The sequence below is a fragment of the Cervus elaphus genome, chromosome 20 (assembly GCF_910594005.1).
Source record: "Cervus elaphus chromosome 20, mCerEla1.1, whole genome shotgun sequence".
Lineage (NCBI taxonomy): Eukaryota > Metazoa > Chordata > Mammalia > Artiodactyla > Cervidae > Cervus > Cervus elaphus.
In genome coordinates this window covers 88,399,354-88,543,532 of record NC_057834.1, presented here as the reverse complement: position 1 = coordinate 88,543,532, position 144,179 = coordinate 88,399,354, and the positions used below count along the sequence as shown (strand labels likewise).

The 144,179-nt window shown below is 36.7% G+C and overlaps 3 protein-coding genes, 1 non-coding gene and 1 pseudogene across 34 annotated transcripts in view; 4 read left to right on the top strand and 1 right to left on the bottom strand.

Annotated features, from left to right (window-relative positions):
• MIGA1 (mitoguardin 1) overlaps nucleotides 1-46,665 on the top strand; it is a 74,161-nt gene extending 27,496 nt beyond the window's left edge. Inside the window, exons 8-16 of the mRNA XM_043876250.1 lie at nucleotides 19,291-19,391; nucleotides 31,923-32,041; nucleotides 32,289-32,361; nucleotides 33,038-33,124; nucleotides 34,944-35,042; nucleotides 36,470-36,604; nucleotides 37,928-37,981; nucleotides 40,568-40,684; nucleotides 42,970-46,665. Coding sequence (XP_043732185.1) covers nucleotides 19,291-19,391; nucleotides 31,923-32,041; nucleotides 32,289-32,361; nucleotides 33,038-33,124; nucleotides 34,944-35,042; nucleotides 36,470-36,604; nucleotides 37,928-37,981; nucleotides 40,568-40,684; nucleotides 42,970-43,188 — 1,004 coding nt within the window. The 3' untranslated portion in view covers nucleotides 43,189-46,665. The remainder of the gene's footprint in view (nucleotides 1-19,290; nucleotides 19,392-31,922; nucleotides 32,042-32,288; nucleotides 32,362-33,037; nucleotides 33,125-34,943; nucleotides 35,043-36,469; nucleotides 36,605-37,927; nucleotides 37,982-40,567; nucleotides 40,685-42,969) is intronic.
• LOC122678484 lies at nucleotides 4,090-4,194 on the top strand. The gene has a single exon (XR_006336154.1). It is a non-coding gene; the product is annotated as a U6 spliceosomal RNA (small nuclear RNA).
• Nucleotides 21,594-26,253, top strand: LOC122678282 (annotated as a pseudogene).
• A 7,832-nt stretch (nucleotides 46,666-54,497) lies between the features above and the next one.
• NEXN (nexilin F-actin binding protein) lies at nucleotides 54,498-107,413 on the top strand. Of its 8 annotated transcripts, XM_043878783.1 has the most exons (15): nucleotides 54,500-54,649; nucleotides 58,374-58,448; nucleotides 76,456-76,534; nucleotides 77,806-77,997; nucleotides 78,208-78,286; nucleotides 78,372-78,520; nucleotides 82,933-82,974; nucleotides 84,151-84,348; nucleotides 84,442-84,618; nucleotides 86,307-86,495; nucleotides 92,761-92,958; nucleotides 101,265-101,486; nucleotides 105,527-105,712; nucleotides 105,973-106,330; nucleotides 106,426-107,413. In XM_043878783.1, the coding sequence occupies exons 3-15, from the start codon at nucleotides 76,508-76,510 to the stop codon at nucleotides 106,437-106,439; spliced, it is 2,031 nt and encodes a 676-aa protein (XP_043734718.1). In that variant the 5' UTR covers nucleotides 54,500-54,649; nucleotides 58,374-58,448; nucleotides 76,456-76,507; the 3' UTR covers nucleotides 106,440-107,413. The 8 variants fall into 8 exon arrangements, with proteins under 8 accessions (XP_043734719.1, XP_043734716.1, XP_043734723.1 ...); XM_043878781.1 differs by lacking the exon at nucleotides 58,374-58,448 and having other exon boundaries at nucleotides 54,499-54,649; XM_043878787.1 differs by lacking the exon at nucleotides 77,806-77,997 and having other exon boundaries at nucleotides 54,503-54,649.
• Nucleotides 107,414-107,431: 18 nt separating this feature from the next.
• On the bottom strand, nucleotides 107,432-141,140 carry FUBP1 (far upstream element binding protein 1). Of its 24 annotated transcripts, XR_006336025.1 has the most exons (24): nucleotides 140,903-141,122; nucleotides 134,809-134,899; nucleotides 133,919-133,981; nucleotides 133,051-133,089; nucleotides 132,032-132,071; nucleotides 131,541-131,593; nucleotides 131,378-131,449; nucleotides 131,196-131,253; nucleotides 129,421-129,583; nucleotides 129,231-129,329; nucleotides 129,004-129,105; nucleotides 128,651-128,753; nucleotides 128,449-128,549; nucleotides 127,932-128,073; nucleotides 127,109-127,269; nucleotides 124,211-124,362; nucleotides 124,045-124,124; nucleotides 120,620-120,757; nucleotides 118,640-118,714; nucleotides 112,778-112,837; nucleotides 112,551-112,696; nucleotides 110,812-110,911; nucleotides 109,886-109,932; nucleotides 107,432-108,980 (listed from the first exon to the last, which is right to left on the bottom strand). XR_006336025.1 is itself a non-coding variant. In XM_043878762.1 (22 exons), exons 1-22 carry the CDS (start codon nucleotides 141,020-141,022, stop codon nucleotides 110,873-110,875), a joined length of 2,097 nt encoding a protein of 698 aa, XP_043734697.1. In that variant the 5' UTR covers nucleotides 141,023-141,122; the 3' UTR covers nucleotides 107,432-110,872. The 24 variants fall into 24 exon arrangements, 18 of the variants coding, with proteins under 18 accessions (XP_043734697.1, XP_043734701.1, XP_043734699.1 ...); XR_006336024.1 differs by having other exon boundaries at nucleotides 107,432-107,652; nucleotides 108,844-110,911; XR_006336023.1 differs by having other exon boundaries at nucleotides 109,886-110,911.
• Nucleotides 141,141-144,179: the final 3,039 nt, after the last annotated feature.

The following is a 144,179-nucleotide window of genomic DNA, read 5'->3' as shown; positions in this document are numbered from 1 at the left end:
TTAACTGAGGGAATAGGGGAAAGGGCCCAACTGTGCCAACTGAATTTAGTGTATTGCCTTAATAAGTTACTCTAATGGGTTACCTTTTGGCCTTCATCTGTATAATAACTAAAAACACAGATTGTAGATTCAGACTGACGGAGTCCAAATTCTGGGTTCACCATTTATTATTTATGTGATTATATAATTTTTCTAAGCCTCAGCTTCTTCATCTGAAAAATGGATATATCTTATTTATTTAACAAAATAATTATGAGAATTAAATTATATAACAAATACAAAGTCCAGGGAACAGGGTAGCAGTATTTATTGGCTTGGAGTTTGGAACTTCTCTAACACACCGAAGAAGATGGTTTTTGCCTCTAGGATAATTGGGCTATGGTTTTTTAGGACCTGCTTGAACTTCCATTGTCTAATTTCAAGGTATTCTTTAAAATTTCTGGTCTGGTGATACCTTTTCCATGTTTTCCAGTGATGCTGTTATTTTCTTCCTGTCTTTTTCTTTTTTTTGGTTGCACCATGTGGCTTGATTGAATCCATACCCTTGGCAGCGCAATTGGGGAGTTCTAACCACTGGACCTCCAGGGATCCTACCCTTTTTAACGGGCCTTTAGAAAGGAGAAGTAGATGCTTATGCTCCGTCATACTGAACAAGAAATTCTGAACATTATAATTACGGAACCTAAGGACTATATTAGTTTTGGGGGGTTTTTGGTTTTGTTTTTAGGTTTATTTATTTTTGGCTGCTCTGGGTCTTTGGTGCCGCACATGGGCTCCTCTAGTTGCCGTGAATGGGGACTACTACTCATTGTGGCGGCTTCCCTTGTGGGGCGCGGGCTCCGTAGTTATGGCTCACAGGGGTTAGTTGCCCTGTGGCTGTGGAATCTTCCCGGACGGGGATGGAACCCATGTTTCCCTGTACTGGCAGGCGAACTCTTAACCCCTGGACCACTAGGGAAGTCCCTACGTTAAGTAACATTGCTAATGTTGAGCTAATGGTAAGCTGAAACTTGAGTTCTTTGTTGTTATTGTTAGATACGTTATTTTTAAGTCACTTCTTCCCTCATCTGCTCCTATGTAGTTGTTTCTTTGGACCCAAGCTTTTAGATGTTATGTTTATTTTTCCTATTCAGCACTAAGTTGTCACTTCTCAAGTCATCATCCTGAATTAAGATAGATTTAGATTTGACATCCCTCTCAGTTTTGTATCACTTTCTCGTTTGTTCAGTTTGGTCATCTTGGTCATCAAGGGTCTCATTGAAATCATTAACAAAACATGTTTAAAGGAAAACTTGTTTCCCTTTATTTACAACTTTTGACACAAAATGAGTGGATTTTCCATGCCAGGAAATTCTCCAGTTCTCTGTGGACACCAGTTGGGGTGTCCTGCAATTCTCTTCAGTCAAACACTTAAATACCGAGTGTTAGTGCAGACTCCACAGGTTAAAGGCTTATCTCACAAGAGCGCCCGCCACTCGTATGCCAATCACAAAGTCAAACCTCTCGTGCTTCTGACCAGTGTTTTTTCTATAAATCACAGGTCTCCACCAATCCCTCCTTAGATTTGATAGTTTACTATTGATAGGATGGCTCACAGAATTTTGAGAAGCACTTTACTTTCTATTCCTCATTTATTATGAAAGATATAATTAAGCAACAGTCAAGTGGAAGAGATGCATAGGGCAAGGTATGGGAAATGGGTGTGGAACTTTCATACCCTCTGCAGACACAGCGCTCTCCTTGCACCTGGATGTGTTCACCAACCTGGAGCTCTCTAAACTGTCACGTTCTTTTGGAGGTTCCATTATGCCGGCACAGTTGATTGAGTCATCAGCTATTGGCGATTAACTTAATTCTCGGCCTTTCTCCCTTTAGGGGTCAGGGTTTGAGTTGAAAGTTCCAATTTTCTTTCTTTTTAATTTATTATTATTATTTTTGGCTGTGCTGGGTCTTCATTGCTACACAGGCTTCCCTCTAGTTGTGGTGAACGGGGGCTGCTCTCTAGCTGTGATATGTAGGCTTCTCACTGGGGTGGCTTCTCTCACGGACTGTGGGCTCTAACATACGCAGGCTTCAGTAGTTGCGGCCCCCAGGCTCGAGAGCACAGGTTTAGTAGTTGTGGCACACAGGCTTAGTTGCTCCGCAGCATATGAGATCTTCTCAGATCAGGGGTCAAACCCATGTCTCCTGCATTGGCAGGCCTGTTCTTTACCACTGAGCTACCAGCGAAGCCCCAAAAGTTCCAGTTTTCTAATCTCAGGGTTTGTTCCCTTGGTGAACATCCCCCATCCTCCAGGAGTCACCTCATGAGCATAATCTTTGGTTACAGTTGAAAGGGACTTATGAATAGCACCCCTCTCACCCCATCACTCAGGAAATTCCAAGAGTTTTAGAAGTTTTACTGTCACAGTTTTTTCATCTTGATCGTAAAGAGATCTTAGAATACTTTGATATATATCATGCCAAAATATATGTATACTTATCTACTTAACTAGTAATTTAAGAAAATATAAAAAAAAATTTTTTTAAAAGAGGAAGATACCAGTTCACGGTTTTTGGCAATATTGTCAATGCTGAGATTTTTTGCAGATGGGTATTTGCCATCAAGTATTCATGGCTGGTTTTATATTCACTTGCAAATAAATAAATCATTTTAGTTTTCAAAGGCACATTGTCAGATTTTATTGATACAAGAGCCTCAGCAAAACTTACTTCACTAATTTGAGAATTCAGAATATACATAGGGACTCTACTTAATTTTACATTCTCTTATACTGCTTATAGTAAGTAGTTTTCCATGTTAACATTGTGCACAAGTTTAGAGGACACTTTAAATCCTCCCCAGCACTATCCCTTTAGTATGTTTAAAACTGTCTTAGCATTTTTTTTTTTAGATAGCAGTGTGTTTGTTGAGAGTAAATTGTATCTTCCCATTTTAGCAGATCCAAAAACCTTTTGTCAGTGTTATGAGTTAGTTTAGGTAAGTGAAGGGCTTTCCTGGTGGCTCATCAGTAAAGAATCTACCTGCACTGCAAGAAAAACTCAGGTTCCATCCTTGGGTTGGGAAGATCCCCTGGAGGAGGAAATGGCAACTCACTCCAGTATTCTTGTCTGGGAAATCCCATGGACAGAGGATCTTGGCAGGCTACAGTCCATGGGGTCACAAAGCGTCATGTACACCTGAGTGACTGAGCACACACAAGTAAGTGAAGCTAATAAATCTAAGATTTAAATTTTAGAGTTTAAAAAAATGTGTAGTATGATTCTAACACTGGATTGTGGTAATGGTTGCAAGACTATGTATTTACTAAAATTCATTGAATTGTACACTTAAAATGGGAAAGTTTTATGGTTTGTAAATTACATTTCAATACAGTGTGATTTAAAATACAGTATGATTCTCTTAGCTAATTTTAAGTGATTTTTTTGTGTGTGTGTGAATTTGAAACAGTACAAAATAGCACTTTATACTACAAATTTTAAGTAGTACAAATGTCAAGCAATTTGTGAATGTCTTAGTTTCAAAGCTGATGGACCTAGTGAATTACAAACCATGTTTACTCTAGGTGGTACCACTTCAGCTGGTAACAGGAATATATCATAAATAAACAGGAATATCATAAGTAAATATCTAGAGAACCATACTGTTGTTTACATGCATGGGAACGTCTGCAAACGGTTTTGATGATTATTGTGCTTTTGTTTTTACTTTTATTCTTAAGTTTTTATATTCTGTAATATTGTCATTCCAAGTGGTCATTAAATGTGGTAAAGAACTCAAATGCTGACAGTCTTGCTGTTAATTTAGTACAGAGCGTCCTGGAAATATTGGAACTAATGCTAAGAGAATAAAAAAGCAGAGTTGAACCAGGAGCCCTTTTATTTAAAAAAATGAAAAACCTCTGGCAACTTGGCTTTAAAATCTCAAGCAGTCTAGGGCACCCCTAAGCCAAGCTATCATCTGTGTTAAAATGGAAAATTATTTTTGATGTTTGGGAAGGAAGTGATAGTGATACAAAAAACTTTACTACAAATACTTTGTGTTTTTAAAGCATTCTTAACAACTTAACATTCTTTAGTATATATGCTGCTCACTTTGGCAGCGCATGCACTAAAATTGGAACAATTCAGAGAAGATTAGCATGGCCTCTGTGCAAGGATGGCACACAAATTTGTGAAGCGTTCTGTATTTTTAATAGTCAAATTAATGAAAAGAAAACAACATTAGCTAATAAACTATTAAAAACTATGTGCTTAGTCGCTCAGTTGTGTCTGACTCTTTGTGGCCTCATGACCTGTAGCCCACCAGTCTCCTGTGTCCATGGAACTTCCCAGGCAAGAATACGGAATGGGTTGTCATTTTCTACTCCAGGGGATCTTCCCGACCCAGGGATCGAACCCACGTCTCTTGGATCTCCTGCACTGGTAGGCGGATTCTTTACCACTGCACCACCTGGGAAGCAATAAAAGCTATAAAAGCCTCCCCCCCCCCAAAAAAAAATACACCCCAAAACAAACTACATTTCCCAGACTTCCTTGTCCTTAGCAATCTGAGTTTGGGTTTCACAAATGAGATAGATTCTCATCAGATTTGGAAAGCAAGAAGAGGCAGTGACCATCTTTCTACAAATTCTGTTTCTGATGATTGAGAATATTGTGGTTTTCCTGATAAGTATATGCTATTTTATAGTAGAAAAAATTGGAGGGAGTAAACCTTCACAGATTTAAAAAAAATAGACATTATAGTCATTTATTATGCTTTGAAACTATACTTGGGAAAAGACATACAACACAATGGTTTTAATATAAATTAGCATCTGTTTACATTTATTCTTATAGGAACATAGCTTTGAATTAGCCAGTGTTATTCCTTGTATAAAATGTAACTACCTGCTATTCTCTTTATTTATCTTTTGTCGTGTTCTGTACTGATATTTCCTTAACTGTTATGAATTAGTGAATCATTATTGGACATAGTTCTGTATTTGCTCTTACACATCAACAGTTTACTCCTGGCCTAAGCAGTCATTGTTGGTTCTGTTCTGATTATTAAATAAAATGAAGATTTTAGTTCTCTAATTTAAAAAAATCTGTTTTCCTTCTTCACTTAGGAGAGACTGTTTAACGTTAAATGAAAGGTGTTGACATCACTAGAGGGCAGCACATTATATCTGCTAGTGGCACGCCTATGACTCACAAATGCCGTTCTGGGTTGTTCATAGCGCTGGGAGTTAAATTTAGGTCACCACTCTCTTTCTGGCGTGTTTCGTATACACCTGCTACTGTAACTCATCGTGAGACAGAGCCAGGAGGTTATGCAGAGACTTGAAATAACATTAGTGTACGTTTCCATTCGAGTGTGAGTTCTTCTAGCTAACAGCACGTAGTTGACATTTATTTGCAATTTCTCTTTTTCAGATAATCGTTAAATTATAATTGTTAAACTATAATTTTGTTATTGTAATTTTTGAAGGCTCACCCAAAAAAGTCCAGTATGTTTTCAGTTGTAGACAGTATAGCTTAGAAGTTCAGGACATGGTCTTTGGAGTTAAACAAACATGGATTCAAATCCCGGCTCTACCACTCTTAACTAGCTGTGAAACCTAAGCAGGCCTTGACCTTTCTTAGATTCATCTCCTTCATCTGTAAGCTGGAGGACTACATTAGGATCAGCTTCATAGAACTGTGACAATTAAGTGAGATAACATGCATATTGTATTTTAGCACTAGTACGTGGTAAACACTTATTGTGCATTCATATACATTCTCACATTTTTCTGAGGCCTGTCCTAAGATTGCTTAAAAAATGCGTGGTTTATCCCCATAGAGTCCACCTAATGGATCTCCCACTCACGTCAGTCTATTCTCTCAAGTAGCAAACTGAATTGTGTCCTTGTCATTTCTTTGACGTTCTTTTAGTTTGAAGCATGTAAAATTTCCGGTATTTGATCCTATTTGCCCTGTGAAACAAGCAGTAAGATTAAATGTCATTGACTTATCACCCCTTTATGTATTCTTGTCCAATTTATACATTTGACTCTTACCTTGTTAGAAGATCAGTCTTAATAGAAGATTAATCTTAAAATACGAATTTTGTGTCCTGGCTGTTCCTGTAATTATTGCACTTTTGAGGTTCAGTCATGTTGGTGTAGCAGAAACAAACTCATTTCTAATACTTGGGACTTTACATGTGGTATCTTTTCAAGATATATGTTCTTTCTGTTACTGACGGAAATTTTGTTTCTTTGTAATTAGTTCTCTGCATAAATCTTTCTTGAATAGGCTTTTATTTAAAAAAATTCATGGTTACTGGTAGGTGATATCACATGTTCATAACTTGTTTTACATGATATTATTCAGTTATATTCCAGGAAGGATTTATTTATTTCTGGAAATTAATTCGACTCTTTCTCATAATAATAACATAAATTTCATTTCCTAAAACAAAGTATTTAGGCCATGTTCAAAGTTATTTATTTGGGAAGGTAAAAAAGATGCCCCCTTAAAAAAAAAAAAAAAAAAGATGCCCCTTATAAATCTTTTTCTTTGTGTTAGAAAATTGCCATCTGAAGGACAAATACTTTGTTGAAGAATTTATTCTAGATAGAGCTAAGATTACTGATTTTCCTTGATTCTTGCTCTTGCCATATGCAGAGGAGGAACGCAAGAAGTGATAATGAATATACTCCTTGCCAGCACATCCAGTTATCTAGTAAGTTCTGTCAATTCTACCTCCATAATATAGCTGTCATTTGTTCTGCTTTCTCTGCACCCTCATTATATTTTGCTTGGATTTAAGAATCCTCCAATAGGGTTCCTGCCTCCCATCTCTCCCCCCTGGGAAATCTGTACCTTGTTTCTGGAGTTATCTTCTTGATGCAAAACTCATCTTGTCACTCCTAGGTTCTTAGATCACTTCTCTGATTCTATTTGTTTTACTGTTTCCCATATATTCCAGCCAGACTATATATCTCAAAACTGAAATTCTTCTCTAAGATTGTGGTTTTATAATCAACTCCGGATTTTTAGTAAATTTTCCATCTATTTCTTTTTCTTTTTTTGCTGTTACTCTTCCTTTGCATAATTCAACATGCTCTGAATCATTTTTTTCTGCCTATTGTGGAATTGGTTAGAAGCTGATTTTTTTAAATGTATATTATTACTCCATTTTTTGTTTTAAGCATTTGGATGACTAGTGACGTCAATACCATTCATTGAATGATGTGTTCTGTTCTTACTGATTTGAAATACACCCTCTCATATGGAAAGTTGTCTTATATGTGTGTCTTCTCTGGACTCTCCTGTTTTGTTCTGTTTGTCTGTTTCTGCATTGGCTTCTAGTATCTTAATTACTATAGCTTTATAAAGTTTTATAATGAGTTTGGACACCTGGTTGGGTGAGTCAATTCACTGTGCTTTTTTAGAACTGCTTTGGCTATTTTTTTTTTTTTTTTTTTTTTTTCATTTATTTTTATTAGTTGGAAGCTAATTACAATATTGTAGTGGGTTTTGTCATACATTGACATGAATCTATTCTTAAGCCCTTTGCCTTTCCCTGTGAAGTTTAGGACAGCTTGTCAAGCTTCATGAAAACGCCTCTTGGAATTTTGGTTATGTTAGGTCAACTTCATAAGCTGACCTAATAATATGAAAAATTTATATCTTCATAATATTAATGTTTCCATCTACAAACATAATATGGCTCTTTATTTACTTAAATCTTATATGTCCTTCATAATTTTTTATGGTTTCTCCATACAGGTCTTATATATCCTTATTCCTAGGTCTCTTCTAATTTTGTTGTCATTGTACATGGTACATTTTCTGAATTTATTTTCTAATTTGTTGTTACTGGTATCCAAAATATTGTTGATATTTACATTTGAGTATTATCAGCAACCCTTATTAACTCATATTAGTTCCACCACCAGTCGTTTGTCATAGGTTCTTCTGGAATTTTTATCTAGACCACAGATCTGCAAATGATAGCCTGTTTATTTTCTTTCTTTTCAACCCTTGTGCTTTTTTCCGACCTTTGTGTGTTCCTTTCTTTCTTTCTTCCAGCGCCCCCCCCCCACCCCGCCCCGAACCCCCACCTTACTGCTCTGGACAGATTCTTAGAGTCTTTTTGCCTCTGAAGAGCTGTTTACAAAGAAGGACTGTGAGTTAGCTGGCCTACTGCACAGAATCAAAGACTGTGCCTCTATTGCTGTAGCCTCCCAGTTAGGTACAAGAGCATTCACGTAGGGACTTGTGAAGACTGCTAAGGAGAATTACAGCTTAAAAGTCAACTTGCAGCTATTTATTTGTTTATTGTATGCTTTATGTGTGATGACATGCAGATGAAATAAGAACTAAAGTGCCTGTTTTCGGGTTATTTGTGGTCTGATTGGCAAAGTAAGACTTACTTTTAGGAAGCAGTTAGAAAGCAATATCATATAGACTAGTATAAAACTCAGTGAGCTATTTTGTGAAACACAGAGCTTTAAGCTACAAAGCAGAAGATCCTTCTTTTATCTTTCCCACCTCCATTCTTTTTTTTTTTTTATTCCCACCTCCATTCTTTCCCATGCTTCCCAACTGAAGTGCCCTCAGCCTGCTTAAGAGCCTAAGATAAGAACTTAAAAGTAAACAGATCTGGTTTGGGACATGTGGTTATCTTTGGTTATCTGCTGCTGTTTTTACTGAATATCTCTGAAATTTATTTGGAGACTCATATATCATGAGTATCAGATATCTACAGTACTGTCTTCTGCATGATGGTACTTTTTTCCTTTCAGTTCAGTTCAGTCTTTCAGTCGTGTCTGAGTCTTTGTGACCCCATGGACTGCAGCACGCCAGGCCTCCTTGCCCATCACCAACTCCCAGAGTTTACTCAAACTCATGTCCATTGAGTTGGTGATGCCATCCAACCATCTCATTCTCTGTCGTTCCCTTCTCCTCCCGCCTTCAGTCTTTCCCAGCATTAGGGTCTTTTCCAATGAGTCAGTTCTTCGAATTAGGTAGCCAGAGTGTTGGAGTTTCAGCTTCAGCATCAGTCCTTCCAGTAATTTTGTAAGTTTTATGATATGGTTGTAGGGACTTGCCTGGCAGTCCAGTCAGTGGTTAGGACTTTGCACTTCCACAGCAGCGTACCCGGGTTCCATCTCCGGTTGGGAAGCAAGATGCACTGTGTGGCCAAAAAAAAAAAAGTGGCTGAAAATGGTTAGTAGATTCACAAATGTTTGTTTCAGTATTTTGATTCAAAATATTATACACACCTATGCTATGTATAGTTTTTGTACATATCAAATGTTGTATAATAAAAGTATATATATCTATTGTATTAAACAGAAATTTATGTTATTTGAATTATTTTGGAAAAAAATTAGACTTTAGTTGATCACGACAACTAATGAGAGATTGGTAGACTATGGGATTAAAACCTGACACCAAGGAATGGTTTATATTTTAGGAGACGTTTCTTACCTTCACATCATGCAGAGTATACACCATCGCATGGTTTGGTAGTTTGTTTCTGTAACAGTGCATTCAGGAAGTAAGGTTATTTTTTACTCACTTTGGTTAGAATGTTAGGGCAGCACCAAAATGCTGAATTTAATACGAGTGTAAAAATAAACCTGCTTAATGACAGATGAAGCTTGTTTACAGTTTCTTGGGCACATTATTTAGTTGATGTGTTTTACAGCAAACATAATTTAAGGAATCTGTATTTTAGATCTCTTCTAAAATTAATTGAGCTTTATAGTTTGCTTACATTTCTCTCTTCTTTTAATTGAAGTATAGTTGATTTACAATGTTGTGTTAATAACTGCAATACAGCAAATTCTTCCAGGTAGTGCTAATGGTAAAGAAGCTGCCTGCCAGTGCAGGGGTCGTAATAGAAACAGGTTCGATCCCTGGGACGGGAGGATTCCCTGGAAAAGGAAATGGCAACCCACTCTAATACTGGGAAATCCTATGGACAGAGGAGCCTGGCAGCTCTAGTCCATGGAGTCGCAAAAAGCTGGACACGATAGAAGCAACTAAGCACAGATACAGCAAATTATCTCAATTATGCGCGCACAGACACACACACACACACACACACACACACACACACACACACACGTGTACACACACATTCTTTTTCATTATGGTTTATCACAGAATATCACATATAGTTCCCTGCGCTCTAAGTAGGACCTTGTTGTTTATCCATCCCATATATACTAGTTTGCACCTGCTAATCCCAGACGCCCACGCCTACCCTCTCCCACCCCCTCCCTCTTGGCAACACCAGTCTATTCTCTATGTCCATGATTCTATTTCTGCTTCATATACAGGCTCATTTGTGTCATATTTTAGATTTTGCTTATAAGTGGTATCACATGGTATTTGTCTTTCTGACTGACTTCACTTAATATGATAATCTCTAGTTGCATCCATGTTGCTGTATGTTTACAGATTCTATAAAGAATAGTACATGTTTGCAATGACTGTGTTAGAAGGCAACTCTGAAGCCATAAGTTTGATAAGCATTGATTTTTTTGGCTAAAGCAAAGGACTTTGAAATTCTTTCATAGTGATGTGTACGAATAAATTATAAATTTAGCCCTTAGAAATAAACCAGGAATTTTTGTAGCTTAGCAGCATCACTGCATATTTCAGATATGTGTTTAGGCCTCTTTATAATCTATTTTTTAACAGAATGAACTCAGAATCTTAGGGCTGGAATATTTATTTAGCAAACCTTTGATTTTCTGGTGTATGTCAAACACAGTGTAAGACACTGGAGGGACTAGGGTGAAGAAGGTCTCACTCTTGCTTTTAGGCAACCCAGAATCTGTCTTTGAAGATAGGCATTAAAATTTTTTATTTTAATAAAAAAGTGCTGTAATAATGTGTTTAGAAGGTGCTCTGGAGGTGTCATGCAGAAGTGTGCTTGAAGTATGTCCATCAGGAATAGGAAAAAAGGGTGTTCCCAGTGGAGGGAACAACATGGATCAAGGTGGAAAGTGGGGCCTGTTTAGGGAACTGTAAGCTGTTTGATACATCTTGGGAACACAGTTTAAGTAAGAGTGGTGGGAAAGGAATCTAGAAAGGTGGGCAGAAGATAAATCTTGCAGGTCTTTGTTTTATACGTTTAGGCCAAAGGGAGCCGCTGAGAATGATAAGAAGTCATTTAATCAAATTTACCTGTTTGCAGGAGATTGTGGGAGCATTTACTGATACAATTTAAGTATTTTATCCATCTTTCTTTCTGCTTACTTATGCATAGGACTTCATTGAGACAGGGGAAATTAGGGATTTTTCCAGCCTAGTACTGACTGTTGGAGAAGGAGATGGCAACCCACTTCAGTATTCTTGCCTAGAGAATCCCATGAACAGAGGAGCCTGGTGGGCTGCTGCCCATAGGGTCGCACAGAGCCGGACACAACTGAAGCGACTTAGCATGCATGCATGCATTGGAGAAGGAAATGGCAAACCACTCCAGTGTTCTTGCCTGGAGAATCCCAGGGACGGGGGAGCCCGGTGGGCTGCCGTCTATGGGGTCGCACAGAGTTGGACACGACTGAAGCGACTTAGCAGCAGCAGCAGCAGTACTGACTGTACAAATTCTCTGGCAGAGAACAGGAAAGCTGTAAAGTGGGACCTCCTGACCACTAGAGAAATGTTCTTCTTTCTGGTAAGCAGCCAGGTAGAACATTTAGTGAGATTGAAAGAGCTGGCAGCAAGAGGAAATAACCTCAACCTTATGTCAAACGTCAGACAGCCCAGAGTTGATGCTTTAAGACCTTGTCCCCTTCCTTCCATGCAGAATCACTGTGGTCAGAGGATAAACTCCCTGAGGGTTTATTTTTAGGAGGTGACATGAATTACAGGCTTAACTTGTATACTCAGACTTCTAAATATATATACTGCAAATTTCAGAACACATGAGAAATTTGCCCTGTAACTTCCTGTCATGCATTAAGGCTCATAATCTTAATTTCAAAATGTTTAATAATACTACAAAATGAAGTCTAACTGGTGTCATATATGCAAGTCAAAATAGGTTCAGAGATGAGAGCAGTATAATGAAAATTGCTGGGGTACCACATACAAGGGAAATTCCTGTTTCTTGCCTTTGCTTTTTATGTATTCAAGTTATATCTTACCCACTTGGATTTCTAAGTGCAGGACCTACACTAACCCATCCAAGGCCTTTGTTTGATGTCGATAAAGGCCTATGTAGCCCCTTGGGAGTGGGCTTCCCTCATGGCTCAAAGAATCTGCCAATGCAGGAGATGTGGGTTCTATCCCTGAGTTGGGAAGATCCCTGGAGAAGGGAATGGCAACCTGCTCCAGTATTCCTGCCTGGAAAAGCCTATGGACAGAGGAGCCTAGTAGGCTACAGTCCATGGGACTGCAAAAGAGTCAGACACAACTTAGCAACTATACAACAACAGCCCTTTGGGAAGGGCACCTTTGTGATAAGAAAAAGGTTCATCTTCGAGGATGATACAGGCCCAAGACATGGGCTGGAGTTCTGCCTGCCTTTGTCCCATTGACCAGGGACCTTTTGTGTAGTGTACAGATTGACTAGCGGTGCTAGTGGCCCCATTAAAGTCTCTATAACATCAGACCTACCCTTTATTACTTTTTGCCCTTTAGGTTATCCAGTTACTTCTCTCCTTCTCCTAAAAAAAGATATAAAATGCTGTTATTCCTTTTTCTTTTCTTCTGTTACTCGTTTCACATCAGCAGCTGGATTTCCCAGTTAGGAAATCACAGTTGTTTCATTGGCCAATCATGGCATCTAAGAAGGTTTGATAAATAGGGAAAGCCAGAGACAACTGTTGTGGAAATATTGTTTTGAGTAGTGCCATAGTATGGGGCTGCTTTATGCATGTGTTGTTTCATATAGGCAAAATTGTGTACGTGATAAAAAGTAAGAACTGATTTGATTAGATAGCCTTTCTTTTGTTTTAGGAGGTTTCATTTTTACTCTTTTCAGTGTTAAGGCTCATTGAGGGAAAAATCAAAAAAATATCATCTGTTAGCTCATTTAATTCTTCCATTTTCTAAAATTATGTGTTTTTTCCTCCAGTTTTATTGAACTATAATTGACATATAGCACTGTGTAAGTTTAAGGCATAGAAAATAATGATTTGACTTACATACATCATAAAATGATTACCACAGTAAGTTTAGCAAAAATCCATCATCTCATATTGGTACAAAATTGAAGAAACAGGAAAAAAAAGTTTTTTCATTGTGATGTGAACTTTTAGGATTTACACTCTTAATAACATTCATATATAACATACAGCAGTGATAATTATATTTATCATGTTGTACATTACATAACTCAAAATTTGTATCTTTGGCTACCTTCATCCAATCCCCCCCCCCATTGTTTTTGGGTTTTATATTCCACTTTGTTTTTTAGTATTAAAGTAAATGAGGATAAAAAATTATCCTCAGTATGGATGGAACCAGATAGTCATACAGAGTAAACAACAGCAGTAATTTTCTAGATTTCTTAATTATTTTAACAGATTATAGAAGATTCTGGAAAATAGCTTGTCTTGTCAGCAGCGGACCTTTTCCATTTTTAATAAAACCATAAAAAAGACAAGGTTCCAAATCATATTTTAACTGCTGAAAATCATCTGGAGAATAGCTGCTGACATAGAAGTCAGATGACATTGAGACATTTGGCAGACATCCTCTTCTTGCTGGTGTTACAAAATCCACAGTGGACAGCCTGGATTTGAAAAGAAGAGTGGCATCTTTGGAATCTCCACTAGAATCTGTTGAAGTTAAAATAAACCTGATGCCTTCTAAGTGACAGAAAATGAACCATGTCTGGGGATGGCAAAAGTGAGACACGTTAAAAACCCACTTGGATTGGTTTAAAGAAAATAGATCCAGGCCTAAGGTTCCAAGTTCCAGAGCCGAAGTGTCTTCTGATTTTTTCTTTTTATAACTTTCAAGCAAATTCTGCCTTGGAAAAAACTTAAGTAATATGTGAATTATGAGATTGTGAAAGGAGGAGGAAGGCTTGAATCCAGTCAGATTTTTGGCCTAAGCTATATGACTATTTAGTTAAAAGTAAACATTATTCTTTCAGTGTTCTTCCAGAGAAGAACATTTTATGTCTGTGTGTGAATATTTTAAAAGTTCTGGGTGATTGAGACATGTAAAAAAAATGTTCTTAAAAATGTTAGGATTACTATTTAAGAAGGTTAAAAAAAAAAAAAGCTGCTCCTCTAAGAGCCAGTGAGGTAACCCATGGTACATTTTTTTGTATTTACTCATCCAATTATGTGGAAAGCTTTTTATAGGTATTTCTGAGGTTAATGATGAATCCTTAAGGGGCTTAAGCTGCATATTTCAGGTTTATAGTATCATAAGTTTAATTAATTTAGTGTATGGAAACATGAGAATTTTAACAGTGCTCTCAAAACAAGATAAAGTCATATAACAGGCAAAATGACCCAGGAGAAATATAGGAGAGGCTCAGCAATTAGCACTAGCTCAGCCATGTCCGACTCTGTGACTCCATGGACTCTAGCCCGCCAGGCTCCTCTGTCCATGGGATTCTTCAGGCAAGAATATTGGAGTGGGTTGCCATGCCCTCCTCCAGGGGATCTTTCCAACCCAGGGATCAAACCCAGGTCTCCTGTGTTGCAAGCAGATTCTTTACCTTCTGAGCCACCAGGGAAGCCCTCATAACCTGGAATCTGGTGTCAAATGACCTGAGTTTGAATCCTGCCATTCCATTTCTAAATGGTGTGACTATGGGCCAAGTTACTTGACCTTCCTGTCCCTTAATTTTTTGATATATAAAAAGAAAAAAAAGAGTACCTACCTAAAAAGGGTAGGATTATTGTGAGAATTATTAGATAATACATGTGAAACATGTAATTTGGTTTCTGGCATTGAGTATGTATAAAATGTTTATTAATCACAATCTTACTGTTACAATTAGATTACACACCTCATAATTTGTCTTCTTCCTGAGAATAGTTGATTATCCCCACCTAAAAATTCTCACTTAAAATTTGAAAACAATCATTATATAGCAAAGAAAAATCAGTGAGCTTGGAGAAGAAAGCTTGTGAGTGGTACACATGCATGGCATTAGTCTCTACTATTGCTACTGGTGTTTCCTTAGAGGGTGCAGGTAAATTATTTTCAGTTTGCTCTTGTACTTAACCAGACTTACCAGATTTTTTGACATTTTGAATTTAGCATCATTTAGATACTTATTCTATCAGGGAATAAAATTCATATCTAATAATAATTTACAGCATCATTGTGAACATTGAAATATGAAAAGTATTTTATTGTTTTTTTCAGCCCTTGGGGCCCAAGATCCATAGATAACATCATTTTTCTTTCCTTTTATTTAAACCCTTAGAAGAACTGTGCACAAAACAAAATATCACAGTGATTTATCATATCCTCCTGTTAGTAGATAGAAAAATAAAGCATTGCCAGCTCCCTAAAAGATTCTTTTGTACCCCCTCCCAATCAATACCCCTGCTACCAACCCCCCAAATTAGCCCCCTGTCCTGAAGGTTATACTACTTACTTTCTGGCTTTTCTTGATAGTTTTACCAACCAAGTATGTAGTCATGATCACTGTTGTTTAGTTTTGCCTGTTTTTTTAAAATTTTATTTGAATGAAATCATGCATAATGTTTTTCACTCAACATGTTGTAAGATTCACTTGTGTTCCTGCATGTAGCAGCAGTTCATTCAGTTCTGTTGTTGTATACTATTTAATTGTATAAATATACCACAGTTTGTGTATTCTATGGTAGATGGATAGTTGTTTTCCTTCCAGTCTGGGGTTACTTAGTCAGCGCTGTTAGGAACATTTCTATGCATTTAAGCATGTATTTCTGTAAAACACACCCAAGGAGAGAATTGCAAAGTCATAAGAATGCAATCTTGAACTTTCATAGGTAAAGGCCAAGCTTTCCACAGTGGTTTTACCAACTGTTTCTACCAGTAATGTGTGAGTTGCATTTCTGTATACCCTTAACAAAAAAATGGTCATTTTTTCCTCAAATTGATCATTCTGGTAGATGTGTAATGATATCTCATAGTTTTAGCACTTTTTTCCTAAGAAGAATTTGGTAAGAAGTTTCTAAAACTATTGACTAGATGAAGCCTTTGGTTTTTAATTTTCCTTGCTTTCCATGTCTTTTAATAATTAAGTTGATGATACTTTTAGAAAAAGTATTTTAAATTTTAAAACTACATGAAAGCAGTTAATTTGAGATATTACCCAATATTCTTTCTGTATACTTTTTGCTGGCTTATCTAAAAAACAGATGGATTATTCCTCTTCATAATTATTAAGCTACCATCCCAGAAATCATAACAATTACTGAAATGAGAAGTATGGTCTGTGGTTTATGAAGTTGAGTTTAATGAATAAAACTTTCCAATTCCTCTGAGCCATTTTTCTTTGTTAGATTTTTTTAAAAATAAAGTACAACCATGGTAACTCATCTGGATGACATTGAATGGCTAGTTACTGTTGAGTGAAGTAAAACAGACTTTTAACAGCTCCTGGGTAATGTCTGAAAGGTAAAGTGACATAAGATAAATGTCTGTGTTCCACTCCGAAAATAGCGAAAGGCATATGGAACCAAGATTTAACTTAGTTGACTTGTAACTTAATCCTGCTTTAAATACGCTTTTGGGTTATTGAAGGTTGTACTATGATTTCTTTTTGCAGAATTAGTACCAACAATGGGAAATAATTAAGAAGATAAAAGTTTGAAAGTTTTGAATGCTTACTTAATTTTGTAAATAATTTTCAAAAAGCATAAATGCATTGAAAAGAGAATATTGGAAATTTTTCTGAATAACTGAGTGCCCCAAATAATAGTATTACAGCTATTTATAAGTGTAAAACAATTTGTTCTCAAGCTTGAAAAAATTTTAAATTCCTGAAAGGACTTGTGTTTTTGAAAATAGAATAATTTAGCCTCAGATTTTTTTTTTTAACCTCAGATTTTGTTCTGTTAATAGTTATTTATTAGTAGGATTTTGAACTGAGAAGTTAGGTATTTTAAAATGACTGATGTAAGCTTGGTTGGAAAACAATTATAACTTAAATTTGGAATTTAAATGGTTAAAATGTCAACTATGGTCCCACCAAATGTAAAGTAGATAAAAATACGCTATGTGTATTTATACTTAACTGATAAGCATTGATGAACTTTGTCCCAATTTGCTCTTCTGCTTGGCTTAGAGATTATAATTGGTTGCAAATCTTTTGAATTTCAACTAAATTAATGGTTTGGACTTTTTAAAAACTTTACACTTCCTGTAGAGAATCACAAAATGTCTGTTTTCTGGTACTTGGGGGTTGTAAATGGGATTTGGAACACTTATGGTAAAGATAATGAACTTTATTTGGGGGAAAATGATGGAATAAAAATCTGGATGAATGAAAGCCAAAGAGATTTCTGATTTTTTTTCAAAGAAGATAAAGTATCTGACATACTTAGCAGATTGAAAATGAAAATAAAAATCTGTATGTTTTGTTCTTTGCTTTTTTTATTCTTGTGATAGAATTTGAAGAATGTCACTTGCTTGCCACACAGTGTAGTCAGATCTATAAATAAGTATTGAATTTGTTTGAAAATATAATTTCTTTAAACTTTCCATTTTATATTGGAATATAGTTGATTAGCAATGTTGTGATAGTTTCAGGCGTACAGCAAAGTGATTGTTAGACATACACGTGTATCTATTCTTTTTCAAATTCTTTTCCCATTTAGGTTGTTACATAATATTGAGCAGAGTTCCCTGTGCTATACAGTAGGTCTTTGTTGGTTATCCATTTTATTTATTTATTTATTTTTCTTTTTTTGGTTATCCATTTTAAATACAGCACTGTGTATGTGTCAGCCCCAAACTCCCAATACATACCTCCCCCATCCCCTAACCATAAGTTCAATCTCTGAGTCTGTGGGTCTTTCTGTTTTGTAAGTTCCTTTATATCATTTCTTTTGCGTATAAGCAGTATCATGCATATTTTTCTTTTTCTGACTTACTTCACTCAGTACGACAATCTCTGGGTCCATCCATGTTGCTGCAGATGGCATTGTTTCATTCTTTATGATGGCTGAGTAATATTCTATTGTATAGATGGACTACACCTTCTTTCCATTCCTCTGCTGGGGGACATGGAGGTTGCTTCCATGTCTTGGCTATTGTAAACAGTGCTGCATTGAACATTGGGGTGCATGTATCCTTTCGGACCACGTTTTTCTCTGGATGTGTATGCCCAGGAGAGGGATTGCAGGATTATATGGTAGTTCTGGTTTTAGTTTTTAAAGGAATTTCTGTACTGTTCTCCATAGTGGCTGTACCAATGAAAGTATGATATCAACAGTGAAGATTCTGGATGATAGTATGTGAAGATACTGACATTCACATTCAGAATGCTAGGTGTTGGTAATAGGTAGCCTGTCTTGGTATGGTCAAATTAATCATTTAGAAATGCCTTTAAGCTTTTTCAATCCTTTGAAATCATTGTGGGGAATTCCCTGGCAGTCCAGTGGTTAGGACTCTGTGTTCTCACTGCCAAGGGCCCAGATTCAACCCCTGGTTGGGGAACTAAGACCCGTAAGTCACTGTGCTGTGGCAAAAAAATAAATAAATGAAAATGAGGGCAGTTATATTTGACCTTCAAGTAAGCAGAATCAACATCAGCCAACTACCCTGATCACTTTAGGCCTTTCAGTGTTTTAAAGTAGACCCTAAAGACTAAAATCTTCCTGAATTATTTTAATTGTTGCTTTATCACAGGTGACTAGCCAGACAGCATTATATGCTGATAACTCATTTAATGTAAATGAATCTGCCAGTTATCTCAATTTGGGCAAGGCCACTTGCAACTTAAATTGCTGTGTTTCAGACTACCTGTGGTATAACATATACTGATTTACCGTGCTTGGTAGATAATCAACTCCAGTTATTATATACCAATTTGTTATTTACTCAAAAGCTTTAAAAATCTGAAATAGTTTAATCTGTTTTAAAAATGAAAGTGTTTCCTGTATACTATATCGTACTTTCTTCTCTGCTTGGTGGTGTTCAGCGTCAGGGTGAAACACTTTGAGAGCCTGGTTAGAGTATATCCCATCAGTTTGTATTGTTTTTCTTTTAGATTCCAGAATTCTAATAAAGACTGAAGTTTAAACAGAAAAACAGAAAAAGTCAACAGTAGAATATGAAATATGGCAATGACAAGGAATGTCAACTTCTGAACTTTTTGCCTTTTCTTTTCAGATAAAGATACAGATATCACCATGAAAGGGAATGCGGATGACTTCGGCCTGAGAGACACCTTGAGTGTTGCATCAAACGATTCTTTTGCTTCAGCAGCAGAGGTAGGACATGTTTGTTCCTAATGAGGATTTCTTCTTCTTTTTCAGCTGAACATTACTGTTTTGCCATTGTGCTGTAACTCAGTTCAGTAGCCATTTATTTAGTATCAACTCTGTGGTAGATACCAGGATACAAAGATGAATATACCATGAACTTAAGTTCCCACAGGAGTTCAGAGTCTCTTTAGAGAGGTGGACATGTAAACATAGACTTTAAGTGAACACTTTCCTAGACTGTGGATTATGGATGAGGCATATCAGTGTGTTAGTGGAAAGCAATTCATCTTTAAGAATCTTAAAATTATTCAGATTGTTTAGCTGAGAAATCATGTTTCTAGATATTTTTTTCCCAAGGAAATGAGATTCAAAGATTTATATATAAAAACTATTCACAGTAGCATTTTAAATAATAATGAAAAACTGAAAACAGTGTAATACCAAATTATGGAGTATCCATAACTTGAAATATTCTAGTGCCATAAAAACACTTCCAATGTTTTTAATGACATGGGAACATAAATTAAGTGAAATGAGTATAGAGAGTGTGTGCTTGTAATTTTGTAATGAAGTAAAATCTGTATGTGGTGTATCACGTGAGTATTTAAGCTGAGGGAAAGAAGGCTAGATATAAATACACTAATGTGTAAGCAGTGGTGATCACTAAATTATGGATTTATGGGTAATTTGTTTTATGCTGAGACTTAAATTTTTTTTTTTTTTTTTTTGAGACTTAAATTTTTTATCCAAAGAGAAGGTTGCAAAGTGGTCATCTGCTTATAATGTTTTCTACTTGAGACAGTTTTAAAAATTACATATCGCCAATTTTATCTTAGAATTGTTTCATTTTTATGGTAGATTCTTAGATATTACTGCTGTCCTTTTTCAGATAAATAGTATCACACATCTGTTATTGATGTGTGGATTCAAGCTCTAGTATGGAAAGCTTAGGTATTCCAACGCCCTTTCCCTAAACTTTGACTCTGCCTTCTTTAAAGCTGTGCAGACCATAATCTTTCATCCTCTCAAGATTTTTCTGCATATGTGTATTTTAGCTATTGCTTACAGTATCATCTCCTGAGTTCAGTTTTCCTTATATTTTTATACTTGTAAGTTTGCAACACACAAAACATATCGACTTGTTTTATAAAGTAGCTATTTCCTCTGCTTTTTATGGATTGTTATAGACAGAGTTATCTTTCTGTTTTTCCCCCAGCTTCATTGAGATACAATTCACTTATTTTATTTTATTTTATTTTTTTTTTATTTTATTTTATTTTTGTTTTAAATTTTTTATTAGTTGGAGGCTAATTACTTCACAACATTTCAGTGGGTTTTGTCATACATTGATATGAATCAGCCATAGATTTACACGTATTCCCCATCCCGATTCCCCCTCCCACCTCCCTCTCCACCCGATTCCTCTGTGTCTTCCCAGTGCACCAGGCCCGAGCACTTGTCTCATGCATCCCACCTGGGCTGGGGATCTGTTTCACCATAGATAGTATACATGCTGTTCTTTTGAAATATCCCACCCTCACATTCTCCCACAGAGTTCAATAGTCTGTTCTGTATTTCTGTGTCTCTTTTTCTGTTTTGCATATAGGGTTATCGTTACCATCTTTCTAAATTCCATATATATGCGTTAGTATGCTGTAATGTTCTTTATCTTTCTGGCTTACTTCACTCTGTATAAGGGGCTCCAGTTTCATCCATCTCATTAGGACTGGTTCAAATGAATTCTTTTTAACGGCTGAGTAATATTCCATGGTGTATATGTACCACAGCTTCCTTATCCATTCATCTGCTGATGGGCATCTAGGTTGCTTCCATGTCCTGGCTATTATAAACAGTGCTGCGATGAACATTGGGGTGCACGTGTCTCTTTCAGATCTGGTTTCCTCAGTGTGTATGCCCAGAAGTGGGATTGCTGGGTCATATGGCAGTTCTATTTCCAGTTTTTTAAGGAATCTCCACACTGTTTTCCATAGTGGCTGTACTAGCTTGCATTCCCACCACAATTGACTTATAACATGAAGTTTAACCTGTACAAAGCGATGATTTGAAACATATATTTGGAATAACTACCACAATAAGGCTAGTTATTACCTCCAGCACCTCACATGATTACCTTTCTTCTTTGTGGTATGAAGATTTGCTCTTCTTAGCAGCTTCCAAGCATATGATACAGTACTGTTAACTAGCGTCATGATGCTGTACATTACATCCCCAGAACATTCATCTTCTAACTGGCAGTTTGTACCCTTTGATCAGCATCTCCCCAATTGTTTCCACATGCTGCTCCTGGTAACCACCATTCTGATCCTCTGTTTCTATGAGTTTGGCTTTTTTAGATCAAAATTATGTGATACCCTACAGTACAGTTTACCTTGACCCTACATAGGTTTAAACTGTGTAGATGCACTTATATGTGGGTATTTTTTTCAATAAATACATACTGCATCATCTGCAGTTGGTTGAATCCAAGGATGTGAAACTGTGAATACTAAGTGCCAACTATGGGACTTGAGCATCTGAAGACTTTGGTATCCAAGGCAGGTCCTGAAAAAGGAAATGGGGGGATGACTATTTCAACCACTGCTGCTAAGTCACTTCAGTCGTGTCTGACTCTCTGCGACCCCATCCCTGGGATTCTCCAGGCAAGAACACTGGAGTGGGTTGCCATTTCCTTCTCCAATGCATGAAAGTGAAAAGTGAAAGTGAAGTCGCTCAGTCATGTCTGACTCTTCGCGACCCCATGGACTGCAGCCTACCAGGCTCCTCCATCCATGGGATTTTCCAGGCAAGAGTACCGGAGTGGGGTGCCATTGCCTTCTCCGATTTCAACCACAGATAGGGTCAATTCCCCTAATCCCCACATTGTTCAAGGGTGAACTGCATTTGTCCTTCTCTGTCTTATTGCACTTAACATAATGCCTTCAAGATCCTGCCCCATACATATTGTCACAAATGACAAGATTTCTTTCTCATGGATGAATAATATTTGATTGACTATATATACATTTATTTATGTATACCATATCTTCTTTATCCATTCATCAATTGATGTACACTTGAGTTGTGGAAACAACTTGGCTCTTGTGAATAATGTTGCAATGAACATGAGAGTGCAGGTATCTCAAGATAGTGATTTCATTTCCTTTTGATACTTACCCAGAAGTAGGATGCTGAATCATGTGGTTTAAGCTACAAAGGTTTGATAAATTATGGAAACAAAATGCATGAATACCACAGGAAGGGCTCACTATCGGCGAAACCTCCTAGGAATGCTTCTAAGTATAAATGTATGATCTCAGAATGTGAATGTTCCAAGATAAATTCCTTTTTAAGAAATGTTTGCTAAATTATTTTTAATTGCCCTTACTATCTGCCAAGAACTTAGCAGAAAAAAATAACTGTTCAATGAAGAAAGTTGTTAAGAAAATACGACCAGAAATCCTTGGAAAGTTTAAAACAGTTTGTGATAATTTGAGAGCTTTAATTCAAAATTATCAGAAAGAGTTTTTGCCTAAATATTTAGATTAAAGCAAGTCCTGGCATAGACTTTTCTCTAAGGTTGGTCAGTCATTTTTGAAAGTGATTAACAAGATTCTCCTGTATAAGCTTTATCAGACATTGGTTTGGAACCAGAGCCTTTTTTTCTCTGAAAAGTCTTTTTTTTTTTTAAACTAATACCTTTATTGAGATATAATTCATGTACTATAAAAGTTCACTCTTTTAAACTGTACAGTTGAGTGATTTTAGTATATTCACAGAGTTGTGCAAACTTTCTAATTCCAGTACATTTTTATCACCCCGAAAGAAACTCCGACCTATTGGTAATCACTTCCTTTTCTCTCCTACCCCACTGTCCTAGGCAATTACTCCTGTACTTTCTATCTTTGTGGATTTGCCTATCCTGAACATTTCATACTAATAGAATCTTAGTGATCTTTTGTGTTTGATGTTCTTTTACTTAGCATAATTTTCAAGTTCTGAAAAGTCTTTTTAATGTTAGGGTGCCACTGCATTGAGTACTCTCCTGACTTTCCTGTCTGTTAAAAGGATTGTCATTTAATTGTTGTTGTTGTTCACTCAGTCGTGTCTGGCACTTTGCAACCCCATGGACTGCAGCACACCAGGCCTCCCTGGCCTTCACCAACTCCTGGAGCTTGCTCAAACACATGTCCATCGAGTTGGTGATGCCATCCAACCATCTTGTCCTCTGTCGTCATTTAATAGGTAGAAACTAAAATTGCAAAGGGCTTCCCAGTAGGCTTGGTGGTAGAAGAACATGCCTGCCAAGCAGGAGATGCTGGTTGGATCCCTAGTTCAGGAAGACCCCCTGGAGAAGGAAACGGCAACCCACTCTAGTATTCTTACCTGGGAAATCCCATGGACAGAGGACCTTGGAGGGCTACAGTCCATGGGGTTGCAAAGAGTGGGACGTGGCTTAATGACTAAGCAACAATAACAGTATTTTTTAGCTGTAAATTTAGTTTTTCTTAGAATTACCATTGTGTGTCTGTATATGAATTTAATATATAAATTGTAAGGTTCTCTTTATTTATTTTTAAATAAATTTATATTTATTTAATATAATTTTAAATAAAATTTATTTAATTATTTAGCTGTGTTGGGTGTTACTTGCAGTGTGTGGGATCTTTCAGTGCAGGCAGGGGCTTAGTAACCGTGGCCCACAAGCATGGTTGTTCTTCAGTAGGTAGGATCTTAGTTCCCAGACCAGGGATTGAACCTGTGTCCCCTGCATTGCACAGCACATTCTTAACCACTGGACCACCTGAGAAGTCCCTAGGGTGCTCTTTAAAGAGAAAGTTTTATTTCCTATAATTCAGGTACCTCTAATCATACTCTAAAAGGAAACTTGGAAAGCTTTTGCTGTACCTCTCTGACTTGATAGCACTTGTTTATAACAACCCAGAATTATCTTATTTCCTCTGGGGTCAATTTTGTCTGTTTATCTTGGGCTTTCATTTTCGTACTGATGGTTTTCTTTTCAAATTTGAAAGCCTAATTGGTGACTGGGTTGATTTTCTCAAGCAGTTTGTGTGGGATAACAGCCTTGTTTTATGTTTGTTTCTTCTGGAAGAGGTGAACAGGGAAGGATAACTGGGCTCAGTCGATTTCTTTGAGGTTGTTGATTGGCAGGCATTTCTTTAGGATGAATGGCCTGGAGATAGGCCAGTAATCAGGGCACACCTGTATGCAGAATTGAAAGGGCTTTACTCTGGCAGGTCCATTTCTCACCCTGGCAGACTTACTTTCCCCAGGTGGTGCAAGTAGTTTGTTCTGTTTTTTGGCCATGGCACATGGCTTGTGGGATCTTAGTTCCCTGACCCTCGGCAGTGAAAGCACGGAGTCCTAACCGCTGGACAGCCAGGGAATTCCTGTTCAAGTAATTTTTAAAAAGAAATGTTCTCTGGTTGCCAATTTGTTTTCCTGTAGCTGCCTTTCTATTCCGTGGCAGAAAGTAGAATAAGATAGAGGACAGCTGCAGTTATCTGGACGCAGACTTCCATTTAAGCTCCCATTTTCAATCCCTCTTCTTCAGTCCCGCCCTCATACCTGCTCACTGTGGGCCTGGTGCTCCTCTTTGACTATATCCTGTCTTGAACTTGGGCTTCCCTTGTGGCTCAGCTGGTAAAGAATCCGCCTGCAATGTGGGAGACCTGGGTTTGATCCCTGGGTTGGGAAGATCCCCTGGAGAAGGGAAAAGCTGCCCACTCCAGTATTCTGGCCTGGAGAATTCCATGGACTTCATAGTCCATGGGGTTGCAAAGAGTTGGACACAACTGAGCGACTTTCACTCACTCACTCTCTTGAACTTATTCTGGACTATGGCTTCCTCATCTCTTTCATCTGTCAACACACTTCCATTTGCTTTCCAGTTTTTAGAAGTCTGTGTATCTTTCCAGTTTTTGGAAGTCTGTGTATCTTTCCACTGTTATATTAGTAACTTGTTGCTATGTAATAAACTACCCAAAATTTATTGTCCTAAAACCAATAAAATCCAGATGTGGACTGGGGGTTGGTGCCAAGACTGTAGGTCTGTCCCAGGTCTCAGGAGTGTGTCTTAAAAGGTGGGACCATGTGCTCCAGTTCAGAGGTTAATTGCCAGAGTCCTCAGTTTGCTAGGGATTAAATCAGGTAGGGGGCATGTGCTGGTTTGTTAGCCTATGTTAGAGTCTTCTATATATCCTGGGGGTTCCCCAGTCGGGGTTTAATAGAGGCTCAAGCATTTTAGGAGTCTCCTTCTTAAAATCCAAGGCTTATGGGGTGGTTTTCTGGAGGTCATGGGCCTTAGGGTTAGTCCTGTGAGAACTAAGTCCTGAGCACTAATCCAAAGGGCCTGTTGTTTTGGTATTTAATTCTAGAGTCACATATATTAGATAAGGAATGACTCCTGGACTGAGCGTGCCTACCAAAGGCAGCAGACACCATTTTTCAAAATAGAAAGAGGGTCCTGCTTGAAGAAACTATCAAGGAGAGGCTCTCACAATACAAGAACGTTGGTCTGGGCTTCTAGGCACCCAGACGGCCACTGGGGGCACCTACATTGACAAGAAATATCCCTTTACTGGTAACGTCTCCATCTGAGGGCAGATCCTGTCTAGTGTGGTGACTAAGATGAAGATGCAGAGGACCATTTTCATCGCCTGAGACACCTCTATTATATCCCAAAATACATAAAAACATGTCCATTCACCTGTTGCTCTGCTTCAGGAGCATTCAGATTGGTGACATTGTCACGATGGGTAAGGCTGCCCCCAGAGCAAGGTTTTGTGAGTTCAGCATGCTCAAGGTCACCAAGGTTGCCAGCGCCAAGAAGTGATTCCAAAAGTCCTGAGGATGGACACCTGCCCACTCCCCCAGTTATTTCCCATTCAACAGTAACAATGATAGCAAACATTTATTATCTTGTTGTTCTGAGGATCAAGAATGTGGAAATGGTTTATCTGGGGGGTTTTGACTTGAGGTCTTTTGTACGCTGTAGTCAAGTATGTTGGCCGGGGCTGTAGTCATCTAGATTGTAGTCATGAAGATTGACTGGAGCTGGAGAATCTGCTCCAAGGTCAGTTATGTAAATGGCATGTTGGTGCTACCTTTTGGTAGGAAACCTATGTTTTTATGATTTTATGGACTTTTCAATAGGACTGCTTGAGCCTTTTCATAACATGGCACCTGGCTTCCACAAGAGAGAGTGAGACAGAAGCAGTGATTGTTTTGATCTAGCCTCAGAAATCACACACCATTATTTCTATCTGTTATTGGTTACCCAGGTTAGCCCTCTTCAACATGAGATGAGGTATGAAACTCCAGGAAGGGAGAATGAACATGAGTGGCATTTTGTATTTTATTTTATAATTTAAAAATGTTTATTTATTTGGCTGCATTGGATCTTAGTTGCAGCATGCAGGATCTTTCATTGTGGTCACATGTACATGATACTCAGACTTGGTTGCCCCATGGCATGGGGATCTTAGTTCCACAACCAGGGATCAAACCCGTGTCCCCTGCATTGGAAGGCAAATTCTTAGTCCCTGGACCACCAGGGAAGTCTCATGAGTGCCATTTTAGAAGGCAGTTATTGTAAGTTTATTTCCTTTTTTTTTTTCTATTAGTGAGATAGGCGATATAGTCATCCTGCTTTCTTTAACTGTAAGTCATATTTATAATTTTAGGTGGTTATTTTGAAAGGAAAATGTAAATGTTAAAAATAGTCTATATTAAAATTGAACTTTGCCTATTTTATGATCCAACTTATAATAGTTTTGGGACTTTGGACATTTCTTTCATGGTTGTTCAGAGGCTTTTAAAAATATTAGGGCTTTTAAAAATATTACTTCACATTCAGCAAAGTCATTGCTTGCCAAAGAAGATAAGGCCCAGTCTCTCTTGCATCTCTTGGAAGGCATGGGGGAAGTAATTTGAGATGTTAAATAGTTTAGAAATAAAGGGCATTTCAAGTTTCAGCTAGCAAAGAAAAGAACCCTTTTTCATGGTGAATTACATGTTTCCATATGTGGGGATTAAACTGTGTTACTGACTTCCACTTCTGAAGTAACATCTCAGCTCTAGTAAAATGTTAACCTTCTTCTGCAGCCTTTTAAAGTTTTTAGGAATTTTGTCCAAAAAAATCTTACTATAAGATATATTCTTTTTTTTTTTAAGATATATTCTTTCTTTTTTTAAGATATATTCTAAAATAAGAATTTAAGCCATCATTTAGTGATTTGCTTTAAAAAAATTCAATCCTAATTTAATTTAGATTCTAAATTAGTAAATTCTGAGTTGTCATTGTCTCTTAGGAAGAGTTGATGATAATGTTAGCTAGTGTCAGATCTTCAATGTGATGTATTTTCACAGCTGCAAGCTTATTTTAAGAGACTTATTTACACAGTCACCTCAGCCAAACCAACAAATAAGCAAGATAGACTAATAAATCAAGGCTTGACTCTGGAATCTCTCATTGTTGGTTTTGTTCACTTCTTATTAGTATAAAGTATTTTATGTAGCGAGTTTAATTGGAGCCCTAGTTTCCTCTTTAGGATTTTTTTCTACTGGTAGGTGTATATGGATCCTATTTGTTTTGACAGTGGTACAAAACTTTAAACTACTTACTATCTAAAGAATTTCCACTCTAATTTTTTAAACTGTTATCTTTCTTTTTAACCTCAAAAACACTATTCTTTTAGCATAATATATTTCCTGTGAAATATAAAGGGATATATTACTTAAAGCCGACAGTATATAATGTCAGATCATTTCTGTCTACTTTTTTTTTTTTTGCCTCTGGACTAATAGACACACACACATATATATATATATACACACACACTATCTAAATAATGCTGACACTTAAACTTCTCCTTTGCATTTTTGGATAAGGCTAATAGTAGAGTACATATCATTTGATATTTAAAAGTACATATAAGCTCTGGAATAATTGCCTGGTTATAAGTTCTGCCATTTAGCAGTGGGCCTTGGGGCAAGTTCCTGCTAATCTAAATCTCTGTTTCTTTACCTCTGAAATGTAGATAGTTATTTGTTGTTGTTCAGTCGCTCAGTCAGTCCAGCTCTTTGTGACCCCACGGATTGCAGCACTGCAGGCTTCCCTGTCCCTCACCATCCCCCAAAGTTTGCTCAAACTCAAGTCCGCTGAGTCGATGAGATGATGCCGTCCAACCATCTCGTCCTCTGTCGTCCCCTTCTCCTCCTGTCCTCAATCTTTCCTAGCATCAGAGTCTTTTCCAGTGAGTCAACTCTTCACGTCAGGTGGCCAAAGTATTGGAGCTTCAGTTTCAGCGTCAGTCCTTCCAGTGAATATTCAGGGTTGATTTCCTTTAGGATTGACTGGTTTGATCTCCTTGCTGTCTTCCCCCTTTATCAGTGGTTGTAAAGAAGTGAGATAATTGAGTACTTAGTGCATCATTTAGTACTGCACTGGGTGGAAATGAAGTGCTAGAACTACAGCAGGGATGAACACTTCTGGAATAGTAGGGTGAAAGCTTCCAAAGGTCTCCTCCGCAAAAGCAATGAAAACTCTGGCAAAAATTGTCAGAAATTTTCAAAACTCTGAACATTAAACACTTTTAAAAATTCAGAGAGCATTTATTTAGGGACAATGGCTGAATCTCCATGGGAAGAGTGAACTTTGTAAATCTTTTTTTTTAACTATTAAAAATTTTTGGCTCTGCTCAGTCTTTGTTGCTGCCTGAGGCTTTCTAGGGTTGTGGTGAGTGGGAGGCAGTGCATGGGCCTCTCGTTATGGTGGCTTAACCTGTTACAGATCACAGGGTGTGCAGGCTTCAGTAGTTGGGGCCCATGGGCTCAGTAGTTGCAGCTCACCAGCTCTAGAGCTCGGGCACAGTAGTTGTGGGTCAGCTGCCTTTTAGCATGTGGAATCCTCGGACCAGGGGTCAAACCCGTGTCCCTTGCATTGGCAGGTGGACTCTCAACCACTGGGATCACCAGGGAACTCCACACTATAAATTTTTAACTTGTTCATTTTCTATCCCTCTCTCCAGAGGAGTCTTGAAAACCAACAGGTTCACCACTATGGTGACTGTGAAAATCAAGGGCTCAGCAGCCACTGGAAGAAACTTAATGGCTTTGGAGCGTCCCAAAAGCCCCATCTCTAGAGAATTGTCACCATTTGGCCTGTATGGCAGCTCCTTGCAAAGCTCCGTTCTAAGGACTTGTCTTTATTTGACCAGACTTAGAGCTTGCGACTTAGCAGCAGCAGCAGCAGCGGAGCTTGCTATGTACAAAGTTTCTATCTCTAGAGTCTTTGTTGAAAAATACCAGCGGGAATTAACACTGTAGCTGCTTGAAGTGGTAATACCATCAGAGCTAGTAATAGGGTGAACAAAAAACTTAAAGGAAAAATTGGGCAATGAGATATTTATAGGGAGCTTTGAAAATCTCCAGCATATTCCTGAGAATCTAGAAGGCCACAAGCATGTGCAGGGCTCTGCATGTGTCCAGGGAAGACCTTAGAAGTCCCTAACCTCTCACCTCTGGCCAACCTTCATATTCTGCACAAAACAAAACTTAAGGTGGACAGAAGGGAAAAAAAGCAATTAATTGGCATTTATCAGAAGTAGAAACTTTTGTGCTTTAAAGGATACCAACAGGGAAGTAAGAAGGTATTAGAATGGGAGAAAATATTTGTAAACCATGTAGTTGATAAAGATCTTATATCCAGAATATATAAAGAACTGTTGTAACCCAACAATAAATGGACAAATAACCTAACTTAAAAATGGGCCAGGGATTTCAATAGATATTTTTCCAAAGAAGTTACACAAGGTCCAATAAGGATATGAAAGATGTTGCACATCATTAGTCATTAGAGAGATTTAAACCACTTCACACCCACTAGGGTGGCTATAATAAAAAAAGATGGACAATAACAATTGTTGACAGAGGTGTGGAAAAATTTAAATCATTATACATGGCTAGTGGGAATGGAAAATGGTGAGCCACTTTGCAAAACAGTTTCCTCAAAAAGTTAAACACAGAGTTACCATCTGAACACTTCCATTTTTTAGTTATATACTCAAGGGAATTGAAAACATAAAAAACTTGTTCAGTTCAGTTCAGTCGCTCAATCGTGTCCGACTCTTTGCGATCCCATGGACTGCAGCACACAAGGCTTCCCTATCCATCACCAACTCCTGGAGCCTACTCAAACTCATGTCCATTGTGTCGGTGATGCCATCCAACCATCTCATCCTCTGTCGTTCTCTTCTCCTCCCACCTTCAATCTTTCCTAGCATCAGGGTCTTTTCCAATGAGTCAGTTCTTTGCATCAGGTGGCCAAAGTATTGGAGCTTCAGCTTCAGGATCAGTCCTTCCAATGAATATTCAGGACTGAAAAAAACTTGTACATAAACATTTAAAGCAGTCTTATTCATGACTGTCAAGAAGTGGAAAAAACCCACAAGTCTGTCAGCTGTGGAAAGGATAAACAAAATGTAATATACTCACACAATTCAGTCATAAAAAAGGATGGAGTACTGTTATATGCTTCCTTATAGGTGAATCTCGGAAACATGATGCTACATGAAAGAAACCAAATGCAAAATGCTGCATGTACTTGAATCTGTATCATTTCCAGAGTGGGAAACTCCACAGACACTGAAAAATTATTGGTTTCCAGAACCTGGAGAGAAGGGGGATGGGAAGTGACTGCTAACAGGCAGAGAGTTTCTTGTTGGCATAGTATAAAAGTATTTTGAAATTGCAAAGTGGTGCTGATTGCATAACCCAGTGAATGACTAAAAACCACTGAATTGTATACTTAAATGGGTGAATTTTATCGTATGTGAATTATATATCAATAAAGTGTAGTTTATTTTATTTTTAAAAACCAAAAACCCCTACAGCATTCTATTTAAGTGGATCACCTGATGTTGGAAAATAAAATTGCCCTGGAGTTTACCTGCTTAGCTGGCAACTCTATAGTGTTTACAGTTATTTTTTAATGAACTGTCAGAAGGCTAGAGTTCCATTTGTAGAGTTGTTATGCTAGCCAGAAGTACATGACTATTTTTCAGTTATACAAATGTTAATCAAAGCTACGTATAAGAAAAAAATTCCCTAGAATTCACCAAGTTGAGATTATTACAGTGTTTTTGTAGAAAGTTTTACTTCATATACAATCATGAGTTATAATACTTTAAAGCATTCTTTGGATGATAAAAAATTTTCTTTTTTTTCCAGTGCTTCATCATCAATTATTATTGTTGATGAGCTGTGAAATATTGCCTTTCTGTACACTCTGTGAATTTAAGTAGTTGGATTCAAAATCAACTAAGCTTGTTATAAAGTTTTACTCCTTACAACTGAATTTTGAAATAAAACGAATTCAGATCTTACCAGCTGTAAAATCTTATTGAGTTATTTTCACATTTTAATCAGATTGTGTATATTAGTAATGTCCTGTTTTTTATTTTTTATCATTTTTCATCCTGTATCAGTGTAGTCTGTTTTAACACACTGTGTTCTTAGCTTGCAGAACACAAAGAAGTACGACATACCTACAGTCTGGAGTCTCTTTGCCACTGCCCTTTTTACGAAGAGGCCATGCGTTTAGTTGAAGAAGGAAAAATTTACTCGAGAGTGCTTAGGTATCAAGCTTATGTTTGTGAAAAATATTAAGATGCTGTTCATATGTTTGTCTGATATTTATTTAAAATATTTATGAGAATGGGGGAAAATGTTTTTAGGCTCAAAACAAACTTTTTAATGTATTTTGTCAGTATTGAAAAGACATGTGTTTTTTATTAAGGTCCTGAGGTTAAGCCTTATTCCAAACTTATAGTAGGCTTGATCTTAAATGCACTTTAACAGTTGTCTCCCCTGTTTATTACTTAGAACTGAAATGTTGGAGTGCCTAGGAGACAGTGATTTTCTTGCCAAACTTCACTGTATTCGACAGGCTTTTCAGGTATTTTTTTTGACATTAAGTGACTTCATCCAGCCCCTCATCCCCACCCTCATGCTATAGAGTTCAGCTGAGTATAAACAGGACAACTCTTTGCTCTTTATTATCCTTATTTGTAATGGCAAATAAAAAGTACTAAGTTTATTTTTCCTCCCTGCTGTGTCCCTTCATTTATCTTCATTTGTCATCCTCTCCTGTAACTTCCTGGGTCTACCACATTTTGTCAGAATATAATATTTTGATGCTAGAAATGTGTGTGTACAAATTACTGCTTAAAGTATGTCTTTTTCTTATTATCAGTTACTATGTGTTCTAGAATGTTTTTCGTTTGAATCAGTTGTAAAATCAATTTCCTAAGGTAAAATAAGGTCATTTAACAACAAAATTCTCTTTATTTTTCTGTTCTGGAGTTGTTTGATTATTTCAAATTTTTCTAATATTGAATAGATTTAAATTCAGATTTATCTTCCTTTAATCTTTTTAAATTTTCTGTTCAGGAGCTCTTTTTATTTTAGTTACTTAGGACTTTTTTTTTCCTGTGGTCTACCTGCTGAAATATTACCATATACCATGTATTAACTGTATTAGGGTTATTTGTACATACATGTGCTATAAAGTCAGATATCCATTCAAATTAATTATAGGTTTCCTTTCTTCTTTGGGGATGGATATTTTTCAGGTAATTCTTTCAGAAACAGCCAACCGGATATTCCTTGCTGAGAGTGGAAGGAAAATTTTATCAGCGTTAATTGTAAAAGCACGAAAGGTAAACTTGTTGGCAAGTTTATTTTATTGTTATTATTTCAAGATTAAAATCATTAAACTTTTAATAGAAGAAAATGTTTTTGTAGATATCTGTAAAAATTCACATAATAAAAATAAATAACCCCAAAAGTATTTCTACTTGGGTTGATTTATTTTCTGTGTATAAAGTTCATACAGTTTTGAGCAAGCTGATGAATATATTCAGTTTCCCATACAAAAATCTATTATTGTCATGGTAAGAATTATCATTAGATCAGCTATATAGCCACCACTATTATTATTTCTGATACCTCTTTTCTTACGCCTCCCTCAATCCTGTTCAGTAAGAAGGTCCTAGGAAATAGTGTAGATCTCAGAAATCTGGAAATACAAACTGAACTGTCTCTCACTCTTACTCATCTTCATGGGTCTGAATGAAGCAGAAGCAATGGAAAGAATTTTATTAATCCTGTAAGGAAACAACTTTTCATTTATGCAGGATGTGTCTAGATGATGAGAAAAAGAAACCTCGAACAGACTTTCCCTGAGCCATTTGAACACCTGGTTTTTAAACACAATCCCTTTGAACCTCAGTTCCCTCATTTGTATAATAGGATTATATTTATGGTACCCTATTTCAGAGTTCTTATGATGATTAAATAAATGATAAATAGGAAAACATATTTTAAAAGTGCAACATAAATTTGTAGTTTAGTCGCTAAGTCGTGTCTGACTCTACAGGATACTGTAGCCTGCCAGACTCCTCTGTTCATGGGATTTCCCAGGCAAGAATACTGGAGTGGGTTGCCATTCTGTCTCCTGGGGATCTTCTGACCAATGGATTGAACCCATATCCCCTGCATTGGCAGGCAGATTCTTTACCACTGAGCCACCAGGGAAGCCCAGTATAAATTTAGGATCATATCAACTACTTATAATTTCCAATGTAAATCTTTAAAAAAAAAAACAAACAAAAGAAACAGAATATTCAATAATTATATGAAAAAGTTCCATAGTATTACAGTCAAATAAATTCAAATTAAAATAGCACAATAGGACTTCCCTGACAGTCCAGTGGTTGAGACTCTGAGATTCCAAGGCAGGGGGTGTGGGTTCCATATCTGGTCAGGGAACTTAAGATCCCACATTCTATGTGGCCGAAAGATTTAAAAAATAATAATAAAACACAGTAACCTGTTCTGCCTATCAAATTTCCACCACTAGAAAGACAGTGAAATGTGTTGGTTGCTCAGTCGTGTGTGAATCTTTGTGGCCCCACGAACTGGAGCCTGCTAGGCTCCTCTGTCCATGGATTTCTCCAGGCAAGAATACTCAAGTGGGTTGTCATGCCCTTCTCCAGAGGATCTTCCTGATCCAGGGATCGAACCCAGGTCTCCCTCATTGCAGGCAGAAGGACAGTACACCCAATATAAATCTTATGTTGCTTTCTTGGCCTTCCCAAGGCTGATAAACCCATTGCTTTGAATTAGAGTATGATTTGAACTAGAGTTCCTCCAAAAGGAGTAGAACTCTGTCAAAAGCATCACATAGTATCTTCTGTAACCAAGTTTTCATCTTAAGGACTAACCTAAATAAGCACATATATTTGAATAGTAAGCATTTGCTTATGGCATTTTACTTACATTCTTAGTCTTGACTTCTGCAAAATGTTGGACTAACAAAGTAAACCAAATAAATATGGCATACCTTGAAAATGTGTTTTAATTGTTACATAATAGAGTGAAGATTTTACAAGCTTACTTGAAGAGTATATTTACTTTTGAGGGTTTGAGCATTTTTGTAAAGTTGAGATTAGGATTAAAGTGTGCTTTCTTCTGCAGAATCCAAAGAAGTTTGAAGATGTTTTTGATGAAATGATCTATTTTTTAGAGCAGACCGATCACTGGGATAATACTGAAATGGAACTTGCTGCTAGAGGAGTAAGTCAGATTTTTTTATAGATTTATCCCCTTTCATTTTTTATACATAATATTTACATAATTTGAGGCCACTGTTTCTTTGTCCTTGTTAAATGACAGTAAAACCAATTTTGTGATGGTGATTATGATGCAGTCGTAAATAATAGCAACCACAGTCTTTATACATTGGGGCAACAATTGAAAATAGTATATTTTTTAAAAAAGCCCTGTGTTCCTTCCCGCGCTTCTTCCTTCCTTCCAAAACTCAATGAGCAGAAGCTTTAGCAGAGCAGCAATGGTACCTGTATAAGGGTGGTTTCAGTTAGGACAGTGGCAGCTCAGGGGAGATGGGGGACTGGCTGCATATACAGGATCAAACAAAAATACATATACTGAGAATAATCAGAGTGAGACTTCTCATGATTAGAGAAGTGAGACATAAAAAGCTAGGGCTGGAATTGGAGCTGTTAGTGTGAATTCATAGTTTACTAAATAGAGAAATAAATAGGAAGGTTTGCATATATGTAAACATACATAAACTTATTAACTCTTCACAGAGAGGGTCTGGGAGCAAGAACACCTCAAAGGAAATTATCCCTAACACACAGATCTTGGCTTCTAAGTCCCACTCTCCACTAAAAGGAACTAGGACTCCTTGGAAATTTGGCCGATTTCAGCACTAGAATACAGAAAGCATGTGTGAGCCTGGAATATTTTGTTGTAATGGAAGCTTAAAGAATGAGTTTGCAAGGGGTTGGAAGGCTTTCTTGGCAGAGAAAACAGTAGATGCAGAAACAGAGGTACAGTCTTCACAGTCTGTCTTTCTCTGGTGTTCCTTCACTCAGTTAAGAACCTCCCAGTATCTAGTTCGCACGTGGTGTAGCATGTAGTACAACACAGTCTGCATGAATGAAAGAGTAAGAGATGCGTAATGTGGTGGGGAAGACAGGCAGATATACCAGTAACTAAATGACAGGCTTCCCCTGTGGCTCAGCTGATAAAGAATCTGCCTGCAATGCGGGAGACCTGGGTTCAATCCCTGGTTTGGGAAGATCCCCTAGAGAAGGGAAAGGCTACCCACTCCAGTATTCTGGCCTGGAGAACTCCACGGATAGTGCATGGAGTCACAAAGAGGCGGACACGACTGAGTGACTTTCACAAAAATGACAGAGCAGAAAGAGCCTGTAGATACCATAATGAAAGCACGGACAAAGGACTCCTAGAATAGAGTGGAGGGAGAGATTAATTTCACCTGATGGGATCTAGGAAGGCACAACTGACATGTGAATTACAGTTTTTGGCTGTGAGTTGTTTTCAGTGTTGTCTCTCCTCTGTTAACCTGATTCAACTAAAAGCGTGCTACTGTTGTCATATACGAAGCCCTCACGCAGACTTTATTTCAGCTCTCTGTAATAATAATTTCTATTTTAACTTACAATTTAATACAGGTAAAAAATCTAAACTTTTATGATGTTGTTTTGGATTTTATATTAATGGATTCCTTTGAAGATTTAGAAAACCCACCTACATCCATACAGAATGTAGTAAATAATCGCTGGCTAAACTCCTCCTTCAAAGAAACTGTAAGTGATGGTTTACCTTTCTCAACATTTAAATTTGATGAAAAGTAATCAGAACTGAGAAGATGAGTAAGATTAATATATATAAATATATGTCTGCCTGTAGAACGACTATTACGGAAACTGAGCTCATCCTTTGATATTGGGATCAGATGTGTATGATAGGTAACATATGAAAGTGAAATTTTCCTTTTGGCTCTTCTGTCAGTCCCTGCCTTGACTTTGAGGACCCAGTATTTCTTTAGATATCAAAAAACACTTGGGTTTCAAACTAGGTCAGGCCTAACAAAAAATTGTAACTGAAATGACTCTATGACTAAATAGAAATGTAGCAGTTTCAGTGAAAAGATGATATATATATTTTTTGGAGGAAAATACAGTTTCTTGTTCCCAAATACTATAAAAATTCGGGTAGAAGGGAATTCCCTGGTGGTCCAGTGGTTAGGATTCTGCACTCTCAGTGCCAGAAGGCCTGGGTTCAATCCCTGGTCAAGGAATGAAGAACCCAAGGCATGGACTTGCAAACCCCCTCCTCACCCAAAAAAGATTAAGGTAGAAAAAAGTAAGCATGTGCAAAAATAAAATGGGTTTAAACTGTATTGTATGCTTTGGATATTTTCAGTTTCTGGGTTTTTTTTTTTTGTACTCAGATTTCTGTTTAACATTTTTTTTGTTGGGCTGAAGTGTATACCTTGAAGTAGGTGGAATTAATGAAAGTTAGAATCTTTAAAAAACTTTTAAAAAAGTTTCAATTGGGTATTTCACAGTTATTTTGGAAATGCCTGATACCACATTTTAAAGCATTTTTTCATAAATCCACTTTTCCCTCAAAGTATGTTTTAACCATTAAAAGGTGGATGTTCTCCATTTCTGTAACTGCTTTGGGACAGTGACCTTGATCGAAATTGGATCATTCCACAGTAGGGTCAGATTTCTTCAAAATCCACTGGAGTGTTTTAGTTCCTGTTATTATGGATGTCTCTTAGTTCTTAATTTGAATAAAACTTTTGGCTCAACTCCTAACTATTTCCAGCACTACTACAATTCTTGAGGAAAAAATATTACTTGAATTTAATTACTGAGTTCCTTGGCACCAGAGTTCAGCCTTTCTGTCAGTGGCTTTGAATTTAATTTTAAAATTTATAAATACTTTTTCATTAATATTTACAAACAGTAGAAAGAACATGAACTAGTTCTTTTTGTTAATATTTTAAACATTTTAGACCTTTTCACTTTGAATTTCTAATAAAAGTCACTCTTTTTTAAATGAAAAGTTTATATAATTATTCACTTAAACCTTGCTTTTTCTCCTCTGTATACATTTAGGCTGTGGCTTCAAGTTGTTGGTCAGTGTTGAAACAGAAAAGGCAACAGATGAAGGTAAAACTCATCATGTCTTGGATTTCTTCGTAATTTGAGGCTCCTGTTGAAGAAACATCTGAGTCAGTTTTCCCCTGGGGATGGCAGCTCATAAGCCCTGTCCTTCAAGCTCGATGAATGATCTGTTGGCACTGGGTTGGGTTCTCTGTTTTTGAAGTTGGGAACAGAGTTTTTGCTTTTTTGTTTTTTCATTTAATGATATTATAAGATTGAAAAAATTGTTTAACATAGTGGATGTTATTTTGTGTACTCCAATTGAGAAATGATGATTGATTCTTAAAGCTGGTTTATTTAACACCAAAAATCACCTCAAAGTTTATATCCTGTGCCCACACCGCACACCCTCCAGCCCATCTCACCCCCCACACACTGCTCTCGCCACACACTCCTGTGGTACAGGATGGACTCTGGAGTGAGACTGGTTCCAGGTGCCACTTGTCAGCCGTGACCTGGGGCAAGTCTTAACCTTCCTTGCCTGAGTTTCCTCATCTCTAAAGAAGAGCATAGTATCTGCCTTGTGGGGTTTTTTGTTAGCATCAAAGTGCTTAGAGTAGTGCTTGGCATAGTGCATCATGCAAGTGTTGGTTATCATTATTATTTTTTTTTTATTTGCCCAATGACCTATAGTATTTTGTCATGTCCATATTTCTAAGCCTGAGCCTTACAACTTTGAGATGGTATTTCTGAGGGGAGTGTTTTTGAGCATAGTCCTCACAGCATCTGCAGAAGGGTGCTTGTTACAAATAATTCTGGAGACCATATATTTGAATAATTCTTGTTTAAAAGATGTTGAACAGGGATGTATTGTAAAACATGGGGAATGTAGCTAATATTTTGTAATAACTGTAAGTGTAGTGTAACCTTTAAAAATTGTATAAAAAATGAGGGACTTCCCTTGCAGTCCAGTGGTTAAGACTCCATGCTTCCACTGCAGGGGCTGCAAGTTCGACCCCTGGTCCAGGGACTAGGACCCTACATGCTAGGCAGCACAGCCAAAAAAAAAAAAGAAGAAAAAAAATTGTACAGAAAATGATTCCAAAGACCCTGTGTTTTAAACAAGTTCCCCCAAAGATGATTAGAAACTCTAATGTTTGAGAACCACTGGTTTAGGACTGGGGAATAGACTTGTCAACTTGGGTTTGATTTTCATATTCACTGGTGTGATCATAGGTAAGTTACTGGCAGCCGACCTTCAGTTTTCCTACTTGCAAAATGGAATTAATATTTGCCTCATAAAGCTGCTATAAAGATGAAATGAGGTGAAACATAAAAATTAAAAGAGTAAATATGTAAAAAAGGAGTAAATATATAAAAGTTTAATAAATAGTAGTATCCATAATAATAGCGATTGTTATGGAATATTATTAATAATATATTATTATTATTATTATACCTAACCTTATTTCTTCTTAATATAAATCTTGCGCCTTGGACTGCTGTTCTTCGTGTACCCAGAGATACCTATATATTTCACCTCTTGAGGAACTATTTCCTATACCTGGAATGCCATACTCTATCCTCTGTACTTAAATAGTTCTTACCTACTGTTGAGTTCAGCTTACATCACTCCCTGGTGCCTGTGCTAACTTGTTACCTGTCTGAATTCCTAGTATAGTTAATGTATATGGTTAATATAAATATGGGATTTAGAATTTTAATATATGCAGAACATCTCTTAGACTATTGTCAGTGTATCCATGAAAACCTTTTGGCCTTATTTGTGAGCTCGGATAGGTTTTATAACCCCTCTGAAGTCTCACTTTTTATGTGGGATAATGATGTTAACATGACCTACTTTTTCAGACACATTTTATTAAGTTAAGTAGAACTTAGCTCATTATCTGGAATATAATAGGTACTCATTAAATGGCAACTACTGCTGTATTTTTAAATTGAGGTTTAAACGATGTCTTGCAGCCTATAAAAGAGAAAATAACTTCTCTAAGAGATAGAACCTTAAGGCATACTTATGCCCAGTAGATGCTATGATAAATCTCACAGGATGCTATTTAACATGGGAAATTTAGAAAGTTATTAATAAACTTAGAGACTTTCCTACATCACAGCTGTATATATTACTATTTCACAAGAAGGTGCATTACATAATTAAATGCTTCAATAATATCTGTTCCTTAACTGAAAGTTGAAATCCTAGTAAGCATATTTTTGTGCTTAATCAATGTAAACTTTATTTTAGTCTTTTTCGGATAATCTAAGTAAGTGATTGAGTAGAAGTTCTTCAATTCTACTGAACTAGCTAAAACCATGGTAGTCTCATTAATCCTAAAAATTGTACTGCTGAGGAACATTGTAGCATTCTTGTTATTGCTTGGTTACAGCACTGTGATTTCCTTTTTATGAGGTGAAAATGCCTTTAAGAAGTAATGTTTTCAGCACATTGAAATTGTTGGATAGATTATGAAATGTTCATAAAGCTTTCTGTGACTCTTAACAGTTACTTCTAAGTTTATTAGACTGGCTTATCATTGACCCTTGGTCTGTCCTCAAAAAGAGCTGGTCATATGATGGCTAGCAAGCAAATGCAGGAAGGCAAAAATAATTTGTTTCTCCTTTACTTTGCAACAGATCCCAGATGGATTTTTTGCTCATTTTTATGCCATTTGTGAGCAGATTAGTCCTGTCCTAGCCTGGGGCTTTTTGGGTCCTAGAAATTCTCTCTATGATTTATGTTGCTTCTTCAAGGTATGTTCAGTCATTGAATAATTTCTTTTTCCTAAATTGAAAAAAATTTTACTGTTTCTTTTTGCTTTTGTAGAAGAAAGAATGTTATTTAAATATAAAGTTATAAAAGTCACCCATGCCAGTGGAACAGTTTTATATAGATCTGTGCTTTATCCTGGAGAAGAGTCAACAATTCCATTCACCATATCAATTCCTTCTGTAATGGATACATGTTTTCATATGTGTTACAGTGTTAAACAAGTTGCTATAGATAATTCTTCATGCCTGACACTTTTGAAATTTGTAAAACAAATAATATCTATTTCATTGCACATGCAGCAGTTTAAAAATAAGTTCTGGTTCAAAGTCATGTGAATGATAAAATCCTAGCTATAAGAAAGAAGGTGGGAGTTTAAAATTGTATTCTAATGTCAGCAATTTAAATTGACCAAAACACAGATTGCATCTTGTTACAGGATTTTCTGCCTGGCACAGTGCCAATAAAAGTCTATTTTTTTTTTTTCATTTATTTTTATTAGTTGGAGGCTAATTACTTTACATTATTGTAGTGGTTTTTGTCATACATTGACATGAATCAGCCATGGATTTACATGTATTCCCCATCCCGATCCCTCCTCCCACCTCCCTCTCTACCCGATCCCTCTGGGTCTTCCCAGTGCACCAGGCCCGAGCACTTGTCTCATGCATCCAACCTGGGTTGGTGATCTGTTTCACCTTAGATATATACATGTTTCGATGCTGTTCTCTCGAAACATCCCACCCTCGCCTTCTCCCACAGAGTCCAAAAGTCTGTTCTGTACATCTGTGTCTCTTTTTCTGTTTTGCATATAGGGTTATCATTATTTAATAGTCCTGAATTTAGGCTGAGTTTCAAGGAGCAAATAAAAGTAAACATAATCAAGTATAAATTTGAAAGTTTTTGATGTTTGTAGTTTTGGATGTTTCTCTATACCTTTCATTTAAAAAATTAAATTGTTTATGTGCTATTAATGAGCATTTGTGTAAATAGCTTAGGACTTTTGTTTTTTTTTTACTGTCATTGAAAACTCATAAATTTTACTTGACCTCTCAACTGTAAGGTAGGTGTTAGTGGGAAAACTTTGGACTGGGAATTGTCTACCCTTAATGAACATTTGTTGGAGAAGGCAATGGCACCCCACTCCAGTACTCTTGCCTGGAAAATCCCATGGACGGAGGCACCTGCTGGGCTGCCGTACGTGGGGTCACACAGTCGGATACTGCTGAAGCAACCTAGCAGCAGCAGCGATGAACATTCGTGACTGTGGGCAAATCATGCTTCGTTCTCCTCATCATCATCTATAAAATGAGGGGACTGGACAAGCTGATCACCAACAACCCTTCCCAGATATAAAATCCATTGAAATCTATGATGTGCCTTCTTAGTACTTCTTAACATTTGATTTCTGGAGCTTCCCTAGTAGCTCAGACAGTAAAGTACCGGCTACAATGCAGGAGAACTGGATTTGATGCCTGGGTCAGGAAGATCCCCTGGAGAGGGAAATGGCAACCCACTCCAGTATTCTTGCCTGGAGAATCCCATGGACAGAAGAGCCTGGCAGGCAAAGAGTCGGACACAACTGAGTGACTAACACACGTTAACATTTGATTTCTGTAGGATAAAAGCTAAATATTCCTGTTTGTTTTCTTGTTGTTGCTCTTTGGACATACTTTTTTCCATCACAGCATAACAACCTGAGACTTAATGCTTAGTAGTATACAAGATGCTTAAAATGAGTTTCAGCCTAAGTATTAAGTTACTGAAATGAAATATCCTTCACGATCTTCCACTGATTTGAGAGCTGAAATTATTTTTATTTTTCACATGTCTTAACTTTTTTTGGCACAGAAAAATAGACATTTGGAATTTATAATTATTGGAAACAGTTTACTCTTCTGTCTTTAAATGGTACCAGTGCTCACAGGTAACACTGAAAACGTCAGTTATTGGGACTGGACTGATACTAGTAGACCCTTGCATCTGTACAGTGCTCTAGTGTCTACAGGCATTTCTCAGAGAGCTCTTTTTTGGTCGTTGACCATTATGTCAGCCATGAGTAGTAAAAACAACAAGTAGTAATTAGCCCTTATTTTACCAAAAAAGAAAACAAGACCTTCCAAAAAAGTTGAAACACTTTTCCACTGAGATTTGAAATTAGTAGTGGAAGTGACCCCTAGTTCAACATTTGTTACAACATTGGTAACTGTTTGGATTTAATATAATTTTGGTCTAACAAGTGCCAATTTGTTTTGTGTTCATTTTCCAGAATCAAGTTCTTTTCTTTCTCAAAGACATTTTTGATTTCGAGAAGGTGCGCTATTCCAGTATAGAGTCTCTGGCTGAAGACCTCATGCAGTTGCTTATTCGCCGCACTGAACTTTTAATGGCCTGTCTCGGAGCTGATGCCCTGAGGCATACAAGTAGCTGTTTAAGTAGTCATGTTCCTGTTATGCCCAGTGGCCTATTAGAAGCCAAAGTACAATAAGTAACATAAAAATCAGACAGTTTGCGTGTGCTATGAAATATTTTAAGGTAACTATTAATTTTGTAACATATATTACACAGAACTGGTGGATATGGACTCAGGGAGGATTAAAAAAACCTTGTAAAGGATGAGTGATTGTACTGTACTTACACAGAAGTTCTGTCATTGAATCCCTGTGTGGTGTATCCAAAGTGTCTTTTTACAAGCTTTAGGGAATAATTGTTGTGAAATGTTGTATATTTTATAGAAATATTGCTTGAATTGAAACCAGTACGTGGGAATTAATCGATTTGTTGTCTTCAAGCTGTCTGAAATGTCCAGTTTCATTCTCAAAAGCTTTGTTTTTATGCTTCACACCTTGAAGATATGTACTTTAGCCAAGACTTTTATGGCCCACACATGTAAGAATATGTTACTCCTAGTGTCAGTGAACTTAACTTTGCCTGAAAATGTATTTTTAATTGTAAAGTTATTCGTTGTTTAATCTAGTTTAGGCAGTAGTGGTGTTTAACATGTACTGCTTACATCATTGCTTGTGCATTTGCTTAAGTATTTGAATCAAAGAAATTGTAATGGCCGAGTATTGTTATAAAACATTTAAATGAATTGCCACTGAGAAGTTTACAAGTTTATATCAGATTTACTGAAGTTTCCAAAATATATTACTGTTGGTCCCATAAGTTACAATAGAGAGACTGAAGAAATTTCTTTTGTCTTGGTATAGGTAAGAGAATTTCCCTTGAATGAATATTGATTAAAAATATAACATTTGTTAACTATGACAGCAATTAAAATTTCTCCCATGTATTTTTGAGACTACCTCCCAACATCCTAAGGTATTAATTTTGACTTAGTAAAATCATTTCTTCTTTCTCCTTCTACAAAGAGAACTTAGCACACTTGAGAGTTTGTCGTATTATGCCCATATTTTTGAAATATTCATTGACACTTTGAATCTTAGGGAGGTCTTAAAGAAGATTTTTCCCCCCCCTGAATATAGAACAAAATATTTTTTAATGGTATGGAAGTATGTTTTCTTGTCCTTGGTGATAAATATATGAACAAATGGGTTGTTTGTATGAATAAGGATCTGGAGTATATTAGATACTTTCACAGTTGTTTTAATTTTGTGTGTAAATTATATACCACTTATTTAGAGTGGCTGGCTCAGTATAACAATGGATTAGATTTGTTGATTTTGCTCCTAAAGTGATCTTTATTCATTTTGGGAGTGAGTTATCCAGAAGGATCTAAAATATATTTTTTTAAATGTATTTTTAGATTAAAGTGCCTAGTTTCTGATTAATGAGTAGAAAATGAAAAGTGGGGAAAGAAGCATAATCTTTTAAGGTTTTAAGTTTATGTATGTGCCATATTTATGTAATACTAGTTACAAAATAGATTCAGAATCTTTATGCTATTTGCATGTACTATATTCCATAACATGTAGGTTACAGCAGTAAACAATATGAAATATTGCTGTAATATTTTTTGAGTATGTAGCTCCTTGATTTATCTTACATGTATTCTTAATTTAATACTTGACTGTTCATAATTCTTATTATTAATGGAGGAATATCTTTAGATATATCAAAGCTAAAAATTCCATTATATAGTATTTTGTATTTTATTTTTTAAATTCTGTATTTTGGTTTCTTGTTGAGGTACCACTGACCTTGAATGATTCACACATATACACATGTCTGCACATACCCATCCCTATTATTGTGTAAGCAAGATAGTTATTGCTTAGGTTAATTTTCCTGTTTGAAGGACTGAATGTTTTAAGCTGTGGTTTTATAAGCAAAGCTATAAGTAAACTTACTTTTTTATTTGAGTAGAATATTGTTTGAAATCTGTTTCAAAGAATTGCACTATTTAATAATGCTGCTAGTACATGAAACAACTCTGGGGAATTTATTTCATCAGATAAAATGAATGGCTTTCCAGAAGTTGTATTTTTCTCTTTTATACTTCACCTTAAAAAAAAAATTGTCCATGTTTAAGAGATTGATTTGTCATGTTCAGTGCTTGAGGTTGATTAGTTTCTCTTCAGTTCAGAAGCTACTATTTTAGTAAGATGCTTTCTTTGTGGCCTTTGACACAAGAGACAAGAATGACCAAATAGATTTTTAGGGTAATGGGTATTAAAAAAAAAACTCTCTATTGTAAGGGAATAAACTTGACTTTTCTACAGAAACGTCTCTTAAAAATGTTTCTAACCACTGAAGAGTACTTAAGGTGTATGTTCCAATTTCAATTTGCCTTGAAATTGGGTTGAACAGATAAAGCAATGTTTTAAAAAGTTAGTAAACAAGTCTAGAGCCTTTTAGAATGAAACCCTGTTTAACACTTGCTCATGGTAGTAGTATCAGAAGATTGCCTTTGCCACCGTGAATCCGACTGTCTGCTTCCCTATATAAATTACAAGAGGACCTTGAATTAATCATGAGAAAATGGATTTTTTTTTCCTCCTATTTTCTGGAGGAAAAAAAATGAGTGTTCAGGTGATTTCTATTTGATAATTTTTCTTTCTCCTTTGGCTTCTCGATATCTTTGTTCAACTAAAAGGCTAGTTTTTCTTGAAGGATTACAATATGTTTATTAAATATCAAAATGAGATTCTTTTTTAAAAAGAAGGCAAGTTTTTCATACTGTTATAGTCAGCGCCAAAGAACTTTTTCCTTCCCATAAGTATTTTTTATTTGCATGTTTGATTCTATTAATTTTTTCAATTAACTCACTTTATAAAAAATATTTGCAAACTTTTTCTTGCCTTAAGATGTAATATTTTCCACTTAAATGATTGCCTGTGGATGATTATCTGCATTACAAAAGAATTCTTTAGCTTATCATTCCTTTAAACCTGTGAGATAGGAATGCCAAAGTAACATTTAACATCTTTGTGACCTTTCATAATCAGAAATTTTAAATTATGTTCATAACATAATTTGCTTTTATTTCAAAGTGAACACATATTAGGGAGTTATTTGGAATATGTCAATACATTTCAAAGTGAACACATATTAGGGAGTTATTTGGAATGTGTCAATACATTTCAAAGTGAACACATATTAGGGAGTTATTTGGAATATGTCAATACATTTCAAAGTGATTATAAGAATGACACTAAATTAAAAAAAAATTTTTTTTTGCTTGGATTAACCAAATTTAGAAATATCTCTGTGTGTGAAACTGAAGAATTTATATAATCTGTGATTAATGGAAATAAGGGCATCCTTTCTTTGTTACTTGTGTTTATATTGTTGTTTTGCTTAGTTTGAGAACAACTGTGTATTAGCTTCACTTGGCTGATATCCATAAGTGTGTCTATTTCCTAAGTGTAAAGACTGCATTCATTAATTTCTGTAAAAGTAAAACACTACGGTAGCAGTAAAAAAAATAGCACTGACTCTTTAGCCAAAATAAGCACTGTTACATGGTATTTCTGTATTGCCAAATAAAAAAGTGATGGTACATCTTGCTGATGTAGTGAGTACTTTATACAATACTTATATATATTTGCAAGGTCACACTTGTCTCATTAAATCCTATGTACCCTATGAAAACTTTCAGTCTCCATAAGACCACATATACAGGCATGGAGAATATAGAACACTGCAGAAGTACTGAAATCGAGTGTGAAAGTATATGTTTCCTTTACATACTAACTGGGAGAGAAAACAGTTTCATGGTGAATAAAGGTAAAGTACTTGTGGGTTTTTTTATTAATAATTTCAAGGGTTATGGTTAAAATTGCCATCAAACTCAATATGAATCTATCATATTGATGGACATGCATCCTTCCCTATTCAGACATGCCCCTTGCCCACCACTTGGTAGGGGTTCAGATACATTTACTTAAGGAGAGGGATGCTGCCTGGATACTGCTGAAGATACCAGACGGAGAGAAGGGTTTATTTGGTTATAAAAACAGTATTTTGATTTGGGACTTTTAATGAAGAGGTTTGTTTTAGAACAAACATGTACAGGATAGGCAAATGTATATAGCTATATTTTTAGACTCTTAAGTTAGACATAAACTTAAGTATATTAATAAGCAAAACATATAAATAGGAGTTAAACTTTTTCCTAGCAAGGATATGAGGTTGGAGACGGAATGGAAAACTAGATCTGTGTCTCCATCTCATCTTCTGTTTTCTTTGTTGTCTGCCATCCTTCTGTTATCTCATGCCATCTTCTTTGATGGTGCCATGTGAACTTAATATTTTGCACTTTAAATATATCTCTCCGAATTATTATGTTTGTTTAAAATACTTCTCTACAAGCATCTTGGTGTCTTCATTGCTTGCATGCTCCCAGGTGTTAGTCTGTCAGTCATGTCTGACTCTTTATGACCCCATGGACTGTAACCTGCCAGGTTCCTCCGTCCATGGAATTCTCCAGGCAAGAATACTGGAGTGGGTTGCCATTCCCTTCTCCAGGAGATCTTCCTGACCCAGAGATGGAACCCAGGTCTCCCTTATTACAGGCTGACTCCTAACTGTCTGAGCTATCAGCTTGCATAATCAGTCATGTCCAACTCTTTTGTGACCATATAGACTGTAGCCAGCCAGGCTCATCTATTCATGGGATTTCCCAGGGAAGAATACTGGAATGGGTTGCCATTTCCTTCTCCAGGAGATCTTCCGACCCAGAGATTGAACCTACGTCTTCTGGGTCTCTTGCATTGGCAGGCAGATTCTTTACAAATGTGCCACCGGGGAAGTCCAGTTGTTAACACTATTTGTAGAGCTTTGCTGGAAATCATTAAAACTCACTTGGTTTATACACTGTCTTTCTTACTTTCTTGTGCTGCTGTGACTTCTATTTTTTATGTAGTGTTGCTTCCTACACCCTGTATTCTATAATCCTTTACCCTGCATTTCTTCTCCTTTAATCTCTTTCTCTCCTCATGCAAGTCAGTATGATCAAGTCACATTGATCACAATAGCAAGTCACGTTGATCAAGCTGCACAGCTCTTTAGTCTGATGAGGTTCTTTTTTTGTTTTTTTTTCTACCTTTTAACAGTGAAAACCTTTAAGTAACCTCTATCATTGGGGCGGGAAAGGACTGAATTCCCGTACAGGAAAAAAAGGTCAAAGCTTCCTTCTATGATGCTTTTTATTCTTTACTTAAAAGCCACAGCAAGGCAACTGGTATATCAAATACCACCTCAATGTTTTGCTTTTAACTGTCTCTTATGTGTGTCAGAAGCGTTTCACACAGTGTACTTATTTATAGGAAATTACAGAACTTTTATAATTTGCTGTTTGAAATAATATCACAATACTTAAAATATAGAGAAGAACTTTGACATTTGAAAACACCTGAGATACATGACTTCTAAAAGTTTGCTAATTCTTTCATTTAATAATGCTGTGAGAGAATAGGTCCAGAGACTTTAAAAAGGATTGAATACTTGGTGTGATAGCAAATGGGATTTTTTTTTAAAGTAGGTTAAAGCAGGTGTACTTGTTATCTATTGCTACCTAAAAAATTATCCCCGAATTTAGCAGCTCTAAACAATGAACATTATGTCCCATGGTTTCTGAGGGTTGGGAATTTAGGAATGGCTGGTTCCAGTGGTCCTCGCTTAGAGTCTGTCCTGAGCCTGCAGTCCTCTGAAGGCTTGACTAGGCCTGGAAGATTTTGCTTCCGAGAATTGCTTATTCACATGGCTGTTGTCAGAGAGCTTTAGGTCCTCGTGTCATGGGCCTCTGAACAGAACTGCCTACATATCTTTAAAACCTAGCAGCTGGCTTTCCCCAGAGTGAGTAATCCAGTAGACATCAAGACAAAAGACACAGTATCTTTTACAACCTAGACTTGAAGGGGACATACCATCATTTGTGCCATATTCTATTTGTCACACAGACCCACCATGGTATGATGGGGGAGGAGTTTACACAAGGACAGAAAGACTAGGAGGCAGGATCATTTGAGGTTATCTTGGTGGTTGAATATCACACCAGGGAATCATAATAAATTGTAAAGAGATAATTGTAGTTATATTATGTAGAAATACATGTTACATTATTACAATTAATTTTAAATGAATATGTGCACATTCTTGGGCCAATCTTTTGGGGTAGGGTCAGGGCCTTTATTTGTGTATATGGATCAGCACAGTATTCTGAGATGTCTGTTGCATAAACTATACCTCTAAATCATGATCTGAGATTTACAGCTTCCCTTACTTTTATTTACTTATTTATTTCGGCTGTACTGAGTTTTCGTTGCTGCATGGACTTTTCTCTAGTTGCAGGGAGCGGGGGCTCCTCTCTAGTTGCAGTGCACGGGTTTCTCATTGTGGTAGCTTCTCTTATTGCAGAAGACAGGATGTAGGGCACATGGGCTTTAGTAGATGTGGTTCCCTGGCTCCAGAATATAGGCTCAATAGTTGTAGCAAAGGGCTACATGGGCTTAGTTGCTCTTCAGCATGTGGGATCCTCCCAGATCAGGAATTGAACCCGTGTCTCCTGCATTTGGCAGGCAGATTCTTTACCACTGAGCCACCAGGGAAGCCCTCCCTTAATTTTAAAGGAGAAAAAATATACATGAAAAGCAATGAGTGCCAAGTCCCCATAGGTTTTCATAATTTTCTACACAGTCTTTTACATTTGTCTTCCCCACACCTAATTGGATGGTAATTTTTGAAAGCTGTTTGCCTTCAAGTCTTCAAAGCATTCAACTTAGCTTTCCTAAAAATGATAACTATTTTTGCTTTTGTGTTTTTCCTTTTTGTAATGTTTATGTAATTTCAATAATGTGCAACTAATACAGTCAAGTCAGAGAACAAATCCAATTGATTCATGATAAATATACAAGAAGTGTTTATGTAAGTCAGCAAATCTTGAATTTCTAATAGTTTTCTCAAACTTAGCATGTCCAAAAGGGAGCTCCTATCCACACCTGCCTAAACCTCCTCCCAGTCTTTCTCGTCCTAAAAAATGACAACTCCATTTTTCCAGTTCCTCAGGCCAAAAACTTCTTTTCCTCACATTTCATACTCAATCTGTTACCAAAATCCTACCAGTTCCACTTTTCCAAAGTACCAAGAAAAAAATACACCAAGCATTTCTCACAGCCTTCAGAACTACCACCTGGGCCCAGACTCCCATTGCTTGTCATCACGATTATTTGGGAAGTCTCCTAATTGGTCTCCCTGCTTCATTTTAGTGTATTTGCAGCACAACAGCCAGACTGAGGACTTCTCTTGTGGCTCAGCTGGTAAAGAATCCACTGGCAATAAATGCAGGAGACTCTGGTTCAACTCCTGGGTTGGGAAGATCCTCTGAGAAGGGATAGGCTACCCACTCCAGTATTCTTGGGCTTCCCTGGTGGCTCAGCTGATAAAGAATTGGCCTGCAATGCGGGAGACCTGGGTTTGATTCCTGGGTTGGGAATATCTCCTGGGGAAGGGAAAGGCTACACTCTAGTATTCTGGCCTGGAGAATTCCATGGACACTATAGTCTGTCCATGTGGTCACAAAGAGTTGGATACGACTGAGCAACTTTCACTTCACTTCAGCCAGACTGACATGTTAAAAATACATCACGTCACTGCTTTGTTCACAATCCACCAATGGTCACACATCTAACTCAGAGTAAAAGCCAAAGTCCTTACAATGTGAAAAAGGTTTCTCACAGTCAGTCTCCTGCCCCACTCCACTTGGTCTTATTTCACCCTTTGCCTACTTAGCTAGAAAGATGATTCTGTGAAAGTGTTGCACTCAATATGCCAGCAAATTTGGAAAACTCAGCAGTGGCCACAGGACTGGAAAAGGTCAGTTTTCATTCCAATCCCAAAGAAAGGCAATGCCAAAGAATGCTCAAACTACCGCACAATTGCACTCATCTCACACACTAGCAAAATGATGCTTAAAATTCTCTAAGCCAGGCTTCAGCAATACATGAACCGTGAACTTCCAGATGTTCAAGCTGGTTTTAGAAAAGGCAGAGGAACCAGAGATCAAATTGCCAACATCCGCTGGATCATCGAAAAAGCAAGCGAGTTCCATAAAAACTTCTATTTCTGCTTTATTGACTATGCCAAAGCCTTTGACTGTGTGGATCACAATAAACTGTGGAAAATTCTGAAAGAGATCAGAATACCAGACCACCTGACTTGCCTCTTGAGAAACCTGTATGCAGGTCAAGAAGGAACAGTTAGAACAGGACATGGAACAACAGACTGGTTCCAAATAGGAAAAAGAGTACATCAAGGCTGTATATAGTCACCCTGCTTATTTAACTTATATACATAGTACATCATGAGAACCGCTGGGCTGGATGAAGCACAAGCTGGAATCAAGATTGCCGGGAGAAATATCAATAATGTCAGACGCAGATGACACCACTCTTACGGCAGAAAGTGAAGAAGAACTAAAGAGCCTCTTGATGGAAGTGAAAGAGGAGAGTGAAAAAGTTGGCTTAAAGCTCAACATTCAGAAAACTAAGATCATGGCATCCAGTCCCCTCACGTCATGGCAAACAGATGGGGAAAGAGTGGAAACAGTGGCTGACTTTATTTTTTTGGGCTCCAAAATCACTGCAGATGGTGATTGCAGACATGAAATTAAAAGATGCTTACTCCTTGGAAGGAAAGTTATGACCAACCTAGATAACATATTAAAAAGCAGAGACATTACTTTGCCAACAAAGGTCTGTCTAGTCAAGGTCATGGTTTTTCCAGTGGTCATGTATGGATGTGAGATTTGGACTATAAAGAAAGCTGAGTGCTGAAGAATTGATGCTTTGGAACTGTGGTGTTGGAGAAGACTCTTGACAGTCCCTTGGACTGCAAGGAGATCCAACCAGTCCATCCTAAAGGAGATCAGTCCTGGGTGTTCATTGGAAAGACTGATTTTGAAGCTGAAACTGCAATACTTTGGCCACCTGATGTGAAGAGCTGACTCATTTGAAATGACCCTGATGCTGGGAAAGATTGAGGGCAGGAGGAGAAGGGGACGACAGAGGATAAGATGGTTGGATGGTATTACTGACTCAATGGACATGAGTTTGGGTGGACTCCAAGAGTTGGTGATGGACAGGGAGGCCTGACCTGCTGCGGTCCATGGGGTTGCAAAGAGTCGGACATGACTGAGTGACTGAACTGAACTGAGCTACTTAGCTTCGCCCACATGACCTTCTTGTTCTTTCTAGAATATGTTAGATAGCATCCTTCATGGGGCCTTTGCACTTCCTCCTGGACCAATCTTCTCCCAGAGATCTCCAGATATTTACATGGCTCATAGGCTTGTCTCATATGAGGCTTTCTCTAAACTCTTATCCAAAGGGATAATATCCAGCCATTCCATTGCCAGCATTTCCTACTTTTCTGCTCTGCTTTATCTCTATTGCTTATTACTAAGCTGTTTATCTGTTTATTGTCTGTCCTGTTCCACTAGAATGTATGTCATATGATGGCAGGGCTTTTTGTTTTGTGACTGGTGTATCCTAAGTAGAACTAAATATTTGTTGAGTGAATGAATGATAAATCGAGGGGAGAAGACACAGCGTTGCATGCTGTGGGTAGCTAGCAAAGTTTGTAGAATGAAGAGCTTTGTTGTGTCTGATGAATCTGCTGAGTAGATCTTTTAGGAGAGTTTCTACTCACTTCTCTAAGTCATAAATATAAATGTGTAATTATAAATTGGTAAGTGTAGGGAGGAAGAGTGGAATAAGAATTTGTGATGGGACTGATACGTGCATGCATGCTGTTGTGTCCAACTCTTTGTGATCCCATGGACTGCAGCCCAGACTCCTCTCCATGGAACTTTCCAGGCAAGAATACTGGAGTGGGTTGTCATTTCCTACTTCAGGGGATCTTCCTGACCCAGGGATCAAGCCTGTTTCTCCCACATTGGGGGTGGATTCTTTATCGGTGAGCTACACTGAGAGCCCAGGGACTGATACAGATTGGGGTAAAAGGAAGACTGCTCTGAGAAAGCAACATATAAGCAGATAGCAAAAGCATGTGTTGAATTTAGGTTGGTTAAGAGGCTAGGGAAAGAATTTCATACAGGGGGAACAGCTTGTGCAAAGGCCCGGCAACTAGAGTGACCACAGAAGATTCCATGAATTGAAGAAGGTAAGGGTGATGGTATTGAAGGGAGCAAGAGAACAAGTTTAAATAGCTGTTTTTTATTACCAATCTAGAACTTTTCTGTAATTTAAGAATAAATGGCTTATACCTCTTAAAAGAATTGCCATCCTGAGTAAACAGTGTATGGGGATGGGGTGGAGAAAGAAGGTTATAGTTAAGACCAGAAAGCGTTTTCAACATCTCTGAAAATGTAACCTGAGCACCACTGTCTTTCCAGCGCTAGAAGTTGGAGGTGGTTGTCCCTGGTTTGTGTAGATGCTAGTTCAATTTTGTTTATTCATTCATTCATTAAGTTGATATTCACCTTATGCATGCAGTGAAGACTTGAAGATCTCCCCCACCAGGAAAATGTCCCCATTAAATGAGTATTTCAGGGTTTAATATGGACTGTCTGATGGCTTTAACTGACAGGCTGGTGGTCCAGATTGAAAATATTCAATTTAGTTCTAATATTCAATTAGCTGGTGCTAATATTTGCAAGACGCCTTAATATGGATTTAGAAAGACCAGAGATGATTTGCCCTCAGTTAAGGAAAACTGGAATATTATAAAAAAAAACTTATTTCTTTTTATGCCTCCTCCTCCCCGTCCACCCCTCTTTCGCATCCTCGCTTTCGCCCACTTTTCTCTATCAACCATTCTGTTGAGAGTGAAAGACCAGAACTAAGAGAAGGAGAGCAACAGACAGACGAAGTGGTCCCCGGTCTGCTGCCCTCTGCTCTCAACAGTAAAAGGAAAGCTGGCCGAGGGGCCCGCTTTGGATGAAGATGAGGTGGTGGTTTGGCTACTTAGACCCCAGAACCGATAGCTCAGCTGAGAAGCAGGCCCTAGCGCAAACCGTTAGTGGCTAGAGGGAAGGCAGCTGCAGCCTGTTTCCGAATCCCACTCCAGTAGCTCCCGTTCCTCACTGGGGAGGCAGCCTCCTTTCCCCGGAGCGCGCCGGGACGCGGAGGCGGACCCGAGGGGAGGGGGTCAGCTCGGGGATCCAGAGTCGGGCGACCGGCAGGTCCCGGCGGAAAGTTGGCAGCCACCGCCCCCCAGCCCGCCTTCTTTCTCGACTCTCCACCCCTCTCCGGGCGATACGGCGGAGGCGGGGGTTGGGGGAACTGGCCTCGTGTTTTGGAACAGCTGCAGCCGGCGCTGGGCCCGCCTGGAATGCGGGAACAGGCTGCGCACCAGGACTTTTATGGAAACTTGCTGTTGGAGCGGGCGGCGCGGCGGCGGCCAGAGAGATCGCAGCGGCTGGAGCGGCGGCTGGAGCACCCGGACCCCTGCCTACACCCCGGCGCCCGACGCGCACACCTCCCCGCGCGCACCCCGGACCTTCGCGTGCCTCCGGCTTGAGGAGGGTGAGAGGAGTCGGGGGGATGTGGGACTGGGGCGGCCGAGATCGAGCCGTCGGCTCCCCTTGGGCGACTGGCGGGGGCTGCGGGGACGCGCGCCGCGGCTCCTGGCCGGGGTCCATCCAGCTGTGTGGACGTGCTGGTCCCCGGCGCGAGCGAACCGGCCCTCGGAGCCGCATCCGCGGGCTCCGCGCGGCGCGGGGCGGGCCGGGGCGGCCTGGCTGTCTCTCCGCGGTCACCGGCCTTGGGCAGATTCTGGCCGCGACATCCCTGCCCAGCTCCGCAGCTTCAGCTCAGCTTGCACCCTATGTGCGCAGTTTCGGGAGCTTTCTGGGTCCCGCAGGCAGTGATCCTCCGGGAGTGATCCTCTGCGAGTGGAGCGGGCTCCCGACCCCTTGCTCGGTCCCAGTGGGCCCGGCAGGTAAAGTGCCGCGTCCTCCTCCACCACGTGCCCCCGGCGCTGTCTCCTTGTCCGCCGGCACTGCCTGCTGTTTTTAAGAGAAATCATTCCCCATCTGTCCCAGTGGGAGGCTGGGCAGTGAGATGTGATTTAACTACTCGTCGTCTGCCCCTTCCCTCCAAACTAGTTGTTCGCGATTCTGTCCGAGGTCGGATGTTGGGAGTTGTGCAGCTAGAGCTGAACTTGGAATGAGTGATGGAATCACCTCTCGAGACCTCCTTTGACTATAAGCTCTTTAAAAAAGCCGAGCCATTCCAGCTGTGTTTGTAAACTGCGAAACGTTCTACAAATGCTAAATATATATATATATATATATAATTAATGGCTTTTGTAAAGAAAATAGCCAAGTTCAGAGGTTCGTTGATGGCTTCAAGGTCTTCATTTCATATTTATTTAAGGTCCAGAATGTGAACAAAGAGTTGGAAAGCGGGGTGGGGGGAAGGAGGGAGAGAGAGAGGACAGAAGGAGAACAAGATAAAAATAGCATAAGGATATGTCCTAACAAAATGTCTGTCCTTGGGTAGGAGGCAGGTAGAGAAAAGAAATAAGCCATAATAAGAAAGAAATCAGTTCCATGAGCGAAGCAACTGAAGCATCATTCACCAGCTAAATTTTGTTAATGAATTCATGTGTGGGCCCACGGGTCTTGGAGTCACAGCATAACTATGTGTTGGGTAGCATGATTAAATCAACTTAAGTATTTATACCATCTTAGTCACCCGTCATTGAAAGAATTGCCTTACTTTCCCCCTGATAATCCTTTTACAGATTAAATTTCTGCTGTCAGAAAACACAGAATACACATAAGTCTCTGAAATTCTTTTCAGTTTTGAAGTCCAGTAGGGTGGAAAAGTGAATAATTAATTAAATTGAGGGACAAGATTTTCTTTTCTTTTTTTTTTTTGTTTGAGGAGGTATATTTAGTAATAAGGCTTCCCAAGGGGCTCAGTAGTAAAGAGCCCACCAGCCAAGGCTGGAGAAGCAGAAGACTCCGGTTTGATCCCTGGGTGGGGAAGATCTCCTGGAGGAGGGCATGGCAACCCACTCCAGTATTCCTCCCTGAAGAATCCCATGAAGTGAGGAGCCTGGCAGGACTACATGGAGTCCCAAAGAGTCTGACAGGACTGAGCACACACACATACTTAGTATAAATGAACTTGCATTATTTAATGTAGCTAATTCAGATTTTCACAGCTATTAGCCCCCTATTTTTTAAAAAATATTTTGTATTTTAACTGGAATATTTTGAAGAAAAATGTCTTTAATATTTTAAAGAAAAATGTTTTATCTGCAGTGATTCCCTTAAAGAGCCCAAAGTAAAAACCACAAGATTCTTTAAAATCCAGTTTACCTTAATACGGTATTGATGTAATTCCATTTTCATGAAAGAGTCACACTTTTAAATCCATTTAAAACTGAAATGTAGAGAATAGCAATTTTTCCTGCTCACCTGAAAATGGAATCTGTGCTATTTTTGAAAATTTGATATGTAAGACTGATCATTGTCAAAATGTATGTCATCTTGAGATGACTATATTTAGCATCAACAAAGGAATGCATTATCTAGGTTTCTGAACAGTATGTTTCCCCTGAAATTACATTTGAGGTATTTAGGTTAGGGTTTCACTTGTGAACAGAATAAAAACTGGATATGTATATTTGGGTGAGATTAATTGGCAATTTAAGAGCTTCCCTGGTGGCTCAGCAGTAAAGAATCTGCCTGTAGCATGAGAGACGCGAGAGATGGATTTGATCCCTGTATGGAGAAGATCTCCTGGAGTAGGAAATGGCAACCCACTCCAGTATTCTTGCCTGGAAAATTTCATGGACAGAGGAGCCTGGTGGGCTACAGTCCATGGGGTCGCAAAGAGTCGGACATGACTGAGCACATGCACACACAATTGGGAATTTAGATTGCTTAGAACCCAAGTGGCCTGAAATGAGATAACTATTTCTTTTAAGGGGGAGAAACCCCTACTGTTATCTTTGAAACTCATTAAGGAAAATAAGGGCCTTTCCCTTGGCTCAGCTGGTAAACAATCCGCCTGCAATGAGAAAGACCTGGGTTCGATCCCTGGGTCTGGAAGATCCCCTGGAGAAGGGATGGGCTACCCACTCCAGTATTCTGGCCTGGATAATTCCATGGACTGTATAGTGCATGGGGTTGCAAAGAGTTGAACTCAACTGAGCAACTTTCACTTTCACACTGGAGGCTCAACAGTAAAGAATCCTCCTGCAGTGCAGGAGACACAAGAGATGTAGGTTCGATCCATAGGTGGGGAAGATCCCCTAGAGAAGGAAATGTCAACCCACTCCAGTATTCTTACCTGGAAAATTTCATGGACAGAGGAGCCTGGCAGGTTATAGTCAGTCCATGGGGTCACAAAGAGTCAGACACAACTGAGCACACACACCCATACACACATGCAAAAGCAAATAAAAATATTGTTTAAATAAAAATACATGCCTAAAAGAAAGAAAACAATGTATTATAGTAAATGTAGAAAAGTATGTAACAGATGGGTAGACGTCTGGATACTTTTATAGAAAAGAGGACTCTGTGCATTTTATGTTATGCTGGCCAGACACACAAAACATCTTAGTAGTTGACTTTAAGAGGGAAAATGACCTATACCATTCTTAGTAATTTCACATATTTCTATTCTTATTTAAACTATCTGTGGTCTACATCACCTGTATGGTTACTTTTATGTTCTCTTCCTTCTGGTTTTATCATTTATCAAGATTACATATTTATATACACTTGGAGTTGTTATATTTTCTTCATCTATTTAAATACTCAGTGCATGGTTTGACTTGACTATGATAGTATGGGTCTTCCCGGATGGCTCAGCAGGTAAAGAATCCACCTGCAATGCAGGAGATACAGGAGACGCAGGTTCAATCCCTGGGTCGGGAAGATCCCCTGGAGGAGGAAATGGCAATCCACTCTAGTATTCTTGCCTGAAAAATCCCATTCATGGAGGAACCTGGAGGGCTACGGTCCAGAGTGTCACAAAGAGTCAGATATGACTGGGCACATCCTTCACATTGCATGGTAATATACTTTCTATATGGTAGGATGGGTGAATTTTTACTCAGAAATCCAGTTATTTAACTTTCAGTCAAATTTGGTTTTTTATTAGAAAATTAATACAACTATGTTATATTTATGATTAAAAATTGTGGGAAACCGAAAAGGGGGCTGTCATCACCTGACACATAAACTGTTAGTGCTTTGATATAGTTCCCTCTTTTCTTCACAAATAGGAGTTTTTTCCCTCACAATGCTATATCTCAGCAGAAGTACCTATGTGAAAGCATTGATGCAGTATCTGCCATCTAGTAAGTGTTCAATAGTTGGTTCTTTTTCTCCCTCTCCTTTTTTTTTTTTTTTCTTTGTCATCTCTTCCTTTTTGTTCTCTGATTAGAAGACAGTTTGGTGTCCCTAGGTCAAGTTTTGAGGTTGGTGAAAAAAAATTTTTTGTCTTGATGCAGGCAGTTTGATTTTAGATTATATGGGCTTCTGTTAGAAGTGTAAACCAACAGAATTATCACCATACAGCCCCTTACACAAACCCTGGGATTTACTGTCCTGATTCCTAGTCTGATGTTGCTACACCCTGCAAGACAGTGGGGGAGGCGGGCAATGTCTCTACAAGGCTGGTTGGCAAGAGCCTCCCCGCCCAATCCTGGCCCCTGGCTCTGGTTTTGAAGGGATGACCCTATCAGCACACTTAACAAGATGAATCAAAATGATGCTACTTTGGAAATTCAGGCATGTGATTAAGAGAATGGACATTTAGGCTTTAATGACTTAAGTCGCTACTTGAGAAACTGTAACTTCTTGATGCCTGGACCCATTTGAGTTTGGTGAAATTTGACTTCGCCTTTCTTTCTGGACCTCTTTCCTGCCATTTTCTTCCTTTTCACTGTGCCTCCCTCTTTCTAGCCAAAACAGCCCCCACCCCTGTCTCTTTGTATTTTCTCAGTGCTGCTTGTTTATTTAGATCAGGGTCTACAAATTGGGAGCCAAAAAGTGACTTTTAGCCACAGGTATGTTTAAAAATTGTACATTTTATATTGAAATATGGATTTTCAGCCTCTCTTGAAAAATTGAAAGGTCTTGGCAAAACTGGGTCCACATTTCTGCATAGCAGGGATACTCTGAAACTAAGTAGTGACTCCCTCCTGAGACAGGGCACACAGCACACTCTCCTGTTAACATAGTCTCCACCATCCCCTATTGTTTGATAACCAGTCATCACTGATATACACTACTTGTCAATTATATTGCATAACATTAACTTACATTACCTGACCACAGACAGTTGAATATGCAGGGCCCTGATCTAAGTATTAGGGCAAGTCTGAAGCCATGATATGATGGAAAGTCTGCTGGGCTTGGCATTAGGAAGCTGGACTTTAAATGCTATAGATATATTTTGATTAGCACCCTTCTCTTTAATGTAATCATGGAGCTGGGAAGGAGAGGTTAACTGTCATTGACACTAATTGCTGGTGTCAGTTGAGCTGAAAGGAACCATGTATTGAAAACTAAAACAAAATATTTTAACTGATGGGATTTTAGAAAGTATAGGGGAGATACTTCTGGGAAATAAATCTTTCCTAGGAACTGTTAAATAATCCTACTTCTTCCCCATCTTAGAAGTCTTTAGGAGAGTTTTAGCAACCCTTACACATTGGTCATAAAGTGAAGTTTACCTCTATTCTTCTACTTCTCCGCCCTTCCCGCTTGTTTGCCGTCAGAGGCCTGGGTCTTTCAATTCCCAGTGGTGCCCCTCATCGAAAGGCCCTCTTCCACTTGAAGAGGGTTGAGGAATTCCAGTCTGTTCCAGAAATTACCACATCCATTTGTTTGGGAATCCCACCTCTGGTTTTTCATGATATCTAGCTTAATGTAAACTGACTCCATTTAATTTTACTTTCTACAATTTTGTTTGTTTGTTCATTCATTCATTCATGCATCCTCATCATCAGCTTTCCTTTTAGAGATATCATACACAAGTTTTATTTGGGCTCATTTTGGATCAGACAGTTTTCTGGTATCTCTTAGTTATTCATCCACTAGCTCAAATGTGAACTGACTTTGTACTGTGTCCTAGTTGCTATGTGAGACACTAAAGATAAAAAATGGAGTAGAGCACAGTTTTTCCCTTCAGGGACTCAGAGTATGGTGAATGCTCTTTGAAAAATATTCCACACAGTCATACGAGTGCAAAGTATTATACATTAATATGGAAGAATGACGAGGCAGGTTGAAAAGATTGTTGGTATGACTGCAACCAGAGATTATCATACGAAGTGAAGTAAGTCAGAAAGAGAAAGACAAATGTCATATGATATCACTTATATGTGGAATCTAAAATATGGCACAAATGAACCTATCTACAAACGGAAACGGATTCACAGACATGGAAACAGGCTTGTGGTTGCCAGGGAGAGGCGGGTGAGGGGGGAAGGACTGGGGGTTTGCAGTTGGTGGATGCAGACTATTACATTTAGAATGGACACACAGCAAGGTCCTAATGGATAGCACAGGGAACTGTACTGAATATCCTGTGATAAATCATAATGGGAAAGAAAATTTAAAAATGTGTAAATGTGTATAACTGAGTCACTATGCTATAGAGCAGAGACTGGCACAGCATTGTAAATCAACTGTACTTCAATTTAAAAAAATTGAATAAATTAAAAACTAAAAAACAAAATGAGAAAAACAGCCAAAGCAAAAAAAAAAAAAAAAGATTGTTATCAGTGAGGAATTACATATTGGTAGCAAGAAAAAACTCACTATTTTAAGTAAAATAGGATCTAGTTTCATATTTTTTAACTGTAATGAGGTTTATAATGTTTAATAATATAATTTTCAAAGTAGAAGTTTACAACCTTCATTAAATGTAATAAGGTTACATAAGTTTATATTTCTTGTACAAGTAGAAAATGATAAAAATTTAGGCTCACATTTTATGAAGCTGAAAACAATGTTGTTTGTTTTATAAAGAGGTGGGTTTTAACATTTGCTTCTAGTATTTAGGTAAGTGTTCTGTCTATAACCTTCTTAAAAGTTGAGACCAAAAAAAAAAAAAAAAGTTGAGACAAAGAATTTACTTGAGTTTAATGAAATGCAGATTTAAAGCTGTCACTTTCTTGTCAAGTCTGTTCTTTTGAGAAAGGAGATAATACTTTAACACGATGAGACAGTTATTGTAAATGATAGCTGTGATTTAAAATTCTTTTCTTTAAGTCTTGCATTATTTGCTATCTTGAAATATTTTAATTGCACATATAAAAATCAAATAAAGTAACTAAATTTAGAACACTTAGAGGTCAAACAGAGGTCCAGTGGAGTTTTAGAATGGGAACATCAGCATGCATATTTTAAGATGATCTGTTAGACTTAATATTATATTCTACTTTGAGACTTTCATATTATTTCAAAGTTTGAGTTTATACCTTAATCAACCTGTAAATTGCTTTATAACAGCCCCAAAGTATATTTTTGAAACACATTTTATTAGGCTATTAAGTCATTTTCAAAAACTTCCTGAAGTCTACCTCATTAATTGCTATGCCAGTTGATACCAACATTAGTGTATTCGCTTATGTATACAGGCTTTCCCGGTGGCTCAGAGGTAAAGAATCTGCTTGCAATGCAGGCTACAGTCCATAGGGTCACAAAGAGTCAGCCAGGGCTGAGCAACTAAGCACATACATATATACAATTCATGTATATATATTTCAAGTACTTTCAGATAAAAATGTAGAATGGTAGAGTGAAATAAGTAGTTGACTAGAAGTCAAGAAACTTGGAGTCTAGTTCCTTGTTCTGCTGCTGAACAGTTTGCAACCTTGAATTAGTCACTGAATCATTTTGAGCCTCCTGGTTTTTCATACGGTGAATGAATGGCTTCGACTAATTGGTCTTTAAGGCCTTTAGTGAATAAGCTCTAAAAATTCATAATTCTTAGTACATGTATAACAAGACCCCTAATATAATTCTGATAGGTAGTAAAACCTGTTCAAAGCTGAACTCATTTTTTACCCCTTAAACATGCTTTTAATGGTAACCCTGTTCATCCATTCACTCAAAATTAAAACCTTGAACTCATTCCTTCCTTCCTCTCCTCACCTCTGCCCTCCAAATCTAATTGGTTAAAATTTTTGCAGTAATGCCCCTAAGAGAGCCCCCTTCCCTGGAGGAAAGGACTTTGACGTTTGGTTCACTTTCATTTCTTCATAGCCTAGGATCATCTCCGGCATATAGTTGGAGCTTAATAAATACTTCTTAAATAAATGAATAAATGGGTTACCTCATCTTGTCAATCCTATTTGTAAAATATCTTTTCTGATTTCATTCCTAATGCTACCATCTTAATTCAGGCCCTTGTCTTTTCTTGCCAAGATCACTGTACTTGTCCTTCTCCCTGTAGTCTTCCCCCATTTTACTCCAATTTTCTGCACTGCTATCAGTCTCTCTTTTTCTTTTCTAGAATACATGTATCATTAAGTCACATGTTTGCTTTAAAAATCCCTTGCTGGATCCCATTGACTGTAGGATCAAGCCTAAACGTTTTCTTAGTCTGGCATTTGGGAATCTTTCCATTCTGTGTCCAGTCTGTTTTTCTCGTTTTACCATACATTCTCTGGACAGCTCATGGCTCCCCACATTTTCAGTGGGCTGTCAGGCATGGGTGTTTTTTTTCATATTGCTCCTTTTGCCTAGATGCCCTTTCTCTCCTTTCTACTTTGTGAAATCCTCTCATCCTTCAGTGTCTACATCAAATGTCACCATTTATCTCTGTGCAATCTGCCTTAAACCCAACCTCCTCCTTAACCCCACTATGATCTTTTCCATGACTTTTCCATATTTCTATAGCTCTGTACATATCCTGCTATTATATACACTTACTACTTTGTATTATAATTGTTGTGGTCCCATCTACTTTTCCTAATAAAGCTAATTGATTTCAAAGGCTGTCACATATATTTTGTATACCATCACCAAGGCATAATTCCTGGTACATAGTAGGTTTTCCTCACAAAAATACTATGTTGTAAATACAGGTCTAATCTGTCAAGTTTGAAAAAATGCATTTTTGATAAATCATAGACAGGCTGCAATATTCCTTCAGAACTCTATGATGGATACTTAATTGTCTTCATTTAACACCAGCACGTAATATGCTGGATTGGCATTCTTAAATCCCTTCTGTGTGCTGTTCTTGGTCACTCAGTCGTGTCTAACTCTTTGTAACCCCGTGGACTGTAGCCTGCCAGGCTCCTCTTGTCCATGGAATTTTTCAGGCAAGAATACCACAGTGGGTTGCCATTTTCCTTTTCCAGGGGAGCTTCCCAACCCAGGGATCAAACCCAGGATTGAACCTGAGTCTCTCTTGTCTCCTACATTGGCAGGCAGATTCTTAACCACTAGTGCCACCTGGAATTAAATCCCTTTAGTATTCATCGCCCCTTTATTATGACCAAACTTGTTGATGAATCACATGTTCAACCTTATCCTTAGGTCGTTGTTCTCTCTTATTTTTGATAACAATTCATCTGGCTTGCCTGAGATCTTAGACTTTAGAAAAGTGCAGTGGGGCCTAATTGTTGTGCTGCTATTGCTGCTTTAAGGTGGCTAAAGACCTGACCTCTGCCTGCTCAGACAAGAAAAGTCAATGCTAGATTAAGAAAAGTCTGTGAGATTCCAGATATAAAATCCCTTGGTATTTAGGTTACTGAGTGTAAGAATTAAGTTGTTAAACTAATCCTCATTTAGCGTTCTAGAATACAGACAGGGAGTGCCCAGTCAAACTACTTTCTTTTTTGAATTAAAACTGGTGTGATTTGATAGAATATTTTTCCTATAATTCAGCAAATCTCAGAATATGGTTTTAGAATCCTTGGGAGTCCCTGAAACCCTCCAAGGACCCATAGGCCTTTCTTTTATAACTACGTACCTATATGAGGCCATACTTCAGTCAAAACAATGTATCACAATAGTTTGAATACAGAAGTAGATATGAGAATATAGCTATCTTTTTTAAAGCCCGATATTAAAGAGATGTGCAAACATGTAAAACAGTGTCATTCTCCTAAGTATTTTTATTTTGGAAAACACATTTTTTTTCATAAAATGTGTGTATGTTGTTGTATAATAGGTTTATTATTTCCCATGACAAGTATATATTTGAAAATTCTCTTTTAATTATTAATACATTGATATCTATAGATATAATCTATATAAACAAAGGCTTTCTGAGCTCCTCAATAGCAGGCCCATACATTGGGCCCTTTTATATTTTCTTGCTTATTGTCTGTCATCCCATGTGGTCTATGAGCTCCCTGAAAAGAAATATTTTATTCTACATTCATCTTTGTATATGTAGTTCCTTATACTGTCTAGTATATTGTAGAAAGATGTTTAATAGATGTTTTTGAATTAATTAATTAAGTACATATTTATTCATTTTAGCTAATTTTTCATTTCCCAATTATTTCTGACTCTATCATACTTATCACGTCTAAGTTTATGAAATAACATGCAAAGCACCTAGTATATGGCGCATAGTAGGGATTCCGTTGTTAGTTTCCACTCTTCTCCTTTACATAATGTAGAGAAACCAGGTCTTTCCTCTAACTTGTTATAACTTTTAAAAAATTCTTACATTTTGTTGATATATGTAACTTCATTTTATTAATGACTTCCTCAAATGAGAACTCACCAGTTTTCTTTGAGTGGTTACTTTAAAGTCTTCCCAAGAAAGCATCAAAGGTGAGAATGATAGGGTTTGATTCTGGGCGTCATTCTGGGGTGCTGGGAGGATGCACGGCACAGTGCCTGGAATGTGGCGAGTGCAGCTGGAGTGGGGTTTAGAGCATCTATAAAGTATTGTGCATTATGCTGAAATAGATATTGGACAAAGTAAATGAAATAGATTGTATTGTTGAAGACAATGGAAGAAGCGAATACTTGTTGAAGCTTAGTGGTGGGTATGTGGGGTTTGATTATATTAGTTACTTTCACTATATTCCTGAAATAATAAAAAGTTAAATAAAGAAGATAGATTAGACTAATATATCTGATATGTTTAATATAAAAATTTTAATTTATGCCAGATGCATTTAGAAACCAGAAAATCTAGGTATATCTAGAAAAGTCTAAGCACATTTTGAGATGTCAGAGACTGAAGGCAAAAAAATCCATTCTTAGTGTGAAATGCAGAAAACCACCATTGTTAGTTTGGGAAAGTACTTCACCAGTAAGGAAGTGGCTTAAGAATTTTCTTGGAGGGAATTCACTGCAGTCCAGTGGGTAGGACTCTGAGCTTCCACTGCAGTAGGCGGGGTTCCATCCCTGGTGGGGAAGTAAGGTACTATATGCACTACAGGGAGAAAAAAAATCTCTCAGAGGTAGAAACAGTCATTGAATATATTTGTCAAGGTGGGAGGTTGAAGGAATGGGAGAAGACAAATTAAATCAGAGAGGCTAAGGGAAGCTGCAAAAGGGCCTAATAAGCTCTGGTAAGAACTTTAATTCTGGTCTTATGCAGTTAACATGCTCAGAGCTGGAGTCATACACTACAGTTAAAGAGCTCAGAGTGGTGGAGAAGGTAGTAGCCAAGTTGATGAGGTAGAAAGAATGGCAAGCTGTTACATTATTAGAAATCAAAATAACTGGGGCTGGAAGTTACTCTGAATTTTTTTTTTGACTGCACAGCATATGGGATCCTAGTTCCCCCACTAGGGATCGAACCGGAGGCCTGAGCCTCCTGCATTGGCAGCACAGAGTCTTAACCACTAGGCCGTCAAGGATGTCCCACTCTGGAGCTTTTGAAACTTTATTTTACAATATGTAACGTGTACTTAAATTCATTATTCTGATTATATGTGCCAGTTAAGAACTTTGAAGAAACTGTGTTTAATCAGTGTTCCTGTAGCAACCGAGGTAACTTTGTGTCCTTATCACATTGGATTCTGGTACCAACTGAAGAGTTTTAATGATTCAAAAAGGTTTATCAGCATTCTGAAGGAGAGAAAACTATTAAAGTGAATACTTTGAATTTTATAGCTGTTCTCATGTTGTAAGTTTATTAATCATAATGATAATGATCCACATGACCAATAAATATTTATGAATATTTCTAGTAAGGATTATTATGTGAAGTTGAAGGAGGGCCTGGGACCTCTGTGCTATAAAGCAACAAATATAGCAGCAAATTCCACGTAAGTTTATAGACAAGTAGGTGAAACTCATCTGTATGTTAACTAATAATATATGTAGAAAGCATGAAAGTGGGAGATGATAAAACGATCAAAGATTGAATGGATATTTGGAATTTGAGAATATGTTTCCAAAAGATTAATTTGAAAATCTTTTGTAAATATTCAATGGCAGATTTTAAAATGTAGTATAGACAGTTTATTAAGGGAATTAAAAACTGAGTCAAAGAATGGAATCTTTTAGAGTTCTTAGTTTTGATGGTTACTACATGGATATTGAAAACCTTCATGATGGCTTTGGGGATTTATTTTAAGTTATAGTTTATTAATTAGCAGGCATGGAGCTAGGCACTAGAAAGGAATCAATCCTCTGTATTGTAGAAAAAGAACATAAAGTTTATCAAACGTACAGATGAAGGCCCAGGTGGAAATAAGAGAAGAGCAAAATGTGGACTGAGAATGGAAGTCACTGACCTTAGGCATCTAATGGGAAGGTTGGGGTGTGGTGTCTGCTGTCTTCAATTCTGTATCAGGTATGGTTGATGTTAGAATCTTACCTGAGTCTACAGATAGCATAGTGGGCTGGACCATTAAAAATCCTGTGCCAAGGCTTTGTTCAGAGTTTTGGCCAGGAGACTATTAATAATATGAGAATAGGGAGAGTGTGTGTCTATTCAGTGCTGCATTTCTCAACACCTGGCAGAGTGCCTGGCACATAAGAGATGCTTAATAAATATTGGTGTAATGAATGGTGTGTTCTATTTATATTGTAGTCCCACATATTGTTAACCATAATGAAAGTCACACATTATATCCCAGCAAGTAAAGTGCTTCCTCTGGAAGTTGGCAGGATTTCCTTATTAAGTAAACAATTATTATATAAGTCTTCTATATATCAGCACACGCTAAGTACTGTGGATACAATGGTATATAAAGTACAGTCTGTACTCTCAAAGACCTCACTTTCTGGTAGAGGAGGTGGTCAAGAAAGTACTTTATTACCACATATTATGATTGTTGTGTTTGTTCAATTGCTAAGTCATGTCCAACTCTTTATGATCCCATGGACTGCAGCCCACCATGCTTCCCTGTCCTTCACCATCTCCCAGAATTTGCTCAAACTCAAGCCATTGAGTCAGTGATGCCATCCAACCATCTCATCCTCTATCACTGCCCAGAATGTTCAAGTCATGTCTGACTTTGCAACTCCATGGACTGTAGCCTCCTCTCTCCTCTGTCCATGGAGTTGTCCCAGCAAGAACACTGGAGTGGGATGCCATTTCCTCTTCCAGGGAATCTTCCTGACCCAGGGATTGAACCGGCATCTCTTATGTCTCCTGCATTGGCAGGCAGGTTCTTTACTACTAGCGCCACCTGGGAAGCCCTTATATTGTGGTGAATGCCATAATTAGGGTAAGCATGGGAGTGCTGTTGTAACACACACTAGAGAAGCACCTAACCCAGTCTCATGAGTCAAGGAAGACTTCCTGGAGAAAAGTGACGGTTTCAGAACTAAGGGATTAGTAGGAGTTAGCTAAGAGAATGAGTAGACTATCAAGCTGAGGGAGCTAGCTGAGTAAAGGCTCAGATGGGCCAGTATTTCAGGACATGTGATAGAGTGGGAGGGAAGTATGAGAAAGATGAAACTAGAGAGGTAAACCAGCCACGCGTATTAACTCATTGAAATAAAAGTGTGGAGTGAGAAGAAAAGGGCAAAGACTGAAACATGGGGGCAAACAACACTGAAGAAGTGTAGAGAGGCAAAGAAACCCTCAAAAGAGAAGGAATGGTTAGAGACATGAAGGAACACAGAGAGAAATGGTATCATGAGCCAAGTGAGAAGGATTTCAGAATAAAGAAGTGACAGAGTGTCAGATGCAGCAGTCAAGTTCAGAGGGTAGAAACTGTCCGTTTTATTTGCTAGTGGTAAAGAACCTGCATGCCAGTGTAGGAGACGTAAGAGATGAGGTTGGATCCCTGGGTTGGAAAGCTCCCCTGGAGGAGAGCAAGGCAACAGACTCCAGTGTTCTTGCCTGGAATCCACATGGACAGAGGAGCCTGGCGGGCTACAGTCCACAGTGTTGCAAAGAGTCAGACATGACTGAAGCAACTTAGCATGCACGTATAATGAGAAAGGGGCTTCCCTGAGAGCTCAGTTGGTAAAGAACCCACCTGCAATGCAGGAGACCCAGGTTCAATTCCGGGGTTGGGAAGAGCGCTGGAGAAGGGATAGGCTACCCACTCCAGTAATCTTGGGCTTCCCTTATGGCTCAGCTGGTAAAGAATCTGCCCACAATGCAGGAGACCTGGGTTTGGTCCCTGGGTTGGGAAGATCCCCTGGAGAAGGGAAAGGCTCCCTACTCCACTATTCTGGCCTGGAGAAGTCCATGGACTGTATAGTCCATGGGGTCAAAAAGAGTTAGACACAACTGTGCAACTTTCACTTCATGAAGAGAAAAACATTATTGTGCCTAATTTACATGTAAAATGGAAGTTCACAGAATTTAACTGGCTTTCCCAGGACCATACATCTAGTAAATGACCTCATCGAATTTTTCAGGCTCTAATTCCAGTATTTCTTCCACCATTGTTGTCTTTTGTTTTTGCTTTTCTGGCCACACACACTGCACAGTTTACATAATGTTAGTTCCCCAACCAGAGATCAAACTTGGGCCCCTGGCAGTGAAGGTGCTGAGTCCTAACCACTGGGCTACCAGGGAATTCCCACCATCTTTGTTGCCATGTATTTGAAAAATCAACAATTAAGTGAGATATTCTCATTAGGATATAATTCTGAACTCTACCAGGGTCCTTAAGCATCAAAGGTTCTAGGAGAAAATTTTGAAAGATTTCATATTATATTTGTATGAAACTTTTGTCCAATTGAAAAAAATACACAAATCTGTAAGCTTTTGTATGAGGAGGTTTATGAAATGTTATGACAAGATTGAACCTGTACATGTCATTTGTTTTGAAATTTTAATTTCATAATACACATTCTACCACGTATAATTACGATCATTTACATATTGAGCAACTTAGTCCACATCATGGTCCCTAGCTAGCTGACAGAAAAGAAGGAGGTAGTTTTGTCAGGGTTGAAGGTTACTTCCCAGATGGCGCTAGTGGTAAAGACTCCGCCTGCCAATGCAGGAAACGTAATGAGACTTGGGTTCGATTGCTGGGTGGGGAAGATCCCCTGGAGAAGGAAATGGCAACCTACTCCAGTATTCTTGCCTGGAGAACCCTATGGCAGAGGAACCTGGCAGGCTACATACAGTCCATGGGGTCACGAAGAGTCAGACATGACTGAAGTGACTTAGCATGCACGAAGGTGACTGTGGCTGTCTGGTAGGAAGGGCATGAGTATTTCAGGCTTATAGAGTGAGGATGGAGAGAGAGACAGAAAGAAGAGGATTTAAGGAAACTGAAACATTTTCAGCTGCAAGTTAGAGAGCACTATGGCTCCATTCCTTGACTAAAGTTCAGTGACTGCAACTCCCTTTCACAGGAATTTCCTTGATGGATTTATGGTTTAGTGTTGAGATTCACTAAAATGTGTGACCTTCAGCTAATTTTTAAATGCTTCATAGAGTCCTTGTCATGACTTTGTTGGAGTCAATTAATACTTTAAAAAGTTTTCATAGGACGTCCCTGGTGGCCCAGTGACTAAGACTCCACATTCCCACTGCAAGGGCCCCGAGTTTGATCCCTGATCTGAGAACTAGCTCCTATATGCCTCAACTAAAGAACCTGCATGCTGCAACAAAAATAAAAGATTCTGTGTACTGCAAGAAGACCTGGTTGCAGCCCTGGCGGTTCAGCGGTAGAGTCCAACTGCCAGTGCCTGCCAATGCAGGAGATGTGGGTTCGAGCCCTGGGTCGGGAGGAGCCCCTGGAGAAGGAAATGGCAACCCACTCCAGTATTCTTGCCTGGGAAATCACATGGACAGAGGATCCTGGCGGGCTACATGGGGTCACAAAGAGTCGGACACTACTTAGCAACTAAGCAACAACAGCATTAAAAAAATAAAAAGTTTTCATAAAATCAAAATTCTCAGTCACTAAACAAATAAAAGGGAATTTGGTTACCCTGGGAGTACATTGTTAAATAATGTTCTGTCAGATAAAAATTTAGAAGCCTTTTGTACTTTTGGCAATTTAGCAGAATGATAGAATATATCCATGTGTTCCTCAATCAAGAGAATAACATATATGTGAATATTGTTACTGGATTCTTCATTAGTTGCAGCAGTCAGAGTGCTGCTTGCATGTTGCTGACTTGGGCACTTTAAAAATCAGAGCCCAAAGGGCCCCTGACTTCATCCCACATGAATGAGTTTACTAAATGAATTCTAAATCACAGCCAGCTGAGATAGCAGCATTTGTTTCAGTACCTGGGAATGATTTCCTAACCTCAGTCTGTGTTCTGCGTAAAGTCAAGAGAATAACTGTTAGCTTGTATCATTTTTAAAAGGAAATAAGCTACTTAAATAAAAACTCTGTGATGGTCTCATAGGGCAAAATACCTGTTTTTCAATTTATCCAGCACTGTATTCTGCTACTAGTTGCCAGCTAAAGATTACAAATTCACTAAATGTAGAGAATACCATTAATCATGTCTTTTCAGCTTCCGACATATTTCTACTGCTTGGAATTGTGGCTCTCAAATAATTGGATTAAAGGCTCTGTTGATTACACAAGTGAGTCAAAGCTTATAAGCTGGTTGGCATTCCGCTCGTCCCCACCACACAAAGCAGTTGCACTGCTCTCTTGGCATCAGCATAATACATGGGGAAGAGTGCAGACTCAGGGGTCACGCTGACAGCCCCTGTCCCCTTTGTCCACCGCGCGATATTTGTGTGGTCTTTGGCAAATTACTTGACTTTTCTAAGTCTCAGTTTTCTGTAACAATTTCCATAAGACTTCAGATCCTACTAGAGAAACTCCAAGACATTTTTCTCATATTAATATTTTAAGAAATTTTAAATGACTGTGTCTGGAAAGTTTTTTGAGATAGGGTTTGAGAATAGTATTCACTTCAAAGGATTATTGTGGAAAATAAATGAAAGAATGATTGTTAGCCAGTTGGTACATTACCTGGCACACAGTAAAGGCTCAGTAACTATTAGCTTGGATTATTATCATTATAAATTAGTCATATTGTGATAAAAGGAGGTACTAGTGAGATAGTGCTAGTGAGATAGTATAGTAGTGCTAGTGAGAGAATATAATACAGTCAATGACTGTGGAACAGAATTTTTTCCTGTAAAATTAATAAACTAAGTGTAGTCAAATTTACAGCTTTAACCCTGGTTTAGCACACAAAGAGAACAGAGATAGCAATGGAATCCTGCTATTGTTTCTACCAGGCAGTGTAATGTCTTCTAAAAATTATCTATAAATCCTACAAATATTTATCTGCTTGATTTTGAAATTTTTTTGTTCAACCTAAAACTATGAAAGAGATATGGGTCCTACCGGTTTGTAATTTACACCTTAAAAAACAAAAGCTAATAAACTTGTTTTGCTACAATTTTTTCATCCTCAAAGCTCAGAACAGAGTAAACTGTCAGCAAATGATAGTTTGCTTGTATTTTAAGCAAAAATGTTAACATTAGTACTATTCACATTTTCACAGACTTTCAAAATGAGAGCTCAGAATATTGAAATGACACTTTAAAAACTTTTAAGTCGTTTTGTTCATATTAAATTTAAAAATCAATATTTTATTCTGAATCTATAAAGAAGTCAAAATATAATGTGAATTATTTTTTAACTAGGTGACAAGGGTTAACGGATCCATTTATTCTCCAGGATTACTCTTGACAGGCTGATTCTTCAGTATCAACAAGCCACACAATTTTGTTTAGTTTAATTTCACCAGGATAAAAAGACTTCCTGAAATTCCTTCTGGTCAATTAATTCAGCTAAAATGATCAGTCCTTATAATCTCATGAGATTGCACAAATTTTCATCATACCCTTTTGTATTACTATTTTAAATTGCATAAATGTGAATATATGCTCACTGGCAGGGAAATGTAGGTTTTTGCTGAAAAGGGTAAAGGAGACATGAATAATGAAATCAATAAAAATTATTGATACCAATAATGTAAGGCATTATTCTTGAGATAACATGTTACATGTTATCTAGTCCTAACTAGGAAGCAACAGAGTTGGAATTTAGATTTAGGTCTGATTATCAAATTGTAGTAATCAAACTGTGAGGTGATGAAGGCTGTATTAATACTAGAGCAGTGAAAATAGTGAAGTAATTAATACATAAGAACAAATTTGAAAGTAACAACAAATTGTGATAATCTGTTAAAATTAGGAGATGTAGAAGAAGAATGAACCATAAATAACTCTAAAACTTGAGAAGCTATGACAATGAAGACTAGGTTTTGTTAGTTATACAGGAAGAAATATCTAATAGGTAACTCTAGATATAATAGAATGGCTCAGGTAAGAGAAAAGAACTAGAGCTGTTTGTTATTTTTATCTCAGGTGTAGAGATTACTCAAACCTTGGTTAATGACACTCTCATCATGCATGACCTACTTTTACTGGGCAATTACTGTTAAAAATATAGTAAGCACTCACAGACCTACTAAATGACCAAAGTTAAGAACTTGTTAATAATTACATGGAATCATGTCCACCTCCCTCCTATCATATTTTCTCCTGCCACAAAAGGAAACTTTAGCCCCAGATGGCTTCACTGGGAAGTTCTTGCAAACATTTAAGGAAAAACTAATACCAATTCTGCATGAAACATAAAGAAAAGGAAGAAATTTCTTAGGGAAAATTAAAGAAAAGGAAATACTTCTCAACTCATTCTATGAGAGCAGTATTACTCTGTTAACAAAAACAGACGTTATAAGAAAAAAACCTGCAGACCAATGTGCTTTATAAACATGGATGCAAAACTTCTCAAAAGTTTTTATCAAATTATCAGTATGTTAAAGGATAATGCATGATGAATTTTATCCTGGGAATATAAAGTCTATCAATGCAAAGAAATAGAGGAAAACAACAGAATGGAAAAGACTAGAGATCTCTTCAAGAAAATTGGAGATACCAAGGGAACATTTCATGCAAAGATGGGCTCAATAAAGGACAGAAATGGTATGGACCTAACAGAAGCAGAAGATATTAAGAAGAGGTGGCAAGAATACACAGAAGAATTGTACAAAAAAGATCTTCACAACCTAGATAATCACGATGGTGTGATCACTCACCTAGAGCCAGACATCCTGGAATGTGAAGTCAAGTGGGCCTTAGAAAGCATCACTACGAACAAAGCTAGTGGAGGTGATGGAATTCCTGTTGAGCTATTTCAAATCCTGAAAGATGACACTGTGAAAGTGCTGCAGTCAATATGTCAGCAAATTTTGAAAACTCAGCAGTGGCCACAGGACTGGAAAAGGTCAGTTTTCATTCCAATCCCAAAGAAAGGCAATCCCAAAGAATGCTCAAACTACCGCACAATTGCACTCATCTCACATGCTAGTAAAGTAATGCTCAAAATTCTCCAAGCCAGGCTTCAGCAATACGTGAACCATGAACTTCCATACGTTCAAGCTGGTTTTGGAAAAGGCAGAGGAACCGGAGATCAAATTGCCAACATCTGCTGGATCATAGAAATAGCAAGAGAGTTCCAGAAAAACATCTATTTCTGCTTTATTGACTATGCTAAAGCCTTTGACTGTGTGGATCACGATAAACTGTGGAAAATTCTGAAAGAGATGGGAATACCAGACCACCTGACCTGCCTCTTGAGAAACCTATTTGCAGGTCAGGAAGCAACAGTTAGAACTGGACATGGAACAACAGACTGGTTCCAAATAGGAAAAGGAGTATGTCGAGACTGTATATGTATGTATGTATACATATGTATATATGTATGTCAAGATTGCCAGGAGAAATATCAATAACCTCAGATATGCAGATGACACCACCCTTATGGCAGAAAGTGAAGAAGAACTAAAAAGCCTCTTGATGAAAGTGAAAGAGGAGAGTGAAAAAGTTGGCGTAAATTTCAACATTCAGAAAACTAAGATCATGGCATCCGGTCCCATCACTTCATGGGAAATAGATGGGGAAACAGTGGAAACAGTGGCAGACTTTCTTTTTTTGGGCTCCAAAATCACTGCAGATGGTGATTGCAGCCATGAAATTAAAAGACTCCTTAGAAGGAAAGTTATGACCAAACTAGATAGCATAAAAAGCAGAGATATTATTTTGCCAACAAAGGTCTATCTGGTCAAGGCTATGGTTTTTCCAGTGGTCATGTATGGATGTGAGAATTGGGCTGTGAAGAAAGCTGAGTGCTGAAAAATTGATGCTTTTGAACTGTGGTGTTGGAGAAGACTCTTGAGAGTCCCTTGGACTGCAGGGAGATCCAACCAGTCCATCCTAAAGGAGATCAGTCCTGGGTGTTCATTGGAAGGACTGATGCTGAAGCTGAAACTCCAATATTTTGGCCACCTCATGCGAAGCGTTGACTCATTGGAAAGGACCCTGATGCTGGGAGGAATTCAGGGCAGGAGGAGAAGGGGACGACAGAGGAAGAGATGGCTGGATGGCATCGCCGACTTGATGGACATGAGTTTGGGTAAACTCTGGGAGCTGGTGATGGACAGGGAGGCCTGGCGTGCTGCAATTCATGGGGTCACAAAGAGTCAGACACAACTGAACGACTGAACTGAACTGATACTAAGTGTTGATGAAGATGCAGAGAAAGTATAGCTCTCGTACAATATTCATGGGAAGATAAAATAGTACAGCCATTTAGAAAACAGCTTGGCAGTTCTTTAAAAAGTTGAACATACATTTACCATAAGGCCTAGCCATTATAATTCATTTATTTACCCAAGAGAAATAAAAAAGCATATGTCCACACAAAGACTTGTACATGAATATTCATACCAGCTTTATTTGTAGTAGTCATTGGAAACAACTTAAATGTCCATCCACAGATGAATGATTAACAGTGGTTAACTCTGGTATTTCATACAATGGAATATTATTCTGTAATAAAGAGAAATGAACTTTTGACATATGCAACGACATGGATGAATCTCAGAATAATTATGCATGGTGAAAGAAGCTGAACAGTAGAGTACATACTTGTATGATTCCTTTCATAGAAAATTTAAACTAATCTACAAATGACAGAAAGCATTATCTGCCTAGGAATGGAGGTGGGAACAGTTGAAAGAAAAGGGAGGTTAAGGGGATCTGAGAATACTTTTCTGGGTGTAAGTATATATTCAGTTCTTTTCTTTCTTTCTTCTTTTTTTGGTTGCACTGTGTGGCTTCTGGGATCTCAGGTTCCTAACCAGTGACTGGACACAGGCCACGGCAGTGAAAGTGCTGAGTTCTAACCCCTGGACCACCAGGGAATCCCTATGTATTTATACCTTGATTGTGGTGATAGTGACCTGGGTACATACACATGTCAGAACTTACTGAACTGTGCACTTTCAAAGAGTATAGCTTACTGTATGTCTATTATACCTTTGAATTTTTTAAAGATTAAAAGTTTAAAGCCAATAGACAAATTAAAATAAAATTCTAAAAAATGTTCAGTCAGTACCGAAGTAGGCAGCAAAGGGGAATGGCATATGTACAGACGCGCATGCATATGCATTATTAAAAGTTTGAAATTACATGAAATAAAAATGACAGAATTAAAGGGATAGACAATTCCACATAGGTTAAGAACTAGACCAAAACAAATGTTTTTAGTAAAGACATAGAAGCTCCAAATAACATGATCAACCACCTTGACCTCGTTGATAATTATAGAATAATACATCCAATAACAATACAAATTCTTTGCACAGGCACTTGATACATTCACTAAACTATTTTGGGTTATTAACTTATAAGGATTTTTTAACACCATGCACCTTATACCTTCTATACCCTAAATCTTAGGGAAAGAACTGAGAGTTACTATAATTAATTATGTGCTTAGATTATGTCATTATTTTTTGAGGAGTAATAAATGTGCTATTTCTCTTTATAAAGATATTTATATAGCACATTAAAAAATTAAGTCATCAAAAATTCTTACTCAATACTAATTTTATTTTCAGGTGCAAAAAATTACAAAGCTTCATAATCACCCTAAGACCACATAGAGCAAACATGAATGATATTTCCCAAAAGGCTGAGGTAAGCTTTTTAACTTAAAAGTTAAAAAATGGGGGAATCATAGAGCTGACTGCACAGCCGCTGGAAGGGCAACTGGTGGAAAGGTCATCCGCAGAAGTTCATAGTAACATGGTGTCAAGATGTAAGACATAAGAAGAGAGAAAATTCACAGGCTGGTCTGGGGCCCAGTATTTTCATTTGGATTCTTATCTAGGAAGCATGACTGTAAAATTTTGTGTGTGATGGTAAAGTGGATGTGATGGCTAGCATCTTGAGTAAATTTTAACATGATATATCTTAGAAGATATATCTTAGAAGTTGTTTTTTCAGTATTAAAAATAAAACAGAATTGACATATACTCTTACGAGAAATCAATGACACCATAAGTAGAAAATAAAATAGAGGCTGTGTATGCCACAGGTTAATGAATCAATTTGCCATTATCACTAGGAGAAGGAGTTTGGTGTTCTGAGGCGATGAAGTTTTATTTACTGAAACTTCTTTTAGAGATCAGTGTAATTTTCAAAAAGATGAAAATAATTTGCTTTCCTGGTTTCAGAATGGAGGAAACCTGTTTCTCCAGTCTTTTAACAGATTCCTCCTCCTTTGGAAAGCTTGTTTGTCATTTGGGAATTTCTCCTTAGAGCACATCCTACTTGGAATGATATAGCATTCTCACATATTTTCAGTGTTGGCTTAAAGAAGTTCTAGATGGGCAGTATAGCAGTAGTAACAACAAAAATCACTGCTTGTGCACAAAGACCATGGCTCACCTCAACCACAAATGAGAAGCAAATGCTCTTCAGTTTTCCTCATATTAGATACAGAAACAAGCAAGAAAATCAATATGTAAATTAGGCTTAAGTTTTTTGCTTTGTTTTCAACTTATCTAACTCACTAAAATTAGACTTGGTATCTTTTAAGCAAGCAATGTAAAATTTGAATCTTTAATAATGAAATAGGTCAGTAGAATACAGGTTGTTTTGAATTGGAATCCAGTCTTCAATGTTTATATTTTTCCAGCTTTCAGCTTCAGTGGAACACATACAAAATGGGACTTCGTTGCAATATATTAGTAACATTTTACTCTCATATTTTCTGCAATATCATCTTTCATACTTAGATTTTAGAAGGTATCTAATCAGGTTCTTATACAAATAAAGGTTTCAAACTCATTTCTATATTCTGTTTTGATAAATATTTCTTATATTGCTTATTCTGATCTATCTTTACCTAATTTCTTCCTTTCTTATTTTTTTAACTTTCTTCTCTTTATTTTCTTCTAATGAAGATTCTGCTTTCTTCATCTAAACCTATACCAAAAACCTATGTGCCAAAACTTGGCAAGGGTGATGTAAAGGATAAGTTTGAAGCCATGCAGAGAGCAAGGGAAGAAAGAAATCAAAGGAGATCTAGAGACGAAAAGCAAAGAAGAAAAGAACAATATATTAGAGAGAGAGAATGGAACAGGAGAAAGCAGGAGGTTATTTTATTTTATTTTTATTTCATTCTTGTGCAAATATTCATTTTCATCATTTAAATTCACATTTTATTTATTATTCACATTAATCACATTTCATATTAACTGTACTTAAAATATTTTCTGCATTTGTAAGCTAATTTCAAACTCTGCATATAATATCATTTAGTCTGAAGTTTGGACATGTTCATATTAATTTATTTACCCATCTAGATGAAAGAAATGCTTGCTTCTGATGATGAAGAAGAGGTATCTTCTAAAGTAGAAAAGGCTTACGTCCCAAAGCTAACAGGTAAGGCACTTGAGGGGTAAATTGTAAATAAAACTGCAAACAAGGAAACAAAACAAAATGTCAAACTTGTTTCATATATTCCTAGGAACTGTTAAAGGTAAATTTGCTGAAATGGAGAAACAAAGACAAGAGGAGCAGAGGAAGAGGACGGAGGAGGAACGAAAACGCCGAATTGAGCAGGATCTTTTAGAGAAGAGGAAGATACAGCGTGAATTAGCAAGAAGGGCCGAGCAGGTATACAATAGATATTAAGTCAGTAATTGCTTCAGAAACTAACTGTACAGAGTAAAACTAACCAGTATGTTGCCTAATCAAAGTGTTTTATTATAACATAAGCCTATTAAATAGCAGCTAGCATGAAAGTAAGGTCTTAAGCACAATATTTAATATCGAATGCCTAGAAGGATAAGGGCAGAATGTGTCTATTTCAAGGTTGAGTACTGAGATAACTTTTGTTATATACTGTCTTATTCTGTCCACATTCTATATTTTTCTTGACACATTAGAAAATTTTACAAAGATATAAGGCAAATTCACACATAAATTATCCAGACATGTAACAAAATGCTGATCTTTTAATAGCAATAAAAAATGCTTGCTGGTTATTATCAAGCACTAAGGCTTAATTAGAATATCTTCCTACTCAATACTTCCTACATGTTATTTGTAACATGTAACAAAATTAAGTCACATTTTATTCAATAATGGTATTATTAGCAAGTTGGGGAAGGTAGTAGGAGAGGGGAGATACATGTGACAGTCATGTCCTTCACATAGCCATTCCTGCTGCCCAGAGCCATGAAGGACAAACCAGAAGAAGAAAGACATTATTACTATGATTTTATAGAATCTCTTAATGAACTTAAAATTCCCATATATTTTCTGCTCAAAGGATGAGAACTTAGAGGCTGGTAAAGATTTTAAAATACTCAAGAATCTGATCTAAGTTCCAGAAAAAGTTAATCTCTCAAAATGATTAATGATTGTTATGACATAGAAACTTGAAATTCTAATAGTCAAAATTAACATTTTATTAAGTAAAGAACTGATCAGTTCACAAAAATTTCTCTAATATATTGATAATTGTTTTATATTATAAATGATCTGTAGTCATAGAGTTGAAAAAAATGCCAGAAGACAGTTATATTGCTTATTTACTTTAACTTTATCTATATTGTAGGATCAAAAGAGATGATTAATATACTGATTTTAGTGAGACTAAACTAGTACAATAATGGTATTTATCAGAGTTTTTATTAAGATTATATGAGTTAATAAATGCAAGCATTTAGGACAGTGCCTGGTACAAAGTAAGAGGGCTATAAATGAATGTTTCACCTAAGTAGTAGTACATATAAATAAAATGTCATGAAACCATTTTAGTTTTCCCTTCTCTCATCAACATTTTAACAATTTCCCTAATATAATCTTCACAGTATATTGTCTCTCTCATAACCATGTTTACTGTGAGGTTGTACTTGGCTCTTTTTGCCTTTGCTTTAAGTGTCTTAAATCTGTTTGCTGTGCTTCTTTCAGTTCCTACAACTCTTCTGAAAAAAAGTGACAGGGACTTCCCTGGCAGTCCAGTGGTTAGGACTCAGTGCTTTCTCTGCTGGGAGTCCAGGTTCGATCCTTGGTCAAGGAGCTAAGATCCGACAAGCTGCACAGCATGGCCAAACAAACAAACAAAAACCCCAAAACAAACAGAAAAGTGACAAAGAAGGCAAAGCATATGCCGTATTTGCATGTCAAGGAAATTTATTTACTCTGACTTTGTGAATAACCACTTTTATGGCACAAGTAGCCATTTGTATGGTGTCAAATAATGATACATGCCGGATGAAATTATGGAAAAGAATTGGGATTTTCTATATTTTATTACTTCATATCTCTTTGTGTAAAGAGAGAATGGCATACTTTACCTCTGTCACCTCCAGTCATCAAAGATTAGGATTCATTTTGAAGTGAAATTTCAGAAGGGAGCACAATTATAAAAAAATGAACATTTTAGGTTATATGTTATAAATATAAAACATATCAGTATATATAATTATATTTATAATACAAATTGTAAAAGAACATAATAAAATTATAGTAAAATATATAATTAAAATATATGGTGCTTGGCAGGAAATAAAGAGTATACACATGGGGTTAGTCTACTTCTTTTAAATCTTGCGTTCTTTTCCAAGAAGCACTGATTACACACTAGACTTTGAGACCCACTACAACCCCATGAACTGAATATGCAGGCAGTGGTTTCACAAAGAATTATGTATGTGTTGAAGAGGTGAATTTGAATGTGATGAAGACATAGGGTACTCAGAAAGAAATGGAAAAAAGCTAATCATGAAAAAGAACCGCTTTAGTAACCGTAGATACTGCATGGCAAGAGAATCTTGGTTAATAAAAATTTTAGCCTATTGAATTATTTGAGAATATGTGGGTAGAGCAATATAAACCATTAATAGTAATTTCATTTTGTAAACATGGGAAATCTAATTTTAAAACCTAATTAAGTACATTTTCTACTCAAATCTAATAAAATTTTATCTATCTTTGAATATAAGAAGTAAAGCATGATATAGGTAGTTAAGAAGAGTCTTAATGAAAAATCATCTTGTATAAGTCCATTACTATAGATAGGATTTTTGAGTCAGACGAGTAGCTGAATAATGTTTGAAACAATTACCAGTTCTAAGATTCTAGATTATTTTTGTTGTTCAGTCATGTCCAACTCCTGGCAATCCCATGGACTGCAGTACACCAGGCTTCCCTGTCCTTCACCATCTCCTGGAGCTTGCTCAAAGTCATGTCCATTGAGTTGGTGATGCCATCCAACTATTTCATCCTCTGTCGTCCCCTTCTTATTATGGTGAATTAAAAATAGAAATATTTTGTATACAGCATGTTGGAATCAAACACCAATAAAATTTGGGGGAGATCTTAATTTGGTATAATCTAGTTATCTTCTAGGGTATTTTGATAGACAACATTAACATCTATGAAAGTAGAAAAAAAGAAGTTATTAGTGGGAGACTGAGCTGTTACAGAGAAAAGGGAGCAAGGAAGTTGATTTGGGAATGAGCAAAAGGAGTTTTCCCCCCCATGAATCAAAAGGAAGTGTTGGGAAGCAGCTCTTCCATGGTAGCTTCTGAAAATTAGCACTGTAATTGAACTGAATGCACCCAGATATGACAACTGTCACAATACAATCTTACAAAATTGTTTCAAATGAAGTTAAAGGCAACTAAATGCAACTAGAGCCAGCTTACAGAAAAACCCAAATGAATTTTTTGGCCAACACAATAGTTTATTATCTAGTGCAAGCTAATAAAAATCTGAAAAGAAAAAGAAATCTGGGGTTAAAAAATTTAGAATTTTTTCCCCTATGCTCTCAATTTCTCACTTCTCACCATACCTCCTAAAACTTTTTATTGAGATTAACACAAATTGTGGGGTAATTATTATCACTCTTTTGAAGGGAAATAATTTTATAATTATTTTATTATAGGTCTACTAGAATTTTTCATAGTATCATTTATCATTCAATACAAGTTTCATCATTTACACAGCAAATCAGTATAATAGATAATTCCATAACAAAGCAAATTATTCTGAACAAAACTATTTAAAATAAATTATTAAAATACACAATAAATTTATTTTTAAAATACAATTTGTTCAGAATAATTTAATTTTTCAAGAAATTTGATATCTTAGTAAAATGTATAATTTCTCCCTTGATGGAGACTGTGGAAAAGAGGGATGATGAGAGAATAGGGATTAAACCAGCCCAGTTCCTAGTATGAGCAATGTACAGCCGAATTCCCTTAGCCTGAGTGAGGAACAGACTACTTCCAGATTCTTTCACTGGTGTTAGAAATCAAATTAAAACAATAAACAATTTGAATTTTTACTTTCTAACTTTTCATTTTCCCATTGTTTATGTTTCTTTTTCCTGAGACTTCAAACACTGTGCTATTTAAGTCATCTTTTTGTCATTTCTCACTCTGTTATGTACATTAGCTTGCTAACCTCACTGGCCAAATGGAGCTCCCTCCTTTTGAATGAGGGCCTTTCCTACATAGATCTGGTCAAAATATACAATAAACAATTATGATTGTTTTTCCTTCTAAACTAGACATGTGAAAGCCTATACCTTTCACTGCACTTCATTATTGTGTCAGTTATATTTTGGCCATACTGTAAAATATAGTCATGATGATTATTTGGTTGCTAATGATAGGTTTTCCTTTCATTGTGGCAGAGAATGGAGAAATGTTTCTGTATCTCAGTTTAAATTGCTTGTTTATTTAATAACTGTTGGTTGTAAGCTCACAGCCATGTTGTAAGAGCTTGGTCTGTTATTCAAATTCCAGAATTACAAAGGTAGGCTTTATTTTAATTTTTTCTTAATATAATGTTCCCAAGATATTGATATCAAAATGCAAAAACTAGTAGAAGGTTTAATCTCTATTTAAAAGGACATAATTGGCTAATTTGGAGCAACATAAAAATACTTCCAAAATTCTAAATTTTGAAAATTTACCATAAATCACAACTAAATTACTTTTCAGTTGTATGTTTAAAGCAAAACTCAGAAATCTGATGTAATGTAATGATATGAAATTCTTATTCAATAGATTGAGGACATAAACAATACGGAAACTGAATCAGCACCAGAGGTAAATGGACATTTCCTTTAACGAAACATTCACCTAAAATTATCTGGTTCACAAATAATCTTTCAATTAAAAAAATTAAAAGTTTTATTATGAATATAGCAACAAGAAAAAGGACAAAAATATTTTGCAAAGCAAGGTCATACTTTCAAACACTATAGCTTAGTGTTTTTGGAGAAAAGTATGTTTTTGCTCTCATGGTTCAAGTAGAGGCAGAAATCAGAGTCTGAAATACTCTACCAAGACTATGTATTTCTTGAACTGTTACTAATAGTTGAGACTGTTGAAAGCTAATGTTGAAAAACACAGTTTTCTTTTCATCATTTGTCTTCTTTCCTCAGAGTTCCTGATAGTTTGTTTTGGTTATTACATACTAGCAGAGAATACAGTATCTATTGCCATGAAGGAATGTTCAACAACCACAACAGTTTTAGATCTCTTCTAATCTAACATACAAAGTTAAAGATCAATCAATTTGACGGTGTGCCTAGAAGTACAGGCAAATAAATTGGAAGCAGTTTTACTTCAGGGGCATATGTTACAAATTATAATTCTTCACTTTGTTTTTGAAAAAAGTTCAGAGGCGATAATAGATGATGTAAAAAAACTAATTAAAATGAATTTCAAAAATAAGTTTAAGAATATGTGAATAGGACCAAATGCCAAAGAGTTTTGTCTATAATATAAATGTTTTCTAGATCACTTGGAAATACTGTTTTTTTTTTTCTCACTAAATGTTGGTTTTATTAAGTATTTAAAAACTTACATGGAGAGAAAAGCCATATGCAGAAAGCTTTCTTGTATGTTTAAACTGAATCTGTCCACCATCAAATTGATTGAGAGTATGCTCACATGCACATTACCTTTTGTGGGATGAGTGCATGATAGCGAAATTCAGATAATGTCACACGGTTTTATCTGAACACTGTATTAACACCATCTTCTAGGAAAAAGGATGCTTCTTGAACCTTGTCAGCAATGGATTTCAGTAAGACTAATTCATAATGTACAATGAATTCAGAGAAAGAGCTATTTAATAGTAATCCATAAAAACTATATTTTTGTTCTTCATAGCATTGTTAGCAATGTAATGAAATCCACCAATGATGGAAGTAATGTCCCGTGGAATCTAAATTTTGATATGGAAGAAATATGCTAATCACCTATTTTATAAATTAGGAAGGAGATGAGTCACTGCTTGTAACAGTGGTACCTGTCAAATCACACAAAACATCTGGAAAAATAAAAAAGAATTTTGAAGATCTAGAAAATGAACGAGAAGAGAAGGAAAGGGTCAAGTATGAAGAAGATAAAAGAATAAAATATGAAGAACAACGCCGATCTCTCAAGGAAGCAAAGTGTCTTTCGTTGGTCATGGTAATTTTTTTTTTAAGAACAAATAAAAAGTTAAGTTGATCCAAATCATATCCTTTTATGATTAACGGATAGGTTTTCCTTATGTTTTCTTAGGATGATGAACTAGAAAGTGAGGCAAAAAAAGAATCACTTTCTTCTGGAAAATTGAAACTGACTTTTGAAGAATTGGAAAGACAAAGACAAGAAAACCGAAGGAAGCAAGCTGAGGAGGAAGCAAGAAAACGTTTAGAAGAAGAGAGGCGTGCTTTTGAAGAAGCAAGGCGGCAAATGGTAAAACAAATTGATGTATATGTTACATTTATATATGTGGATTATAATACATAATTATATTGTGATATATAATATTCATATATTACAATATTATATAAATTATATGTATAATATTATATAAATGTTATCTGTAAAGCTTTCAATATTAAGGGAGGTAGCTGGATTTGGAAAAGTTCATTGCTATAAATTTAAGGAGATTTTCTATGTAGAAGGGTCTGATTTTGAAACTGTATACATATTCCATATATAATATGCATCCATATTATGTTCTGGTTTTCATTTTTGGATATTTTATCTAATATTCTCCAAATTTTTATTTCTATAATTGTTATAAATATGCAAAATATTTATTCAACAGAATGATTATTCAACTCTCTCTCTGTTAGTTCAGTCTGCAGTGTGTTTAGCAGCCTGGTGCAGCACACTTTCAAGTCTAATCATAAGTATACACTTAGTGTCAATGTGTGCATACACACACACACACAGATATATACTGAACATACATGTGTGTGTAAATGTATACAATGTAAGTGGTTAAGAACATGGACTTTGGAGCCAGACTGTCTGGATTCATATATCTAACATTTATTAAATGTGTATCCATAGACAAGTTATTTAACCTCTCTATATCTTTCCTCATTTGTAAAATGGTAAAAATAGTTTGGCCTACTTCTTAAATCATTAAATGAGTTAACACAGAAAGCAGTTAGCATCTATCATATAAGAAGTGCCTTGTTTTTTATTCATTTTTATTTTGTAATTTTTATTTTTTTGACCATGCAGTGGAGCTTGCAGGATCTTAGTTCCTTCACCAGGGATTGAACCTGTGCACCCTGCAATGGAAGTGCAGAATCTTAACCACTGGACCACCAGGGAACTCCCAATAAGTGCTTTAAAATCATTAACTGCTATCACAGTAACAGATTTACCAACCAAAAATAAAACTGAAATAAGAAAACACTGATCCCAAATCTCATTGCAAGAACCGAAGAATGAAACATATATAATCTTTTAAGCTTTCAGACTTCCTTGATCAACTTTAAATAATGATGTTCTAAGGACTGTACCTCCAAAATTAAAATTTTCTAGATATTTTGTTTGAAAATCTTGTTACTTTTGGGCAGTTATAGTTGGATATCTACACATTTTAGATATCACTGGTGGTCAATTTAGTGAAAAGACATAGTAATATCATTAATTAATTAAATCATAAATTTCAATGAGTAATTAAATTCATATTATATTAATTATAAAATCATTAAATTTGAATTGTATATAAAATAGCTCCAGATATTTTACCCATTTAATTACCATAGTTCATAGTAAAAAAAAAAATCCATGACAATTACAGAATGACTTTATTTTATTATCAAAGAGACTGTGTGTGTAAACTTGAACCTCAATTAAAGTACATACACACACTTTTAAATAACCTGTAATTTTTCCAGCTTAGATTTTTTGGAATCATATTAGATTCATATTTTTAAATATTAGATTCTAGAATTAGAATATTAATTAATATTAATTAGAATATTAGATGAAATATTAGATTCATACTTTTTGAATCATATAAAGGAAGGAGATTCTGGTCCCCTATGTGAGGTGACTGAGTCTGTGCCTTTTGATTGATAATTTGTTCCTGTCTTTGATGAATCTCATTTCTTAATAATGAGTTGTTTGTTGGTTAGGTAAATGAAGAGGAGGAAAACCAAGACACAGAAAACATTTTTAAAGGGTACCGCCCTGGTAAACTCAAGCTCAGTTTTGAAGAAATAGAAAGACAAAGGAGAGAAGATGAAAAAAGGAAAGCAGAAGAAGATGCCAGAAGAAGAATAGAGGAAGAAAAGAAGGCATTTGCTGAAGCAAGGAGAAGCATGGTAAGACAGAATGTGACTGCAGGCGGCCACTGGGATTCATCTTTTTAGAGTATGTTAGGAGAAAGCATTCAACTGAGGGGAATACCCTATTATTTCTGGAAGTTGTGCCAAAAGTAGGGATGGCATATATGTTTTTAAAAGTCTCCTATGGCATAATACCATCAGTTAAAGATGTTTGCTTCAGTACCATGTTGAAAAGGTTCTGATTAAATTGCTCTGCCTAGCATATATTATCTTCCTTCTCTGAGAAGGTGTGTTTTCCAGAACTAAGTATCTAAGCTAGGAGGGAGGGGGCTTCCTACCCCCACCTTCCCTTCAATTTTCTCCATTCTTTTCTCGAACCTAGCCGCATTTCCTCCTTCCCTTCCTTACTCCTTCTTTCCTTCCCTCCTTTCTTTCCAAGTTCCATCCCATCAGGATACATTACATGACCAAAGCCATTTAGTCACAATTATTTAACTCTCCAAAATGCTTATCACCACTCTGGATATTGCTACCCAACTTAACTATGCTACAAACTTATACTTCTTATACCATTTTAATATTTGTAAATATATAATTATTTGACAAACTCTATTTTTAAGTACATTGACATGTGAATGCTGCACAATCTTCTTGAAACATTTTCATTTGCTTCAGTCATATAATGACCTGGTTTTTTTCCTATGTCTGGGTGAGCTTCAGACACATATTCCAAGTGTTTTTTGGCCTCATTATCTACACAGATGCTTAAATCAGACCTGAGAACCTTAAGCACTTCCACCTCTCATTTGTGCCTCATATCCAATCATTCACTAAGTCTCATTTCCTATAAGTCTCATTTCCTATATATCACTCTAAAAATTCCCCCATTTCCCACTGTTGTTCAGTTGCTAAGTTATGTCTGACTCTTTGTGACTCTATGGACTGTAGCACACCAGCCTTCCGTTTCCTTCCCCATCTCCCGGAGCTTGCTTAGATTCATGTCCATTGAGTCAGTGATGCTATCTAACCATCTCATCCTCTGCTGCCCTCTTTTCCTCCTTTTGCCTTCAATCTTTCCCAGCACTTTCTACTTCTACTACTATAATGCCGGTCACTGTTACCCCTTGCCTCAGGCCAACTCCTAATTAATTTGCTTTCTTGCCTATAATCTATTCTTTCCTATAAAGCCAGGAAAGAAAGAAAGAAAGAAAGTGAAGTCGCTCAGTTGTGTCTGACTCATTGCAACCCCTGGACTGTAGCCTGCCAGGATCCTCTGTCCATGGGATTTTCCAGGCAAGAATATTGGAGTGGGTTGCCATTTCCTTCTCCAGGAGATCTTCCTGACCCAGGGATTGAACCCAGGTCTCCCACACTGCAGGCAGATTCTTTACTGTCTGAGCCACCAGGGAAGCCCATAAAGCCAGGAGAGTTCTCCTGATGAAACTGTGGATGGAAGTACATGACATTGTACAGGAGACAGGGATCAAGACCATCTCCAAGAAAAAGAAATGCAAAAAAGCAAAATGGCTGTCTGAGGAGGCCTTACAAATAGCTGTGAAAAGAAGAAAAGCAAAAAGCAAAGGAGAAAAGGAAAGATTTACTCATTTGAATGCAGAGTTCCAAAGAATAGGGAGGAGCGATAAGAAAGCCTTCCTCAGTGATCAGTGCAAAGAAGTAGAGGAAAACAATAGAACAGGAAAGACTAGAGATCTCTTCAAGGAAATTAGAGATACCAAGGGAACATTTCATGCAAAGATGGGCTCGCTAAAGGACAGAAATGGTATTGACCTAACAGAAGCAGAAGATATTAAGAAGCAGTGGCAAGAATACACAGAACTGTACAAAAAAGATCTTCACAACCCAGATAATCATGATGGGGTGATCGCTCACCTAGAGCTAGACATCCTGGAATGTGAAGTCAAGTGGGCCTTCGGAAGCATCACTACAAACAAAGCTAGTGGATGTGATGGAATTCCAGTTGAGCTATTTCAAAGCCTAAAAGATGATGCTGCATAAGTGCTGCACTTAATATGCCAGCAAATTTCTAAAACTCAGCAGTGGCCACAAGACTGGAAAAGGTCAGTTTTCATTCCAATCCCAAAGAAAGGCAATGCCAAAGAATGCTCAACTACTGCACAATTGTATTCATCTTACACGCTAGCAGAGTAATGCTCAAAATTCTCCAAGCCAGGCTTCAATAGTATGTGAACTGTGAACTTCCAGATGTCAAGCTGGATTTAGAAAAGGCAGAGGAACCAGAGATCAAATTGCCAACATCTGTTGGATCATCAAAAAAGCAAGAAAGTTCCACAAAAACATCTATTTCTGCCTTATTGATTATGCCAAAGCCTTTGACTGTGTGGATCACAATAAACTGTGGAAAATTCTGAAAGAGATGGGAATACCAGACCACTTAACTTGCCTCTTGAGAAACCTGTATGCAGGTCAGGAAGCAACAGTTAGAACAGTTAGGACATGGAACAACAGACTGGTTCCAGATAGGAAAAGGAGTACGTCAAGGCTGCATATTGTCACCCTGCTTATTTAACTTCTATGCAGAGTACATCATGAGAAATGCTGGGTTGGAGGAAGCACAAGTTGGAATCAAGACTGCCGGGAGAAATATCACTAACCTCAGATATGCAGATGACACCACCCTTATGGCAGGAAGTGAAGAAAAACTAAAGAGCCTTTTGATGAAAGTGAAAGAGGAGAGTGAAAAAGTTGACTTAAAGCTCAACATTCAAAAAAATAAGATCATGGCATCTGGTCCCATCACTTCATGGCAGATAGATGGGGAAACAGTGGAAACAGTGTCAGACTTTAGTTTTTTGAGTTCCAAAATCACTGCAGATGGTGACTGCAGCCATGAAATTAAAAGATGTTTACTCCTTGGAAGGAAAGTTATGACCAACCTAGACAGCATATTAAAAAGCAGAGACATTACTTTGTCAGCTCTGGTTTTTCCATTAGTCATGTATGGATGTGAGAGTTGGACTATAAAGAAAGCTGAGCACCGAAGAATTGATGCTTTTGAACTGTGGTGTTGGAGAAGACTCTTGAGAGTCCCTTGGACTGCAAGGAGATCCAACCAGTCCATCCTAAAGGAGATCAGTTCTGGGTGTTCATTGGAAGGACTGATGTTGAAGCTGAAACTCCAATACTTTGGCCACCTGATGTGAAGAGCTGACTCATTTGAAAAGACCCTGATGCTGCGAAAGATTGAAGGCAGGAGAAGAAAGGGACGACAGAGGATGAGACGGTTGGATGGCATCACCAACATGATGGACATGAGTTTGTGTAAACTCTGGGAGTTGGTGATGGAAAGGAGGCTTGGCGTGCTGTAGTCTATGGGGTCGAAAAGCGTCGGACACCACTGAGCAACTGAACTGTTCTTTAAAAAAAGAAGTTAATTTGATTTTGTTACTACTTTGCTTAAAAATTTTCTATTTCCATTAAAGCAAAAATCCAAACACTACAATTTTAAAAAAAATTTTCTTTACAATCTTGCCCTAGTATTTTCTCATTTCATTTTTTGATTCTTTGTTAATCTGCTGTGTTTGTTCCAGACATACTAAATTTCTTTCCATTTCTTCAAAATGCTATGCTCTGATCTCTGGAACTTCATAAATACTGTATGAAACACATTACCCCTCTCCTTTCCTTTTTCTGCTCTCTCCTATTAATATATTCCATTTCCTCTGGAAGCCTTTCCTGATAGTACAAGTCCCAGAAAGGGTTCCTTTCATATACTCTTAAAGCATTTTGTGTTCCCCCAGTGTAGCAGTACTGCTATATTCTTGTTGCTTATGACTGTCTTCCTCCCTCAGTGAGGCTGAGACCACATTGAGCACATGGCACAATGCATTCTAGTGTAACAAACTTCCTAAAATGCTTGTGGAATAAGTGATATTAAAACTGTCTTATGTCTATTATTAGGTAATCCTTGATTCACAAATGGTTTCTACACAGAAACCCTACAAACATTGTGAAAGCACCCCTACAAAATTGTGAAAGCACTTAATTTTTAGAGAACAAGCTGGTTCAGAAGCGCTAGATGAGAAGTAGCTGTGAAGATTAAGAAATCCAGTCCTGGGGCAGATTTTTAGGCCAAATCTGTCTTTTATCATGACGTACTAGTGAGAAAAGTGCAGGGAAGGGAAATGTCATTACACCAAAACTCTAGTTTCCTAGACATTTCTATATTAGGAACAAGAAACTTTTTCCTTCGTTTATGTGGTTTTCTTATCTAGGACCAAGTATTGTCACTTCATTGTTGTTCAGTTGCCCAGTCTTGTCCGACTCTGCAACCCCATGGACTGCAGCATGCCAGGTCTCCCTGTCCCTCACCATCTACAGGAGTTTGCCCAAGTTCATGTTCATTGCATCAGTGATGCCCTCCAGCCATCTCATCCTCTGACGCCCTCTTCTCCTTCTGCCCTCAATCTTTTCCAGCATCAGGGACTTTTCCAATGAGTTATCTGTTCGGATCAGATGACAAAAATACTGGAGCTTCAGCTTCAGCATCAGTCCATATTATAGCTCAAGTAGCTCATATATTATTAAAAAATTTGGGGGGGTAATATGTGGATTGTAAAACTATGTAAATGTTGTTTCTGAGTTGAACTGGTTTTGTGGTAAAGCCTGTCATTTATAAAACTTGGAACAAATAAATAATTACCATTTGTTTTTTCTTATTCAAATGTCTAGTTCAACCACAGGGACATCATTTAAATGAGAGGTTTATGTATGTACTTTCAGGGAATAGAATTAGGTAATTGCTTGTTATGCAAAATGTATTACAAGTCAATGACTTAAAAGCAGAGTTTTTATTTGCAGTTTAGAGACTGCCTGTATACAATGATATTGTAATAATAAAACTGCTCTTTGGGAGCTTACCTTGGTATCAGGCACACTGCAGAGTGTTTCCAAACTTTATGTGATTCATGACAATTCAATGAAAGTTGTCACAGATAAGGAAATTCAGATCTAAAGAGGCTATGTAACTTGTCCATGGTTGCAACTAAATTGCAACTAAGTGGCAGTTAGACATGTAATTTATAAAATTACGAAAAGGTAGTCTAAATAGTTATTTATAATTTTATTAGACTTCTCAAGTTTTGAATCTCACCTTTTCCATGTAGTATTTTTTTTTTGATGCTTTTTTTTTTCATTTATTTTTATTAGTTGTCCATATAGTATTTGTATCAACTTTGGACAAGTTACTTTTTATTGCCTTAGTTTCTTCATCTATTAAATGGTGATATTAATAATACCTACTTCATATGGTTATAGAAAAATAAGTCAATACATGTAAAGTGCTTAGAATTATACCTGGCAGTTGTAAGTATTAACTATTATTTATTTTTAATTAGCCTGACAGGAAATAAATCAGTATAATAAAATCACAGCATTAAGTGATTATTGCCTGATTATGAAGGGATCATAATGATAACTTGTTCAGTTAAAACCATGATTTAACTGAAATGCTCTATTTTAATTACCAGAATTGAGGCTCATTTTACTTTTTAAAAATTTTATTTATTCGACTGTGCCAAGAGCTAGTTAGGGCACATGAGATCTTTGATCTTTGTTGTAGCATGTGTGAGTTTAGTTATGGCATGTGGGATCTAGTGCCCTGACCACGAATCAAACCTAGGTAGGCCCCCCACATTGGGAGCATGGAGTCCCAGCCACTGGACCACCAGGGAAGTCCTGAGGTTCATTTTAATCCAATTAAAAAGTTTTCCCAATATTAGAACATCTTTTTAATTTTTTTAATGAAAGTTTTTGTTGTTGCTAGAGCTTCTTAATGCCTAATTCAAATTGTGTGCCCCGTCTCTCAGTTGTGTCCGACTCTTTGTGATGCTGTGGACTGTAGCCGGCCAGGCTCCTCTGTCCATGGGAGTCTCCAGACAAGAATACTGGAGTGAGTTGCCATTTCCTCCTCCAGGGGTCTTCCCCACCCAGGGGATTGAACCCTCATCTCTTGCATCTCTTGCATTGGCAGGTGGATTCTTTTACCACTGTGCCACTGGGAAGCCCCTAACTCAAATTACTCATAGTAAAAGTCAAAGTATTTATTTGTGTTCATTGGAATGGAGACTAGATGGTCACCATTTTCTGTGTTACTACAAAATATTTTAGTCTTATGTTTTCTAATAATTATTACTTGTTTGCTTTATATTTTTAAAGAGAATTTTTGTTTTTTAGTTCAATGTGAAATCTTTCTACTCAAGAGATATTCCCTTTTTAGTATGTATAATTCTGGCAAGAGTGATAAAATAATTATTTTAAATAGGTAGTAGATGATGACACCCCAGAGATGTATAAAACAATCTCTCAAGAATCTCTTATACCGGGAAAACTGGAAATTAATTTTGAAGAATTATTAAAACAAAAAATGGAAGAAGAAAGACGACGAACAGAGGAGGAGCGGAAACATAAACTAGAGATGGAAAAACAGGAATTTGAACAACTGAGACAAGAAATGGGAGAGGTAAGATTTTAAGAAATATCCATTTATATCCCACAAATATCTATTAATCTAAGTATTTCCCATACATTACCTTACAGTAACTTTCTAAGTATTATTATTCACATAAAGGACATTCCTATGAGGCACTTGGTACAAGTTTTAGCATAGTTGAGTTGAGTGTACCTTTCCAGCCTGCTATAACTCTACTCCTGCTTGCTAGTTTGAAAAATATACAATTCCATGTGACTGAGATATTACATTAGTACTTAAGTAAATATTTCTTCCTATATACCTTACAGTTGTGTGTGATTACACCATGATTGAGAACTGTTGTTCTAGAGTGCTTAGTATACCCATTTATACTTATTTTCCTTGAAACAGAATTAAACTGATCATCAAAATAAAAACCTACAAGAGTACCATGGATGCTAATAGGAACATCAGTTTGGCAAGTGTTTGAATCATTTTACAGGCATACTGCATTTCATTGTGCTTCACTTGATTGCACTTCACAGATACTGCGTTTTTTAACAAATTAAGTCTGTGGCAACGCTGCATGGAGCAAGTCAATGGACCCATTTTTCCAACATTTGCTCACTTTGTGTCTCTGTAAAACATTTTGGTACTTCTTGGAATATTTCAGACTTTTTCATTATTATTATATATGTTATAGTGGTGTGTGATCAGTGACCTTTGTTGTTACTATTGTAATTGTTTTGGGCCACCACAAACTGCACCCATAGCAGATGATGAACTTAATCTATATATGTATTCTGTTCTGACTGTGTCACTTACTGGCTTCCCCTCTCCTTGGGCCTATTTCATTATACAAAAGTACTGAAATTTGGACAATTAATGGCCTCTAAGTGTTCAAGTGAGAGTCTCATGACTTTCACTTTATGCTTGGTTGAGAAGCGATTTGTCTCATTTTAAAAGCTAGAAATGATTAAGCTTAGTGAGGAATGCACATTGAAAGCTGAGATAGGCTGAAATCTAGACCTCTTGTGCCAAATGGTTAACCAAGATGTGAATGCAAAGGAAAAATTCTTACAGGAAATTAAAAGTGCTACTCCACTGAACAAATGAATGATAGCAAAGTAGAACAGCCTTACTGTCATGGAGAAAGTTTTAGTGGTCTGGATAGAAGGCCAAATGAACCACAACATTCCCTTAAGCCAAAGCCTAATCCAGGGCAAAGCCCTAACTCTCTTCAATTCTATGAAGAGTGACAGATGAAGAAACTGCAGAAGAAAAGTCTGAAGCTAGTAGAGGTTGGTTCTTCAAGTTTAAGGAAAGAAACCATCTCCATAACATAACAAGTGCAAGGTGAATCAGCAAATGCTATTGTAGACGCTGCAGCAAATTATCCAGAAGATCAAAGATAATTAATGAAGGTGGCTACACTAAAAAATAGATTTTCAATATAGGCAAACAGGCTTATATTGGAAGAAGATGCCATCTAGGACTTCCTTAGCTAAAGAGGAGAAGTCATTGCCTGGCTTTGAAGCTTCAAAGGACAGGCTGACTCTCTTGTTAGGGGCTAAAATAGCTGGTGACTAAGTTGAAACCACTACTCATTTACCATTCTGAAAATCCTAGGACCCTTAAGAATTATGCTAAATCTACTTTTCCTATGCTCTATAAATGGAACAATGAAGCCTAGATGACAGCACACCTGTTGACAACACTGTTTACTGAATATTAAGCCCGTTGTTAAGACCTGCTGCTCAGAAAAAAAGATTCTTTTCAAAATATATTGCTCATTGACAGTGCACCTGGTCACCCAAGAGCTCTGATGGAGATGTGTGATGATATTAATGTTGTTTTCATGCCTACTGGCAAAGCATCCATTCTGCAGCCCATAGGTCAAGAAGTAGTTTCTACTTTCAAGTCTTATTATTGAAGAAATAAATTTTGTACGGCTTTAGCTGCCATGAAGATCTTTTTTTTTTTTTTGTATAGTTCTTCTATGTATTCTTGCCACCTCTTCTTAATATCTTCTGCTTCTGTGAGGTCCATACCATTTCTGTCCTTTATTGTGCTCATCTTTGCATGAAATGTTCCCTTGGTAGCTCTAATTTTCTTGAAGAGCTCTCCAGTCTTTCTCATTCTACTGTTTTCCTCTATTTCTTTGCATTGATCACTGAGGAAGGCTTTCTTACCTCTCCTTGCTATTCTTTGGAACTCTGCATTCAGATGGGTATATCTTTCCTTTTCTCCTTTGCCTTTTGCTTCTCTTCTTTTCTCAGTAAGGCCTTGTCAGACAATGAATTTGCCTTTCTGCATTTCTCTTTCTTGGGAATGGTCTTGATCCCTTCCTCCTGTAGTGTCACAAACCTCCATCCATAGCTCTTCAGTTACTCTATCAGATCTAATCCCTTGAATCTATTTGTTACTTCCACTGTATAATCGTAAGGGATTTGATTTAGGTCATACCTGAATGGTCTAGTGGTTTTCCTTACTTTCTTCAGTTTAAGTCTGCATCTGGCAATAAGGAGTCATGATCCGAGCCACAGTCAGATCCCAGTCTTGTTTTTGCTGACTGTATAGAGCTTCTCCATCTTTGGCTGCAAAGAACATAATCAATCTGATTTCAGTATTGACCATCTGGTGATGTCCATGTATAGAGTCTTCTCTTGTGTTGTTGGAAGAGGGTGTTTGCTATGACCAGTGCATTCTCTTGGCAAAACTCTGTTAGCCTTTGACCTACTTCATTTTGTACAAAAAAAATCATGACCCAGAAAATCACAATGGGGTGATCGCTCACCTAGAGCTAGACATCCTGGAATGTGAAGTCAAGTGGGCCTTAGGAAGCATCACTACGAACAAAGCTAGTGGAGGTGATGGAATTCCCATTGAGCTATTTCAAATCCTGAAAGATGGTGCTGTGAAAGTGCTACATTCAACATGCCAGCAAATCTGGAAAACTCAGCAGTGGCCACAGGACTGGAAAAGGTCAGTTTTCATTCCAATCCCAAAGAATGTTCAAACTACCACACAATTGAATTCATCTCACATGCTAGCAAAATAATGCTCAAAATTCTCCAAGCCAGGTTTCAACAGTACGTGAACCGTGAACTTCCAGGTGTTCAAGCTGGATTTAGAAAAGGCAGAGGAACCAGAGATCAAATTGCCAACATTCGCTGGATCATCAAAAAAGCAAGATAGTTCCAGAAAAACATCTACTTCTGCTTTATTGACTATGCCAAAGCCTTTGACTGTGTGGATCACAACAAACTGTGGAAAATTCTTTAAGAGATGGGAATACCAGACCACTTGACCTGTCTTCTGAGAAATCTGTATGCAGGTCAAGAAGCAACAGTTAGAACTGGACATGGAACAACAGACTGGTTCCAAATCAGGAAAGGAGTAAGTCAAGGCTGTATATTGTCACCCTGCTTATTTAACTTATATGCAGAGTACATCATGAGAAATGCTGGGCTGGATGAAGCACAAGCTGGAATCAAGTTTGCCAGGAGAAATATCACTAACCTCAGATATGCAGATGACACCACCCTTATGGCAGGAAGTGAAGAAGAACTAAAGAGCCTCTTGATGGAAGTGAAAGAAGAGAGTGAAAAAGTTGGCTTAAAGCTCAACATTCAGTAAACAAAGATCATGGCATTCGGTCCCATCACTTCATGGCAAATAGGGAAACAGTGGCAGACTTTATTTTTTTGGGCTCCAAAATCACTTCAGATGGTGACTGCAGCCATGAATTTAAAAGGCTCCTGCTCCTTGGAAGAAAAGCTATGACCAACCTATACAGCATATTAAAAAGCAGAGACATTACTTTACCAACAAAGGTCCATTTAGTCAAAGCTATAAAGAAAGCTGAGTGCCAAAGAATTGATGCTTTTGAACTATGGTGTTGGAGAAGCCTCTTGAGAGTCCCTTGGACTGCAAGGAGATCCATCAAGTCAATCCTAAAGGAAATCAGTCCTGAATATTCATGGAAGGACTGATGCTGAAGCTGAAACTCCAGTACTTTGGCCACCTGATGTGAAGAACTGACTCATTGGAAAAGACCCTGATGCTGGGAAAGACTGAAGGTGGGAGGAAAGGGGACAACATAGGATGAGATGGTTGGATGGCATCACCGACGTTATGAACGAGTTGGAGTAGTTTCCGGGAGTTGGTGACGGACAGGGAAGCCTGGCGTGCTACAGTCCATGGGGTTCCAAAGAGTCGGATACGACTGAGCTGAACTGAACTGAGCTGATGGTGATTTCTCCAATGAATATGGACAAAGCCAACTGAAAATCTTCTGAAAAGGATTCAACACTCCAGGTGCCATTACGAATATTCATGATTCATGGAAAGAAAGAAGTCAAAATTCAGAAGAGTTGATTTCAACTCTTTCAACTGATGATTTCAACTGATTTGATTTCAACTGATTTCAACGTAGAAAACGTTGATTTCAACTCCATGGATGACTTTGAGGGGTTCAATATCAGTGAAGGAAGTGACTGTAGATGTGAAACAGCAAGGGAATATGAATTAGAAGTGGTCTCTGAGGATAGCAATAAATTGCTGAAATCTCATGATAAAACGTTAATGAATGAAGAGTTGCTTCGTATGGGTGAGCAAATCAAGTGGTTTCTTGAGATGGAAGCTACTCCTGGTGAAAGTGCTGTGAAAATTGTTAAAATGACAACAAAGGGTTTAGAATATTGAATAAACTTAGTTGATAAAAGTGCTAGCAGTTTTTAGATTGACTCCAATTTTGAAAAAAAATCTACTGTGGGCAAAATGGTATCAAAGAGCATTGCAAGCTACAGAGACATAATTCACAAAAGAAAGAGTCAACTGTTGCAGCGCACTTCATTGTTGTCTTATTTTAAGAAATTGCCGTAATGTTCTTTATCTTTCTGGCTTACTTCACTCTGTATAATGGGCTCCAGTTTCATCCATCTCATTAGAACTGGTTCAAATGAATTCTTTTTAACGGCTGAGTAATACTCCATGGTGTATATGTACCACAGCTTCTTTATCCATTCATCTGCTGATGGGCATCTAGGTTGCTTCCATGTCCTGGCTATTATAAACAGTGCTGCGAATGACAACCCTATATGCAAAACAGAAAAAGAGACACAGAAGTACAGAACAGACTTTTGAACTCTGTGGGAGAAGGTGAGGGTGGGATGTTGCAAAAGAACAGCATGTATATTATCTATGGTGAAACAGGTCACCAGCCCAGGTGGGATGCATGAGACAAGTGCTCGGGCCTGGTGCACTGGGAAGACCCAGAGGAATCGGGTGGAGAGGGAGGGGGGAGGGGGGATCGGGATGGGGAATACGTGTAAATCTATTGCTGATTCATGTCAATGTATGACAAAACCCACTGAAAAAATAAATAAATAAATTTTTAAAAAAATTAAAAAAAAAATAAATTTAGACTCTTCAGAACAAAAAAAAAAAAAAAAATTGCCACAGCCACTGCAGCCTTCAGCAATTACCACCCTAATCCGTCAGCAGCAATCAACACTGAGGCAAGAATATCCAACAGCAAAAAGATTACGACTCACTGAAGGCTCAGATTAGCATTTTTAGCAATGTTTTAAAGTTCAGGTATGTACTTTGTTTTTTTAGACATAATGCTATTGTACACATAATAGACTATAGTATAGTGTATGCACTGGGAAACCAAAAAATTCATGTGACTCACTTTATTAAGATGTTTATTATGGTGGTCTAGAATTGAATTCACAATATTCTCAAGGTATGCCTGTACCATAGACTCTACAGGGCCAGCTTCATGAGCATGCACCTTGTGCCCACGTAGGACCCAGACTCAGAAGGGTCACACTTAGGATTTAGTGCTCTGAGGTTGTCTTTGAAACTTTACATGTTTATCTTTGAATCTCTGTGTTACAAGTAAAGTAGTTGGACAGTGGAGCTTGCACTAGAGTCTTGGAGCCTTGCCTCATCCACTCCTCATGATGTCTCTCTGCTTGTATCCATGGTGGGCTCTTGACACCTCTTCTCCTACCTCCTGATGCTGCAAAACCCTGTTTAACCTTCTTCCTACCTCTGGACACTCCATCTGGATGGCCAAGCAGTTAGTGGGGAGGGCTAGCATTCTACTGTCACCTTAGGCTTCTGGCTGGGCAACGGGCCACAGAAGCAACACAAGCAGCAGTCTAGGACGCATGCACAACCCCATTGCTTGGGGTGAGGTGAGCACCCCAACTCAAGTAGGGCTGGTAGTGTAATGGCGTGTTTAACAACTGACTCTGGGGGGACTCCTTGCCAGCTCCTGATCTAGGAACTGAGTGGGTTCCTTCATAGAGGTTGCAGCCTCTTAGAAGCTGACTCTGTCACGGGTTGGAGCAATGGACCTGTAGGGATATTTACTTCCTTGCCCAAATCGACCAAGAGACTACAAATGCTGTATATATAGTTAATAAGACAATATAATGAATATGCTACAGGAAAATACTGCAAGGTCTAGCCTTGGAATTTAAAAAAGAGTAATAGCATTTATCTTATAAAGGAAGCTGAAAATGAATTGTCTGTCTAGAAAAATGAAGTAAACTAGAATATATTTTAGTATACTATTGAGAAGTAATCTAATTAATATATGGCAGGTTAATTGTCAGACATTATGGTGCTACTCTGCTATGTCTGGGAGTTTTCAATCAAGTAGAAAGCCAATTTCAAGATTACTCGGATTGGAACTGATCAGCCAACCATTCATTTTGACCAGGACCTGGGAACCACTGTGATATTATACAATGTCATAATTGTTAATTTCTGCTATTTTAGGAGTTGCTCATTTTCACCCAGATAGACCAAAATGTGGAGGTAGTTTGAGAAATAAAACTTTTTTCCTTTTGTTGAATCAAAAGATTAAGCCTCACGTCAAAATCATCCACTGTAACTCTCCCTGCATACCATTTGCCCCTACCCAAACCCGGTCCCACCTTTTTACTTCTCTGCCTGGAACTCTAGGTCTTGCCCAGGAAAAGTGTACCAGGAATAACTGCAATATTCTACTACTCCATTAGGATTTAGTGTAAGAAGTATACAAATACTTTATATTTGTGAAATACACAATATTTTGTGAAAAGCAAAGGAAAAACTTGAATAAAAAGTATTCAAGATACAATGGTATAAAGAACTGGAGCCTGATTTTCACTGACTCCTTATCTTTCCTGGCAGAATATAGAGAATACAAGTGATATGTAGCAAAATGTAAGGATTTTTATCACACTGTGTCTGTAGAAATGCTTAATTCAGAGTATTGAGTGATATTTGACTATCATCAAATCAAAGGCAGGAGTAATTTTTAGAGATACTGTGGCTCTATATAGAGATGAAAAAATCATGTCCAGTGGACTGAGAGACCAGGCAAAAGGCCACACAGTATCAGAGTCAGAATTATAACTTCTCTTAGCCCAGTGTTTCTTAAAATTTTACCTCCCCTTAAAAGATTCCTCTACAATTCCTCATAAAAGCTAATCTTCACATGCATATTTTAGTTTTAGCAGATTATAATGGAATATTAATAAGCTTTTCAGCCATAGTCTCTAGTTAAGTAGTATTTTAAATGAAGTTAAGATGTTATCTGAAGTCTTACATTTGTAGCACTTTTTTTTTTATTAGTTGGAGGCTAATTACAATATTGTAATGTTTTTTGCCATACATTGACATGAATCAGCCATGGATTTACATGTATTCCCCATCCCGATCCCCCCTCCTACATCCCTCCCCACCCCATCCCTCTGGGTCTTCCCAGTGCACCAGCCCCGAGCACTTGTCTCATGCATCCAACCTGGGCTGGTGATCTGTTTCACCCTTGATAATATACGTGTTTCGATGCTGTTCTCTCAAAACATCCCACCCTCGCCTTCTCCCAGAGTTCAGAAGTCTGTTCTGTACATCTGTGTCTCTTTTTCTGTTTTGCATATAGGGTTATTGTTACCATCTTTCTAAATTCCATATATATCTTAGTATACTGCACTGGTCTTTTATCTTTCTGGCTTACTTCACTCTGTATAATGGGCTCCAGTTTCATCCATCTCATTAGAACTGATTCAAATGAATTCTTTTTAATGGCTGAGTAATATTCCATGGTGTATATGTACCACAGCTTCCTTACCCATTTGTCTGCTGATGGGAATCTAGGTTGCTTCCATGTCCTGGCTATTATAAAACAGTGTAGCACTACTTTTAATTAGTAAATTTAGGCATAGTTTTTAGTGGAAAAGTTATTTATAACATTTAGTTTTGATTTCAAGTAAGAAATAGTAAACTTTCTGGATAACTTATGTACAAACTAATTTTATGGTATTTAATATGTAAAAATCTTAATTTTTTTGAAGGAAGAGGAAGAAAATGAAACCTTTGAACTGAGCAGGGAATATGAAGAGTTAATCAAATTGAAAAGGAGTGGTTCTATTCAAGCTAAAAATTTAAAAAGCAAGTTTGAAAAAATTGGACAACTGTCTGAAAAAGAAATACAGAAAAAGATAGAAGAAGAACGAGCAAGAAGAAGAGCGATTGATCTTGAAATTAAAGAGAGAGAAGCAGAAAACTTTCATGAGGTATATAGTTTTATATTTGTTATAATACAATAATGATGATGAATTTAACAGAAGTAACAATGACTTTGAAATTAAGTGTTTCTACTTACAATTAACCATCAGAGGATATAATAATCTGGGAACTAATGAAGAGCAAAATCACATTAAGATCTTGAGACTTTGAAAGATTTCGCTATTCTAGTATTGTTCCAAAATGACTTTGGAACAGAGAGAATGAGAGCCTATGGTGAACATCAAATGTTTCACTCTAGCAAAAATAGCTCCAAAGTAAATATTTATTGGCACAAGTTTTTACTTTGAATCAGTAGGAACCAGTGTATATTTGAGTTAAACTCCAGGGATTATTCATACCTACTTTCTTACTTAAAGATGAGGCCAACAAAGCCTATGTGATCTGCTCAAAGTCATGCTAAATCATTCAGAACAGAGCCTAAATAAAAATTCAGGTGATGTGAATTTGAAGTACCTCCATATGTAAAATAAGGAGATAGAGATACTCACGAGATGACTATAATGTCCCTTCCAGTTTAAGGACTAGTTCCATGATATGAATATTGGTTTAAATAAGATTTGGAAAGCTTATTGTCAGAATTGCCATTTTTGTTGTATCTAACACATACTCTTCTAAAAACTCATTCTCACCAAATATTCAACTGTAATACGGTGTGAGAATTTGGGAGGGCATTCAGAGGAGATAGTTGAATAAAAACGATGAAACTATGGGCAAACTCCAGAACTATAAGCAATTCATTGAGACAGGGAGAATGTAAGCACAGCACAAGGTAATGAAGACACAAGCAAGATGACCGATCTTTGATGCTGTGTTAAGCAACTTTATTGGGGTGCACCCAGAAGGGACTTTTAAAACATGGAATGATATTATCAAATAGGCATCTTCATTGCATAATCATGTTGAAGCTAAAGATGGGTTTTGGATTCATGCATTAAAAAATTATTTGAAAGCCTAAGTTCCAGGGACTGTTTTGGACACTGGGGCTACACTGGCAAATAAACCTCCATGAGTCCTGGCTCATATGGTGTTTAGAATCATCTAACAGGTGTAGGGATGTAAAATGACGACTGGGAAGTAAAGTCACATGGTGAAGTGGAAAATAGTTTCAAACAATTATAGGTGATAGGATAAAAAGTTGAAAAACTAGGCGTTGTTAGCTGAAGGGCCTTTTTAACCTTGCAGGCACTATGATTTTGGAACAATGTTAGTAATCAAAGTTTTAGGACAGAGTATAAAAAGCTAGCTTTAAGAATCCTGGGGTCGTGGAGGATGAACTGGGACAAGGTAATGAAGTTGGGGGCAAGGGAGAAAAATTGAGTTACAGGCAGGTGGTTGCTTTCGAAAAGGCTAACATTTCTTCAAGATTACTAGGCAAACTATATGATGTTACAGAGAATTCAGGAAGTCTGGAGAGGAGGGGTGGATGAACAAATTGTTTTGGACCTGTGAAGTTTGAGCTATATTTGGACAAGTAACGGCAGTCTGAAACATAGGCACTGAGCTCAGTTAAGAGGCAGGAGCTAAAAAAACAAAAACAACAACAAAAAAAAGAGGCAGGAGCTAAAGACTATTTTTTGGATACTATTTGAAAGTACAGATGTAGATAAAGCCATCTTGAAAGGGTTAATAGTTGTCAGATGAATAAAATCCTGGAAAATATGAACTTCAGTGGATGGATGGGCCACAAGATCAGTTGATTCCTTACAGATAAATCACAGAAGGTAAAGAATTTAAATCAGGATGTACTTGCCCCCTTCCTTTTTTTCTGGTTAAAGGTAGTAAAATCTCAGAGCAGTCATACCTAACCCTATAAAATTTGTAGGTAAGAATAAGAGAAATGATGCTGAAGGTTTCTTGTTTTAATACTGTTACTGGCTCTTGTATAAAACGACATGATTAGGACCTGGCTGACTCTCTAACCCATGAGGATGTCCTGAGTTGAGTTTCCTGTGAGGAACCTGACATTCTTATCTCAATAAACTAAGGGTCACTGAAATACTGTATTAGCATAGTTTTGGCAGAGTACAGTCAACTTCCAGGGTAGGACCTGTCCCTTCTGATCGTTTCAGGTTTCCCTCTTTAGAAAATACCTTCTCTTTATATTCCAGACATCTTTCAAGGCCTAACTCATTCATGTAAATTTACCTAATCTAAGAATTCCATCCCAGCTCCTGTAGCCCTTAACTGTACCAACATTTGGTACATAAATCACTTAACTGCCTAATAGTGTTTGATTTTCTAGTTTGATTCTCCAGAACCATTCTTTACATTCTCTTTTATCCCAAATTCACTGCTTAATTGTATTGCCTGTAATATCCACATGCTGGGAGTACCAATGCCCTACTAAGAATGCAACTAAAGAACAAAGATAATTCCATTTATAACATAATTCTCTGTAGATCCATTTCCTGTTAAAACTTCTAACCTGGCTTTACACGGATTCAAGGAAAGGCAACTGCACTTAATAACTGTAAGACTATTCATAAACTTTCTCCCTGTTAACTTTTACTTAAATTTACTTTCTAAAGGCAGGTTTTATAACTACATAAGTAAAATTTATGAGTTTACACAAACTTTTATACAAAAATCTAGAAGGTGAATTATTAAGTGGGAGGGATTTAGTCAGAACAGTAGTTATACTTGCTGAAATATACTATCTTGAAGATTTGTTAAGAATAACATTAAATATTCAGTGTGAACAAAGAGGTCCATTTTTCTTTCCACTTGAGTCTCAGAAAAGTCTGTTGAGATAAAACTGCAGTTTATTAGTTTGCTTATTAAACAAGCAGACCATTTTTAGTATGTATTTTTTACCCTTTTTTAAAATATAACAAGAAACAATCATATCAATAAAATTCATTAGCAATAATGGTAGTCTGGTATGTTTATCAACTGAAGGCTAAATAATGGCATGAACAATAGAATTTACCCATCAAGTCTCTAATTATGTCTGATATCCTAGCATTTTCCAGTATAAAATAAAAACTGGATTCAGGAGGACCAGGAAAATAATCCAACTTAAACTTCTATATTCATTGGAGCTGTGGTACAACACTTTAAACTATAAAACATTGGTGAACCAATATTTTTCTTATACAGGCAATTATTTTATAGCTTATTTGAAAATTTTGGTTGCATAGGGTATGTGGAAGTAGTTTCCTCATAGTACTTTGAAATACAAATGGTGAGATTTCTAGGTAAACTCACAAGAGTCTAAGTAGTTTAGAGACCAAGAGTCAACTACAACCAAGGTATTTTTGAAACCATGGGTTACCTGTACTCACAAGACCCCATTCTACTAAAACTGCTCTTAAAGGCCAGTGAGTGACCTCCTCATCACCAAATTGGTTTTGCAGACGCACTACCTGACAGAGCGATTCTACCCTTACATTACCCCTTTCTTTTCATGGCTCCCAACTCTTACCCCTAAATAAACTGACTCAGAACTGTACTCCCTCCGTTTGCCCAAGTTTCAGTCATTGCCTCTTTCAACAGTTGTCTTCCTATTTTATTCTACCTGTAAATGTTCTTCTTTGCCATTGCTTATCGATAAATTATTTACTGGATGGAATTCATCTGTTATTAACAAAAAAGGGTGAGGAAGAAATCATGAAGTGGGAAATAACAAAATTGCATTTCTGTATTATGTAGTAGGGTAAAGAGTTATGTGGAGACTCTTATGAAAGTATTTTAAAAATTGTTAATAGTGTATGATTTCCTCATCCTTTTCTGTTACTCAGTACTATTAACAAGCACTGAGATTTGGTAGGGCAAATAAAATACACTAGGACTCTAGAGACAATGTGTGATATTTACACTGGGAGAATAATTCCAACTGTTAAAAAGAGTATTTCACAAGTGAACTTTCATCTTTCCTAAACTGGGGGATAGTCTGCAGTGCAGCAAATAGCATAACCCGAACATGTTAATTATCTTGTGCCTAGGCATCTCCAAAACTATTAACATTTTAGTTCTTGCTGGTTTTTAGAAAGTAAACAATTCTTATTCTTGGCCCCTTTTTGTAAAGGAGGAAGATGTTGACATTAAGCCTGCAAAAAAAAGTGAGGCTCCATTTACTCATAAAGTGAATATGAAAGCTAGATTTGAACGTATGGCTAAAGCAAGAGAAGAAGAAGAACAAAGAAGAATTGAAGAGCAAAAGTTACTACGTATGCAGTTTGAACAAAAGGAAATTGATGCAGCACTACAAAAGGTACCAGGCTTTCATATCCTTTCTTTTCCAAAGATGATTTCTGAAAAACAATGAAATTTAAGAGGAGGGATTAAAAATACATTTTAATAGCTTTCAAATCAGTGAAATGTTAATGTAAAACACACTTTATAGTAAGCACACTTACATGTTCTTTACTTTGGGGGAAAATATATCTACCTCCAAATTCTATTACTAAATCACTATCCTGAAAACACGACTACAGTATAAATGCCAACCTGAATGCACTTATTTTAACACAGAAAAGAGAAGAGGAGGAGGAAGAAGAGGGTAGCACCATGCATGGATCTACCATTGAAGATGAAGAGCAAACCAGATCAGGAGCTCCGTGGTTTAAGAAGCCTCTAAGAAACACATCGGTTGTAGACAGTGAGCCAGTCAGATTTACTGTTAAAGTAACAGGAGAACCCAAACCAGAAATTACATGGTGGTTTGAAGGAGAAATATTGCAGGATGGAGAAGACTATCAATATATTGAAAGAGGAGAAACTTACTGCCTTTATTTACCAGAAACTTTCCCAGAAGACGAAGGAGAGTATATGTGTAAAGCAGTGAACAGCAAGGGATCTGCGGCTAGTACCTGTATTCTTACCATTGAAAGTAAGAATTAATCACTCTTTGAATCTAGAACTTTCATTCTATTTAAAAATTTTTTTCTGAGAAAAAAAAATCATTTTTCTTCTTCTCTTTTTTAGCTGACGACTACTAGGTCCCCTTCCCTCTCCCTGGAACACACCCTCTCTCTCCGACTTTCTTACTACATCCATCTTTTCTGTGGCGGGGCCAAAAAAGGAAACTGGAAGTACCACTGTGTTGACTTCTTATTCCTTTCCCTAACAGTCTTCAAAAAACAAGCTCATCTAAAAAATACCTTTTTCCTTTCCAAAAGAGCACCAGATTCATCACCCCATTATGCAGTGTAAGTTAATGTGTAATTTAATAGGGCAAAGGGGGGGAATTTACTCAATTATTCTATCAGAACCTATTACAAACACTGTGTATTTTTCATGTTTACAGCAATTAAGTTTTAAAGAAATTATAAACAGGACACATTTTGCATGAAAAGACTATCATTTATGAACTAGTCACACCTAAAATTAGTCTGAAATAGATGAGTAGTGAATTTGGAACCTATCAATTTAAGTGGGCTTTCCCCTCAGTAGTGCATCATCTTGGCTATTGTAGTTTCAAAGTCTTTCTGGAGCAGAGATGAGGGGGGTAGGGTGGTCATTTCTCCCTCTATGCAGAGAGAACACAAAACAAAACAAAAATTAAAAGACTTTTAAGAAAACAACTGCCAGAGCAAATCTGATGGATACCACTGCCTAATACGGAATGTTGGGAATATCAAACATGTATTTTTCAAATCTGTGTAATATATATTCAAGCTTATAAAAAGTAAATTTATGTTGTGACTTTCCTGAGCAAATTATATTTTAATGAGAAAACTTTGTATTAATAGTTCATGCAGGAGAAAACATAATCAAAGATTTTCGGACTTAAGAGAATTAATTAGATGTAGGGGAAAATGGCACAATCATCAATTTTTAGTTTTTAAAGTGAGTTTGTAAATAATTAGCTATCATGTTCTATTATCAAGTTGTTTTATATTTTAGTTTTCTGGAAAACAATTTTATTTTACAATGTAAACCCATAATAAAGTCACTTCTGTATTTAAGAAAAGAGACAAACACTCCTTTATAATATTCACCAATGTACATTTATTTTTTTTATTGAGGAAACCATAATCAATACAAAATTACAGCAATCATATACCCCTTTACATACAATGGTATTAAAACAAACTAAATCACAGTTTGTAAAGTATTCAATTTACCTCAAGTCCAAGCTGCATCTCCCTAAGACACTGATCCCATCACAGTAGCCATTTTAAGCCAATCTTCTTTTTACACGGGTAGTTTCTGTAGAGAACACTTTTCTCAGGACGAAAATGCATTGAGCATGCATAAGAAAAAATATATATATGTGCAAATACATTTATGAGTTCCTATAAGGGGTATCACTGAAGAAAATAAAATCCTGGGACTTATTTGCTTTCTTAAAAGCACCAATTTAAAAAAATCCCTCAGAAGTTTATACTGTGGCAAGAAAACTCATGTGACTAAACAAAAAATAAGGTTATTTTCAGAGTCAAAATTATCTTTAGGTATTGTTAAAATACATTTTAAAGTGAGGCAGAATTTTCAGAAAATAAAAAGACATCTTTATTAACTAGTAATTTCTACAACCTTATTCTAAAGAACATAACTTTGCAGGTAGAAGTGGTTCTCCTGGCAAGAGTATTCAAACAAACATTATCACTTCTGAATATATTCCTATCTTCCTCTTAAGGTATTGTTTACTCCTACACAAACCCACTCCTGTAAATCAACTACTCAGGTATTTGTCTAAGAATATATTTTACAATGCTCATAAACAACTAGTATTAAATGACTAATTTTAGTATTAAAACCATTTTCATTTATTAAAAATAAAAGTTTACTTCCCATTTCTAAGAGAAACATCAAACTATAAGAATTCTAATTATCACCACACTATGAAATCTTAAAAACAAAAACATATTGTCAAGTATAAGTGCTAAATAAATCAATTTCAAGCCAAACATTGTCTCTACCACTCCTAACACCACTGCATTCAAATCAACTGGCTCACCTTTTCTGCTTTCCATTTATTTCAAGGTTAAGATTAGCGCCATTTAAAAAATGCCTGCAGTATCAATGAAGGCTTATGCTAATGAATAAAAAAATTCTCATGAGATAGAAACAATGCCCCAATATCTATTAGCATTCATATGTATTTTCTTTTATAAAAATGCAAACTACAACTAAGCAAAACTTGACAGGCTCTTAAGGTTCAAAGAGCTCCTTTATATTATCAATTTTAACATTGACTATTAAAACACATATACACACACATAAATGTGGTGCAATAACTATATAACTTTCAAAATTTAACATTTCATGGAACATTTAAAGATCAAGTGAATAGCACTTTAAAATGAAAAGTGATCAAAAGCAGGTACAGTACACCCTGTATCATATTACGTATGGGAAAACATTTCATTTTTCTCAGTTACGATTTGCCAATTTTACCTTCTACATTGAGCCCTTCTATGGTCCATGCTCATCGGCTCACCAATGGCATACACTCAAAGGATTCCTCTTTATGGGTAACTATCTCAGGACCTGATTTTATGAGCTATGATTTGGTGCTTGCAGCATCTTCAGCACTGTGTGTGAAAATGAAGGCAGTATTTTTTGAATATTTTTCTTTGTTGCAAAGATAAGCAGGAGTTTTAAAAGGATCAGCACATTTTAGAAATCGAATAAACAAAACTGATATGATGCTGCTTTAATACATTCATCTTAACTCAAAATATTTACCAGTTAAAATTATCTATAAGAACACACAAACATTTAAAACTGGCAAAAAATAAAATAAATGCAGCGTCAAGTTATTAAAGTATTATAAATCAGAAAAATATTGGTTGCTATACAGATTATGAAAGGTTATTTGCTATACAGTTAACATTTCACTGATGCACATGCCTTTTATCAAACATACTGCCAGTATTTCTTTCGGTGTATATATATAAGAGTTAGGAAAACTGAGTTGTCTTAAGAAAAAAGGGTCATAATAAAACTCTGACCCATAACGTCCTTACTGAATTGCTATAGTTCAAGAACAAGAAAAAAAGTAAAGACTCCATAGCTTTGGAGGGCAAAGAAAATGTCTTGTCAATCATTAACAGACTGTGAAGGCTGTTGAAGTTTCTGACCAAATGATCTCCTAAATCTTGAAAACTATGTAACTTTCCTTTTAAAATTCTAACAATTTTCCTATATTAGGGAAAAGATTATAAAAAGTTTGGATGTAGTTTAATTACAGCAGCAATCTACTCATCATTTTTTTGTTTTAATAAAAAGAAAAATCAAAATAAAAACATCACCTAGAAAAGTAAACAGTTGTTTGAACAACTTACAGACTTTCCACTGAAATGGTAGCATAAATAACAAAATACATTTTGGGGAAGCAGTAGCAGATTGCTTTTGAATACACAACCACAAAAACCTCACAGGGACAACATTAATGTACTGAAATATTTATTTATATATGTCCTTAGGTTGTGCTTACCTGTTGCTTTTTGCAGCAGAACCTAAGGTGGAAGGTCTGGGAAGGCACTGTGAAGTATAAATAATTGCACTGTTTGCAATTAATAAAGATTTTAAACCTTAAATGAATCAAAATCAACAGCCTCCAATTTGTGAGTTATGATACTGAATCCAACTGAAAACTATCTCTTCAGTTTAATTAATAAATGCACCACTTTCCTAAAAGGTCATCTATAAAACAGTATCATGCAAAATAGTGAAACTGTTCACATCAATACCCTACTCTTAAACAGATAACTCCTTAACTATTAAAACTTCAAACTAGAACTACATATCCATATCTAAATAAGGGCAAGGGAAAAGTCACTCTAGGTTCTATAAGATAGTCAAAAACATTTCAAAATATCTACAATGAACTGTACCGCTATTCTCTACCCTATAAATAATCTCAACATTTATGTCCTGTACATCTTCCTTTTATAGTATATTCAGAACAACAAATGGTGCTCCCCTACCAATGAAAGAACTAGTATATATATTTAGGAAATGGTATTAAAACCACTACATTGCTTAATATTTGCAAACTGAAAACCACCCTGTCTGATACATTTCAAGTCTTTCAAATTAATATATAAGATATGCATTATTTTACATTGAAAAGCAATATATTTTAGGAGCACCAATGAGTAATACTATTCAACTTTGTTAATGATGAGTTTTCTTTAGCTATAGCTAAAGCATATCAAAAATACTTACCCATTAAGCTCACTTAAAAAAAATACAGATCTATGAATATTCTATGTTAAATTAAGAAGCAGTTATGGTTTCCAAGATATAAGCACTGTATTCCAACATAATATTCAAACAAAGTATGGCATTTGCATTATGTGGAACATTGACAAAAAGATACTGTTGCAGTTCATCAATTTGTCATTCTGATGTACTTACAGTGCAATGCTCCTTGAAGGAACACAATCAAGGATGATACACAGCACAGTCCTCCTCACCCCTACAGAGCTAGTTCTATACTGGCTGGATCAAACCTGCACTTCAACAGACAATGGCAAGACAGACTGTATTTGCATGTAGTCTAATATATTAATATGCAAAGAGCCAACAAATATGCAAAGAGTAAAACAATGGATTTCAACAAAATATCAGAACTTCAGCATGAGTGTTATAGAGTAATAAAATGATTTCAAGTACATAAAAAAATTAAGTTGATTCAATGATTGGACTTGTGCATTTACAAAACGAAGCTTATCTATACTGCAAAAAGGAAAAAAAAAAAAAGAAAAAAATAGCTCAAACATTTTCATACCGCAATAATGTTTCAATGGCAGATGCACTGTAGCTATACTTTTTGCATACTATTCACTTTTTCTACCCTACATTAGAAAGAAACACACTAATATTGCATACCTTGCAAAAGCTCCTTTACATGAAAAAAAAAAAAAACTTCTTATTATAGACTACTCATATTTACTATCTGAAAACTGTTTAAAATTAGTTATGCTGAAACAGTCTTGGAAATCAAGTAATTATCAAATTAAAAACAGAAAGGTTAACTGTTATAGCAGCAGTACAGGTCTGAAACAGTGGTCATGTATAAAAGGAAATTTCACTGTTAATGCAATGGAAGTATGCCAAAAGATCATTGTACACACATGCAGTTTTTAATCAAACAGAAGGAAAAAAATGAAGATATCAGGATTACTTGTGCTGAAAACAGCCAAATACAATAAATGGAAAAGATCCTCCAATCTACTACTATACTGCAAGGGGGAAGAAAACATGCCAGTGTTTAAAACTCAAATTAATATCCACGGGGAAGCTTATATATTTGTGTATATGTATCTTAATTTATCATTACTAAGAAATTATGAATTCTTTAAATACCCACATATCCAACTTACCGACACAGGAGGTTTCATATCATTTATTGTAAAGCACAAAACAGGCATTTTAAAAGTGAAAGTATACATTGAAAAAAGTACATTTATATCACAAAGCATTAACCACATAATAGTTGCAAATACATTTGCTGGAATGTGTACATCTACACTAAATACTAAAAACAAACCAATTTTCATTTCTACACAGAAATATTAACCTCCTATCAGTAGTGATAGATATTTTGTACATTTTCAAAAAAAAGAAAAAAGAAAGGAAGAAAGAAAGAAAGGAAAAACACTATTTAAACCAAAAACAAAATTAAGATCTTCATCAAGCCGTCTGCATCCATATATTTAACAAAGGTTTTTTTCCCCCACACAATGAAGCAAATACTGTATTGTCCACTTCTTATTATTGGCCCTGTGCAGAAGAGATACATAAGAAATACACAAAAAGTTAAAGAAAATCCTTTAAATGGAGCTAACTCAGGAGTGAATCCTCTAAGAAAGAAAAACTGGTTAATATAAATGGTGGTGGCTTCTTGCATGATTTGCAAATCCCTGGGGGAAAAAAGTTTATTTTTAAAATCAAAGGCATTATAGAAATATTCAGCACTCAGATGCCAGAAAGCAATATAAAAAACAAACAAAAAACCCAAACAATATACCACAGTACTTCATTTATAGTTTTGCCAGATAAAAATTTAAAAGGCAAACAGAATCCCAGACAAAAGTAAACATGCATAGAACATGACTGAAGTTGAAATCAACACATTAGCAAGTCTGTTATACCTGAGGTGCTGGAGGATGCTGCGGCATTCCCTGGGGACTTGTCTGGGCATAGTAGGCTGCTTGCTGTCTGTAGTACTCAGCCCAGGCTGCACTGTAATCTGGCTGACCACCTGGGGGGGCACCAGTAGGAGCAGGAACTGCTTGACCTTTTGAGAAAACAGAACAACTTTGTTGCTGTAACCACAATTAAAAGCCCCAAAGAATCTCATTTCTAATAAAAACAATACCTTGCTTCTTGTAATATTCCTCCCAAGCCTTTGAATAATCTTGTGTCTGCCCTTGTTGACCTAAAAAAAACCCCCTAAATTTTAATACAAAATTATATCCACTGTAAGTACAGGTTATAAAGACAAAAGCACAGAGGGTCAGAATTGCTCCTGTTCTATTTTTAATATTCCTTAGTGTCAAAAAACTACTCTGTAATTAAAAAATCAAAATGCTCTTTAGTTTCTTTTTGCCATACTATCATAACTTTCAGTTCTTTAGCATTACTCTTTAATAAAAAACAAAACTATCTACATAGTTTCTTGATTCAGTTACAGTTTTTATGAACTATTCATATTCTAAATTGAGTCAGAAACATGCAGTCCAAGGTTCCCCAATGGTTATGTTGGGAGGAATGAATGGACCACTATTTGTAGTTTTCTTCTCCATTCGGATTTGCTACACTACAAGTTTTAAAATAAAATGAAAATCTTCAGTGAAGAGAAAGAATATTTCTTAAGAAACAAAAACCCAGTTAAAAGCTATTATTTTAAGATCTGGCCAAGATTTGTTGTTTACAGATTAGTAACCTATAAACTATGTGTAACACTAATCTTTAAGATATCTTTTAATAAGATATTTACTTTTAATACGCTGTGCTCAAATGATAACAATTTTATTAAAAATAACCTGTTGCAGGACATCATAATCACTACTGAAGAGGTTCTAAGCAACAAAATCAATGACACACAAAGCTCAACAGCTTTCAAAAAGAGGTCTTTTTTCTGGGTGACTTTCCTGAATTAAGAGACTAAAGAGACATAATCAAATGTGTAACGCATGAAATTTGAATTGGCTCTGCATTAAAAAAAAAAAAACATGACAACCCCACCTCTCACACACAGGTAACTACAAGGCATTGTTTCTGACAACCAGGGAAACTTAAATATTATTAAAAATTTATTTAGAGCAACAGCTTGCAACTTACTTTGAAATGGCTCAGGCACCAAAACAAGTATATATACACACACAGTACATATGACAAACTTTTTGAAAATGGTGAATCTGGACAGAAAATATACATATGGGTGTTTGCTGTACTGGTTTTCCAATTTTCTGAAGGTTATTAAAAAAAACAAAAGTTGGAGAGAAAGAGAACATAATTTTTCCTACTTAAGTCCTTTATTTGAACAGAATTTTATTTAGTTTGTAATTCATTTGGCTTTATGAAGTTATGACAGCCAGACAAAAAATACTCAAGAGAAAGCCGTTTTATGTCTGTTAGATGTGCCAACAAGGCAGTTTTAGAAAATAGCCTATCACCATCACAAAACTGGTTAAAGAATAAAAGCAACCGAGGAAATAAAAATGGAAGATGTATGACTTAAAAAACAAGAAACTCCCCCTACTTATACAGGTAGCAGCACAGAGAAATCCTATATTCTCTCAACAAAATTACCACACTTTCGTTTTCCATACTCTTTCTAGGAAATGAATTTAATATTTTTATTTTATGAGACACAAATCAAGTAAATATAAAACCAGTCTCAGTATTTAGACACCTGCCAAATATCCTGGTACTAAGAATAAAAAAACCACACAAATTTTTTGAGGCCAAATTTAAGGCAACAACAACATCCACTTCAGGTTTAAAAATGGAACTAAACCTCATTAAAAGATACTCATTTTTAGAGGGGAAAAAACTACAGTATCATGGAGACATATCAAGAAAATATCAAACTCAAATGTTCACTGAAAAAACACCCTCCAACTCAAATATTCCTGTGGAAACCTGAAAGTAAACATGTTAAAACTCCAAGGAACATAAACACGTGGTTAAGTCATCAACATCCGAAACTCCAATCTTGAAAGCATCCATAGAAAAACTCATTCCACTCCTATATGAAGAGCAAATGCAATTGTTTTTGCTCAGCTGAAAAGCAGGGAAAGAACTTTTCCCATCTAATCTGTTTATGTTTTGGCTCTTCCTCTAGCCTCTTGCCCTTTGGAAAGGCATGTACTTAACTTGTTCCCTTTATTCTTTTCCTCAGTTCAAAAACTGTTTTGAACTGGGACAGTTTAGTTTATACTTCAGTAGAACATTACTTAACATTTACATATAACTTGACAATGTATGAAGTCTTCATTTCATTTCATTCCAGAGATAAGACTTACCACCCTAGAGTTCACATGCAACATTCTATTACAGCCTAAGAGACAGTTCTGCTTGAATAGATTCCATCCTCAGACACCTTTATCTTTCCCACAACCACACTCTCCTGGCTCTTTTAAAGGCTTAAGGTATCATATGCTAAGGGTTCAGAGTTCACCGTATCAGAGCTTAACATTGAAAGGGCCTCCCTGAAGTCAAACTTATCCCAAAATGTCATCACTTACTCTCTTTCAAATAGAAACTTCCTATATCTCTATTTTGAGGCCCTGTTTCTCTTTAGGGAGTTTACTTCTTAGAAAAGTTTTCTTTCGTTCTAGCATCAAAAGCACACACATCCAGATTACTATCATTCCTTATTTGGCAGCAATATGAATTTCTCAGTTTCTTTCATTAACCTTCAAGATTTTTCTTAACAGAAAAGGCTGAAAAGGCTTCAAAGTCTGGGACAGTTCTCCTAGTATGGTGACAAGGGCACTGGATGGAAATCAGGACATCCAGAGTCCTAGGAAATCCTACCTCTGCCACTTGGAAGAGTAAAAATCTCTACAAATAAAGGAGTTGATTTGGAGATAAAGATCATTGTCTCTCCCTGGTATTCTAGTACTCTTTCTTTCCCTCCCATTTAAAAACATCAAAGATTAAACTGATTAGTTTTATCCTTTAAGGTCTCTTATTTGTAGCTATCCTAAGAAGGTCTTAAGGACAAGCAATGCACTTAGAAAAAATCAAAGTGGTTAAGTAATCAATCATATATATATAAAAAAAAATCCAAAACAAAAGAAAACTTACACAGGAAAAATAGACCTTGTAGCTATCATTAAGGGAGAAGGAAATGGCAACCCACTCCAGTGTTCTTGCCAAGAGAATCCCGTGGACAGAGGAGCCTGGTGGGCTGCTGTCCATGGGGTCGCACAGAGTTGGACACGACTGAAGCGCCTGAGCATGCATTCATGCATTGGAGAAGGAAATGGCAACCCACTCCAGTGTTCTTGCCTGGAGAATCCCAGGGACAGAGGAGCCTGGGGGGCTGCCATCTATGGGGTCGCACAGAGTCGGACATGACTGAAGCGACTTAGCAGCAGCAGCAGCAGCAGCAGCTATCATTAAAGATCACCTAACATTATTTAAGATTTACATTTAAGGGGAATCATTCAACCAGTTCACTTTGCTCATAAAATTAATAGCTTATACTTGCAGTGCTACAGAAAAATAACAAGTGAAAAGAAGGCAAGGGTTAAGGAGGATCTTCAGTCAGACATAGTGTTTTAAGTTATTTCTATACCACCTTTTTCCACAAAGGTTTCAAGACAGACAAGCAGACTACCTCTATAATTACAATTTTATACAGCAGTCAGCAGGGAAAAGAACACAAGTTTTAAAAAGACAAAGTGAAATGTCTACCCTTAAAAATAAAGATTTGAATGGTTAGACCTGGCAGATTATACAACACATTTTGGGTGAGTAAAACGTGAATTTATTAAATACCTAAGTCTACCAACAAGGTTTGTTTTTACCCCATTTCAATATTAATGTAGGGGTCATATAAAGCATACTTCCCATTGTGAAAATATAACTCTTTAACCTTTAATAATCATGCTACTTCATAAAAGCTAGAGTGACCACAGGTCATGACCACTATGTTGTTAAGGAACGATTACTAATAGCATTCCCAGTTATTCTCAACAGTATCCCAATTTGAGCAATAAATTGTGTGATCACCCTAATTACAGTATTCTGTCTTAAAGTATTTTTAAAATTTCTTTTTGCAGAATTTCAGTTGTTGTAGGTCTGCCTGAGATAAGCTGGGTCAAGCTGGCCCACAAAAACAAAACATTCTTATCACCAGTTATATGTACCTTCACATAAAGGAACAGAATCACCATTCTGGAAATTTTTTTCTGTGAAAAATGGCAAACATTCTTTGGCAAATAATCCTGAAATTTACACTGAGAATCAATCACAAGTAGACTATTATCTTATGATAAACCTATCACCAATAGATACTTTCAATATCAGTGCAGAATGGGCAAGTTTATATGATTAGCTTGTCTGTCATTTAATTTTAAATGACTAAGAGAATAAGCACCCAAGAAACAGCCTGATCTATCCAGAAGTACATCATCGGATTTGAAACGGTCCCTGAAAAATGCAAACTCAGGAGACAGGTTCAGAACTTGGGCCTTCTTAAGAGTTCCAAAGTCTGGTTCCACCACTCTGTAGTTGTGTGACTTGTTTCCCAATCTGTACATGTGTACACACGTGTACAGTATACATGTACTGTATACGTACTATACATGTACACATGTACTGTACATGTGTCAGTGAACAGACAGTAGCCCCCCACCACCCCCACCCATGGTTTTGTTTTCTGCAGTGAAGTGACCTAAGGTCAACTGTGACCTGAAAATATTAAATAAACAATTCACGAGGTTTTAGACCGCACATCATCCTGAACAGCAAGATGGAATCTCAGGCTGTCCCTTTACCTAGCATATCCCACCCATTAGTCATGCAGTAGCCATCTTGTTTATATAATATTGACTGTGCTGGTATTGCTGTGCTGGTGTGTCCAAGTAACCTTTGTTTCACTTAATAATGGCCCTAAAGTGCAAGAGGAGTGATGCTGGCAACTGGGATATGCCAAAAAGAAGGCTTTTCCTTTAAGTGAAAAGGTAAAAAGCTATCTATTTAATAAGAAAAAAATTGTATGCTGAGGTCGCTAAGATCTACAGGAAGAACAAATCTATTAAACTGTGGCAGAAAAAAATTCATCGAAGTTTTGCTGTCACTCCTCAAAATCCAAGTTACGGCTACAGTGTGTGACACATGGTTGGTTAAGATGGAAAAGGCATTAAATTTGGACAAGGTAATTTTGAGAGAGAGGTCATTCATGCTCACTTTCATTCAATATAATTGTTCTATTTTATTAATGTTGTTACTCTCTTACTGTGCCTAACTAATAAACCTTATAACAGGAAAAAACATAGTACATATATAGAGCTCAGGACAATCTGCACTTTCAGGAATCCATGCGGGGAAGTACTTAGAACATATCCCCCATGGGTAAGGGGGGCGGGGAATCACTGTATAGTTCTTTTCACTCACAGGAGTTTGCAATAATGTATTTGCAAAGTACTTTTATTAACAACTGTACTTTCCATTAGAATATAATAACCAGAAGGGTAGGGACTCCTAGGTGTTATGCCCACAATCACATTCCCAGCATCTATTTCTATGCTTAGCATGTAATACATGTTCTATGTTTATTGAATGAAGACAGCAATTCTAGGTGACTGTTTCCTTTTTCATATATGCAAATGTTATTTAATTAACTTCCTTTATCACTGTAGGTTACTTCTGTATCTGTTTATTTTGCAGCAAAAAATAACATTGCACACAACCAATTTTTGCTTGGTGCTCTATATTTTAGTTCCAATTAGTAAGTGGCTGATAAATGTGTTTAGAAATAAAACAATTTCTTAACCACAATTTAAACAATGATTTGTAATGACCATGATACTTCTGAGAGTTCAGTGATTTTGGAATGTATCCTTCTACACATCAAGATTTTAAATTATTGACTGAAAGAAGTCCAAGGTACTAAAACCATGGAAAAAACATGCTTTCTATAAAAACCTTTAACCTTTTAGTGTGGTATTTACTGAATATTTTAATTTAATAAAACGCATAAAAAATGAAATGTAGAACATACCCATTTTCTTGTAGTACTCTTCCCAAGCCTTGGTATAATCAACCTGTCCAGCTGGAGCTGGATTCTGCTGATCTCCTTATTCAGGAAAAACATAAAAAAATTATGATTAAGATTTTTAGAAAGCAATTATGGCCCTCCTGGGGTTATTTTTACTTGTGAGAGGAGTTGGGAGTAGTCTGTCACGGGGACTGAGGGGTGGGAAATGCTGTGTGGTAGTGGCATCCTTGCTGGTGCCAAAGACCCACCCAGGATTCTGGGGGAACAGAGATATTGGGCAGAGAGATGGCCTATTTATCTAGAAGAGTAGTTATACTGAGCATATAAGTAAATTCATTGGTCAAATAAGAAAACACACTGAAGACACCAGGTCTTTCACCATGTATAAGCATGGAAGACAGAAAAGCTAGGAAAAAACTTTCAAGTCTTACAATAGAATTGCAGGTTATATGAATGTATAGTTTAAAAAATATATACACATATGGATATTTATGTATTTTTATATGTACGTAGGTATGCATGCATGTAAATTCATTTCCTAGTTCTGCACACTGAATGGAGCTAGTAGCGGTCACACCTCAGTGACAACTGTTTAGCTTCTAAATATCATCATCTACTAAAAAAAAATCAGGGCTCCTTGGAAAAATGGCTAATTCAAGGGCTGAAGCTCCAAAAGCACAAAGTAAGCATCTTATTGTGCAAGAAAGCAGGAAAGTGCTTAAAGAAATGACAGGCATGTCAAAAGAATACAGGAATACAAGAGCCATCTTGAAGGTGCTCCCGACTGGCCAATCCTAGGGCAATCTGGCTAAGTTTAAAATATAACCTACTAAATCCACACTGACATAAAGAAATAAACAGAAAAAAAAGTAAAGCTCTTTCTTATAGCAAATATAGTAAAATACCACCTAATAAATGTAGAAAAAATTATCATATTTCTAACTGAAATTAGGTAGGCAGTATCAACGAATGCTAAGGCTTTCAATGAGGAACAGAATCCTAAGTTTAGCTGAGAAATCTTAGAAAGTTTTCTAAGGAAGTTTAGCTGTGGTGTTATGATCAGAAAGGTAACTTCTCTTTGCTCTAATAGTTTTATAATTTGTACTAGTTCTTTATTTTTGTTCTCATTTGTTTTAAAATAAGTTAAAATTATAAATCACATCTAATCAAACTGAATTGTAAAACTTCTACTGTGTCTTTAAATTAAATTAAAATAAAATTATCCCACTTGTCCTGCCAAAAATAGAACAGTGGTATAATCACAGTATAACTCTCCTGCTGCTGCTATAACTCTCCTGACAATATTAATTTCAAAGAGAAAAATGGTGATTTTAAAGAACCTTGGCAGACCTCATTCATTTTTTTGCGCTATTCTTGCCATATTGTATGTAAGCAGGAAACATGATCATGACCTCATCTTCATGAGAAAAGGTTGAAGGGACCTATGGTTGACCCAATCACAAAAGGTCTGTACTCTTTTGAAAGAAAAAGATAGGAATTATTTTCGATTGGTGAGAAACTGTTGGAACAACTGGTGAAATGGAGTAAGGGCTATGCCTTGGGATAGTAAAATGTATCAGTGTTGATTAACTGATTTTGAATGCTGTGTGATGGTTATATATTTTTTGAAAAACACAGGAGTACTTAAGGATAATGGGCCATTAAGTCTACACTTTGGTCTTAATGATTCTGAAAAAGACTAATGACAATAGATATGGACACATAAGATAGGGTGATGGAACAAATGGGGGGATATACACATTTTAACAGCTAGGTTATCTGGGTATTCTTTGTAATGTATCTTACAACTTTTATTGGTTTACCAGTTATCTCAAAGTAACTTGTTTTTAAAAAGCGAAGGCTACTTACTTAAGCTATTAACTGAGTATTATAAATATGGGGGTATTATACACTGATGTACTTCATATATAATTCCAAACACAAGTTTTCACTTCTATATAAAAAATAAAAGTCTTTAGTTACCATAGTTACCTTGTCCATTGGTTTGGGTTGTAGCTGGTGCACCAGCAGGAGCTGCAGGTGGTGGCTGTGCTTGTTGCTGATAATAGTGAGCATAATAAGCAGCCCAAGCTGCTGAATTTGGATCCGTCCCTGTTTTAGCTAGAATAAACAAAAGTTATGCATTTGCATCTAAAATCCATAATCAATTAATCACACACACACCCCTCTCTAACAAATAAACAGAACCCCAAGTTAACTGGACATTAAAAAATAGGTGAAAAAAAAAATAGAAGGTGGAAACTTCCAAATTCTTCTATTATTTTTACTGCCATAATTATCGTTTATTTTAGAAAACTGAGGCTCAGATAAGTTCCTAGAAAACTAGCTTGTGGCAGAGTTGGGATAGGAATGAAGATCTTTTGGTTTCAAATCCAATGCTTTGTCTTAAATCATCCTGTGTGGTTTTCCTAAACCAGGTTTGCCTCAAGCACAACAGTCCTTATGAAGAATTTCCAGGGACAAGCCTGCACAAGAAACAATTACTTTTTTTTTAACTATAAACTGTCATATCTTCTTTCAACGAAGAGTAAATTAAAAAATCTTGGAAAAAGAAATCGAGATTAGCCGTATTTCATCTCATCATATTCAAGTGATTATCCTAAAAGATAGATTTGATATCACTGTCCTATTTGAAATTCTTTATTTCCTGGTGTCTTCAGGACTAATAAGACTTTTAAGGACAGCATATCATTCAATGTTTTTACCAAGATATTTGGACAGCCTGGCTTATACTTTCCTTTCCAGCCTCTCTCTGCTGTCAGTGTGTTTCCAACACTCAAGGTGTGAACACAGTAAACTGGCTGTATTTTTCAAGTCATCATGCTCATATCTGGGCCTTTCAGCATGTTACGCTTCCTGTGCACTTGATTGTCCCTCACTCAATTCTTCATAAAAAACTGATTCATTAACGGTATGGGACTTCTCAGTTAGAAAAAGAAATCCTCTTACCGATTCTCTTATACTTCGGAGTATCACAGGATGCTATATCTTTATTAGTTTATATCCTCAAGAAAAATCCTGGTAATTTCCTTAATCAGTCTATATCTATATGAAAACCAGTCTACACATATGACTAATACATACCGAGAAATTACTAAATTCATTCAATATAATATTCATTCATCATTTTATAGATAAAACAGACTTAGAACGGTTCAAAACTTGCTTGCTATCCCATAATTACTAAGTTATAAGAGTAGGACTTATTCAAGTCTCTTACCTTCTGAAGTCAAAGTTATGGGACTTACTACACAAATCTTTCATAATCCATTGGTTTTTTTTTTTTTTTTTTTTCTTCCATTGGTTTTTTATAGGAAGATTTAATGCAGAGAAATACTGACTTTATTGTCAATACAGGGCCACATTAAAATACCAGGGTATTTAACACAAAATCACAATTTCATTTAAATAAAATATTTTGGTTTTACAAGCAATATCTAATCCTAGATGCTATCTTTTAGCTAAATGGGTAACTTCTTTCCCAAAGGCACTGCTGAAAGCCACACTGAGTAATACCAATTCTTAGAGGAGTGATGACTTCACCACCACTCCAAGTGGGAAAATGAGATTGTGATACAGAGACCACTTCTTTTTAAAAAAAAATCAAAGGAAGATCAGCTTTTACTTTCTATACAGAGATAGTCAAACATATAAACCATCTTTTTTTTCAGTAGCTTGAATGAACAGAAAATAAAGTTATATATAATTTTTGATATTTGGTCTTCATCAGCAACTCTCACTTCAAGGGCATGGCCTCATACAAGGACACCAACTCTTCCAGGCATAAAGTATAGATGAGGAGCTACATTTTTTTTTTTTTGGGGGGGGGGGGGGATAAGTGCTTTATGATGTTGTGATGGTCAGAGACCACTTCTTATTTCCATCATTTCTTTCAATCTTACTACTTACCTGAACAGAGCACCCAAATAGATGCAATCCTACAGATTCAAGTTAACCAATATAAATCTGCCCCTTAACTTTCTCAGTCTCTTCAGTGGTGTGATTCTTCGGCTTAATTACACCATGCCTTAGCTTACAAGGGGGAAAGAAAAGTTCTTCCATTTTTAAAGACTAACTTTTAGACTATTATACAATAAATCATATTTGACCTTTCTTCTGATAAGTCCTTCTATTAATTGCACAGTATTGCTAACACTTTAAGTACCCTCTTCTGCCTCATACTCAGACGTCAGCGCACTTCTTGAATGTGTGAGAGCTGAGGTTATTTGCAGTCACGTTGTATCATTGTATTCCAAAAAGCATACCTCTTATCATTCCAAAGAGCATGAAAAGTGAAAGAGAAAGTGTGTGTCACTCAGTAGGGCCTGACTCTGTGTGACCCCATGGACTGTAGTCCACCAGGCTCCTCTGTCCATGGAATTCTCCAGGTAAGAATAGTGGACTGGGTTGCTACTCCCTTCTCCAAGGGATGTTCCTGACCCAGGGATTGAACCCAAGTCTCCTGCATTGCAGGTAGATTCTTTACTGAGTTACAAAAGGCATACCTCCTATGAAATTAAAGTATGTTAAATATAGGACTACCCTCAAATACCAGAAATGTTTAATAAAGTTCACTAAAACAATTTTATTCAAATCAATTTAGCTGTTTTTAAAAATATATATACATATATATATATATATACTAGTATGAAAAGGAATCCTTAATTCAGTACCTTCCTTGAAAATACTCCAGTGAAAAGGTACACAGTAGGTGAGAAAAAAGGATCATAAAAATGACTGGTTTCAATGAATTCCCTCTTTGACCATAATGGAAAGAAAACTACAGGGTAGGAAAAGATTGATGAATAGGATAAAATGTAACAAATGCATAAATCCCGATCTGAACAGAAAAATCTTTATCTAAATGAAATTTTAAGAGGTCCAACATGCAGATATTTAATACAGGCCTGACTTTTACTAATATGTGAAGTTATCATATCAGGAATACTAGAATAGACAACTTGCATAAATCTGTAAGTTTAATGCCAAAGTATGAAACACTTCAATTGACTCACATAATTTTGTAGACAAATGTACCTTATTCTTCAAGGATAATGTCACAATTAACAGATGATATATTTGATGGCACTAGCTTCTAAAACCTAACACACTGTACTTCTTCCTATAGCTTTGGCTTTTAGCATTCAGCTGTATCATTTCAGAAACAGAGAAAGCCAAATGCAGGTAGAAAAAGACTCATGAAAACAGACCATATTCCCAACAGTCTTATTTGCTATAGTAGAACCAGAAGCTAACACTCCTGTTAAAGGAGTGAAACAAGTACAGAGAATGCACACAATATAGAATCAACACTAGAACACTTAATGAATGTAACAGGAGTGGAAAGCACAAACACAGATTATACCCAAATGATAATCATCTTTTACCTGGATCTGGAGGGGCTTGTTGCTGCCAATGTGGATATGCATTTCCCCACCCCTGGGGAGCATAAGGAGCTGGAGGGCCACTGAAAAGACAGAAATCAATTTAAAAATACAATTTACCAAATCTGTAATCTTTGAGGAAAAGCCAAGAGCAAAACTCAAAACTTACTGAGGAGCAGGCCCAGGCGGTCCTGGATTATAAGGTGCAGGGTTATATGGTCCCATTGGAGTTCCTGGTCCAGGAGGCCCAGGAGGCCCATGGGGGCCAGGGACACCATGGGGCCCATGGGGTACAGGTGGCCCTAAAGGATTTACTGGGCCCTGCAAAAAGACAAAAAACACAAAGACAATAAAGGTTAAACATTTCAAAGGTCAAATAACCTTTCATTTCTACCCCTTTACCTACCTGCAATCTAAAATTTATGTTTTTCCTTATTCCTTACCCATGCTGCAAAAATCTAACTCTACCACATTAATGAGACATGTAAAATTAATTCAAATGAACAGTATTAGCAAAGACCTGATACATCTCCTTTATCCTTTACTCTTTCAGACTCCTCCCCTTTCCTTGTACCATGCTTGCTTTTACTATTTCCTTTATCACCTTAATCACGGAAGCTTACCAAACATCGAGCTCTTCCTTTACCCCTTCTCTCTGCACCAACTCTACATCTACTCTCCTAACATTAAGCAGAGAAACATCTTAACAACATAGTGAAACGGCTGAATACTTTACCAATCATGAATACTAAACCAATAATATTTAGCAAGTTCTTCTTCAACAAACTAGCCCTCCTCCTAGCCCTTCTGTCACTGAACCCCATTTGAATCAATAATTTAAGTTCATTTTCTCCCTTACCCTTTATCATAATTTTCCAAATGTAACAAAGATTCCCTTTTAATTGATTTAATAAGTCACAGACTATTTCATATCCATTTCATGTTACAGCATAATTAATAATGCTTAGCTGATTCCTTTTTGATAATCCAACTTCTAAGGACCACTAGATTCACCTGCTCTAAAATAAAATACGGTTAGTACTCACCATGTGACAATTTGGACAAAAATGCTTAATCTATTTGGTTGTCAATTTTCTCACAATAAAACTAAACTTCAAGACTTTTAAAATCCCTTTATTAACATTATCCCTCACTTCTATTAGCCATAACCTATCCTTCCCAAAGAGTAAAAAAAAAAAAAGAAAAGACTACTGGAAAAACAGCAGCAACATTTTTATAGGGCAGGCACGCTTTTAAGTGATAGACACACTTCAAACATTTCATCCCAATAACCCTGTAAGGTAGGTATAATTATCCTCATTTTCAGAAGAACGAGAGGAAAAAAAGTGTAAATATCTTCCTCCAAGATCACGCAGTCAGTAAATGATTGAGAGTATTTTGAAGCCAGATAGCCTGACTCAGGAGTCCATGTTCTTAATTGCTTTTCCAGAACAACCTGTCTTGTATGTCCATCAATCCAAATGCAATCCTAATTTTGCTAATGATAGCAAAATCCAAAACCAAGGCACACTAATCATTCTTCTGGCATCAATTCTTGCTATTACTGAGTCCAACAGTTACTTTCTTCATGTTTTTGAACAATTACACTTATTCTCCTTATCAGAGAACTTAGAATATTTGTGTATATTTTTAAGGTATTCTTAGTGTCTTTTCTACATCTATTTTTGTTTCCCCAAGCACAGAGAACACCTCATTCAGAGCATGGCAAACATCAAGGAGAATTTTCCTATGATATTATAATTATTATTAATAAATTAAGAAGCTCCCTCACAATATATTAATTCTTCACAGTAAAATAACTATAGTAAAGCAGTATTTTGGGGGCTCCAAAACCACTGCAGATGGTGACTTCAGCCATGAAAATAAAAGACGCTTGCTCCTTGGAAGAAAAGTCATGACCAACATAGACAGCATATTAAAAAGCAGAGACATTACTTTGCTAACAAAGGTCCGTCTAGTCAAGGCTATGGTTTTTCCTGTAGTCCTGTATGGATGTGAGAGTTGGACCATAAAGAAAGCTGAGTGCCAAAGAATTGATGCTTTTGAACTGTGGTGTCGGAGAAGACTTTTCAGAGTCCCTTGGACTGCAAGGAGATCCAACCAGTCCATCCTAAAGGAAATCAGTCCTGAATATTCATTGGAAGGACTGATGCTGAAGCTGAAACTCCAATACTTTGATAGAGTTTTGCCACCTGATGGGAAGAACTGACTCACTGGAAAAGACCCTGATGCTGGGAAAGATTAAAAGCGGGAGGAGGAGACGACAGAAGATAAGATGGTTGGATGGCAGCACCGACTCAATGGATGTAAGTTTGAGTAAACTCTAGGAATTGGTGATGGACAGGGAGGCCTGGAGTGCTGCAGCCCATTGGGCTGCCAACGAGTTGGACACGACTGAGCGACTGAACTGAACTGAAAGCACTATTTCCTCATTATTTTCAAACTTGGTTAGGCATCAGGATCACCTGGAACATTCTTCTAAAGTTAGACACTGGGCCCTACTGCAGACATTCTTAACTACAACTATATGTTACATGTCGAAATGTAAAGCACACAAGCTGTCTACATTCCAAATTCCCCTAGATGACTGTCTGGAGCCAGTCTAAGAAATAGGATAATGTAAAGTTCTACCGTAATGAGGGGGGAGGCATCTGATTCTTCTTTGCCTCACCAAGGTTGCCCTTAATAAATAGTAAGCAAGGAGTAACAGTCACCAAGTAAGTCCTTAATAAATAGTGACTTCTGGTTAACTATCTATACCTTTTAGTATTTTTCACAACCCTCTACTAACCCTAATGTTATAAGTCAAGTAATGTCATCTTGTCTTATTTACCCACACTCTAGTACAAGATTTTGAATACCTGTAACTATATAACATTTTTTTTTACTGCTGAAGAATTTTTCTATATTGTTACGTATCTATTATGTGATCAGATCTATAATTTTAGAGTAGAAATTATCATTTTTCTTACAGAAACATATGAATTAATGTCTTATTTAACTAACAGAACCTGTGCTAACAACAGGAAGTTTAAAGCATACTCACACCAATCTTTTCTTCTATGAGTTGCCGAGCATAGTCTATTTGCTGTGGAGTGCCACGAATTGTAAATAACTTCATATTAGGATCTGCATTAGGTGGAGGATTTCTCTGAAGTTCTATTCTTGCACCAGACTGTTGGCTTATGCTTTTTATGGTTTCACCCCCTAAAATCAAAACACAGTAATTTCTTTAAAGATTCACAGGATACAAGTGGAGCTATTCAAAAGGAACTGGTTACAATTAAGGAAGTTTTGAACAGTATCCCATCTGCCAATATGCTATTAGGAGTTTCCATTTATTCTACACTTTAAATTAATTTACATAATATATAATCAATCATAATCATACATTTTAAAGTTTTAAGACATAATTTAATATGTCTGTACCCAACCTTAAAATGAATTATAGCATCAACACTTGGTTCAAAGAAATTGCTTTTATAAAGCAATGAGAAACTAACACAATGACTTAAAAATTCAAAAATTTAAAAACATGTGTCAGGAAACAGCAAAATAAACAAAAACACTCAAACCATTTTCCAGGTGAGAAGAAAAGTTTTTTACACTAATAATTAAAACTGCTGATCCTCTTCTCTAGAAACCAATGTGATTCAAATCCCACTTTGGATTTAAGTGCATATAAGGCCGTTCATTTAAGCTTTAGCTGTTACATATCAGCCATATCAGCATTAAGAACACTTTCCTACTAAAATACAGCCAAAGAAAAATCACTGCTATTCATCTACAACAGTAACAGAATTGGCATCCAGAAAATCAGATAAAGTGTTAAATTATTAACCACACATTAATAGTTTTAAATACATTGCCTTTTCCTATTATTAATCCAGTTTTCCCAGTTGGGACAATGAAATTAAATTCCTGTAGTCCACCAGGTGGTCCCATGTTCCAGTTGCCTTGACCTCTACCTCTTCCTCGACCACCAGGTCCAGGTCCACCAGGATTACCAGCCTAAAGAGGGCAAAGACAAAGTCAGAAGAGTCAGACACTCTTCTTTCCACAATAAAATTATCGCATGTCTATTTTTCTCAACTTTCATTTTCCTAAATCTGAAATTTAGAGAAACTGGGAGACGCCATCCACCCCCAAATCAACAAACAACCACCACCTTTTATTCTTTTTTACTGTGGTGAATAAGCTAGTGCACTTATGTGGCTGCCCTCCTGCTCCAAGATGTGTACCTTAAAGCCATTTAAACTTTCTAGCAATTAATAAAGTTTCATCAAACAGATTTTGATTTAAAAACTATGGAGGGGGACTTCCACATTTAATGAAGGAAAATATTCTTTAAATGAAAACAATGAAAATATTAACATTCTATCAAACCTGAACACTTCGAAGAAGGTCTGTAATAATTTCTGCAGCATGTTGACATCTGTCTGGAGGTCCTGTTATTTGTGCTATTCTATCAGGTGTTGTTCCATCATCTTCAAAACAATGAAACCAAATTGTATTAATTTAACATTAAATTAATGAGTGTCAAAAGAAATTGCCAGTAATGCTTAGAAAATTAAACGTAAGTACTCACCTGGCTTAAACTGAATTCGAACACCAGCATCATTTTGTATTTTTTTAATCATCTCTCCATTTCTTCCTATTACAATGCCAACAGCAAATCTTGGAATGGGGACCTTATGCAAAGAAAACTAGTATTAAGAAAGCCATTTCCTGAGAAATGTATCTGCCTCAAACCATAGAAGCACTATGTTTATATAGAAGAGGTCAAAAAGATACAAAATACACTGCATTCTAAGTAGAAAAGTTGGGGGGGGGGGTGGTACAATACAATGTTAGAGAAGGCTATGGAAGACAGAGCAGGAAAAATCCTACTTTCTTTATGGACTAGCATTCAACCATTTCTGAACTGGTATTTTTACTTACATCTATTCCTTCATTTCCTCCTATTCTTGACCCATACTCATTTCGAACTTCTCTGAAACCACCTTGATCACGAATTAACTCTAACACCATCTCCTTGGCTTGCTGAAGTAGGAAAAAAATAACCTAATTTAGGAAGTGTGTCTCAAAACATTGTAATTATTCATGCATGTTTTGCCTGCTGCCATCCACCCCAAACCCCCCTCTGTAAAATATAAACTTAAGTTTACTTGAACTTTGTATGGGTCTCCTGTAATCCTAAGAGGTTTGTCAGCACCAGTATTCTGAGGTCCATCTTGGATCATAACCATTTTAACTCCAGCCCGTTCCTGTTAATCATAGAAATCAGATGGATTAACAAAAGGGGAGAAGGAGGAAACAGGCTTCAAAATAGAAAGTAATCATTTTACAAAGTAATACCTGAAGTTGTTTAATAGTCTCTCCCCCCTTTCCAATAACTAATCCTGCTTTGCTAGCTGGAATCATGATTTCTTGAACTGCATTTCCTGGCCCATCACCATGATGGAAGCCAGGGGCTGGTCTTCCTTTTTCAACAATCTGGTCCAGTAACCGTTTTGCTGATCTGTTAACAAATTCATAGTCAATACAAAATAATCCATCCCAATTCAGATTTAGGTGGCCTAAAAGTAAATTTTAAAAATTCAAAGGAAATATCATCAATATCAAAAACTGAAACAATGCAATAAAGTTTCCAGGTATATAATCTTCAACATTTTTAAGAACAGTATGAAACTTCCAAGAAGAAATACCCTACTTCTAAAGTTATCTCAGAATAAAGCTCATTCATTTGAAAATTAAATGATGCACTTATTTTTAAAACTTTACTTTGGTTACGTTAAAATTTATTTGTTCATTCAACAAATAATTTAAATATGTCAACTATATATGCCAGGTACTATTCTAGGTTGGGGTTACAGCACTGAAATAAATAGTCAAGGTATTTGCTGATGTGGCTTAACTTTATTAAATAAGTAAAAACAGAAGGTTAAATAACTCATTTGTTAAGTGCGATAAAGAATATTAAAGCGAGATAAGGAGGACAGATTGTATGTGTGTGTGAAGGGATGCTATTTCATGTAAAATAGATGAATGAGGAATTCCCTGGCAGTCTAGTAGCTAGGACTCTGCACTTCCACTGCAGTGGGGCTTGAGTCCAATCTCTGGTCAAGCAACTAAGATCTGGGCAGCCGCATAGTAGTGATCAAAAAGTAAATAAATAAAAATAAACAAAAACTTTACTGATAAGGAGACATTTAAGCCAAGCCCTGAAGTACAGGAGTGACTATGAAACCATCTGGGGGAAAAACATCCCAGGGAGAAGAACTAAAGGATTCAAATGAGAAACATTCTTGGTGTCCTGAAAAAACAGAGAAGAGGCTAAACAGAAAAGAGGCTACTAGAACAGAGTGAGCTGGGAGAATGGCAAAATATGCAGTGAGAAAGGTGGCAGGGAACCTGAGCCATAATAAAGACACTGACTTCTACTGTAAATGGGAAAGCATTAGAGGGTTTTGAACAAAGTAGTATATGAATTGACTCACATTTTAAAAGGATCAGTGTGGCTGTACTATAATTGGACAAAGCTAAAAAAACAAAACAAAACAAAAAAACCGGAAACACCTTGCAGTAACACAGGCAAATGGTGCCAGAAATAAGATGACACGGAAGGTGGCAAGAAGAGACTGAATTCTAAATAAATTATGAAAGGTAAAATGACCAAGAGTTGCTTATGGATAAATGAGTCATAAAAGAAAGATCAAAGTATTAGAATAGTTGTCACACAATGAAATGAGATGAATGAGATAAGTAAAAGAAAACGTATGGACTGGAAAAACAATGATTCTGTTTTTAACAAGGTAAACTTTGAGATGTCTAAAAGACATCCAAGTGGAGAGTATACTGAGGAAGCAACAGAATATATACATCTGGAATTTAGGGAAAGAAATCAAGTCTGAAGATTCAAGCAGTAACCACCTTTTACGTTTTTTGGTAAAAGAGACCTGAAAAATAGAAATGTGGGGTTCAAAGATGGTTTTATGTTCAGATACAGGGATTTTTAAAGCATGTTTATGTGCTTTTAGAAATTTTCTAGAAAAGGGGAAAAGTAATAATGCAGAAGAAAAGTTGGTTCAATTGCAGGGAAGGAAGAACTAGAACATGATTTTCATACTTACTGGACAGACTCAGGTGTCCCAGTTAACATACAAGACCTTTCTGGAAGGCCACCACTGTCTACAAGTAAAAAGAAACAAAAATCTTAGGCCAAGAAAAGAGTAACAGCATCATTTTCACTAACAACTTTAAAAGTGCTAGTTTTCTTGTGACTTTGAAAATTACAGCAAGAGAATAACATTACCAGGAGCTATCTGTATTTTACATCCAGATTCCTGTTGTATGCGTGAGATCTGTTCACCTCCTCTGCCAATTACTAGTAAGAAAAAAGAAAATTATTTGCTGAAAGGTTTTAAAGCGTATTTTGATTATGTCTTTCAAAGTTTAAAAAAAATTAGATTACTTACTAAATCCAACCATTCCATCTGGAACTTTGTATTCTTCTGTCATTACAGACCTGCTAAGAAATGACAGAAACTAACATTTTTCTTCGAAGAAATGTAATTTGTTTACAAATAAAAATAAACATAGAAATCTAACAGCTTCTACAAGCTTAAACTAAGCTTGTAGGCAAACACTTAAAATACTCAAAAGTAAAAATATGAGGCCTACGTAGCTAAAAAAGCAGATGGGGTGCAGTTCAGAAGTATCATTTTAAGTTATTTTAATCCACTTTAGTTTTTCCAAGGGGTGGCTAATTTCACCCATCCTTCCAAAGTATAAATGTATTTCACTCAAAAAGAAAACTGATCATTCACTATTACCTATTTGAGTCAAGGGAAAGGATTCACACACACACAGACACGTATATTCACTACATACTAACTTGGTTATATTTCACATTGAATTCAACTAAAACTTGCAAAATACTCTTTGAAAAGCTTTTATTTTACTATACCTTTGCTGCTGATGCATCGGTGGTAACTGTGTTCCAAAAGCTGCCAAAAAATTAAATGAAATAAAAATTATTTTATTTAAATTGACAGATGTTTAACAATATAATCATTTAAAGCAATTCTACAATTTTCCCCTGATATAAGACAACATCTTGAAAAGAATAAAATTTTATGCAGAATACTTAAATCAACAGACTTGGCAAGAAACTCAGCGAAAGGGCAGACATTATTAGCAATAGCATTAAAAAATGTCCTTTTTCAAGTGTTGTTAAGCAACAATTAAGAAATGGAACTGTAACACTTATGTTCACAGCAGCACAATTCACAATAGCCAAGACATGGAAATAATCTAAACGTCTGTTGACAGAAGAATGGATAAAGAGAGATATGGTATATATACAGAGTAAAATACTATTAGCCATAAAAAAGAATGAAATATTGCCCTTCACAGGAACATGGATGCAACTAAATATTACCATACTAAGTGAAGTCAAAAAGAGAAAGACAAATACCACATGATATCACTTATATGTGCAATCTAAAATATGACACAAATGAATCTATCCAAGAAATAGAAATAGACTCATGGGCAGAGAACAGACTTGTGATTGGTCGAGGGGGGGCTGTTGGTGGAGGGATGGAGTGAGAGGTTGAGGTTAGCAGATACAAACTATACATATATATGGATAAGCAACATGTTCTTACTGCACAGTACAGGGAACTATATTCAATATCCAATGATAGACCATAATGGAAAATATAACAACTATCCATCAATTAAAAAGTGGGAGTTATAAAACAAATTGAATACATAAAATGATTTAGCAACCAAATCTTATAATATACACACTGCCATAACAGAACTGGAATATTATAAAGATAGAAGGTATATTTTTACAAATAAATTCATTCAAAAAGAAAATTTATGGCCTTCAAATAACTTCAAAGATACCACAAAACATAGGAACAAAATCCTGTTATTAAAATCTAGTTTTTAACCAAATTTAAAATAAATACTTACAGTCATTTTGAGGAGCAACTTTCTTAGCATCTGGCTGATCTGCAAAATTAAAGAGTCTTTTAATTTTTTGCCAATAATATAATATAAGACTCAGCTCCCCCATACCCAATCAAGAACACCAATATAAACATTTATTGAAATAGCTGAGGGTATGGTTTATCATTTCAACCAAAACCACCAAAACTCAGCCCAAACACTTAGGAATCGAAACAAAGAAAACTACACTTCTTTCATGCTCTTCATGTTTAAAAGATGCACAGACATTAAAAGAAAATTCTTTTTACTGAATCAAATCACTGACCTTAACGTATGTCAATCACTTTAGAATGATACAAGAAAGTATTTAGTCCATTAGTTAGCAAAACATCACATGCTAAAGTCTAATGATGCTTCCCACTGTAGGAACTGAAGATTGGAAGGAAAAGAACCTATCAAAATGTGAAATTTTGACATATCAAAAGCTGAGTGTACCTGACAATGAACACAAAGCTATGCAAAATAAGTAAAAAAAAAAAAAAAAAAAAATCACATTACAAGGCAATCTCAAACTAAACTGTTCTACTATTCCTAACCAAACATTTCACAGCATAAAACAGCATAAACTTCAGCAGAAACTCAACAACTACATGACTTCATCTTTATCTACATCCTTTACACACATGAATACAATGCATTCCTTAGAATAGGCAACCTACAGCTCAAAGTACTACATTCTCCTCCCCCCTTCAAACTTAAATGATTAAACATCAGAATGTTGTGCAGCAAAAATTCAGACACATAATCCAAGAAATATTTGTGTCCATTTAAGAATCCACTGGTTTATTTCACGTTTACATACTGAACACAGGTAATAAATAAAAATTCCTGCCTTTAAAAGGAGAGGGCATTCCCTCCCAGTGTGTTGTACTGCTCGGACTTGTCCAAGAGCCATCTACACATAAAATAAAAAGAATACATTACATACAACATCTGAAGCATCATTAGCTCATTTTTTTTTTGTATATTAAAACCTCACTATAAATGTGAAAGACACTTAAATAAAAGGAAACCAAGTACTCCTGATCAAAAGCTACAAATACATTCTATAAGCTCATTCAGAATCCTCCTTTAAAAAAGAATAAAAGGGCAAAAAGAAAATGTATCAAAATTCATACATCAAATCTAAAATAAAAAATACGTGCAGACTTCTAAGTTCAGAAGCTTCAACAATTATGTTTTTTTAAAAAATACAAAGCACTGTATATCTACTGTTTTAAGCCACATTTTGAGTTAAACCTGAAACACAAAACAAGGTACTAAAGCAAACAAAAAGGTAACAATGGTATAACCTGCAACACACGAAAGTAGCAATCTATATAGCAACTTCAACCTTTAAAGTGAAATCTAAAATAACAAAGTAATGAGAATATAGCATCTCAGATTAATTCATGTATGATGAGAAAAACCAGTGAAATGTTTCCTAGACTTTTACTTCAGTATATTAACAAGTTGTCTGTGCAAACTATCAATCTGGCACAATCCTAAAAAAGGAAAAATGATGTCTTCTACTAAGACAAAACTGGCTGGTTAACTCAAATTTTACCTACCTTGTTTAGGTCTCTTTTTACCCCCTCTCCTTCTGAGGCCAATACAACCCTTATAATTTTAGGAACCTTATAATAAAAGCAATGTTTCAAAAAAAGAACACTTGAAAAACAATGAAAATCACTTCAACTAGACTCTGTAAAACAATTTAAAATATTTATGGCTATAACTTACCTCCATCTTCCAAAGGTCTTTTTTGTCCCCCATAACCATAGTCATTTGAATTCAGTGACGTACCAGCATCACCTCCAATTTTTGCTGCAATCTTAAAAAACAAAAACACATCATCATCGAGGATAGCATCATAGCTTTAACTATTCATTACTAAATTTCCTCACATATGCTAAATATCCATCACGTAGGAAATTTAACTTGATAGACAAATTAATTCAATTTATTACTATCATTAATAACTTCAGAAAGTTAAATAATCATCATCTGAAAGTTTCTCATATATCTCTATAAAAACAAAAGTAATCAATTAGAAATCTTTAGAAGACTGACTAAAGAACTTTAAGGAAAGTCTGACTCCTAATTGTATCTTCTCCATGACCATGTGTTGGCACAGAGAGAACAGCTGTGAACAGCTTATGAGATGCTAAGGCTATCTATGCTGCCTAACAAGGTGTAAAACGCTAGTCACATCTGGTCAGTGAGTACTTGATATGTCTAGTCCAAACTGAGATGTACTTCAACTGTAAAAGACACACTAAGTAGTGAAACTGTGGAACAAATAAAAAGAATATAACGCATCCCCCCAATTTTTATACTGAATACATTAAAACGGCAATATCTTAGGTATGTAGAGTTAAAATATGTAACTTGCATAATACTTCTTCTGGACAATCTTTTCCTAAGGAAACGTGGAGGTGTGGGGGAAACCTGGGAAGTTGTACATCTAAGTCTATTATAGAACCATGTCCTGGGGCAAACGTCATTTAAGAAGTACCAGCGTCACAACTGAGGCAAAACCAGGGGATATTTATGGCATTTTTCTGTGAAAAAGGAAATGGAAGTAAAATTGCTGAGTGCCAACAGACCAAACTCTACACTGTAATAAATGTTTTATACTCATTTTGTCACTGAATCACAACAATTCTATGAGATAGAGTGCTTATGAGATAATTATTTTACAACTGAAAAACATCTCAAGAGGCATAGTAAGTCAATGGTGAAGTTCCAATTTCTACAGAGTTCCACTTAAATTACTGAAGGGGTAGTCACCAAAGATGGGTGATGCACTGATGCTATTCTTTGAATCTTAAGTTATGTTTGAAATTTTCCATGATAAAAGTTAAAGAGAATGTGAAAATTTTGATGACTGGAATTCTTCCAAAGAGAGATCTTGATGTGGAACTAAACCAAGTGCCTCAAGCTTCACTATAATTAGAAAACTGTGAAGGATAAGTGTATTTAACAAGCAGAATTCAAAATGTATCACCTAAGTCCTGATCCCATATACCAAATATATTTCTTAGGGTTCCCAGATTTCCCTTTTTCTCACCTGTAAATGCAAACACCCACTACAAAGCATATTAGGATTAAATATAAAAATGCTTGATAAAGAGATATTTCTTGATGCTATAGCTTTGGTCACTCTAACCTACCTTAATCATCTTTCACTTTCTCAAAAGCTTATTTGTATATTTGATCTAATTAATATTATTATTATTTTTTTTTTTTGAAAAATTTCCTCATCACACCTGAAAATTGCTTTTCCACTTCAGTTTTAAAGCAAGGAGCATCAGAATTGTTGCAAAGGAACTTAGCTGCTGGGCACTGATTTATAAGGGAAGTATTCCAGGTCTGAGAAACAACAATACAAATGAAGGAAACAGTTTAGGCTGGCAATACCTTCTGCAATTAGCTTTTATAAATACTCTGAGTTTGCAAAGCAGCACTCCTTGAACTCCAAGGAACTTCTGCATAGAAAAAGGATACTTAATTGGATACCTTCCTATTTATTGAATAGTTCTAAAAACATTCAAATGAAAACTGATCATTAAGTTCACTCAGAAGAACCAGTTAACACCATCTCAAAAATTCCAAACCAACACAAAAACATTTTTTGTGTGAAGTGGCTTTGATCCTGTTCAACTCTTTGCAACCCCATGGACTGTAGCCCACCAGGCTCCCCTGTCCATTAGATTTCCCAGGCAAGAATACTGAAGTGGGTTGCCATTTCTTTCTCCAGGGGATCTTCCCGACCCAGGGATCAAACCCACATCGCCTGCATTGGCAGGCAGGTTCTTTACCACTAGTGCCACCTGGGAAGCCCCCTTCACTCAAAATGTCAGTGATGAGCTTTTAGTAAAAATACCACTTACTATTCGATCAGTTAAACATACATTTGCTAGGTTACTTCACAGGATTAATTTAAGAGAAACAGTAATCCTTAAACTTCAACCTCTAGCTATACAAAATTCTTATGAGACCAGCAGAACTAAGTATAGACAACTTCTTTGATTTTAATTTACAATAAAAATACGAGTGTTCTATTTGGACTCTCCTTACTTCTCAAAAGGGTAAATAATTTTTGTATTTTCATTGTTTTAGCATTTTCCACCTTTCTTCATTGATTATTCCTAGAATCCAAGAATTTTGGAGTTGAAAGAAAATTTAAGAGATTCAGTCATACCACCTGATTTTCAAGATTAAAACAATAAAACCACAAACAACAACACACAAAAGGCTGACTTTTAGAAGTAATTACCTAAATGCCCAAAATGACTATCTCCTAAGTTTCAGTCTACATACTTCCTTAGGCTTTGGGGTCCAACCGTGATTTGGGGTCAGTGGTAATTCTGCTTTTACTGCTTTGTGTCCTTGCCAAATTTCCTTAAGCATTTTGTGCCTCATTCATCTTCTGTGTACAAAAGAGATAAATAGTTTCTCCACTTACCTTGTAGGATAATTGTAGGAATTAAATGAGTTAATACACATATGCTTAGCACAGAGCCCTAATATGTAGCATATAAATTGCCAGTTACTATGAACAAGTCAGCACACTAGAATTCAACAATAATACAAAGTTCACAAGACTTCAAACGTTTGGGTCAAAAATTTTAACAGCTTTTTATTTGTACTGGTCAAGGACATACATTTTGAAAGAATGCAATTATTTTCAAAACAAAATTTCATCACTAATTCATTAAAGATATGTTGATTCAATTTAACAAATATTGAGTACCTACTATGGGAAAGGTCCTAATGGATTGTTTCCATGTACCAGAAATGTGAAGAGGCTAGAAATATTACCAGGCCACCATTTCATTAATATTGTCCCCTCTCTATAGTCCTAAGTCTTCATTATTATAATCAAGTTTTACTATCCTATCCTATCCTATGTTACTAAAAAAAAGCCCCCAAAACAAAACTCTCAAATGCTAGTTTTCACTGAAGAGAACAATGGCAAGTAAAAAGTCAAGAGTTCTATTTTATAAATTTTTCTTTTTATTCAAATATAGTAGTCTGAATTACTTTCACAATTATCAAGGAAGAGGTTTAAAGAATTGAGTACCTAACAACTAATTTAATAGTTGTTTAGAGGGCAAGTGATGAGGGTTGATAATCTTGCTTAACCTGCAATCTACTACTCAGTCTCAGATTTACATCTATCTTCATGTAACTTAAAGGGGAAAAAAGTAGATATATATTAACTTTCTAATGTTTCAGGGACAGAACTTATTATCAGTGTGATCACTAAATATCTAGTCAAAGAATTTCAACATCACCCTCTACAGATAAACTTGAAATAGCCAAATATAATTTCTAAACTATACCGTTGGAAACCCTAGAGAAGCAATTTGGTGCCCTTGTGTTAGATTTAGCTCACAGAGTATTATAAAATCTGAAAACTTCACATTTAAAAGAAAGTTATTAGAATTCTCTGGAAAAAAGACTGGGCTCCACTGCCAGATGGCAACAATCAGCTGGAGTGAAGGCTACCAGCTTTAACTAGATAGGGTCCAGGGACCCTAATCATTTGTTCTGCTTTCCTGCATAACAAAGAACTGTTCAGCTGAAATGCCAATAGATTTCCCACCAGTATGTAGCTCTTTGAAGGCAATAAGCTGTTCTTATACCTCTTCCTTCCAAAGAACATAGCATAATACTCTGGACAAAGAAAAGAAACTTAAGGTTAGATGGAGATTTTGGAAATACAATTCAGAATCCATTTAATACAAATAAGGAAAAAAGGAGTTCAAATATTAACCTAACTTGTTCCTTCAGCCCAAACACCTTTCCCTATACTCCACCTGAGTAATCAGACAAGCAGCTACAACCAATATATATATGGAAGCATTCTCAGACACAATGAGAAGGGGCAATTAAACTCAAATGCTAAACTTGAGAATATCAGACTTAAGATCAATTCTGAAGAAATAATCAAATCACAGCAAAGACACTTGTAAACTCTACTGCAGGACAAGAAATCCACAGTTTGAGGATAATTTCTATATTAAAAAAGCATTCTAACTTGGTAAGAAGATTGTCTTCAGAAGCTATATCCATCTGCACTTTTCCTTACCTCATTTTCCACTCTCCTTCCCCACCCAACTCTATCCTCCAAAGACTTCACTCTCAGGTTCTCACCTTCCCCCAAACCCCCATACCTTAGTGCATGCTGCTTCTTTATCCACTGGTCAAACTCTCATTCTTTAATGCCTTGCTTAAAATATCAGTCCTTTGGCCGTAGGGCACCCCACTCCCTTGTGATGTGTACAGTACCTGATTCACAGCAGAACTCTATAAATGTTTACAGAACAAATGGACGAATTAACAGTGCCTAAATCTTGTCTACGCTTGGAAAGCATTAATCAGATACTACTACTCTTTTGCATTTGGTTCCTTGACTATATCATGGCTTCCTAGAAAGCAAAAAAATCCAATTAACACATTTAAAAAAGTCTCCAGTATGGAAGTATAGTGTACGGAACAAATTGATTCAATGCGCTGCTTGAATAAATTAATTCTGGTTGAGTCTTCTCTAAAAACCCCTCTAACAGGGTTGCTGTGATTATGTTAACGTCTCAGTCACTATTTCAAACACGTTCAGAAATAGTAAATAAAAATTAGGTAAACAAATCGAATAATTAGTGTTAATGGTACCCCCCTGCTGACTACTTGGAAAATTTCTGATTATAAACAAGTACAGGTACATTTTTATTTATAATGTGTTCACATAATAAAAATATGAGCGATATGCTACATCACTGCAGATTTTATGTATTTTGAGTCAAATGATCCTTTAATCTAACTAGGGGTTAAAAAAAGTAAGTTAACGAACTGAACTCCTAATGTTATCAAAACATACCACAAAATTGATTTCTGATTACCATTAGCTTAACACTGTATTCCAAAAATGTCTAGCATCTAATACGCATCGTGTCACAAAAATTCTTACTTTTGCTTTAGACACAAGTTCATACCGACATCATACATTTGAAAATTACATGAAAACTACATGAAGGTAAAGTTCAAATTAAATCCTAGAGTACAACGGTACTTCTTTTTTTTAACAGCTCCCGTTTAGGAAAGTGCCTTCAGGGCAAATGTACGCACCTACGTAATACAAAGAGTCCTGGTCAGTTTACGACTCTGAACTGAGAGGCAGATTCAAATTGAAACTTCGGGTATGAGGACCTGAAGCCATTTTGAGAAGAGGGAAGGAGCCATAGAACACGCGTAAATCCCGCCCTGAGGAGGGATTCCAGCCCGGGATACTAGTGCTACCGTAATTCTCTTCCTTGAATGTGTGAAAGTGAATGATACCGAAAGATTAACTGCGGGAGAGTTCGAATGGGCTGGAAGCTCTAAAGACTGCTTTAATGACAGGTCCCATCCCTTACTATGGCTCCTACAGACGGACCCTAGTCCTTTCCCAAACTCATTACTAGAAGCTTCCATGCTATTGTGTAAAACTACGCGCGCTTTATCCCATGGAGGTGGATGTTCACTCAGAAGAAAAGGAAATGCTAACTCCTTAGAGAAAAAAGCGCGAGTACCGCAAAAGCTGGAAAATAACCTAAAGCCATCTTCGCAGAGCATGCGTTGGGGTTCAAAGTGGCTCACACACTAAGAACACAAAACCCGAATTCCAGCTTCTAATCAGTATTACCAACGTGGAGAAACGTGAGTCTTCTCACATTTCAGAGGCCGGAAGGGCACTTCTTTCCTCTTCCTAACGCGCGAGAAGTAGCGGCCTACTCAGCCAGCGGCCAATTACCGTGAGCTGTCGGGATCCCGCCGCGCGGTCCTGACTTACCTGCCGGGCTCTCTGCAGTGCATCTTTGAAAGCATCGTTAACTCCTCCACCACCACCGCCGCCGCCTCCGCCACCGGCTGAGCCAGAGGAGGGTGGAGGCACTGTTGAATAGTCTGCCATGCCTACACTACAGTGGCCGCTACCGATTCTTCCCAGTGACCTCTCAGCCAACTGCTAAGAAAGAAAGAAAATGGCGGCCGTCAAGCCTGTATCGCATTCTTGTGCGACCATCGTGCCGTAAAGGGGCGGAGACTGAGAGAAGAAAATCTCGCGATGTTTTGAGGTAACGCGCTAGCTTGGGGGAGAGAGGCTAGAAAAAGACAGGCGAGGAGACATCGCGAGAATTGTCTTTATATTTCGCGAGAATGGGGTTTAGCTTGGCACCGCCTCTTTGTGCATCCTTGGGCTAAGGTGGTACGGTTTTCCTACTTGGGTGGTGGGTAAAGACTCGTGGGGCGACTGCGGTTAGGTTTAATTTTTGAAAGCCTGGAGGAAAGGAGTAGTGTCTTATTGGCCACCGCCTCAGGGAGTAGAGTGGGTGGATTTTTTCACCGAGGGTCATTCTGTTGTATCCTTGGGGAAGCAGGTGACGTCGACAGGCGCAACGGCGGCGCAACAGTGTCTCGAGAGCGCTGCGGCCGGGAGTGCGCCTGGGAGAGAGCGCGCCCCGGCCGCCGCGAGGTGATGCTGCCGAAAACGTCCGCCCGGCCTAGCGGGAATGCGGCCTGATTTTCAGGGTAGTAAAGTGTCCCTGTATTTTACTTCTAGATTGTCAGTTTGGAGTGTTATCACAAGCGGGGTGAATCCAGGCTGGAGGCCTTTAGTTCTAGAGTTTATTTCACAAAGGTTTTATGTAAATATTTTGGATGAGGCTGTGACGACATGATTGCTCATTTCTTTAATTTTTGGAAATGTGATTGTTCCTAAAATGTAGTTTTTGCCGGACTTAGTAACCTAATATCGTATGTAACCATGGCCAGTTTTATTGAGGTCCTTATAGTTATGAACAGCATCCATTTCTTGACAAAAAACAGTGTCCCAAACCTGTGAGAACTCAAATGTAATTTATTGTCATCTGGGGACTAGGTGGTTATTCTTACGTATTTTCTGTTATCTTACGTTACTAGATAATTTCCTTTTGGAGCATATCGTCACACGTATTTTACTGCAATAGTAGTAGTAGTTTAGACTCATTAGTAATAGTTTCAGACACATTACAATGGTTTAGGAGTCTATTACAGTGATTGTATTTCCCTCCCTGCCTCCATTTTTTCCGCTTAGGTAACAAAGAATGAGGTAAAATGAACTTTACCAACTTTGGTATTTTGTTTAATGAATCAGTTCTCAAAGATTTTGTTTAGTCTCTCAGTCATGTTTAACTCTTTGCGACCCCATGGCCTGCAGCACGCCTGGCTTCCCTGTGGGTCACCATCTTAAGGAGTTTGCTCAAACTCATGTCCATTGAGTTGGTGATGCCATCCAACCATCTCATCCTCTGTCATCCCCTTCTGCCTGCAATCTTTCCAGCATCAGGGTCTTTTCCAATGAGTCGGCTCTTCTCAGCAGGTGGCCAAAGTATTAGAGCTTCGGGATCAGTCTTTCCAATGAGTATTCAGGATTATATCCTTTACGATTGACTGGTTTGATCTCCTTACTGTCCAAGGGACTCCTGGGTCTTCTCCAGCACCACAGTTCTGAAGCCATCAGTTCTTTTTTATTGTCCGGCTCTCACATTCGTACATGGCTACTGGAAAAACCATAACTTTGACTATACGGACCTTTGTGGGCAAAGTGATATCTCTACTTTTTAATATGCTGTTTAGGTTTGTCATTACTTTTCTTCCAAGGAGCAAGCGTCTTTTAATTTCATGGCTACAGTCACCATCTGCAGTGATTTTGGAACCCAAGAAAATAAAGTCTCACTGTTTCCATCCTTTCCCCATCTATTTGCCATGAAGTGATGGGACCGAATGCCTTGATCTTTATTTTTTGAATGTTGAGTTTTAAGTCTCATGCTTTTTCCATTGCTAGTCTTAGAGTAATGGAGAGAAATATGTGCTGCAGTCTTCCTTACAGCTGAAGTTAATGTGTCTACTTGCTCAAGGCCCAAAATAAGTCAGATAACAGTTACATGCAGGCAGATACACATGGGCCATCATTCTCCTATTATTAGCTTTTCCTACCATCTTACAGCTCTGATTATCTTTTTCAGTGTGCAGCATGGCCATCTATTTTGCTATAGGGGAGATTTGTATTTGGAAAAGCAGTGCATGTGTTGGGCTACAGATTTAAGCGTAACTGGTAAAAAGAAAATCTAAAAACAGTGTTGGGTGGTATTGCTAAATAGACTTCCTTCAGTTGTTCTTTGAGAAAGTCTGCTCAATAAATGGCATTTGTTAGTCAGTAATTGATTTTTTGATACTTTGTTAATTAGACATACACCAGTTAGTCCTTATTGACATAGTCACAGAGTGCTATAATTTACCTCCAAAGAGATAGACTTTATGTATGCCACAATTTTAGTTAACTCTAAATATTAAAACATCTATTTCTGCTTTTTAATTTCTCTTTTGACTGTGCCAAAGTCTTTGTGTGGATCACATCACAACAAACTGTGGAAAATTCTTTAAGAGATGGGAATACCAGACCACCTGACCTGCCTGTTGAGAAATCTGTATGTGGGTCAGGAAGCAACAGAACTGGACGTGGAACAACAGACTGGTTCCAAATAGGAAAAAGACTACATCAAGGCTGTATATTGTCACCCTGCTTATTTAACTTATATTCAGAGTACATCATGAGAAATGCTGGGCTGGATGAAACACAAGCTAGAATTAAGATTGCCGGGAGAAATATCAATAACCTCAGATATGCAGATGACAGCACCACCCTTATGGCAGAAAGGGAAGAAGAGCTAAAGAGCCTCTTGATGAAAGTGAAAGAGGACAGTGAAAAAGTTGGCTTAAAGCTCGACAATCAGAAAACTAAAATCATGGCATCCAATCCCATCACTTCATGGCAGATAGATGGGGAAACAGTACAAACAGTGGCAGACTTTATTTTTTGGGGATCCAAAATCACTGCAGGTGGTGACTGTAGTCATGAAATTAAAAGGTGCTTGCTCCTTGGTAGAAAAGCAATGACCAACCTAGGCAGCATATTAAAAAGCAGAGACATTACTTTACCAACAAAGGTCAGTCTAGTCAAGGCTATGGTTTTTCCAGTAGTCGTGTATGAATGTGAGAGTTGGACTGGAAAGAAAGCTGAGCACTGAAGA

Coding starts and splice junctions, on each gene's coding strand:
- FUBP1 (XM_043878762.1), bottom strand. CDS start 141,022: ATGGCAGACTATTCAACAGTGCCTCCACCCTCCTCTGGCTCAGCCGGT. Junction 124,125..124,210: donor CCGCCTGGGCCTGCTCCTCA/GTAAGTTTTGAG, acceptor CTGTCTTTTCAG/TGGCCCTCCAGCTCCTTATG. Junction 120,758..124,044: donor ACAAGCCCCTCCAGATCCAG/GTAAAAGATGAT, acceptor TGTTTATTCTAG/CTAAAACAGGGACGGATCCA.
- NEXN (XM_043878781.1), top strand. CDS start 76,508: ATGAATGATATTTCCCAAAAGGCTGAG. Junction 78,287..78,371: donor TTACGTCCCAAAGCTAACAG/GTAAGGCACTTG, acceptor ATATATTCCTAG/GAACTGTTAAAGGTAAATTT. Junction 84,619..86,306: donor AAGAAGCAAGGCGGCAAATG/GTAAAACAAATT, acceptor TTTGTTGGTTAG/GTAAATGAAGAGGAGGAAAA.